This window comes from Populus alba, chromosome 17 (assembly GCF_005239225.2).
Source record: "Populus alba chromosome 17, ASM523922v2, whole genome shotgun sequence".
In the NCBI taxonomy this organism is placed as follows: Eukaryota; Viridiplantae; Streptophyta; class Magnoliopsida; order Malpighiales; family Salicaceae; genus Populus; species Populus alba.
Genome location: NC_133300.1, coordinates 17602627 through 17722557, shown reverse-complemented (window position 1 = coordinate 17722557; position 119931 = coordinate 17602627). Strand labels below are relative to the sequence as shown.

General features: G+C 32.8%; 17 protein-coding genes and 1 pseudogene across 20 annotated transcripts; 10 read left to right on the top strand and 8 right to left on the bottom strand.

Moving 5' to 3' along the window:
• The first annotated feature begins 2477 nt into the window (after positions 1 to 2477).
• On the top strand, positions 2478 to 7873 carry LOC118039621 (uncharacterized). The gene is made up of 10 exons (XM_035046373.2): positions 2478 to 3127; positions 3281 to 3418; positions 3787 to 3975; positions 5457 to 5594; positions 5674 to 5795; positions 5951 to 6083; positions 6164 to 6293; positions 6382 to 6461; positions 6572 to 6706; positions 7146 to 7873. Exons 1-10 carry the CDS (start codon positions 2606 to 2608, stop codon positions 7371 to 7373), a joined length of 1815 nt encoding a protein of 604 aa, XP_034902264.1. The 5' UTR covers positions 2478 to 2605; the 3' UTR covers positions 7374 to 7873.
• Positions 7874 to 8919: 1046 nt separating this feature from the next.
• Positions 8920 to 10033, top strand: LOC118039620 (protein RSI-1). Its single transcript, XM_035046372.2, has 3 exons — positions 8920 to 9080; positions 9195 to 9222; positions 9444 to 10033. The coding sequence occupies exons 1-3, from the start codon at positions 9003 to 9005 to the stop codon at positions 9623 to 9625; spliced, it is 288 nt and encodes a 95-aa protein (XP_034902263.1). The 5' UTR covers positions 8920 to 9002; the 3' UTR covers positions 9626 to 10033.
• A 2925-nt stretch (positions 10034 to 12958) lies between these two features.
• Positions 12959 to 14599, bottom strand: LOC118039590 (putative UPF0481 protein At3g02645). Its single transcript, XM_035046333.1, has one exon. The coding sequence runs from the start codon at positions 14597 to 14599 to the stop codon at positions 12959 to 12961; it is 1641 nt and encodes a 546-aa protein (XP_034902224.1).
• Positions 14600 to 15780: 1181 nt separating this feature from the next.
• Positions 15781 to 22240, top strand: LOC118039619 (uncharacterized). Its single transcript, XM_035046371.2, has 12 exons — positions 15781 to 16031; positions 16104 to 16244; positions 16371 to 16430; positions 17706 to 17835; positions 18394 to 18623; positions 18723 to 18815; positions 18893 to 18964; positions 19965 to 19997; positions 20652 to 20792; positions 21075 to 21131; positions 21725 to 21820; positions 21887 to 22240. Exons 1-12 carry the CDS (start codon positions 15936 to 15938, stop codon positions 21944 to 21946), a joined length of 1209 nt encoding a protein of 402 aa, XP_034902262.1. The 5' UTR covers positions 15781 to 15935; the 3' UTR covers positions 21947 to 22240.
• Positions 22241 to 25524: 3284 nt separating this feature from the next.
• LOC118039618 (histone H2B) lies at positions 25525 to 26222 on the top strand. Its single transcript, XM_035046369.2, has one exon. The coding sequence runs from the start codon at positions 25613 to 25615 to the stop codon at positions 26057 to 26059; it is 447 nt and encodes a 148-aa protein (XP_034902260.1). The 5' UTR covers positions 25525 to 25612; the 3' UTR covers positions 26060 to 26222.
• A 565-nt stretch (positions 26223 to 26787) lies between these two features.
• LOC118039589 (AAA-ATPase ASD, mitochondrial) lies at positions 26788 to 27462 on the bottom strand. Its single transcript, XM_035046332.1, has 2 exons — positions 27019 to 27462; positions 26788 to 26883 (listed from the first exon to the last, which is right to left on the bottom strand). The coding sequence occupies exons 1-2, from the start codon at positions 27460 to 27462 to the stop codon at positions 26788 to 26790; spliced, it is 540 nt and encodes a 179-aa protein (XP_034902223.1).
• A 13214-nt stretch (positions 27463 to 40676) lies between these two features.
• LOC118039617 (heavy metal-associated isoprenylated plant protein 21) lies at positions 40677 to 42214 on the bottom strand. Its single transcript, XM_035046368.2, has 3 exons — positions 42061 to 42214; positions 41769 to 41844; positions 40677 to 41120 (listed from the first exon to the last, which is right to left on the bottom strand). The coding sequence occupies exons 1-3, from the start codon at positions 42130 to 42132 to the stop codon at positions 40828 to 40830; spliced, it is 441 nt and encodes a 146-aa protein (XP_034902259.1). The 5' UTR covers positions 42133 to 42214; the 3' UTR covers positions 40677 to 40827.
• Positions 42215 to 44498: 2284 nt separating this feature from the next.
• Positions 44499 to 50831, bottom strand: LOC118039615 (uncharacterized). 2 transcript variants are annotated; one of them, XM_035046366.2, is made up of 11 exons: positions 50596 to 50831; positions 50454 to 50516; positions 50127 to 50261; positions 49548 to 49650; positions 47567 to 47637; positions 47198 to 47311; positions 46635 to 46668; positions 45752 to 45852; positions 45522 to 45581; positions 45253 to 45456; positions 44499 to 44985 (listed from the first exon to the last, which is right to left on the bottom strand). In XM_035046366.2, exons 1-11 carry the CDS (start codon positions 50713 to 50715, stop codon positions 44896 to 44898), a joined length of 1095 nt encoding a protein of 364 aa, XP_034902257.1. In that variant the 5' UTR covers positions 50716 to 50831; the 3' UTR covers positions 44499 to 44895. The 2 variants fall into 2 exon arrangements, with proteins under 2 accessions (XP_034902257.1, XP_034902258.1); XM_035046367.2 differs by having other exon boundaries at positions 47207 to 47311; positions 50596 to 50830.
• Positions 50832 to 53272: 2441 nt separating this feature from the next.
• Positions 53273 to 57181, top strand: LOC118039613 (loganic acid O-methyltransferase). The gene is made up of 3 exons (XM_035046365.2): positions 53273 to 53502; positions 53588 to 54256; positions 56676 to 57181. Exons 1-3 carry the CDS (start codon positions 53410 to 53412, stop codon positions 57018 to 57020), a joined length of 1107 nt encoding a protein of 368 aa, XP_034902256.1. The 5' UTR covers positions 53273 to 53409; the 3' UTR covers positions 57021 to 57181.
• A 3065-nt stretch (positions 57182 to 60246) lies between these two features.
• LOC118039612 (loganic acid O-methyltransferase) lies at positions 60247 to 63201 on the top strand. The gene is made up of 3 exons (XM_035046364.2): positions 60247 to 60365; positions 60470 to 61138; positions 62854 to 63201. Exons 1-3 carry the CDS (start codon positions 60273 to 60275, stop codon positions 63199 to 63201), a joined length of 1110 nt encoding a protein of 369 aa, XP_034902255.1. The 5' UTR covers positions 60247 to 60272.
• Positions 63202 to 69670: 6469 nt separating this feature from the next.
• Positions 69671 to 71456, top strand: LOC118039614 (loganic acid O-methyltransferase-like; annotated as a pseudogene).
• Positions 71457 to 72865: 1409 nt separating this feature from the next.
• Positions 72866 to 75734, bottom strand: LOC118039611 (E3 ubiquitin-protein ligase SINA-like 10). The gene is made up of 2 exons (XM_035046363.2): positions 75102 to 75734; positions 72866 to 73819 (listed from the first exon to the last, which is right to left on the bottom strand). The coding sequence occupies exons 1-2, from the start codon at positions 75597 to 75599 to the stop codon at positions 73100 to 73102; spliced, it is 1218 nt and encodes a 405-aa protein (XP_034902254.1). The 5' UTR covers positions 75600 to 75734; the 3' UTR covers positions 72866 to 73099.
• Positions 75735 to 77284: 1550 nt separating this feature from the next.
• LOC118039610 (uncharacterized) lies at positions 77285 to 81991 on the bottom strand. The gene is made up of 12 exons (XM_035046362.2): positions 81745 to 81991; positions 81428 to 81538; positions 81204 to 81290; positions 80553 to 80606; positions 80231 to 80376; positions 79930 to 80080; positions 79711 to 79848; positions 78883 to 78954; positions 78725 to 78798; positions 78488 to 78629; positions 77960 to 78038; positions 77285 to 77514 (listed from the first exon to the last, which is right to left on the bottom strand). The coding sequence occupies exons 1-12, from the start codon at positions 81892 to 81894 to the stop codon at positions 77417 to 77419; spliced, it is 1302 nt and encodes a 433-aa protein (XP_034902253.1). The 5' UTR covers positions 81895 to 81991; the 3' UTR covers positions 77285 to 77416.
• A 1582-nt stretch (positions 81992 to 83573) lies between these two features.
• On the top strand, positions 83574 to 85822 carry LOC118039609 (uncharacterized). Its single transcript, XM_035046361.2, has 2 exons — positions 83574 to 83960; positions 85523 to 85822. The coding sequence occupies exons 1-2, from the start codon at positions 83720 to 83722 to the stop codon at positions 85675 to 85677; spliced, it is 396 nt and encodes a 131-aa protein (XP_034902252.1). The 5' UTR covers positions 83574 to 83719; the 3' UTR covers positions 85678 to 85822.
• A 7785-nt stretch (positions 85823 to 93607) lies between these two features.
• On the top strand, positions 93608 to 96866 carry LOC118039608 (protein PIN-LIKES 2). 2 transcript variants are annotated; one of them, XM_035046358.2, is made up of 3 exons: positions 93608 to 93714; positions 94037 to 95419; positions 96353 to 96866. In XM_035046358.2, exon 2 carries the CDS (start codon positions 94063 to 94065, stop codon positions 95416 to 95418), a length of 1356 nt encoding a protein of 451 aa, XP_034902249.1. In that variant the 5' UTR covers positions 93608 to 93714; positions 94037 to 94062; the 3' UTR covers position 95419; positions 96353 to 96866. The 2 variants fall into 2 exon arrangements, with proteins under 2 accessions (XP_034902249.1, XP_073262018.1); XM_073405917.1 differs by having other exon boundaries at positions 93653 to 95419; positions 96493 to 96866.
• Positions 96867 to 103770: 6904 nt separating this feature from the next.
• LOC118039607 (uncharacterized) lies at positions 103771 to 107404 on the top strand. Of its 2 annotated transcripts, none has more exons than XM_035046356.2 (8): positions 103771 to 103930; positions 104544 to 104754; positions 105423 to 105494; positions 105613 to 105680; positions 105801 to 105954; positions 106365 to 106445; positions 106557 to 106649; positions 106984 to 107404. In XM_035046356.2, exons 2-8 carry the CDS (start codon positions 104545 to 104547, stop codon positions 107026 to 107028), a joined length of 723 nt encoding a protein of 240 aa, XP_034902247.1. In that variant the 5' UTR covers positions 103771 to 103930; position 104544; the 3' UTR covers positions 107029 to 107404. The 2 variants fall into 2 exon arrangements, with proteins under 2 accessions (XP_034902247.1, XP_034902248.1); XM_035046357.2 differs by lacking the exon at positions 103771 to 103930 and adding an exon at positions 103955 to 104290.
• Positions 107405 to 107549: 145 nt separating this feature from the next.
• On the bottom strand, positions 107550 to 110476 carry LOC118039605 (eukaryotic translation initiation factor 5). The gene is made up of 2 exons (XM_035046355.2): positions 110324 to 110476; positions 107550 to 109538 (listed from the first exon to the last, which is right to left on the bottom strand). The coding sequence occupies exon 2, from the start codon at positions 109175 to 109177 to the stop codon at positions 107810 to 107812; it is 1368 nt and encodes a 455-aa protein (XP_034902246.1). The 5' UTR covers positions 109178 to 109538; positions 110324 to 110476; the 3' UTR covers positions 107550 to 107809.
• A 6617-nt stretch (positions 110477 to 117093) lies between these two features.
• Positions 117094 to 119081, bottom strand: LOC118039603 (loganic acid O-methyltransferase). Its single transcript, XM_035046352.2, has 3 exons — positions 118812 to 119081; positions 117718 to 118383; positions 117094 to 117633 (listed from the first exon to the last, which is right to left on the bottom strand). Exons 1-3 carry the CDS (start codon positions 118902 to 118904, stop codon positions 117286 to 117288), a joined length of 1107 nt encoding a protein of 368 aa, XP_034902243.1. The 5' UTR covers positions 118905 to 119081; the 3' UTR covers positions 117094 to 117285.
• Between the last annotated feature and the right edge of the window lie 850 nt (positions 119082 to 119931).

The window sequence follows — 119931 nt, the reverse complement described above, 5'->3', positions numbered from 1 at the left end:
GCTGATTTGGAACTGAAATTGAGTTGAGTTAAAAAAAAATAGATTGACTTTTGCTTTTTTTTTTTTTTTTACTAAAACAATGTTTTTTTTTATTTTTTTTTTAAATAATTAACCCGGGCGACTCAACAACCCGGTCAAAACCTGTAACCCAAGTCTTGAATCGGGCCGGATTTGAAAACTATGAATAAAACATTGATTATTTTTGTTTTTGACGTCTTGAATATATTTTAAAAGTGCATTTAGCTTGAGAATACATTAAATTAATGTTATTTTTTTATATATAATTATGATATATTGATATTAAAAAAATTAATATATTTTTTTTAAAAAATATATTTTAAAAATATATCATGCATCACGTAACTAGCGTTTAATTTTGTAAAATTAATCAAATATTTTAAGGGAGACAACAATTCAGCATGTTGTGGCACGTTATATAGTTTTAAAGCCGAACTTCAAAGGATTGTCACAAGAAACAGCTAGCTAGTGGAGGAGAACAAGACCATACGCATTGATCTGACCAGAACCAATGTATGGGGAAGCATGGTGATATTTTATTATTATTAAAGTAGATGTTCGGATCAACTTATACAAATCTTAACTAATTCTACAAGTTTTAAAATTAATAACCATATAAATCTCTAATGATTATTATATTAGTAATTACAGGACTCAAACCTAAAGTTACAGGAAAATTAAACTCCCTAATCTCAAGCTATTATCACTAGTAACCTATTAGATTGTTTCTTCATTTTCATTTTACATGTGAATGAGCATGGAATATTAAATATTTTTTCCAAGAAATTTATTTTCATAGCATCCCTTTGAAATTTGATTGAATCTTGAATAATAATATGAAAAAAGAAAACCCCACACATACTTCTCATCCAAACCAACACTTTATAAATAAATAATGTTGTTCCAATACAAGTTAGTGTATGAAACTAAAATAATAGTATTAATAGCATATTAGCATCAAGCACTAATTCATTTAATTTGAATACCGTGAATTCTGAGAGTGAGTTTCAACTTGTATTTTATTAAATTTTGATTTTTTTTAATAAATAAATATATAAAAATATTATTAAATTCCCAAATACTTTCTACACGTTGTGGGCATCAAGGAATTTACCTACAAAAATGGAGCATACTTTGACTGATGCACATAGAAATTGTAAACCATGCGTAGGCCAACGAAAATCAGAATAAACCATGATTAAAATATTTGAAAGTTTCAAAGTCAAGCTTGCCTCCCTTGCATTGACATAAAAGTAATCAAAGACGACTTAAGAAAACCAAAACTTTATTGAGTTATTTTTTTTTATTAATACGGTGTTTGAATCAATTTGTGCGTATCTTAACTAATTTTATAGGTTTTGAAGTTAACAACTATGTAAATCTCCAATAACTTTAAGGTTTACAGGACTTGAATTAATGATCTTTAAAAAACAAACTCAAAACATGATTAATTAAGTTATATCCCTTAACATTAATTTTATGAAGTTATTTGAATGATCACAAAAAGGAAGGAAGTTTGAAGATTTCAGTGAGGGCTCCATTGTAATAAAAGAAGTATAAATCATGGTAAACGACTAATGATTACTTATGAATTTATATGGTTGCGTAATAGTAAACCAAGTTAATATTATTCTTTGTATTGTTTAAGTTGTTATCTAGCTGCAGTAAAATTAAAAAAAACAATTATATATAATAGAATTTATAACTCAAGCTACAAGTTTCAAGCTACAAGTTTAAAGGATTGATTAGAATTAAGATGAACTCTTTCTTTTCTTTTATTTTCTTTAGATTTTGCTAAATGACAAGCTCATGTTAAAATAATTATTACACAATTTAATTTAAAATTCAGGTTGATCAAAGAGTTAGATTGTATATTTTTAAGTTTAAATTGTTATACTAAATTTAATAATAATATCATAATTTTTTTTTATGGTTTAGATATTATGTTTTTTATGTTCAAAATAATTTTGATTCAAGCACAACGAGAACATGAGAAATAAGTAAAAAAAGGAAAGAAAAGAAAATGAAAGATTCCTCTTAGTAAAGAAAAATGAAAATTATTCAAAAGAAAATTTAAATCAATTGGGACTATCTTTTGTCCATCTTTAAAGTTATTTAAATGAAACTTTAAATTAATCCAACAAAATGAAAATTTTAACCACTAGTTTGCTTTTAACGATTCCTCTTAATAAAAAAAAAAAAAAAAGTTCAAATGCATAAGTTTACTAGCTTATTAAATTACAAAAGAAAAACATTTGATAAAAAAAGGATGAATTTGATAAATTTCTCAAATTATAGGGACTAATCGTGCTAAAAATCCAATAATTCTGCATGGGACACAAGTTAAATATCCACACGGATTTTAAAACAGTAAATCAAGAAATATTAATAATGGCATTTGCGTAAATTCGTTGCCAAAAAAGCTCAAATACCTAAGCGGAAATATCCACGTGTCCTTTGACACTAGTGACCCCCTCTCTGATCGTCTCCTTCAAAAACCCAACCCGCCTTCTCCTCTCTCTTCACTCGCCGTTGAAAACTCAACCTCCGTTTCTGTCGCTCCGTTGAAACCGCAGCCCTTTCAATCATGGACGAGAATTCAGCTCTTATAGCACAACTTCTCATGGAAGACGAAATTGAAATGAGAAACCGTAGCGGAAAAGGCAACGTTAACATTAACGTTAACGGTAAAGATCAGAGCGACGGCGGATGGAAAACAGTTACGTATTCAAAGCGGAACAAGAAACAACAACTCCCAAAAGTTTCGAATTTTCCGGAGAATTCTTCCTCCGATCACCGACGATCTAACGGTGTCGGCGGTGGGGAAGCTGATGTGTTTCGTTCAATTGAGCAACATTCTGAGGATCGGAGACGGAGGATTGCGGAGGAGAGCCGGAGGAGAGAGGAGGAGGAGAGTGGCGAGAAAGATGGATCGAAGCGGCATTCTGATGAGGATGATGGCGAGAGTGACGATGGAGACCGTGGTGGTGCTGGAGAACAGGTGAAGAAGGTAAAGAAGCCGAAGGCGAAGAAACCAAAAGTGACGGTGGCGGAGGCGGCTGCGAAGATCGATGCCGGTGATTTAGGCGCCTTTCTTGTTGACATCACTGTAAGCCTTTAATTAATAATTATAATTAATATCCTTGTTTTTTTTTAATTTAGTTTCTCTGATCTTACTTTTTTATTTTTAATTAATTTGAATCCGTACATTTTAAAAAAAATATATATTTTTTTTTTTGTGATGTCGTTTTGGCGGATTTAGGTCTCGTATGAGACACAGCAGGATATACTATTAATGAGATTTGCTGATTACTTTGGAAGAGCATTTTCATCAGTGAGTTCAGCTCAGTTTCCTTGGTTGAAGATCTTCAAGGAGTCCTCTGTTGGCAAATTGGTTGATGTAAGTGTTTTTTTTTTTTTTATTCTAGTTAGGAAATAGTAATTTTGATTACATAAAAAATAATATATTTTTTTTCTTAACATAGCATTGTTTTCTTTAAAGATTAGTAATAACGGATGTGAATGATTTGGGTTATAATGGTGTAGTTAAGTCTTTGCTTGTTCGTTCTGATTTTTGTATTTGTGTTAAGATGGTAAGGTACCGACATCGTGTAATTCGTTTATGTGATGATCTAAGATGGATCGAGCTGAATTGATCCACTTACATTGTTCTGTGAGAAGCTTAAGTTGCTTGATGTGATTTGAAAGAATTCTTTATGTTATTACCATTTCTAACATCTTATTTTTAATCAATGCTTTTCTGAGCAGATTCCTCTCGCACACATCTCTCAAGATGTTTACAAGACGGCAGTTGACTGGCTTGGCCAGCGATCTCTTGAAGCACTTGCGTCCTTTGTGTTATGGTCAATGGACAGCATTTTCGCTGACCTTGCAAGTCATCAAGGAGTTACCAAGGGATCCAAAAAAGTGGTCCAGCAATCGCCATCCAAGTCTCTGGTAGCTTTCAGGAATATCTCTTTATATATGATTTCTAATAAGTACTTCAATGCTAGTCAATACTTTCTTTAAAAGTGTTTTTTAATTTTTTACATATTATCATGTTTGGTTTGTGCTTGCATGCTAGTGCTTTAATTTCTGTATTATAGGTGAGAATTTAGAAGTTGTTACGAGTCATATGTTTGCAAAGAGCTTTGATTAATAGACGTTCATTTACTGGAACGCAGGTTTTAGCTGTTCAAATCCTCTAATTTGGCCATCCTGTCACTATATGTCTATATTGTGTCCTTGGGTTCCAATGTTCCTTAATGTGGAAATTGGAGCTCCTAGAAATACTAAGACTAGCAAAAATTGAATTTTTGGATATGCTTATTAACCATGTCAAAAGAACTTTTAGTGTTCAAAATTTGATAAAGAACTCCGTAAGACTTGAAAGAAACCAGGGATTGATATAGTATTTAGCTGATTCACAACATTCAAATCTTATGTTGCTTCTGTATCGCTCACATGCATGCTTGGTCACTTTTAAAAAAATCTTTGGTTCATTAGGTTGCTTGAATTAAATGCTCAAATCTGTTACTCCACTAAATAAAATAATAAATTCAGAAACAATAATGTAGCTGTCAATGTAAATTATCATAAACGGATAAGTTTAGTTTCAGTACACTACCAAACCTGTAAAACATAGCTAGAATTCATGAAAATCCCCCAAGGTTGGTGTGAAGAGATGGAGGACACATTTTTTTGGTGCAAATCGGTTAAACAACCAGCAAAAAGCATCAAGGCAGCAACAACCATTGCACCAATTGCCATCAACTTGGGCACATGATTCTGGAATCTAATTTTGACATAAACCATAGTTTCATCCACTTAGCCTTGCTTTAAAGAAAATATGTCTGGAAATCAACATTTTGAGTGTTTTAGAAGAACTTGAATATTTCAATTTCATTTTTCTTCCTATCCCCCCCCTCTCTTTTTTTATTTTTTTTTTTTTTATTTTTTTTAATGCTGCTTCCCCTGTGTACTTCAAGTTTTCTTGTGGTTAAGGAGAATCTCTGCTGTCAGTTTGTTATAGTCTTATTTTCCCTTTCCTACTCTTTTTCTCAGCAAAACCATAACAACTGCTGCATGTTAAAAAAGCAACAAACCATGAAATACTACCACTTTTCTTTGTAAAAATAGATCATTCTTCCCAATACATTATGGAATACTTGTTATCAGATACTGCTTCAGTTCACAGGCTTGGATTAGTATTGTGTATGAATACCTTGTAGATAAGTATTTTTCCCTAAAGTAAGTCAGATGCTATCCTGTTTGAAGAATGTTAGGAACTGTGCTTATTTTAAGGCATTGTTTATGGTTAGAACACCAGCATCAATACTAAAGGTTTCCCGGGACACTTTATGTTCATTTTTACAAATTTTTCTCATGGTTGTTGTAATAGTGCCTGACCATTCTATCAATATACTGTTGGGCTCCAGGTTGCCATATTTGTGGTTTTGGCAATGGCATTACAACGCAAGCCTGACGTGTTGATCAATTTATTGCCGGTAATTAGTGAAAATCCAAAATATCAAGGACAAGACAAGCTTCCTGTCACTGTATGGATGATTGCTCAGGTAACCTGACCTTCCCAAATATGTGAATTCTTCTCTTAGGAAAATAGATTTTGATATTTGGAACTGTATTTTGATTTAGGCATCTCAAGGAGATTTGGTTGTGGGATTGTACATGTGGATTCGTGTTCTCTTCCCTATGCTGAGTGGGAAATCAAGCAGTAATCCTCAATCCAGAGACTTAATCTTGCAGTTGATTGAGAGGTACCATTGGGATTCAAATTAATTTCACACCTTCCTATTCGATGCTTGTGTCATTTAGATCTTTGACATTATTGTGTAGCTTGTTATTTAATCTTAATTTTCATAGTTTGTTCATATTTAATTCTGACCCCCCCCCTTTTTTTTCTTTGGATTAGAATCTTATCATCCCCCAAAGCTCGTACAATTTTATTAAATGGTGCTGTTAAAAAGGGTGAGCGCTTGGTACCACCTTCTGCTCTTGAGCTTTTGATGAGAGTAACCTTCCCAGTTCCTTCAGCTAGAGTTAAGGTGGGTATTCTGGTGGAGCTTTCTAGATTTTGTTGGGTATTTTAGGCCTGAGGCAAGTTTTGATTTGTTTTTTTCCTTAGGCAACCGAGAGGTTTGAAGCTGTTTATCCAACCTTAAAGGAGGTTGCTCTCGCTGGTTCCTCTGGAAGCAAAGCAATGAAGCAAGTAACGCAGCAGATTTTGAACATTTCAGTCAAAGCTATTGGAGAAGGTAGTCTAAACTCAAATTGGCTGCTTGTCATCAATTGATTGCTGTCTATAAGTGTGCATCACAAACTGATTATCAATGCTTTCTGCAGGTAACTCTGAACTATCAAAGGAAGCAAGTGACATTTTCATTTGGTGCTTGACACAGAACCCTGAGTGTTACAAACAATGGGTAGGCGTTTTCTGATGTAATTATGATTTAGATTGTAAATTTGAGACCGGTTGCTGTTGTTATATACAATGTTGACTTTGGTTGCCTGTACATGAACTACTTGGAAACAGGACATGTTCTATCTGGATAATCTCAAAGCAAGTGTCATGGTTTTGAGACAGCTTTCAGATGAATGGAAGGACCACTCTGTCAAACATTCTTGTCTTGACCAAGTGAGTGAAACTCTAAAGAGTTTCAGGCAGAAGGTAACATGTTTTTCATATTTATCTGCATATTTACTTGCAGAAATGTATGGAGTATTAAAATAAAGGTTTTGGGTCAATTGAACCATCATTAATTCTTTAGGTTATTCTCGTAGACAGATCATGAACTGAGAAAATTTACTATTAGGCATCTTAGCTTGGTTGTTTGCGAATTCTGTAAACATCACTTGAATTTTCTGAATTACGATACCCTTAATATTCCTCTTCTTCCTAACAAGGGAGGAAGAGAAACAAGGGACCTTGTGTTTTTCTTCTCATTGCTCCAGGCATTCATAATTTTACATTCATGATTGGGACCCAGGTAATATGCCTTAGTTGCTAGTGCACCTAGTCTAACTTGCTGCTCCACCTTGTACTGACAATGTTATGCCTGTCAGTGTCTTGTAATATATGACTTGTTTTATGCTGTGCTTTTTTATAGAATGAGAAAGTATTGGCGAAGGCAGAAAATTCAGGCGACCATGCATCCTTGAAAGAAGCAGACAAGTACTGCAAGGCAATTCTGGGACGATTTTCGCGAGGCCTTGGATGCATAAGAAGCACGTTTATTGTGTCTGCTGCTCTGGCTGTGGGAGCTGTTATCATGTCCCAGAAAGAATTTTGGGACTTGCAAAAACTCTCTGCAATGCTCAACTTACCAACCTCATAAGTTTGTCAGGGAGTTTCCCCAGCAGCGAATGACTTTCATCATCGCGATTACTTATTATATCAGGCTTAGTTCAGTTGTTCCTTCGCAAGATGGACAGAGAAGACGGTTTGTGATTGCAAATTGGAGCAGCAATAGCAATAGTGGCCAAAAGGAGTTGGTTGACTTATCACAGAATTTTGATCTGTCTAGTTTTCGGCATCAATCCCGTTTCGTAACTTGGTTTGCCCTTCGTAATAATTAATTTATAATGGATTGTGTATGTAAGAAGGTAAAGCTATGTGATGCAATCTGTGTTCTTGAAAACAGTCTAGTCAAATTGTTTCTGTTATCTTGGGTGGACTGAATCAAGATTCATAGAATTTGTTAGGTCAGCTCTTGGCCACTGATGATTTAGGTGCTTGGTGGGATTTTTCTGATCAAAATAACGAGGATGGTGAATATTGTTCCAATAAGTGACAGTTGCATGTCCTGGATCTTAGGACTGGGAGCTTCTTTTTTAATTTTTTAATTTTTTTTTTTCGAAGCTTCATGGTGTTTGAAACTCAAAGCAAGTATAGCTTGTTTCTTGCCTTCTCATAGATTGGTAACATGTGATGTGGAGCTGATGCTTTCTTTTTCTTCAGACATCAACGAATTCAAAACTTAGGCATGTTCAACCACATGTTACATGTCCTGTCTACTGTTAGTCACTCCCTAGCAGATAGGGAGCTTTTTGTTTCCTCTTTATAGGGCTATTTTAGGGAAAAAGGAGAAGACTAGGCACAGGGTTTAACTAATTTTTCTAAATCCGGCGATTTTTTTAAATAAAATATTCCCTCATACTTGTTTCAGAGACTTAGGTAGTGTTTGAGGCTGTGTTTTTATTTGTATTTTGCAAAATTTTGATTTTTTTTTTACTAAAATTGAGTGCGATTTGTATTTTTTTGAATCGTTTTGATGTGTTGATGTCAAAAAATAATTTTTAAAAAATAAAAAAAACATCATTGACATGTATTTCGTATAAAAAGCTATTTGAAAAGCAACCACTACCACACTGTCAAACACGCTCTTACTCAGACTATGTGAGATGTGTGAGAACTGCTACGAGGTCTAATTTATGTTTTTAAAAGTTTTATTTATTTATTTAAAATTAAATTTGTTTAGTGTTTTAGAATTGTTTTGATATTTTTATATTAAAAATAATTTTTAAAAAATAAAAATATATTATTTTAATATATTTTTAAATAAAAAATACTTTTAAAAATAACCATAATCATATTCTTAAAAAATAAACTTAAAAGAATTAAAAAAAAACAAAACAAAACCGCTGTGTTTCAATAAAAATACCAATCAATCCAAATTCAATACGGCAACATTATTGCTACCTTTCGTTGACAATACAAAAGCAAAGAAAAAACGAGACCACAAACTACGGCGCTTTCGTTGCTCACTTTTGCATGCATGTGACAATGAGACCCATTTTTTTTTGGATTTAATGCCTGTTCCCAGCATTCACGCCTTGATGTCATCCCAAAGAAATCCCTATAAATAATAACCCAAAATCCCCCTGGAAAATAAAAATCTCTATCAAGGAAAAAGAAAACCCTTTTAGAATATATATTTAGAGAGAGAGAGAGATAAGAGAGCACCATGGCTAGCCTCAGTCGCAATTCTCCCTTGGTGGTCCTCTCTCTCTTTCTTCTAATTACATTTTCCAACGTGGCTGAGGTATGTAAATTTACATATATGTATGTGCTAGCTTTCTTGGCTTACAAAAGTTGTCGCCACTCTTGTAAAAGAGCTAGCTCTAATCTCTTTTTTTCTTTCTGAATCACTTAACAGATCCATGGTGCCAAGCTTCGTCCTTCAGGTATATATATTATGCTTGCTCTCTTGGGTTTTTTCTTTCCTTTTAAACAAGGCTATAATCTAAGAGAAATGTGGATTCTAACTAGTTTAGTTGGTATAAACATTTGAAGTCGGATTTAAAAACTATGTGTTTTTCTTGAGAAATTACATTACATTACATTACTTAAGTAGCAAATCAAGAGTGTGAAATCATTTATTAATTTACTTATTTTGAGATTACAGAATGCAAACCAAGATGTAATTACCGCTGCTCAGCAACATCACACAAGAAGCCATGCATGTTCTTCTGTCTGAAATGCTGTGCGACATGCCTCTGTGTTCCTCCTGGTACTTATGGCAACAAGGAAACATGCCCTTGCTACAATAACTGGAAGACCAAGGAAGGAAGACCAAAGTGCCCTTGACCTTGAGGCTTAGCTACCTTCAATCAAAACTAAAGACAATAAATTAAAATAGATGTCTAGAATCCCATTCTCATGCATTTTCTTCGTCGCTTTGGCATGGATTATGGATTTTTCCTCCCTCTCTTTAGGCAATCTATGCTTTAGATGCCATATTTATCAAGCCTGGGCTACCACATTGATGCAACCTTCTTCTCTAGAGAGAAATCGGGCATTATGATCTTGTGGTGGGTAATTTTGTTCCAAGGGAGAGGCAAAGTAATTTGGAAACTCCTTTTAATTAGTCCACAATGGTCAAGGTTAGGGAATCAATTTGATTTTATCAGTTCAACTTTCTTTAAATATGCTCATAATATAAATGTAAGCACAAGAAAATTATAAGAATTGAGTTATCTCGATGTGTGAATATAATGGATGTATCATTAAATATTATTTCGGCACAAGATACTGAGGTTACAAGTTGGATAAATGTTAATATCCGGGTTGAATATTCAAGTGAATCTGAATTTTTTTAAAAAAAAAATTCAAAACAATGTTTTTTGACCTTGTTACATTAAATTCAAAAAAATAAATCATTAATACTAATTCTAAATCAATACAAAATTAAAGGAACAAACAAAAAAAAATTGAAAGATCAAATGAAAAACTTAGAAAAGAAAGAAATCGCGGCTGGAATCTATATAGTGATTCCTCCCCGAGAACACATTGAATCACTCGCGCCGTCTTAGTTTATATATATATTATATATATATATATATATATATGTTTTTAACTACATGCCAAGTGGAAAACAAGAGAATTACTTTAGTTCACTTGAGAAATTTATAATTTATAATTTAATTGAATTTATAAACTTCAAGTTAATTTATTAAAGAAATTGATAAAGTAAAAATTAATTAATCTAGTTGAATTTTAGTGATTTAGTTGACAGGATCAAATACAATTAAATCAATTTTAAAAATAAAAATAAAAATAAAAATAAAATATTTTAATAAAAATAATTAATTCAATAACTCCTGAGTTTTTTCTAAAAGCCAAGCACAACATGACAACGTTCTTGCTAGCTATAGCATTACAAAACAACGAGTAATAAAAACCATGATAAGTAACGTAACGAAAGCAAACAAAAAACTACAACGTTTTCATTGCTCACCTTTTCATGTGACATTGAGACCCATTTTTTGGATTTAATGCATGATACCAACATTCATGCATCTAAAATAGATTTTAAAATTAATTATATATCCAAGATCACTTTTTTCACGATTGCATGAGATCCTTATCTCCACTAGTTGACATGTTAGTTTTGAAATTTATCTTTATATATTTTTCATCATCATAATTCATGAACATCTTTTTTTTTTTGCAATCTGTCTTTATATATCTTCTAGAATCAATTTCATAATCAATCTCTTTCTTAAAGAAAAAAGAAACACCCCCATTCAACAACAGCATAAATTCTTATTCTGCGACCATCTCTTGCTTCCACCCCTGTCTATAATAGTTCAACATCATGCAACAACTAATAATTAAAAATTATAAAGCTCTGATACCAACTGATTTATAAAAATAACATTAAAAAAGCAATAATAACAAACATCATAAAATTCTATTAAATAGAATAATCACACAAAAATCCTAATTTAAAATTTTATTTCTCAATAATTCACCACACCTAGTAGTTTTATTTTTTAAGAAATTTACAACTCTTTAAATAAACTCAAAAAACAATCTAAACAAACTAGAAAAAAATAAATTCACAAATTTCAATATTTGATATTTTATACTAAATAGGAAAAGCAAATAAAAGCATCATAAAAATTTTTTTTTCTAAATTAAATAATTTTTATTTTCTAATTGAGAAAAATGTGGGTTCTAACTAGTTTAGTTGTTGGTAAAGTCATTAGAAGCGGTAACATAATAATATTCGTTTATCCTTGGCTATTTGTTTACGAACATTGAAAGGAATTACAGGGGAAAAAGATATTTTGTTAAAAAATTTCTTGGAATTAACTAAATCGGCTTTAAAACAGGTTTATCCAAGTTAAGCATATTAGATAATAATATAAATTATATTTTAGGATTTTATCTAATAGTTTAAAGTATTGGATTGAAATGATTCTTTGACATCGTATCAAAACTTTGATGATCAAGCAGTCATGAGTTTGAATTTCACCATTCTCATTTATATGATAAAAATTAAGTATAAAGTAATATGAGTTTGTGCAAGTTTTTAGCTCAAAGGGCTTTTACTTGAGAGGTATATTAAAGAATAATATAAATCATATTTTGATACCTCACCTAACAACTTAAATTATTAAGTCAAAATGATTTTTTGACAAAATAGATCAAAGATTAACTCCATTAAGTTAATTAAGTTTTATTGGATGATGTAAGGGATGATTCCAATGATAAGTGAGCTAGTTTAATAGATGTATTAAGGTGTAGATCAACTCCATCAAGTTAATTAAGTTTTATAACAATCTACCTCCACACTTGAAGCAATGCTCTGCCTTCTGCTCTGTATTCCCGAAAGATTCTGTCATGGAGATGGACCTGCTAATAGCACTATGGATGGCAACGAGAGTTTTGGTGACGTAGTTGGGAGGTTATTTTTTCAAGACGTTGAGGATGATGGGCTGGTCATCATAACATGTAAAACGCACGATCTTCACGAATCATTATGATGCATGAAGTTTGTTTGATTGGGCAAAATATACTTGAAAATAAGAACTAGGAAAACAGATTTATTCCGTCACTAAATACAGACATAATTAGCGACGAAAGTTGCTATTTTCCGGAGTGTCATTTAGAATTCAATTGCTCCTATCAAGATAATTCATAGACGAACTAAAATTTGCTAACCAATCTGTTGCTTGATTTGCCTCGCGGTAAACACATTGGACTTTGATCTTCCACTCACGATCTTGCAGCTCCGTTGGTTTGGCGATAAGTGAGTAATTTGCTTCCACCGTAGTAGACACCTGCATGATGAGCTGAACCACCAGTTTGGATTCAGATTCTAGGATAACCTTTAGAAATCCCAACATCCATGCTGATTCGAGACCTGGCACCACCGGACATAGCTCTGCTCTAACTGAAGAATATAGTCCCGAATTAATTGCAAATTCTTTTATTCAAGACCCAAATTCATCCGGGATTGCTTGACCTGGATTCCCCTGGCTCCTCCATCCACGTTCAATTTAACCCATCCTTGAGTCAAGAACTTCCAGCCCACCTGGTGGACCTGCTTCTGAATGTGATCAAGTCAATCACAAATTTGCAGTAGATTTAGATTCTTGAATTTGTTTAGCCACTACATTACCATAACTATGACTAGTTCCTAGGTGGTCTCATATGAAGCATTCGAGTGTATCTATAGACAGTGCAGAAGACTTGCAATGTCATCAAGAGCAAAAGAAAAATGGCAGCCAGCAATGTGAGAAACTGCCAAGAACTAAACACATATTGCTTCATAAATCTACCTCCTTTTACTGTCCATCGTCCATTGTAATACCTGTTAACATCTTCAATCACTTTGTCTAAGAAAGGAACCTTGGTGAGTCTAATAGATTTGCTCATCCCATTCCACAAGCTGGCAACCTCTGCATCACTCTTTAACCTGTTCAAAATTATGCCTTTTTCTCTAAGCAGCTTCACATCCTCTTCGGTATCGATTATCCCATTCATCAATTCAGTATAACGCGTAAAAACCAATGGTCCTGACGCGTTTGAAGCCTCGTATGCTACCAAGTTTCTTAGGACCACCTCTGTGTTCACTTCTAAACTGATACTCGGAAGGTAAAATGTGTCGGTCTTGGCATCAAAACTAATGCTCAGGATGTTACCTGTTGACGGTGCAAAACGGATTCCGGATCTGAACAGTTCGGCGACACAAGGAATTGCGATCTCCTCTGCCAAGGGAGGCTTGTTATGTTCACTGTTCAGGTTCTCATTCTCTGGTTTGACTTCTCTGTCTTGTGAGAAGAAAAGGTATTCAACAGGTTGTTTCAAGATTGAACATCCAGGAAGGTTAGAGACGATTGTCCAAGGCAATTTAAGCATGGCCTTAACATGTCTAGAAAATAGCAATCTTTTGAGAAGACGCACCAGACCTTCGCTTAGCCTTGAGATTAGGTTTGAATTCTCGGATGACAGACATTTACCTTGCATTGCATCAAGCTGATCGTCGTCCTCATTTATCTCTTCTGGTGCTTCAAAATTGGGCACAATAACGTCATACAAATAGTCTAGCAAGTGGGCACATTGAGAGATATTGATCTTGGGAATGTCCTCCAACGTCTTAAATGGAGAAATCTCCTTGTAAAATCCAACCAGCATTGAGAGTAGCGTATCATCAGCCATCTCCAACGATGGCAATTGAACTTCAAGAATCTTTCTCAACACAAATAATGGGATTTGGTTCTCAAGCATTACCATATCTCTGAGAATTGCGTTGTGGGCTGATTTTCTCCCTGCATAATCAACCAAATGTGACATTCTTGAGGAGACTCTAGTGAAAACGATCCCTTCTTTGACGGCATAAATTTGTAGGAATTCAAGCAAGAATGACGCATCAATGGCCATCATCCAGGCTAGAGTTTCATTACTAAAATCTAAGAACTTATGATAACAAGCTCGAATCTTCAACTCAAGGTTGATCAAGTTATCAACAATGTGTGAAAACTTGAGGCTTTCGAGGCGTTTCTGAGCTCTTTTTGCGGCGGCGAGCTTGTACCTCTCCATCTCATAGAGCTCCGGACGCCAGTAATGGTATGGACCTATTGCAACTTGCTGTGGAACATAGCAATCTGGGCAACTTGTCATTAGAACTTTAAGGACATTGAAAATACAGACAGGAATTTCAGTGTCATCTTCAAGCTCCTCGTCGAGTGTTCGACGAATGTTAATTATCCATCGACGTTCATCAAAGTTTGGATTTGCATTGGAGGGCATGGTGGATCGGCAAGAAGACATGTTCGTGCTCTAGAAAAAAAAAGATTCTTGTTCTGGCAGTTCAAGTAATGTGCATTTAGTGATAAAGAAGTTAAGTAAGTGAGGTTTTATAGTCACAGGCCAGTAAATTAGACCTTCAATATTGGTTTTTTTCTTTTGTTTTAATTTTTGGTCTGAAGCATTCACTATCATTAAAGTGGGCATTAATTATATGGTTTATTATTTAATATTGAGAAGCAAAACGTTTCTCTTACTTAGTTTATACTAAACATTTAACACATATTTTTCACATTAAAATTAGGTGTAATAATTTCATGACGAGACGAAACATTTTTACATTTTTTTTTCCAATAATAAAGAGTATTTTTCGGATCATGTGCATGAATTAAGATCAAGTTTTTTGTTTAAAAAATATTAAAAACACGTCTCTATTATCAATTTGATACATTTAAAAGAAGTTATGAATGTTGACATTAAGTCCAAAAAATGAGGGGTCCAAAAAATATCTATTAAGCCAAACTCTTTTGTGTATGTTATTCATTTCATTATACACTAATTGATTAAAATGAGGGGTGTTAAAAATTAAATAATATAAAATATTACAAATTGTATTAGGTTAAAAAATATAATGAATAAATATTACAGGTTGAGATTTTTAAAACATGATTAACTTGATCCAGCACATATATTTTATAGTTATTTTAATTTTATATTTGATCATTTATGTATTGAATATTTATTTTATTTAGAAATTTTAATTTTGGAATTTTTTGTTAATGAGCTTTTTATTTTTATTAGATTTTTTTGGTATAATAAAAAAAATTATTTTTTTCATTGAAGAGAGATAAAAGATATCAAGAATTTAATATAGAAGTAAGATATGAAAATTAATCCTAATGATGCCTACAATATACTCACCTCTAAATATAATCCCATGAAAATTAGTCTTTTAAATCTATCCCGTAAATATTTATAGTAGAAAAAATTACCTAAATTTAATATATTTAACCTTCTCAAATCCAAAAAAAATTCAAATAATTCGAGTTTAGAAGTGGAGTTGGATTCAATTATAAATCTAAACCCGAAAACCATGAACACCCCTATCTAAAATCAACCAAAGATTGCTATTTGCCACCCGTAAGTCATTGAAATTACAATTACAAACCCAAAGATTCCTAAACTCACCAAACACAAACTATTTAAAACCCCGAAACGGCCCTCGATGTTTCTGGATTCTACTTCTACAACAGCAAAGCGACCGCCTGGTCCGTCTCTCACTCTTTCACACTCTCTTCTTCCTTCCTTTCTCGTAAACCGAAACCAGAAAACTAAAACAATCTCTTAAAAATAGGTAGCCATGGATCCAGAGACGGCGTTAGAGCTGGTAAAGCAAGGAGCCACACTCCTCCTCCTCGACGTCCCTCAGTACACTCTTGTCGGCATTGACACTCAGGTACTAGAGATTTTCTCCGTTTAGTTGAATTTCGAAATTTATGCTATCGTGACTGACTGTGACAAATTGCAGATGTTTACAGTGGGACCAGCATTTAAAGGCATCAAAATGATACCTCCTGGTCCTCATTTTGTTTACTACAGTTCTTCTAGTAAAGACGGCAAGCAATTCTCCCCTATCGTTGGCTTCTTCGTTGATGCGGCTCCGTCTGAGGTAGGGTTTCTTTTTATTTAATTGAATTTTTATTGTTATTAATTTCTGTTTTGAATGCTAAATTTTGAAATTTGCTCTTATTATGACTGCTTTTTTGCTTTTCATTTTTTTTTGGTTAATGAACAGGTTATTGTTCGTAAATGGAATCAACAAGAGGAAAGGCTGGTGAAGGTTCCAGAAGACGAGGTTTGTGTTTATTTATCTTTTTGAATATGCATTCTTACTGTATTTTTTGAGTTACTTGTTGTGAAAATAGAATTAGTGATGCTGGTAACTTTGTTGTGATTTTTTCTTTTCTTGTTTAGTTTGCGGTACATTTGTAACACAAGCCTTGTTAATTGGAAGAATGTATTGCTCTTTACATTTTTTTTTCTTCCATCTAATATCAAGAGGGGAAAAGGAAAAACTGTCCAAATTACGATTACCTGAGTCAAACTTTTTCGCTAATGAGTCGCGATCGCTTTAACAGTTGGATGGTTTAGTCGAGTTGTAGTGTAGTTGGCTGGCTTTCCTTTCTAGAACTCTTTGATGATCATTCTCTTGGAGCTGAGGATTATATTTTTCCTTCTAGTGGTTACAGTGGGCCATTTCTTATTTCCACCCAATTTACTTGGACAGTGTCCTTTGATCTGTTCCTTCAAATTTTTGGTACTTGTCTTCTGCATGAGAAAAAAGTGTCGTGGTTTTGGTCCTCAGCTTACATTAGTTGTCTTGGTTAGTTTCTTCTTTTATAAAGGTGTCCTGGGATATGAAAACTTTGGACAAGACAAGGCAAGTTATTCAAGAAGCTGGTCCAAGGAAATCTGTACGTTGATAAGTGGCTGGGAATTGTAGAATTCCAATTTGAAGGTTTTTGCTGCTTGCTGAGGGGAACATTTAAGGACTTTTTTATCTGCAAGTGTACTTGCTTTATGCATGTATAGTTAAACAATGTCAGATCAACGTTCATTTAAACCAAGATATAATATATTCAATTGGTTAGTTCTTTAACATGTAAATTATTGACTAATTGGGTTGACTATATGATTTCCCCATCACGAGATAATGTCCTAACTTGTGTTTGGTTTTGCAATAACGTTAATGCTTGTGCTTTCTTAATAACTTTAACGAAAACTTAATGATCTATTACTAGCAAGGAGAATCAATTCTACATGGTTATAGGAACTGAGAGCTTTTGCATGGTTTAGTTTCCTACAAGGATCTTACTTATTTACCCATACCTGCACAGTTTCAACCCTGCTTTTAATTTGATAGATACATGAATAGTTATAGCTATACTTTTCAGTTCACTCTAACCCATGGATAGACAACAAGAATTCCGGACCTGGGTTTTCTTTTTTGGAAGTTCCTGTTCAAAACTTTACTTTTTGGAGGACAGTATTCAATCTAAACATTTGCTTGGTGTGCATAGTGCTGGCTTCATTTTGGTTTATGTTTTTTCTCTCCTTTTTTGCTGCCCAGGAAGAAAGATTTTGCCAAGCAGTTAAAAGTTTAGAGTTTGACAGATATCTTGGTCCTTATAACCTAAGCCAGTATGGAGAATGGAAGCGATTGTCTAGTTACCTCACAAAGACCATCATCAAACGAATTGGTATTTTAGCTACTAGAAGTGCTATTTATTTTAAACAGCTCTGTTGTTAGCTCTTATTAGGATTTCTTCATGATTGCTTTCTCATGGTTGAGTGCTTGGTGCTTTTAACACTTCATTTTCATCTTCTATAATTGCTGCTGTTTTCTCATTTTACATTTGGTTCTTCGACTTTTTTAAATTTGCTTTTGAGAATCCACATAGATATATACTTTATATTAATTTAAATATTTTTTTCTTGTAGATATATTATGTTCATTGACTGGTCAGATCACATTTCCTTTAAAAAAAAAATAGATGGGAAAAGTTCAGCACTGGATATGGGTATTGGTTGATGTGAATGTTAGCTTTAGCTTCTTGGCTAGTAATTGATGTAGAGAGCTTGAAGCATGTAAATCATGTAAGAATATGCATTAGTCACTTATTTTTAATAGAACAAAGGTTTTCATCTGTCTATGAAATACTATGACTCTGCTAGCATATTTGAAATACATAGTGTGCCTCCCCTGATAGTGAGTTCCTCACAACTTGTTTATGTTGAATTGCTCGTTCAATTCACAGAACCCATTGGGGGAGAAATAACGGTTGCATGTGAATCTGAAATGGATAAAAACAGTCCTAAAACATCAATCGAGAGAGCTCTAGATGCACAATTGGGGACTGGTAAGTTCCAAGCATCTACATCAGTTGATCAGTCCAAGAAGAGAGGATGTTATTACACCACAATCCCACGTGTTATTAAACGCAGAGGAATGGAGGGGAAAGAACTTACTTCTTTGAATCTTGACAAGGTAAAGTATTGGTATGCATGGCTTCTGAATTATCTTTGACATTTTATAATTTAGATTAACTTGTTTCTTTCTTTCTCCTTCTTGTTTTCCTGTTATCAGACTGAATTACTAGAAAGTGTTTTGATTAAAGACTATGGAGGTTCTGAAGACTTACTTCTAGGGGAGCTGCAATTTGCTTATATTGCATTTTTGGTATGCACAGATAAATCCTGCATTTCACACATTGATCGATGGTATCATATCTTTATGGCATTCAAAAAACTCTGCAGATGGGTCAATCACTTGAAGCATTTTTTCAGTGGAAATCTTTGGTTAGCCTTCTACTGAGTTGCATTGAAGCTGTAAGTAATGATTTGTTTCCGTTTCCCTTGATAGTAAAATATTAGTTTGAGATATAATGTGCTCTCAATACTTTGAAACTTAGAAAACCAATGCTTTATTTAATTATGCATGTGGCACTTTCTCATCCACATATTAAGATCATGATGTTTTTCACCACCACTCTTCCCACTGTGCCTTTACATTATTCTTCTTTGTGCGCACGCTCATGCACGTGTTCTCCTTTGAACTTTCTTTGATACTGTTCTTTCTTCTGCTCCATATCATATCCCGTGAGCTGAATCCAATGATTGTATTCTTTCATGATTATTGTAAAGAGCTCCAATTATGAAGGTTTGAACTAAGTTTTACTTGCTATGGTTTTGCTTTCAATAATTGAAAATTATGGCTTTTGCCCAAATTCAAAGAGGTGTTGATTAGATTGAATGAGGCGTATATTCAAGAGCAATAGCAGAACAATATATACACACTCATAGTTTGTGCATTTAAACGTCTCCCTAGATGCTAATTGTCTACAGTAGGTGCTCATATATAGTGATTTAGTGCATCACAATACATTGAGTGGCTGTCACATGAAAATGAAACAAGTATCACACATGTTTTGGTGTTTAGTTCAGCACTGCAAGCAGCAATATCTTCTGAGCATTTCTCAATTAAAATCACTTTTTTAAAACCATTTTTCCTTTGTATTTTATAGTTTCTTGCTGATTTAGTATGATATACTACTCCCCATTCCTTAATACAATTAAGATCGTTAATTTATGGTGAACGTGCACAGGTCGCGCAGTACTGAAAATTTTTCTGTCTCCTTGTCTTCTCTAATGTTATAGTATGATATTCTTTTAAAAACACTTTTTTCACTTCTGTGCTCTATAAGTGTTTGGTTAACTTGTAGTTCATCCTGTGCATAGTTTACACATATCACCTTAATGATGTTCATTCCAGCTTTGGATTTTGTATTATTTGTCTTCTAATGACAGTGCTCTTTTGTTCTTTTTACAGCCTTTTCGTACAAGGAGTCATCTTTTTACTAAGGTAATATTCTGACAGTAATTGTTTTGAGTGTTTCTTTATATTATTACATGATCATGGTGGTTTTAAAATTTAGGTAACTGAATACCACCACAAAAAGAAAAGGTAACTGAATAGCGCCACAAAATGCAATGGTTAACTAAAGGTGATGTTATTAGCAGATGAACGCAACTGAGGCCTTAACATCTGGGTTTTAGATTCCTGAATCTTTTTCTGTGATCTTATCTGAAATTCATTTTTTAATTATCACATGGGTTTTTATGCTCCTTCCTACCCTAATTTTTATCCCCTTCCTTATAATGATAGTGGCTGGACTTTCTAATCATTTGCTTGCCTGACTCTGGAAACCTGATGCCTTGTCCTTTTTATCATTGCTTCCCCCAACTCCTTACTCTTATTACCATTTTGAAGTTCTCTAGTGAACTTAACCAATTATTTAACTATATCCACTCAGCAAGCTTGGTTTACTGGATAAGACTTGTTGGTATATCTGGGTTTTTTTTCTAGTGATCCTGGTGTTTATCCTTTTCTGGTGTTGATATTTTGGTGCCCGAGTTTCTATGCATTATTGTGTGGTTGAAAGCTAATACATTATACATGCACCTGCTAATAACATCATTGTTCTAACTGGTACCGGCTCATATGAATTTCACACAGTTCATCAAGGTCATCTTCTATCAACTGAAATATGGACTTCAGAAAGATAGGAAAGAAAGTAATGGTGCAGGAATAGCGGTATCATCATTGCTGGACAAGTCATGGTTTTCTGCTGATAGCTTTTTGCACCGACTTTGCAAGGTAGTTCGTTGAACCTAACTTATCAACTGATGAGGCTCAATTGCCACTTAGAAGAGACTTTTCATGTTTGAATTAGATTGTGGTGATTTAAATTTCCTTGTCTGCTTATTAAGTTCCTAGGCATTACATATAATTGGTTGCCTGCCATGCAACTTCATACAACTAGGCCGCAGAAAGAAAAGGAAAACCTTATAGCAATTTCAAATCATTGGTGTTGCAAAGATTACATATTGATTCTTGTGTTAGGATCAAGTGATTGATTTATGGCTAAATGGGTTGCAGGATTTCTTTTTGTTGATGCAAGATGCCACTGTGGTGGATGGAGATCTTTTGACATGGGTTTGTACATTAAACTCATCTTTTCATAGTCAATTTGCTCTTTTCTTGTACATGTAAATTGCATATTTTACATCTCAAAGTTCTATTTTTAAACATTTTTTTCAGAAAAACTAAATTGGTCTTGTTTATTTTAGAAACTTCTTATAGTTATGATTCTTGGTCATTGACTGCAAACCTCTCTTTTTATGCGAGTTGTGAAAGCCACAGACTCACATTCTCATGCTTGCAGTTCTATTCTGTTCTTCTCCCACTAATATAAGGATGGTGTCCATCACAAATTCTTTACTTTTTTCGGTGATGTTTAATTGTCATGCATATTTGGCATGATACCAAATTCTCTTCCTTTTGCATGAAAAAAGCACTATATCATGTCTTTTTTTACCATCTGCTAGAATGTTTCAGATCTTTACTTATGGATTGGAATCTTAGATTAATGTGTGCTCCTGGATATGCTTCATTTGATTAGAAATCAATTTATTGCAGTCTATAGTTTCATTAAGTATTCACCACTTCTAAATTTCATTGAAATGGATGATCTGGTGTTGGATGAATGAATGGAAGATGTTTGCACTTTAATGTTCCAACTCTTGCAGACTAGGAAACTGAAAGAACTACTTGAGAATATTCTGGGATGGGAGTTCCAGCAGAATAGCGCAGTTGATGGGATATACTTCGAAGAGGATGATGAGGTCAGTTTATATGTTTATGAACACTTGGTTAGTCTCTCTCTCTCTCTTACTTTTCTTCCTGTGCAGTTTGCTCCTGTAGTTGAGATGTTGGATGAGTCGAGCTTCAATGGAGTTCCAGCTGCTTAGACCAGAAACATATTCCTTTTTTAACTCTTATCAGCTAAGTCATGCCTAAGCATATCTGTCATCTTCGCTTTCAACATTAATTGTCTGCAAATCAGTAGCAGGGCTTATGAAGTTAGTCAATTTCATGTCAAAATATTAGCTAACATGTTTGCCAGACAGTTCAAAATTTCTCCATAAATTAGTTACGGAAATCTGTAGGACTAGGAAACAAGGACCTTGTACAGTTACGTTTCGAGGATGGTCCTCATCGATGAATTTCATAAAGTTATATATTTTCTTAAACTGATTTTAGAATGTGATGTAAATTATCTTGGAAGGCTGGAAATTGTTACGAATATGGTCGGGAAAACAGAAGATCAGATTGGATTTGTGACAATGAAATATCACTAGTTAGTACAACATGAGTTACCATTTGTTACTTTTCAAAACTCGTGTATTTAAGACTGATGCCAGGTTCAGTTGGGTTTTGTGTTAGAGGTCTGTCTGATCACTGATGGACTAGGAGAAGAGAGTTTTGGTTGGGCCAGGTAGAGGTTCGGTCGACAGCGTCCATTTATTCTCCTTTTCATTTTGGGCCTGTTTGGCAGGCATTTGTTTTGTTATTTCTTTTTTTTTTTCCTTTAAAATTATATATATTATTATTATTTTGATGTATTTATTTTAAAAAAAAAAAACATTTTAAAATATAACATCTATCATATTTAAAAAAGCAAGTAATTTCTCTTTTCTAACCTTCGGTTGGGCCACACCTTTTTCCCTCCTCTTTTATTCTCCCCACCTTCTGCTAGGTTGACAGCCACCTTCGGTTGGGTCATGGGTGTTTTCTTGTCCTTCATTTACGCCTTAGCATATTTAAAAAAAAAAATGATGAAAGATGTCATCTTCAAATAAGACTAATAGTCTTGTGTGTTCTTTCTTGTTTGAGGTGGTGTCTAACATTATATAGTAGTGGTTGTTTTATAATGTTTTTTTTATTTAGAAATATATTAAATTATATATTTTTATTTTTTTTATATAAGCTTATTATTTTTTTTTTCAAAAATATGGTACCACCACAAAAATAAACACAACTTGATTCTAGGCAGATTTTGACAAAAAATTGAAAATCTTGTTTATGTTAGCCAAAAAAATACATCTTGAACTTCTCAAACACAAATAAGATTAAAAAAAAAAAAAAATCTTTGTAAAGTACAAATCAATGTAAAATCCGAGTTTAATTTTTTATATATATATAAAAATTCAAATTGATATACCCAAGATGAAATCATTCGAGTATTGGTATATGTTTAGATTGGATTCCATTAACAAAAATTTTCGTTCTACCCTCTCTTTGTTTTAGCTTTCATTTTTTTGGCGAATTCTTAATGGATGATCTATTCTTAAGTATTTGGTTTAGCGTTAATTTCTTTTTGGAATTGGTTTAGTGTTAATTAAGACAAAATAAAATAATAAACACAACTACATAGTTGGACCTAACTTTAACATATGACCTTTTTATCACTGGCCATATCAGGTTGAGTTAAGAGTTTAAGAAGAGTTAACGTTACTTAATCATAGTTCAATATATAAATCACAAAAAGTACTTGAGAAATAAATATTTCTTGATCATTTTAGGATTTCGCGAAGATAATCTTAGAATTCATTTGGTGTTGACTTATAATTTTTTTTTTATTTAAACTTATAATTTCAAAATATTTTTTGATAAATAGTGTAGGATAAAAGTAAGTTAAAATTATGTTTAATAAAAACAGCTAAAATCATTTTTTTCAATAAGAGACGTAGTATAAATTAGAATTTATAAATTAAAAATTAAAAATTTTCATTTTTTAATTAAATAAAAATTCTAATAAATTTTTATCACAAAATCTTGATTAATATTTAGTTAAAATTATAGTTAAACATGAAATTATCAAATAGGATATCAATTGTTTCTATACTTGACATTGAACAATTAATATATATTTAATACTAACTACTTGAAAATAAAATCCTACACTAACACACGTGGTTGTACGCGAGGAACGGACTATAGGACTTAATAACAATAGATCTGGTGTTGGTTTTTGTTGAACTTTGTCATGGAGCAGAGGGTCGTTGGTGTAGATCTGGTTTTGATTTGTGTGTTTTTACCGTGGTTTGTGACCCCAAAAAAAGAAGAAGATGATGAAAACATTGGTTAACATTGGAAGAGGGTGGTGTTAATTTGAATCACGTGGACAATAAGAGTTATTATGTTTGGAATTGTGTTTCAAAAGTATTTTTTAAAAAAATTTGATTTTTTTTTGTTTGAATTAATATATTTTTTTATATTTTTTAATTATTTTGATATGCTGATCTCAAAAATAATTTTTTTAAAACATAAAAAAAATATTATTGGCATACTTTTCTGAGTGAAAAAGACACTTTAAAAAGTAACCGCAACCAGACTTCCAAACACGCACAATAAGTTTGAAAATATGGTTGTAGTTGTTTTTTAAAGTGTTTTTTATTTGAAAATACATCAAAATAATATTTTTTTTTTATTTTAAAAAAATTATTTTTGATATCAATGTATTAAAATGATTTAAAAATATTAAAAAATATATTAATTTGAAGTTAATATTTTTTTTTTAAAAAAATTTAAAATTTATTTAAAAAAATACTTTTTTAAATATATAAAAAAAACAGTGCTTAAACTAGATCTTAACAGTAAACTGAAAGAAAAGAGATAGGATAAAGATATATTTGGTAAAAATATTAAATGGTCTTCTAGGCTTATTACTTTTTGCAATGGAGTTCTAGGAACGAGCATGACATGCTTTTCACTAGCTTGTGGTTGAACTTCCATAAAAATTTATTTGTTTTCGAGGTAATTTTTGTGGTTATAATTCTAATAAAATAAATTTTTTAAAAATATAGTTATGTATAATTAGTTGGATTTAAATACATGTTTAGTAAAAATTATAATTGAAATATATGTGTAGTAAAAAACATGTATAAAATATTTGATTGTAATTACTTTTTAAAAGTATTTTTTATTTGGAAATATATTAAAATAATTTTTTTATTTTTAAAAAATTATTTTTGATATCAACGCATTAAAATAATTTAGAAATAAAATTAAAAAAAATAATTTGAAGTATAAAAAAATAAAAAAATTTCAAATTAAAAAAAATACTTTTAAAATACAAAAAAAATAAAATTTTATGAAACTCAGTTATCATATAAAAATTTATTTCAAACTTAATTTTTTTGATAGATTTTATATAAAATACAGTTGCTGTATTACCAAACATCTCTAAACTTGCGTTTTACTTAATCACTTTCTAAACACATAACAAACACCCTCGTTAGTTAAAAGTTAAAAGAATTAAAATTAAAATTCATTCGAAACTCAACTTTAAGTAATTAATTCCGTACACTTTTTGGTCCATGTCAGCAATCTGTGCTATACGACTACCATGAAACTACATCAAACAATCTATACCGCCGACTGATAAATTAATCCAACGATCGAAACCATCCACGTCATCAATCCATATAAAAAGCAACGACCAATCACACAAGGTCACTACCCGCCTCCTATTATATAACTGAAGAAACAAAACTATCACAGCACGAAAAGTCATCTCCAACAAAAAACTCTCTTAGCCTCTCCTCCTCTGGATTCGTCGCCTTCGAGAAAAAATGGCACCAAGAGCAGAGAAAAAGCCAGCGGAGAAGAAGCCGGCGGAGGAGAAGAAGACAGTGGCAGAGAAAGCCCCTGCAGAGAAGAAGCCAAAGGCAGGCAAGAAGCTCCCAAAAGAAGGCGGAGCAGCAGTAGTTGGAGACAAGAAGAAGAAGAGGGTGAAGAAGAGCACAGAGACCTACAAGATCTACATCTTCAAGGTCCTGAAACAAGTTCATCCAGATATTGGGATTTCAAGCAAGGCGATGGGTATCATGAATTCTTTCATTAATGATATTTTCGAGAAGCTTGCTCAGGAATCCTCAAGACTTGCTAGGTATAACAAGAAGCCCACGATTACCTCGAGGGAGATCCAGACTGCTGTCAGGTTGGTCTTGCCTGGAGAGTTGGCTAAGCATGCTGTTTCTGAGGGAACTAAGGCTGTCACTAAGTTCACCAGTTCTTGATTAGCTATGTACTTTCTTTTGTTCATGTAGTTAATTGGGCCTCTTTATTTTTTTTCTTCCTGTGTCTCTAGTATGCATGTATGTCTCTAGGGTTAGGGTTTACGCTTGATCTGTATGTTTCTATAGTAGAAATGAAATACAGCAGTAGTCGCAGTATTGTTAACTCTGTTCAAGTATGGTTCCAGCTCTTGAAAATTTCTTGTTTTGTTTGCTTTAGTGGATGTCTATCAGCTCTAGGAATATTTAAGAAAAAGGGACAGTTGATGGAGTTGTGGAATCCAAGTGTGAAAAAGGATGATCAACAGCAAAAAGAAAATGCCCCATTTACTAAACACTGTCTCCTTTAGCATCTTTTATCTCTATGATCTTATATAATCAAAGAAAGGTGAAAGCAAGTGGGTGATTTGGAATCTACAAGAAGCAGGTGGCACAGTCTTGAAAAATTGACTAACAATAGTGATAGATTACCAGGAAAATTAGCAATAGGCAATTATGCAGTAATTTATCCAATTACAATGGCTAATCTTGCTTATTTGACAGCAACTACATTGCAACTGTGCTGTGTTCCAAGTTCCTGCATAATCAAATGTCTAATAATGCTTTTCAAGGTGTTGTCACTGTCTCTCCACCCTAACCTTGAGCAATGACACCATTCTCCTTCACTTCCCTGGATAAGGTGACACCATCCTCTTTTACTGCTGCCTGCTTCTTCCTTGGAAGAAGATGCTTCACCATTCTCTGTCTGCTTTCTCAGCCTTTAACATTGCTTCTTCAGACTCTTTTCTTGCTTCCTCCTTTGAAGCCTCAAGAGCTTCAATCAAACACTTCAAACAAGTCTCAAGACTTTGGCATTAGATTCTCAGCAACATCAGCAGGTCTATCTTTGTCTTCCCCAACAACTCTTCAATTTTTCCAAACAATTCGTGGGACTCGAGTTCCAAATAATTCTTGGCTAGCACCTTGAATGCTTCAAAGCGACAATATGACATCTCTATGCTCTTGTCCATCCTCCCCCTCCTTATTAAAGCAGGATCCAGTCTGTCCACATAATTGGTAGTGAACACAATAATTCCTTCTCCCCCACATGCTGACCAGATTCCATCGATGAAATTCAAAAGCCCTGATAAAGTAACCTCACCAGTCCGTTTGCTCTCTTCTTCAGCCTCCTTTTTCTTCTTAGAAATTGGATCCTTCTCTTTTCCTGTTTCTGCATCATTCTCATCTTTCTCCTTTTTCTTCCGCTGTCCTGTAAGATCAAGTGAGCAATCAATATCCTCAATCACGACGATAGATTTTCCAGTGGTTTCGATCAATAGCTTCCTAAGATCGCCGTTGTCCTTCACTGTGGTCAACTCAAGATCATAAAGATCATAACCCAAGAAATTAGCCATAGCAGCAATCATAGTCGATTAGCCAGTTCCCGGAGGGCCGTAAAGGAGATAGCCACGCTTGAGACGCTCACTCGTGAATTCATCACTACACTACACTTTATTTTAATAATTTTTTAAGTTAAAAGCACTTTAAAAAATAATTCCAGCTACACTTCTAATCATATTAAAGGTGTTTTTATTCCTCAATCTGCAAAGTAGAATCATATTTACATGGTAAAGGATGCATGACTCAAGGTTTTATTTTATTTTATTTTAGGTAGACCTGGTGACTAAGTTATTAGCATATCAGAAAGTTCCTGCTTAGTTCCTCGGTTGCTTTCATTTCGAAAGTCATGAATAGTCTGATTTTTCAGCATTACCTTTCATTATCTAAAGTATCTTGTTTGCCTTGAATGCTGATCTATTATAAAATTTATTAATCATTGTTTTTTAAAATATTTTTTATTTTAAAATTTATTAAAATAATATATTTTTTTATTTTTTAAAACTTATTTTTAATAAAAAAATATATAAAAATATTAATTTTAAAATAAATAAAATAATTTTTTTTTAATTTTTTTTCCTAAAAAAATAGGCTATCAAATTACTTATTTTCCTAGTTTTGAAACTTCAACTGATTAGGTATTATAACCTGATGATTACCTAATTTGGACTAGTACTGTTTAGTTAAAAACGTTTGGGTATTTTTTTAAATAGTATTTTTTTAGATATTTTCTTAAAAAAATTAAATTAATTCAGGTCAATTTAGTTAGCTTTGAGTCCGATCAAATCAAAACTATTATTATTATTATTATTATTATTATTATTTTCATCTTCAAGCAAAAGAAGTGCTTCATTTCTACTGAAGATGCGGGTGGGTGGCATCTGCAGGCTCCACTTTTGACATCTGTTAGTATAACTACAACTTTGGTATTACCAAAACGAAGAAAAAGTAACGACAATCTTCGAAGGGCGTTTTCAGGTAGTTTTTGTTACTATAGTCGTTATGTTTTAAACTGTTTTTTTTAAATATTAAAGTAATATATATATATATATATATATATATATATATTTTTAAAAAAATGTATTTTTGATATTAACATATTAAAAAAATTAATGTAAAATAAAAAAAAATTAATTTTTTTTTTTAAAACACTATGCTAAGCAAACACCGTTTTAAAGCATGTAAGTGTTACGGTTGAACCGCTATTTTACTATTTTTTGATTTTTTTTTTTTGCTTTAAATTTTTTTTATTGTGTTTTCTAATTGTTTTTATGTGCTGATTATAAATAAATTTTTTAAAATAAAAAAATTATTTTAATACATTTCAAATGAAAAATATTTTGAAACATAATATCTACAACACTTTCCAACAATCACTTAGAGCATGTTTAAGAATGCAATTGGATGCATGTTTTTAAAAAAATAAACTTTTTTATTTAAAATTATTTTTTTATGTTTTTTGATCTTTTTTATGTGTTAATATTAAAAATAATTGTTTTAAAAAATAAAAAATATATTTTTAAATAAAAATACTTAAAAAATATTCATATTTTATCATAATTTAATTTTGTATTTGTTTCTGAACAGCATCATTAGTTTTCCTTGATTTTTCTGTAAGAAGGTTGAGTCATCACAGAGAGAGACAAATTCAATGCATGTATCTTTCAAGAAGTCCCAGTTCTTCCAGTACGAAGTTGCTAATTAATTTTCCTTAGAAGCACCGTTATTCTCTATGACATGTGAAGACAAAATTAAATTGTTTTACTCTGAATTTCCTAGCATTCACATGTAACATCCACACCACACTTCTCTCTCCGCATCCATATATATCCATATCCATATTCATTACTTCTATATTTTTGTTTTTCCAAGAAAGGGAAGCACACAAGAGGCTATGTTTGATGCACTTGTTTCTGCTCTTGTGGCTACAGCCTTGAGCAACTTGAATTCAACGATGCTTCAAGAACTGGGAGTTGTTGGGGGCCTAAAGACTGAGCACGACAATCTCAAGCGCACCTTCACAGTGATTCAAGCTGTGGTCCGGGATGCAGAGGAGAAGCAATGGAAGAATGAGGCTATAAAGCAGTGGCTGATCAACCGTCAGGATGCTGCTTATGATGCTGATGATGTGCTGGATGAGTTCACCATTGAAGCTCAAAGGCATTTGCAGCAAAGTGATCTCAAAAACCGAGTAAGATCTTCTTTTCTCTTGCTCATAATCCACTTTTGTTTCGAGTGAAAATGGCACGTAGATTGAAAACTGTAAGAGAAAAGTTAGATGCCAAGGGGAGGCATGACTTCCATCTAGGAGAGGGAGTTGGAGACGTAGAGGTGGACAGCTTTGATTGGAGAGTGACTAGCTCCTACGTGAACGAATCTAAAACTTATGGAAGAGACAAGGAGAAAGAAGATCTAATCCATTCATTGCTCACCACTTCAAATGATCTCTGTTTATGCTATTTGTGGGATGGGTGGAATTGGAAAGACAACTCTTGCTCAGTTAATCAACAACGACGATAGGGTGAAGAGGCGTTTTGACTTGAGACTTCTGGTATGTGATCGAGGCATAAAATTTCCATATTGGATGATGGACTTGCTTCTACCAAATCCAGTGCAAATATCAGTGGAAGAGTGTTGCAGGTGTGAGCGTCTTCCACCTTTCGGGATGGCAAATTGCATGTTGTAATGGTAAAGCGCTTGACGAGTTTGAGTCAGGGCATGTATATTTTATAAAAATTTAAAATAAATGAGGTTTTACACGCTCATTTGAAAAAAAAACGCTTTCCAAGGATTGGTTTCCTCAAATCAAAAAAAAAAAAAAAGGTCTTCCACCTTTCGGGAAACTACAATTCCTTAAGAACCTTCGTCTGAAGAGTAAGAAAGGTTTGAAGTATATTAGCAGGGATGTGTACGGAGATGAGGAAACACCATTCCCATCACTGGAGAGTCTGAATTTAGATTCCATGCAGAGCTTAGAGGCATGGACAAATACAGCTGGAACTGGAAGAGACAGTTTTCCTTGCCTTCGTGAGATAACAGTTTGTAATTGTGCTAAGTTGGTGGACTTGCCAACCATACCATCTGTTAGAACATTAAAAATCAAGAACAGCAGTGCTGCATCACTCTTATCGGTCAGGAATTTCACTTCTCTTACCTCCCTTCGTATTGAGGACTTCTGTGACTTGACACATCTTCCTGATGGAATGGTGAAAAACCACGCAGTCCTCGAGCGCTTGGAAATTGTTAGGCTGAGAAATCTCAAGTCACTGTCAAATCAGCTTGATAATCTATTTGCTCTTAAACGCTTGTTTCTTATAGAATGTGATGAACTTGAAAGCTTGCCAGAAGGTCTCCAGAACCTAAATTCTTTGGAGGCACTGCATATAAATAGTCGTGGAGGATTAAAATCTCTGCTAATTAATGGATTGTGTGGCTTCCATTCTCTTCGCCGGTTACATGTTTTAGGCTGTGATAAACTGGCTTGTTTATCCAAGGGAGTGCAATACCTGACCGCCCTTGAGCATTTGTATATTTATGGATGCCCACATCTGAATTCATTGCCAGAGAGAATCCAGCATCTCACTTCTCTACGATCTCTGACAATCTGTGATTGCAAGGGAATTTCTTCTCTGCAAAATCAGATTGGACATCTCATGTCACTTTCACAGTTGCATATCTCGGATTGCCCTGGTTTGATGTCTTTGCCGGACGGAGTAAAGAGACTTAACATGCTCAAGCAGTCGGAAATTGAAGAATGTCCGAATCTGGAGAGGCGGTGCAAGAAAGAAACAGGAGACGACTGGCTGAAGATAGCTCACATCCCTGAAATTGTTATCAACAGTGAAGGAATCCAGTCCTTGGGTTCTTGGCAGAGATGAAGAAATGATGATTGGCCCGCCTGGCATCTGACGAGAAAAACAGTATATCAGAATCAGTTCTAGGGTAGTGTTTTGCTGTTCACACATGCTCTGTTTTGATAAATTTAGACCGTTTTTTCCTGCCTAGTATCCATAATTCCTATAAAACCCAACCCAGACCATATTTCGAGTCGAGAATCAACCCATAAAACCAGGCCGGGTTAATTAACTATAATCTATAGTGCTTAGATTGGAATCTCGGTGCAAAGCGGGTGCATTTCATTGGATTTGAATAAATAATAAATCCGATGGTTGTAATGCCATCACGGCTGCACCAATACTTGAACATCTGCATAAAATCAATCCATGCTGTAGCTGCGTTTTAATTAAAACACAGTTGGTAACTGTTTGGTAAAAAAATATATAATTTACTGTATATAGACCCTACATGTTTTTACGGTTGAGATGCATGGAAAGAAAAGATAGCAAAATGCTGCTTATTACGCACTATGCATGCTAATTACACTGTTCACTGAACAGTGTAATTAGCATGCACAGTACACTAACACACTGTTTATGTAAACAGTGCAAGAGAATTACATTGTTCATGTTGCACTGTTAATAATAAACAGTGCAATTCTTTTGCATTGTTCACATGCTTCTTCTTCTTCTTCTTCTTTTTTTTAATTATTTAAGGGTGTTAATTTTTTTAACAGTTTTTTTTTTCTAAAAAAAACTAGTTTAGAGTAAATTAAATTTACTCGTACTGAATGTGAATAATATTTTTTTTCTCGAAAAACTAGTATAGAGTGAATTAAATTCAATCGCACTGTAATATCAATTTTATACCTGATAATATTTTATCTACGCTCAAAAAATTATGAAAACTATAGTTCTTATTGGATGAATTTTGTACGTAATGGAATTATAAATAGTTTAATAGAATAATAAAAAATATTTTATATAAAGTATTTTTTATTTCATGATGTAATAGGAGTAATTAATTCCATAATATTTAAATTTAAAACCATGAATATTAATATATATTATTTTAAATTATTTTATAACCTCAAATTCAAAAGCATTTTTAACCAAACACATTAAACTATTTTTTTTATCCTCAATTTCAATCACAGTTTTAACCAAACACTTATTTTTTCAAATCAGCCTCAACTAAAAGTATTTTTTTATAAAAATATTTTTTTTCAAACCATAACCATAATAACTACCGCAATACCAAACACACTCTTATACATTATACACATATATGATATATTGACTTTTTGAAATTTAATTTATGACAATTGTTTTTTAGTTTTCGAGTCCTTGCTGCTCAACAAATTGTAGAAGACATCCAGCCCACCAGACCCTTAAATGGGCCATCTAAACATATACTTTCTAGAAGTCCATCCTTCCATTAAATAAATAAATAAATAAAATAACTGGGAGTCCCACACTTAATATTTAATAAGGTCTTGATTAGACGTGATTTTTAAAAATATATTTGTTTTTAAAAATTATTAAATTAATATTTTTTTATAATTTTTAATAATTTTAATACACTGATATAAAAATAAATAAAAAATATTTTTAAATAAAAAATATTTTTTTAAAAATATATTACACTACAATACAAGCACGTGCTAAACAAAGACGTAAAATTGAAAATTTAGAACATGAGCTAAAAGCTTCTAGAGGTCTCCTATCCTATGAAGACACATCAAGGACACAAAAGGTGAAGGTTGATCATGGGGAGCATGGTTGGTTCTTGGGCCCTTCCATGGGCTTATTTGAAAGAAAGAGGCCTTTTTTTTTTTTTTTTTCATTGCTCAAAAGGGACACACACCCACAATTTAGCTGGTTGGAACTGTCTTCCTTTCTTCAATCATGATATTATGGTGTGGAAGGCAATTATGACTTCCTTTACTATCCATTATTTTATGTTTTACCTTTATGAATTAATTATATATATATATATTATTATTATTATTTTTTCCCTAGAGAGACAAGTTGTATCATTATTGGAAGCAGTTTCTGTGGGGTAAAAGGAAAATATATGAGAGAAGACATCATGGCCCAACCCCAACACATTCGAACTTTATGCGCATTTGGCTTTCGAGTTTTGTTATATCCACCGACGGACCTCCATTCATGAAAAAAAGCAAATCAGTTACAGGAACAGGATTAGTGATGGCAATGGTTAACAGCGGACTGCATTTTTTAATATTTATATTTTATCTATTATTTACTGGGATAAAAAATCTAGATATTTATAAATTATTTGTCATGTTTCGGGTGTTCAATAAAAATTAAAATAATGTATGTATGTATGTATGTATGTATGTATGTATGTATGTATAAAATGATACATATTTATATATACTTGTATTTTATGTCAATATTAAAGTATGTATTTATCACATTGTATTAAAAAAATATAAATATTTAACAAATATATTTTTATAATATAAAACATATATCTCAGGTTAGTTTTGTGCTGATTTCAAGTGAAGTTTGATAATATTTATACCCTATTTATTATCCATCGAGTCCAAAATATAGTATTCATTCATATTAGGTTGTGTTGTTATACATCAATTTTAGATTAAATTGTCATCTTTAAATAGGATGTAGCTTTATAGGAGGATTACAAACCCTATTAATTGAACATAAATACCTTATGTTTTTAGACCCCATCTAATTAAACAAGTTGGCCGGGTTAAATTTAAAACTCATAGCCTAATTTATGTTGAATAAAACAAGATATTTATCTAGCAAAACTTAATTTACCCAACAAGAGAATTTAATGACTACATTGACTAGTCAAATTAACTTGATTTAGTCTACAACAACATAAAAGAATGAAACTCTTTTTTTTTTTTTAATAAAAAAACTAATACAGATTGACAGATGATTCGCGGCTTGATCCCATGATCAATAACATAGATTTTTTTTCAGGTTAATCTCCAACTCAGGTTGGACAACATGATAAAGATAGCTAGATGCTTTGGATAGACAATCTACAGCTTGGTTTTCCCTTTGATTGAATTGAAAAAGAGCTAGCTAGATTCCAGTTACGTTCGAGCAATTCACATGAGATATTTCCAAGTTATGAAGTATTTTTTTTTTAGTTTATTTACACCATTATGAGACCGTTTGTCTCTGCGATTGCACCTGCGTTTGGTGCAAATTTGAATTTTTTTTTTTGTTAAAATTGAGTTCGGTTTGTACTTTTTGGATCGTTTTGATGTGCTGATATCAAAAATAATTTTTAAAAAATGAAAAAATATCATTGGCATGTATTTCGGCACGAAAAGCTATTTGAAAAGCAACCACTACCACACTGTCAAACACGCTCTATAACTAATTATTAATCCTTCATTTATCTATGGTTTAATTAAGAGCAACATGCTGCACCAGTTCTTAGCTCGGTTAAAATAATATTATGTTTGATGAAGAGATCTCATGCACGATGCCTTCTAAAAGTTCAAAATTCACAATCTATTCATAATTTGGAAACAGGTTCCTTCTCTTTGAAAAAAACAGAGCATAATTCCTTGATTCGAAGTCTACATGCTTAAGAAATTAAATATTATTTTAATTCTATTTTGAAATGTCAGTAAGGTTGTGGTTGAGGTTAAAGAAAGGTATTTTGAGAGGAAAAAAACAGATCTAAAAATTATTACAAATTAATTTTTTTCTTTTTCTTAAATTTATCATTTTTTTTTTAATTTTCATATAGTTTTGATGTGTTGATATTAAAAATAAATTTTAAAAATTAAAAATATATTATTTTGATATATTTATAAATAAAAAACACCTTAAACAAACAATTACTATCATAATACTAAATATATCTTTTAATCACATGTGTTTCAATTAGGATTAACTAACACATAAAAATAGGTTTGGTTTGGGTTAAAAGAGACAAGTTCGTTTGTGTTGTTTTTAAATAAGAAAAATTCGCGTTCAAATTATTTCAAAAAAAAATTTATTTTTATGTCTCTCAAACAAAACATGTTATTATTTTTTTCTATATCTACTTTTTTTATTTATTATAAAACACTAACCAAACACAATAAATTATGTAATCATCACACTAAATATGCGTGTAATATTATGATGCATTATATTTTTCAAAATTAATTTTTAATTAAAAATATATCAAGATAATATCTTACTAGATTTTTTTTTAATTTTAACATCAACACATTAAAATTATCTAAAAGTATTTTTTTAAAATAATTTAATACTTATTTAGATAAAAAATAATTTGAGGTTGCAATGCAAAAACAAACTCTCACCGAGTGATAATTAATTACTGGCTCTAGCTAAATTGTTAAAGCATGCCATTAACTTGGCGATAAAAATATTTTTTCCAACACATTTAGCTAGTATCATACCATACACAGAAACACAAAAAAACATGAAGATTGTGCATTTAAGCAAATTGATGGTGTCAGCCTGTCAGATCGTTTTACAAATTTTCAGATACAGGTTGAAGAAAATGGACAAAAGATACTTTACCCTAGTTTGCTTATGAAGGAGCCTGGAAGAATTTCCAGATTTGCAGCAATATATACACTGCATTGCTGATTGCATCACACAAAATCATACCCTTTTTGTGCAACAAAATCAACCCATCTCTTCTTTTACTCAGTGGATTCACCCCATTTCCTGCTCATTTCAACTCTGTATCTGTGCCTTTGTGTCTAAACTGTGCTTTGCCCTGGACATGCTTGAGAACGAGAGAGCACTTGGAGGGGTTTTAGCAATCTCATCACAATGGATTTTGAATTTTTCTGAGTAGTTCCTTTCATTTTTATAGCATGATCTCATCGAATAACTATCATGCTTAGATATAAGACTGATACGAAGTTCTGAATTTTAACCCATCTAGAATAATTTCACACTCTCACAAGAATTAAAAACTTGCAAGCTAATTATATATATATATATATATATATATATATATATATATATATGTATCTTTTCTTAAAGTCTTGTACTCGTTCATGGAGGTTTCTGCAAGAACAACCTCTGGAAAGCATTATACAGTCTTATCGTTATACTTGAAACTTCAACAGTCATTGCAAGCCCGTCGCTGGTTATCAGAAAATAAAATTTTGTGATGTTATTTGTAGCCATTGTGATAAGTACCCAGTTTTCTCTTTATTCTTTATCTAATAAATAATCATATGGTGCTTATATGGAATCAAACATATATATTTTTTAGATATTATATATCATTATGATGCTTATATAGCATGGAGTATCTTATCTTGATAAATAAATTAAAAAATTCCTTATTTTAGAAAATAAATTTTTATTTTGCTCGATACTATATATTTATGAAAAAACAGTAAAAAAATTATTTCTAAACAGTTATGAAACTTAAATTGTAATAGTGGAGAACTATCTCGGAATCTAAACTAATCAGGATTTAAAATAAAATAAAATAACTTGTGGTGGGTTTGATCTCTGTTGTGAGGGTATCCACCAATAATTATAGTCAAAGGCAACAATTTCTGAATCAATTAATTTGACTTCTTGGTCAACAGAATTTCCCACGGTACTGGACAAATCAGAACGTGACATTTAAACTAAAATCTCCCCTTAATTCTTGACCAGATATAGTCCTGTTCTTAATGACTTATCACAGGATATTTAATTTTTCTTTTCAATTAAAAAAATATAATCCAAGACCTCTTAGAAAAATGGAGCTACATGATCCTTAGCGTTACCCCTCTTGTTAGAATCCCTAGAAAAACATTACTTTAATTGATATGATAATTCAAAATAAAATTAAATATTGAATGTTGGGTAAGTGGATCCAATATTTAAGCTTATTAAACTGCTAAAGCAGTGTTGAAAATGACTTGAAAGGCCCCGTCCTTGCACACAGAAGCTTCTTTCGCCATTTAAAAAAAAATGCTGTGCCTAACAAGAGGTGGACGTGCTTCCCAAAATCATTCTCCTTCTTTAGGCACAATGTGGATTAATTAACTACTAATTACTGTCCTTTCATTGAGATTATTTTATGATATTTAGCGGCTCTGAGCGGCTAGACAAAGAGATTATGTTGTTAAATTGGATTAACTTCTTCGTATTATATTAGCGATGGTGTTGAATAGTATAAATTTAGAGAAAAAAAATATATATCTACGGCTGTAATTATTATAAAATCATTAGGTTGTTTTCTTGCCATCTGTCTTTTAACATAGTAACCACAAGCAGCGAAAGGGAACAAAATTAGAAGAAGATCATGTTCATGTCTGTGTTCTGTTCATGGGTTTATGAATATAATTACCATTATCTTCTCTGAGGATAATGCGATGACGTCATTTCCACTCAGATTAAAGCCATAACTTGGGGGATTGTGTTGAAAATTGAAGAATTTGAACTTACAGAATTCAGCCAAAGTTCCCTGAGAACTGTTCAGTATTTGGATTCTTGATAATTCCGGCATAGTTCAGATCAGGCCAGCCCGGCTCATGGAGAATTCAAGGTTGGTTTAAATTTGTTTGAAATAACACCGTTTTAAAAAATTAAAAAAAATAATCAAGGATCAATTAAGTTTTGACTAAATTACTTGGATTTGACTAATTTAATTTTATATATCTGATTTTAAAAAAAAGTTAGCTTGATTTAGAAATCGGATCAATAAATAAGATGATTTCTAGAAATGTAATCCTTGGACTTTTGTTTGGGAAGCAATTCTTTGTTGGATGGAAAATTGGCCTTTTAAAACCTTATATTCTTTGGCTTCAATTTATTTCAATTAAAAAAATTATATGAAATATACTTTCCTAGAGTACTATAAGGTTGATGGAAACTATTTAAAAACTATTTTCTTGACCAAAACATTTTTTTATTAATTTATCAAGTCTTTTCTTAAGGTGAATCAAACATTAAATTAAAGTCGAGAAAAATATATATTTTATGAAAAAAACTTTTTATGTGAAACAAATGGAGTATTAATTATAATTTGATTAAGCTTTCTAATTAACTATAAACGAGACATAAAATCTTATTACGTTTCAAGAAATTTCGAAATCTCCTAACAAAAAATCAAATACATGATCTCTTGCCTTGACACCAAAAGCCACCTAAAGAAGAACATATTGCTCGTGATTTTAGGGTAGAATTCTTCACTCGATTTTACTCAAGAAAAAGAGAACAAAGAACATGCAAGAGGAATTGACCAATAATTGCTAACCACATATATATTTCTCTAAAAGAAGAATTTATTAATTTATTTTGATCCCAAAGAAAATGCAACTGTCAGTCTCATATATAGCTCCAATGGATTCCAACTTAATTTGGATCAACGATGTCATTTACATAGCGTTATTCCATTATATATGTAGGTATTTTAATCAGCAACCTTTATTCTTCAAGTCTCCTATCCCATAGATCATGTCTCCCCCTTTGAATATTTCTCCACCAATTCAATTGTCAAATATTAATTACTTTTTTTTATTATTATTGTTGTTGTTTTTTTTTTTTCTATTTAGAGGTTTTTTTCATGTAGAAAAAGGATTTAAAATAATAAATTTTGTTCCTTTGGAATCGGAATTATAAAAACAAGTTGGGTTCTTAAGACCTAGCTAGTGACAAAATGTAGATTATCTAGAGAGATTAGATAAAAAGAAAGGTGATATCTTTTTTATCTTCAACTGTCAGAGAAGTTTAAGCTTATAATTTCTTTTCTAACTAATTTGTGTGTAGTAAATCAATTAAGTCTGTGTTTGATAAAAAATATTTTTTAATTAAAAATATATTAAAATAATTTTTTTGATATAAACACTTCAAAATAATAATAAAAACATTAAAAAAATATCATTTTAATATTTTTTCAAAGTCAAATATATTTTTAAAATATATTTATATGCAGCTTTCAACACAAAAACAAATAGTAATTTAATCAATCAGCATAATAAGTTTTATATTTTTATTCGGACCCTTTCATCCAAAAAAAAATGATGGGTTATTTTTATAAAATTTAGCCACTAGATCCAAATCAATGATTAGATTTTATCATAAAATCAAATAGATTTTTTAATTATATTTATGAATAAATATCCATGTATATGATGCAAATCCCTGCCATTGATTAAATTTAAAAATTCTGGTTTTACAAATATATAAGATGGATCATATCCTCAAGAGCATATAATGATTAACATAATAGAATCCGACAAATTGATTATTTTAGTCCCTGATGAATTGGATTCCCTTATTGCATGGCAGTTAAAAGAAGCCTCTTAGTATAACTTCAACACATTAGTGTGTTCCTGTCTGCAAACCTGTCAGAATATTAATGGTTTTGGTGAGTCCGTACACCTTTCTCATCATTTTCCTTTCTGCCTTCCTTGGTTACAAAATAAAAATTGCACTGCTTTACTAATTTATAACAAGTTTCGGAAATATTATTTTATAGGTTTTATTATTATTAATATATTAAAATGATAAAAAAATGTTTAAAAAATATTAATTTAATTTTTTTTATATAGAAATCTTATTTTTTTTAAATATAATCCAACCAATAAAACCCCAAAACGCTTTTTAATGGATTCTCTTTCTAATTCTCTCTTTTTTTTATGGGCTATCTTGCAAATCCTTATTTTAGTTCAAAGCTTCCCATTTCACTGAAATTTAGCATATTTAATATTGTTTTTTGCGATGACTTGAAAGATATTAATAAAAACAATATTTAATATTTTATTGTTATATTTTTATTTAAAGAACAGTAACCTCCACGATAACAACAACTCTACTTTAGAAATAGAGGGATTTTTTATTTTTTAAAAGCAAAATAGCGTTACCGCCATATGTTTTATTAAGGGAAAATGTTTACAGAGTATTTGTTTTCATATTATAATTTATTTTTTAAAAGATTTTTTGAATAATTTTAATGTATTAATATTAAAATAAAAAAATATATAAAATATTATTTTAATATATTTTCAATAAAAAAACACACCCTAAAACACAATACCAAATCACACTCAATAAAAAAACTATTTATAAACAAAAAGAACAAAAAAAGGTGGTTTAAAAGTATAATAATATAAAAAATACACTAGGGGTTTTTCTAATCCCACCATGCTTAAAAATAAAACACTCTTTAGTTGATTATGAGAGAATTAAGAGAAGATAGACATGCTTTTCTAATAATTAGCTTTCACCTGTATTTCTGAGATTTTGTTGATGTTCTTTCTAAGAAGAAGCAGTTCTTTGCTAAACATTTATATATACTTTTAAAAAATTATATTTCAAAATACTTAACTTGTAATTAAGTATAGCATGACCAAACGGAATCTACATAATCCAATCTTTCTGCAAAACCATCCTAACCATAATGAAAATCACAAACCAAGAGATTAATGCTCTTTCAGACCCATTTGTAGCTAGGTTTGCTTCATTTCTAGATAGAAAATAGTACATACATACATACATACTTATGAAGGAGGTCTTGCTTTTAAAAAAGATAGCAACCCATTTTGCTTCACACAAATCCATGGCAGCAATCTCTTACATGATGGAACAAGCATTCACATTATCATCACTAAAGAGAGATACAATGTTTTCTTCGGCTGCATTTGAGGCTGGATAAGCTTGCACAACATTGCGAACATAGCCCGCCGGAGCCCTCTTGTCATAGGCACCGGAAACATAAGGATAGTAAACTAGATGTTGAGGAATATATGGCCAGAATTCAGCTATCTTGCCTGTGCTCTTCACTCTTCTTAAGACTTTGTTTGGATCAACATATCCACTAACCACCACCCTGCTTTGTTTTCTGTTCACTTCCACCGTCTTTACTCCTGTATATGTATTGCAAAATTATATATACTTGCAAGTGTTTGCTTAAAAAAAAAAAAGGAGTGAAATAAATCGAGAATTACAATATTATTGCAGGTGGGTGAAGCAAGGAGAGATCGGATGGGATATTTACTAATTTTGCTATGCTCTTTAAGTTTTGCACTTGGGTTAGGTTGCCTTTTTTTCCCCTCCTTCTTTCAGTATATATCTCATATCAAGAACTTTAAATTTAACCTTTTTTCAGCTCAGGCTTTATCTGATTTTTAATTAATTTTCTAAGACAATAACCCTCTATCCATATGTACATGCATTCTTTGGTTTGATCCTGTCATAACATAAGCTGTGTTCTTAGATTGAACTGTCACTGTCAAAATTCAAAGAAAATATAATTTGAGCCAAAAAAAGAAGAAAGAAGGATAGATTTTCTCAAGGTCACACAGTATCATTTGTTTCCGATTTCGATGATTGTAGATATCTAAACAAAAGATGCCTTTGTTTTTACTTGGAAAGCTTATATGCCCTTTTCATTATGTGATTGCTTTCTCTGATTACAAGGTTGTTCAGACCCACGACTCACTCAGACCAAAAAGTGAATCAACTTCAATGGATGAAACAAGAGGAGAGAGGGGGAGAGAGCTAGAAAGCAAAACCTTTCATGGAGGTGACAGCATTTTTTACTCTTCTTTCACAGCCATCACAGTCCATCTTCACCTTGATCTCAACTGTCTGAGAAATATAACACAAGCCATCTTTTAAAGAAAGGAAAGGGTCACAGCATCAAACATTTAACACAGCAAAAGATATATATATATATATATATATATATATATATATATATATATATAGAGAGAGAGAGAGAGAGAGGCTGCCTTCTCTTTTACAGACTACACACTTACAAAGAGAAGTGAAAAGGGTTGACAGCTAGCTAGGTTTAGAGAGTACCTGCATTGGTTTTCGTTTGCTTCTTGTGCTGGTGACAGTGCAAAAGTTGGAGAGGTAATCAAGAGCTCCCATTGTTGTTTCTCTTTATCAGAAAGCAAACCAGCTAGAGAGAGGGATATATGATATAGACTGAGAGATAGCATTGGGGTGTTTATATAGGAAGTTGCTTGCTTGTGTATAAGCAGTTGTGTGAAAAAGCAGTGTCCAGAGATTTTTTTTTTTGAAAAAAAAGGAGAAAACAATACACTATATAATTAATAATACAGGGGGGAAAATCTTGCCCACAAACCATGCTAAAGTGCCTTGAAATCATTGAAGGGCAGCAGTGCTTTGGGTTTGATATTGATTTGTTTAACCTAGTTTGCAGGTTAATGGAATGAAAAATAATTGTAAAGTGCTTTTCTGTTAGCTTTCAATTTTTTTTTTAAATGAGCGTGGCTTTGCTTTCCCAATTATCTTTATTAAATAATCCCCCAATAATTGTAACATCGGTTGATTCTATTCAAACTCCAGAGCTTGAAATATCAGAAGGAATTCCCCCCCCCCCCCCTTTTGGGTTTAAAAGGATAGGCGGGTTAATCTAGGCAATTCAAAACGACTGTGTTTTAAGATTTTTTTTAAAAAAAATTAAAATAATATTTTTTTAAAATCAAATTAGTTTTTTACTGGAGTGACAGAATCAAAATTAGATTAATTTTTATTTAATTTAATTTAAAATTTAATCTAAATTAGATCTCGATTTAATAAGTTATTACAATTTGTCAAGTCATTAGTTGATTCTTCATGTCGATTAATGTGTCAAACCACGTACGTGTGCTCTTTCAACAAAAAATAAAAAATAAAAAATGGAAGAACAGATATATCTGTTAAATTATTCATCAAATTATAAAGCAAGAGGATATATATATATATATATGTGATATCTAATCGTTTCAAGTTCAAGTCCAAAAGCAGGAGAAAATTCATGTTTAGCAAGGAGCATTGAACTTTTTATATAATATTAGATTGGTAGTTTGCGTTGCTATGTTACATTGCAGGTCATGTTAAATTTTTCTAACATTAAAAATATAATTAAGTAACATTAATATTTTTAAATAAACAAGAAAAATTCAAAATTCAAGTTATTAATTCTCATTAAGCTTGTTTAAATTAATTTCTTTTTATATAATTAGACAGAAAAAAGTTAAATAACTATATTAATTTTAAAAAATAAATTGTTAGGTAAAATTCAAGAATGATTTTTATATTATAAGGAGGGATGATGGCCTCCATTGTATAGTCCAAAGCTCATTGAAGCTCCCAATAAACCAAAATAAAAGATTAAAAAATCTTACGATTTTATCAAAAACCTGGGCGAGTCGAATCTATTTCTAATGATTGTGAAAGCTCTAAGAGCAATTCCACGGGCAAAACAGCATCTAATTTCGCTATGGATTACCATCCAATATTGGAACTTCTTGTTTGAACATGGAAGGGCCCCAACACCCATGTCCTAGATACTATGCTCCTCATTATTGGACCTTTCTTCATGCTTCAGGACGCCACCTCAAAGCATCTCAAGCCATTGCAAGGACTTTGAAAAACATTAAAAAAATCATGCATGACATGAAAGGAGAACCATTTTCCAGTTTCTAATGCTTAGGCAAGTTCATCTTTATTTTTTTCTCTCTCTCTCGTTTTTTTAATCTATGATGAGAAATGCATCCTAGCCACACAATCAATTCTCCACTAAACTTGAATAACATATTTGCATCCTTCACATATCTGTTTAATCACAATGAAATGCATGCAGATCATCAGTTAGAAAAAATGTCCCCGATAACATGGATTGAATGACTGCTGGTTGATCTACTTGCCAATCTCATCCACGACATTGAAACATTCATAATGCAAGCACAGAGAAGGGCAATACACTCGTATTCAAACATCCATAATGCACTCATATTTGATTATATTAAAACTGGCCTGAGGTTCTTAGCAAGAGCTAACAGATGACACCAGATTGGAGTTTTTGTTGTCTGGCTCATTTCCCATAAGCAAAATCATAGGACTTTTTGAGATTAAATCCCAAAGAGATCTGTTTCTGCTTGCATCTATTGTCCAATCAATGTTAAGTTGGTACACTGAATTTCACAGATAAGTTAATGGACAAACTCATCATTACATGTGGGACACTGAAGAAGAGGGTTCGAAATAGTGAAACATTTATAAATTGTTAAATGATTCTATCCCAACAATAATATAACAAGGAAACTTTCCCAAGACTTCATTCAGAATAATTGCCTTGCACAGCAAGTACCAATATAAAATATGAAAGAATAAATTATATCATGGGACAGTCAAACGGCCCTTAAATTTCTCCCGTCTTTCTTTTGTTAGTGTCTCTATTTTGAACAACCTTTTATCGAATAAAAAAAACAGAAGAAAGGTGAGCCATCTGAGCTCCCAGTTGGGACAGTATCATATATTCAATTGAGCATATGCTAAAGAAAAGAATGAATGATGTGATCCAAAGAATTCACATCTTATAGATTACAATAACAGTTTCTAACCTTCGACTTGGAATACACTGAACAGCACAAAGGAAACATACTTCGAAGGCAAGGTTCTGCGAAAGTGAAAAATCACCTATGATGCAATACAGCTCTTGCTTGAACAAAGTCGAAGGTTTTGCATAAACATCAATAATCACTTTTGGTTTACATCAATGCAGAATGCATGGGATAAATAGAGTTCAGGAAAAAGCTATCCGTGAAAAAATTCAAGAAATCCCTACCTCTAGCCAAAATCTCAGCTTATGTAGTTTGTAGCCGTCCAGATTTAATGTTTTCTCCACTACAGTTTCTTCAGCTTTTGACCACGCAAACCATTCCAAAAGGCAGCTGCACGAAAAACCTTTTTCCCAGGAAGCTGGAGTTCCAATACCTGGTTGGTATACAAAAAGCATCAAAATCAGCAATTCAAAAAGGCTTGGGGCATGTGCGTTTATCTGGACAAATATAACATGCCTTCACACCTGAACAACGTTTCAACTGTTAAAAAGAGGTTATTTTTTTCCCATTTTACATTTTGAGGGGGGAAACCAGATTTTCTAAAACATTTTCTGGGATAGCACATAAAGTATAGTCTTAAAGAAAAATTGCAGATCAACAACAAAATAAATACATGATGACAAGTGATGGCTGAACAGACCTCAAGCGCTGTGGACCTTCCACATGGAAACACCAACGAATCCTTCACATAAGTGATGTCATCCGCTTCATCACCCTGAACAATGCTATGGTCGCAAACTCTTGTAGTAATAATCTTAAGTTCTACAATATTGCGGCGACCATTTTCATCATCAACAATTGCTACTTTAGCCCGTGTCCCTGGCCACCCTGCAAATGCACGAACCTAAAAAGGTTGCATGTAATCACCACACATTCATATTTGACAGGAAAAAGGAAATGAGGGCTAACCTTATTATGGAGGACTGAAGCTTCTTGATCAAAGGATAACCATGACTCCTCAACAGATATCTGCATAGAGTAGAGAGCTTAAAGGAAGCCTTATCGCAGTTCTTTAAATTCTTGCAAGAGAGTATAGATGGGAATTCCATACTTCTTTCTAATTGATCCATTGCTGTTTGTATTTAGTCATAGTAAAAGGAATTCAAAACTAAAGTAACAGGAAGGGTGGGGGGGATAACCTTTGGAGCCAAGGTAACTTTGGAATCATCTTGGGGTTGAGCTTTTAACCTGGCTGATCCGTCAAGTATAGAAGGGAGCTCATGAATCAAAAGTTTAGATCCTGCGATCATTCATCGACAGAACTACCTGACTCAAAAGTGCATTCAATTGGGTGTTGCAATCCACAGCCCATAATTCAGCTCAGACAACGTAATAAAGAAATCATGCTGGGAAAAATATGGAAGAGAGATTCAAGAAAACATTAATCATAGAAACTACTCACATAGAAGGAATAGCTATTGCATATCTAATCACGTGTAAAAACTAGAAATATTTACAAAGTGATTTCTTATCAATCAACTCAAGGAAGCCTTGTTTTACCTGCTAGGTTAAGCAATATAAATCCTATTTCACCATCTGCCACTACTTAAGACTATATTGTGCTTCTGTTAATAACACTTGTAACTTTTTTGTTTCCTTTATTGTGTCATTTTTGTTTTCCCTTTATCTTTCAGGTCTTCAACTCGAATCAATTAACTTTTTGCTCTTGATGCATTACTAAACTTGTCATGCATAAAAAAATTATCACTCACAAAGTGAATTTTGAGAACTTATAAACAAAGAAGAAGAAAACTTGACTATTGATATCATATGACTGTCATAAGTGCATCATACATGATGAATAAAGTATAGTAATTTATTTTACATCATAAACTTAGTTGACTAATGCAGAGTTGGGAATAATTATCAACTTGAATGAATGAAAAAATAAAAAGGAGAGAGAAGAAAAGAAAAGAAAAGAACTTCAAATGACTATTGAAGTACAAATGTAAGATTGATAGATTAGCCATGAATACGGAAGTAGTTACAATGATGATAAAAAAAAATAGAAATCAGAAATACCTTCCAAAAACAGCAATGCAAGTAAATCTGGAGCCTGCAAGCATGTACAAGATATTCTTAAAACGCTCTGGAAGAAGGAATTACAAGTCAAGTTAAAAATTAACATAAAATAATTATAATTTAACTGTTTCTTGAAAGGATGAGCTGACAGCAAAGACTAGAGTCAACATTGCCACCCCTACTTTGTGAGAGTACAAGTGCATGTAATAGAGAAAGATAAATGTCAGAGGAGACTGGTTTAAAACTCTGAGGGACCATTGTCTTGCACAATAGAGGCTTGAGCTACCGAGTACAAGTGCATGGGTTTGACTGCAGCTACTTCATGCAAAAATGCTGAAGTTAGGACTATACAAAACATCTATCTATAGATCCTGATTGAGCTGTGCCACCAGGAAGTGCACATGGACTCCATGTTAATGGAACATGCATTAACATGCGTATTTTTGGAACATGCATATTTTTTGCTAAAAGCTCTAGCCCATCCATCAAGTTATTTAATTGGGATATGAAAAAAAATGAAATAACAGATCCTAACTTCAGCCACTCTTAACGCAGACACGCACCATCCATACCTTAATTTGATCATCAACTTCCAGAGTTTTGTTGGCAATTACAGGTCCAGCATCGAGAGCATGAACAGTGAAAGCTAATGATACCCCAGTTTCCTTGGCACCATCCTAATGCAGAGACTCATAAATGCAATTGCATAGTCTGGGAGTAAATAAGCATTTTATACGAGTTATTCTATTTCTTCAGAAAATTTAACAAGAATAAGTTTGAAGAATACATATGAGCCATTAGATCAATGCGACATACCATTGGTCCCATATTAAAAACTATCCAATGGGTCACAATCTTCTAGAGACTTTATTCTTGTTAAATTATCATTTCTCTTAATAAAATTAACATGGATGGCCTATAAAATAAGGAACCTGCAATGCTCTTTGAACAGGAGCAGCACCGCGGTAAAGTGGCAGAAGACTTGGGTGTATATTGACCGTCCCTGAGAAAAAAAAGTTCAGGTGTGAGTAACTGCAAAGATAAACTTTGAGATTTCTATGTTAAAGCTATTGCTTGATCCTTAGTATCAACTAGTTTAGATTTTACAAATGATTGCTGTTGTATCAAAATAGATATATTAGCAAAGAGGATTCCTAACCTACCCAGTATTTAGGCAGGCTAACACTAAGCCTAATTTTTTAAGACAAAAATGTTCCTCATGTCCTTTGCATGAAGATATTTCAATTGAGGATAAATTTGTGAGTTCAAAGCATTTGCTATCCTGAGGTTGCAATTCCTCTCCGGTGAGAACTTTTTACCTATGGAATTTACCAGCCATAATTTTATTTTTGTTCATATTAAACATACATCTCTCCTCAAGCATAAATAATTGCTTTCCTATTAGATATTTTATTATTTTTGGTCTCCCATATGTTTCTTATTTCAAGAATATTTGTTCGCATGAGAGGGAGAGAAATTCTCTTCCACCATCAACTAAATCATGCTCTTAAATAAGGGTTGCTTCTTCATTCCCTAAAATGAGTCTTTTATATGCGCAAAATGAGTAAATTCAAAACATAACTATAATAATAATTGGATCTTCAAACAGTTACAAAGTTTAAAGATACCCTTTATTCACATCTCTACACAAACCAGACATGAGGGGTATTTTTGTCTTAAAAAACTGGGCACTGTATTAGGCAGGTTAGTGATTCACTTAAGCAACAGATCGAGACCAGCAGATATGTGCACTGCCAAATACTGAATTACATTATTCATCTGGCCACTAGCTTTGTGTCAAAAGGTGGACTCCAATAGCCTTCACTAGTGATTGCATAACTTTAGTCTCGTCACACTGAAAAGCTTGGCTACTGATTAGATTAAGGACCAAAATTCAAATCTATTTGACTATGATTGTTTGAGCTTACGAGGACTCAAGTCTAAGGATCCATCTTTTCCATATTATTGCTTAACTTGGGCAAAAACAGACCAATCATAAACATATTTTCTTAAGCAGAATGCACTAGACCACCAACCAAGTTCAGTTAAGAAAGTGGAAAACCTGATGATAAACATTAATTTCCCTGTTTCTGCAGTAGCATATGTTAAAGCTACCAACTGCCTTCCTTTCTCTAGAATTCGAACATTAAAGATACCAAAAGGAGGCACACCCAAGTGTGAGGGAAATAAACAAGACAGGCATCAATATAAACAGGACGAGAGAATGAAAATCTTAGCAATCTCAAGCTTAACATTTTTTTGCATCAAATGGATACTCTTAAGACTAGAGTTTAGGGATGAAAATTTCATTCCAACCTAATGGATACCAAAAACAGACTCGAATGAGTGGATTCTACCCGAAAGGTAATGGATAAAATATGAATATTGTCAAACCCGACCTAAACCTAACCCGAGATATATACATTTGTATCATAAAGATATACACATGCAAAACATTTATATTTTTTAACACACACAAATTACCATTTTATTTTATGTTGATTGATACGGCATGGATATCAAATATCTAAATTTCTTACCCCTTCAATAATGGATAGGGCATGGATATAGTAGAAACCCTACCCGTGGCTCCCCATTGCCATCCCTACTAGAACTTGAGCTCCCATAATCAAACCATTTAATGCCCACAACCCCAAACTTATACAATAAAAAACATATATATGCAAATTAATTTGGTCAAAGAAACAACTAACCTATATTCCTCTATGGATAAAATGACAATTAAATCTACAAAAAAAGCATACTGCATGCACTATCAACAAAATGAATTTCATCATGGAATTACCGCAGCTAAGTAAGACCTATTGTCCAAGTGACACACATGAGATGTTGATTCCAGTAGCAAAGAAACAAATTTCTCAATTTTGTTAGCAGAAAGTATATCTCACTAACCCATTGGTGGAATATTGAGAAACTTGGTTGGTAAGATATTCCCATATGCTGCTGTAATGCAAAGTTCGGGCTGCAATGCTCTTAGATTGGACAAAAATGTATCCTACACAGAAATAGAAGTACATGAATTCTCTGCGAATAACAGTTCACTTATTCCCATGTTCCAAAAAATCAGTTAAGTTCAATGCTAATGACAAGGACAAACTACAAAATAGAAAAGACAAACTTGTCAAGATCTTCCTAATTTGTTTAGTTATAATCGTAAACATCTGTCAATGCAATGCACACACTTCCATGCTGTTTTCAAATGATAAAAATCTATAATTTTTCAATGAGTACGACCCAACTTAATTGCAGAAAACAGTATCTGTAGCTCTTGGATGATGAAAACCTATCAGATTGCTAATTGGCAGACTCATCCACATAAGTTGCAGAATTGTAAAGGAGAACAGCAAGTAAAGTAAGAAAATGACCTAATACAGAATATTCTTGCTGGTAGCAAGAAAATTGCAAAAAAATTGAACTACTCAAAAACAAAAAAAAAAAATCAAATTCCCAAACAAAAACCACTAAAATTACCTCGCCAGCTCTTTCAGGTGTGAAAATAAGATCAGAAGGGAAGCCTGTATCAAGAGCGAACTCAGCAACCGGTGAAGGCATTAACTTTTTACCCCTGTCTCTTCTTGCAGGTGGCTGTGTAACAATAGCTGCCACCTAATAACAAAACAAAAACATGCTCTCACTAAATTGCACACCACATCCTTTTACAACTTCCAAAAGAAGCAAATCCCATTAACACAAATCCACACAAAAATATCATCTTTCTCATTTTTAACCAAAACCCAGATAGAAACAATTACAAAAACATTATAAGGTAACAAATAGATTGGATTTTGACACAAGTACCTCAAAGAGAGAATTGGGTGCTTTAGATGCATTAAAAAGAGCATCAAGAACAGTAGCAGCCACCTGAAAAGGAACCAAAATCACAGTTCAGTTCCCATTATGAAACAGACACAAGTAAGGGAATACATGTGTTTTTTAGTACCTGAGGAGAACCCAAGAAGACAAGGGGTTTCTTCTTTGAAGAAGTAGAAGATGCTGCTGCTACTGCAGTTGTTGTTGAGTTGAAACAGAAGAAACGGCGTAGCATTAATGAAGAATTCATGCCGTTTCCGCTGTCTCTCCTTCTGCTTCAACGGCTACTCTATTGAGGTTTTAGAAGTTTTTTGTTGCTCTGTTGCTGGTTATCTATCCACTGCCCAAGCCACCATGGATTGAAATTCTTTCAGTTGATTATTATTGCTTATGTAGCAGGCCTAGCCCAGTTAGATTTGGGCCTCTCTGTTTTATGTTTTCTGTTCCTTAATGGACAAACTATTCTCTGACCACCTTTCCGCACACCGGTCCCAGGCTCAAATCCTTAAATCCCTTCTCTAAAACACTGGACTGACTTTAAAAAGAGTTTAGTTCGTTAAACTATCGAGTCAATTTGTAAGTTTATGTGACAGTGTAATGATTTGTCAACTGGAAAGCATAATTAAGTTCATAATTACAAAAGCACAATGAAGCCATTCTTAATAATCATCATTTTCTTTACAAAATCAGCTGGACATTACAGTGATTTTCAATACAGGCTAACTGAATGTGATCTCCTGGAAAGTTCGGCGGCAAGATTAACAAACCTAAGGTGTTATACTAGGATAGGCAGTCAGCTTTGATATATGGAAGAGAGCATTTGTCTCCATAATCTTTTGAGCAAAAACTATGAAATGAGCTCTACAACTCTTTGAATACATGGTTCAAAGGCCATTACAGATACGGTGATGATCTAGAATGTGTTTCTAAACGCTATTAAGAACAATCTGCACCTAGTTCTGTTGAACTCCATATACAAACCTCCAAGTCAAGCTGACCAGAAGGACCGAGGAAAGGGAATGGAATCAAAAGAAAATCTACAGGAAGCCTGCCTTCCACCCTCCCAGGAAAAGGCTCAGTTAATGATTTTAACCTAAGAGAGCTGACCCCTCTACCTGCTACTAGATCATATAAGAACCTAAAACGAATGAGCTCCCAGGATCCTTCACCCGTAATGAGACAGGAAAAGGAATGTTGTACCTAAAACGCCTTCCACAGTCCCAAAAGATTTGTTGTATGCTAATTTATTCTGCTTTTAAGCAATCATTGTTACTGCATTTCATAACATCTTAACATGAATATGCTGCCCATCACTCTGAATTTTCTGAATGAATCCTTTAAGTTTATGCCAACTTGAAAGATTCTGCAATTTTCACACAACGGAAAGTATTTGTCATCATCGTCCAAGGATCAGTCAGCAATCATATGGCAGGTAAATGTTTCTCTTAATGTTTTTTAAATAAAAGAATTATATTGAGTGTTTGCATAGCACACGGACATTTAATGTCACATTACCTTCGAAGATGATCTAATTGCTTTCTCCTGCTACATGATTCATAATCATTTCTTCTTCTCCTCTCCTCTCCTCTCCTCTCTTTTCTTTTGATTTTTCTTTTTAAATACCATTGCCCTTACTGAAGTTTTAATTTAAATTTTAATGTTAATTTGTCTCCCTTTTGAACAAGCGATTAAATTATAACTAATCTGATTCAGGTTATGGATGGCAGTAAAGGGTCGTGGAAGCATACAGTCATAGGTCAACAGAAACCAGCATACAGTCAAGCGATTAAAAGTATAATACAATACAATTATGTCCATAAAATTTCATTAACTAAAAATTAACAAATCTAAAACAAACATCTGTTCAAGAATCAATATATGCATCAACAAGGATGTATAGTGTAGAGAAGCCCTGATGATAACCAACTACTTCTTATTATACATGCTTGATGGGCTCAACAAACAGGAGAACATTCAGCTCTCCCCAGAAATGTAGAAACTTCTTCTAAGATCTCTATGACAGAAGAAAAAGAGGGCCTTTGACGAGGATTTTTACTTGTGCAATGCTGGATTAACCTGCAAATGATAACCATACATTAACTAATTTAACACTTGCAAAATCCAAACAAGATCAGTGGATAAGTTTAATTTGAAATGATGCAATTACTGTCTTATGTATCTAAATGGTTAATTAGAAGATTTAATTAGACTCTTCCCTGTTAATCCCGCGCACCACTATAGCTTGCTACCTTGTACTTACTTTTCTATGTGATATACAAAAAGTTTGTAGCTAGAGAGCTTAAAAGTTTGGTGGCAATATTTTTCACCATGTTTTTCACAGACCGGGATTAGCATGGACTCCATTAATATATATATATATATATATATATATATATATATATATATATATAGTTGAACTAGATCATAATGTGAATGAGATTGCTTAACAAAATTAAAGTTAACATTAGTTAACTTGACTATTCGCTACTCGTCTTGTTTTGTCAAGCATGACCTTAATATTTTAATTTCATATTGAGAAAGTATTTATGGATGGACTTGCTCGATAGCATATGTTAATTTAGATATAACATATAGTAATTAGTTACAATCCATGAAATATTCATTTACCCTTTGAGATTTCTTTTGCAATTATTGTCCTGTGTGGTCGAAAAAGAATACATGTGTTACAAAATCATAGAAGATAAGCTTTTCAGCTGCAGCGTCACATCACATATAAGCCGTTGTCAACGCCTGTATTGTTAGGGAGTGGATTAGTCTCTAATGCTTTTTATCTTTCTAAGAAAGAACATCAACAAGTCAAGGCTATCAAACTCAATGTCGGCAACTCAACATCCTTGTTTTTGCCTCCCTTCCCTTCTCTTGAATGTGAAGTAGAGCTACCATATATAGGAAGCAAACCTGCATCAAGTTGAGAAATAGAGAGATGGAAAATGAAGAAACCAAAACAGTGCCAAAATCATGGGCTATGGTTGGCGGAGATGGACCTCGTAGCTATGCCAAGAATTCTTCCTATCAGGTATACATTCTTTCTCTTGAGACTAATTTGAATAGAACATTATGTCTGGTACAATTAACAAACGCATATTTACTCATTTCCGCAGAGGGGACTGCTGGATATCGCGAATGAATTGATGAATGAAAGCATCAGAGAGACGCTTGACTTTAAAATCCCTTGTTCTGATTCTTCAAATATCTGCACATTTCGAATCGCAGATTTTGGATGTTCTGTTGGACCGAATACATTCTTCGCAGTGGAAAAAATCGTAGAAGCTGTGGAGCAGAAATACCATGCACAGTTCCAAAACTCCCCACCCTTAGAGTTCCAAGTCTTCTTCAACGATGTCACAGCCAATGATTTCAACACTCTCTTCAAAACCCTTCCGTCGTATCGAAAATACTTCGCTGCTGGAGTGCCTGGTACTTTTTATGGTCGTTTATTCCCCAAGTCAACGCTCCGTCTTGCGTACTCTTCCTATTCCTTGCACTGGCTCTCTAAGGTTCCAGAGGAAGTTGCGGACACCAAATCTCCGGCATGGAATAAGGGTAGCATCCAGTGCAGTGGAACTGCAAAAGAAGTAGCGAAAGCGTATTCAGCCCAGTTCAAAAATGACATGGATAGCTTTCTGAATGCTAGAGCTCAAGAAATTATCGGTGGAGGATTGATGGTGATCATAGTTGCTGGTCTTCCTGATGGGATCCTGATGTCTCAGACTGGAGCTGGAATATGCAATGAGCTTCTCGGATCTTGCCTCGTCGACATGGCGAAATTGGTAAGCATATAAATTAATCTCTCTTGTATTTGAAGCAATTGAAAGGGGTTGGTGTTATGTTAGTAATAAACCATGCCTGCTCTTGAGGTCAGACAGAGGAGGCAATTCCTTACAAATCTCATAGTTATTATGGACTAAAACTAAAGTTTTAAAATCTAGAGTGGACTAAAATAACTTTTTTACCCAAATAAGAGAATTGCAACGCGGTTTTGCCATGTTTTAAAGTTTAGTACTCTCTCTTTTAATTGTTCTTTTTTTCCCCTTACAAATCCAAACTATAACTCATTAAATCGGTTATAAAAAAGTATGCAATTAAAACAAAAGAAGTTTGAGGATGAAAATAATTTAACTACTATTAACAATATCTAAATGGTGTGGGGGAATTACTGTTCCCCCCACACAAATCACTTGTGGATTACAACAGTAATCCACAGTGCTTTTTTTTTTTTTTTTTTTTTTTTTTTTTTTTTTGCATTTTGTCATTTTTTTTTCAACTTTCCCTCTTTTTTTTTTTTTCGTTTTTCTTTCTCTTTTTTTTTTTTCGAAATTGCTTTCCTTTTTTTTTTTTTCCAACTTTGCTTCTTTTTTTTTTTTTTCCAACTTTGCTTCTTTTTTTTTTCTTTTTTTCCATTTAATTTTTTTTTTAAAATTTTTTCTTTATTGATTTTACTTTTTAAATATTGAAGTGGTTAAAAAATTCTGCTTTGTAATTTTTTTCCTTTAAATATTATGGATTGTTACGGTGTTTTTTTCAATTAGTTTTTCTATTTTATTTTTCTATTTTTTCAAAATTATATTTGTTAAATTTTTTTATATTGAGTTGATTAATAATTTAGTTTTGTAATTTTTTTTCTTTAAAACATTGTTGATTGCTACAGTGTTTCTCTGCATGGTTTTCTTTGTTTTTGTTTTTTGTTTTCTCCAAAATTATCTTTTTTTATTTTATTTTTTTTAATATTGAGCTGGTTAAAAATTACAGTTACAATATGTGAGGAAAGCACTATAACTTTCCTTGCAAATTACTGTGGATTGCTACAGTGTTTTTTCTTATGTGGTTTTTTTCTGTTTTGTTATGTTTTTTTTTTTTCTAAAATTGTCTTTGTCAATTTTATTCTTTAAATATTAAGCTGTTTAATAATTGCAATTACAAATAAATGCAAGTTTTTCCTCACAAAACACTATGGATTGATACAATTTTTCCTTACATGGTTTTTTTTCCAGTTTCTTTTGTGTTTTTCTTTTTTGTAATATTTTTTTTAAATTATCTTTGTCGATTTTATTTTTTTTAATATCGAGTTGGTTAGAATTTAACTTTGTAATAAAGCTTAATCATGTGGGGAAAACACTGTAGATTTCCTCACAAAACATTGTTGAAAATTACTATTAAAAGTCATTATAAATAATGTTAAATCATGTGGGGAAGCACTGTAGCTTTCATTACAAAATATCATGAATTGCTACAATGTTTCCAACATGATTTTTTTTTCTTTTTTTGTGTTTTCTTTTAATATTTTTTTTTCTAAAATTATCTTTGTTGATTTAATATTTTTTTAATATTGGGCCGATTAAGAATTTAGCTTTATAATTTTTTTCTTTAAAACACTGTGAATTATTGCAGTGTTTTTCCATATCATTTTTTTATTATTTTTTCCAAAATTATCTTTGTTTATTTTTAAAAAAATATTAAGTTGGTTAAGAATTATAATTACAATAAAGTTAAATCATATAGGGAAAGCGTTATAGTTTTTCTTACAAAACAATAAGGATTGCTACAGTATTTATCTAAATGGTTTTTTATTTTATTTTATTGGGGAAAGCACTATAGTTTTCCTCATAAAACATTATCAATTGCTACAATGTTTTTTTCTTATAGGTTTTTTTCCTTCCAAAATTATCTTTGTTGGTTTTTTTTAATATTAAGTTGGTAGAAAATTTAGCTTTGTAATTTTATTTTCTTTTTATTAACAGAAAAGCTAAATCATGTGGCGAAAGCAATGTATCTTTCCTCCCAAAACATTATGGATTGCTACAAATTATTTTGTTCAGTCTCTAAGTTTTGATCACCAACACAACTTTTTTTCCTGTCATGAAATATTAGCTCCATCATATCTTTAGTTTCTATTACTTATCTAGCGTTGGTTCATAATTATAACACTATTAAATATATTTATTTTATAAGCCCGCGGCAGCGCGTGGGCATGCATCTCATGGAATTCTATAGTAAAAACTTCTTCACTTTTAATTATATCATATTAATTATAATGCCTCGCTTTTAGTTATATTATAATATAAATGGACAGTGTTTAAATTTTCAAGACAGATACTTGTGACATTTGTGTAAACAAAAAGGTATGGTATACATTCTTTCTTTTTTTTTCAAATGTTAATTTCATTGAACTATATAATATTTTTGCTGTAGGGAGTGATTAGTGAAGAAAAGGTGGATTCCTTTAATTTGCCTCTGTACTACTCTTCTGTTAAGGAGTTGGAAGAGATTATAAAGAACAATGGACATTTCTGTATTGAGAGAATGAACACGCTTAATCACCCCATGATGAAAACGAAGATTGATGTCCGATTTGCTGTTTCGCAATTCAGAGCTGTTTTTCAGGGACTGTTGGAAGAACACTTCGGAAGGGATGATGTTGACAAAATATTCGAATATTTTGCCAAGAAGTTTGCAGAGAATTATGACTCTGTCTTCAGAGGGGAGACGCATCAACACGTCGACCATTTTATCCTGCTAAAGCGCAACATTGACTGATGAAATATATGCGTTTTTGGATTTCAATGTTGACGAATTATCAAGCTTTTGTGTTTCCATTACCTTAAGAAATAATGTCCGTATCTCTTAGTGACCTCCGATTATTACCAGGTCTCTTGCTAGTTTCTCAATTATATGAATGATCTGCCGGTGCCGGTGCCGGTGCCCTAACTAGCCTTGTTCGGGTAGTTTATTTGTTAAGCATTAAATGAGTTTAAAACAGAGCCTCCTTGCACACAAGAACTCATTTTTAAAGATGCTTGGATTGTCATAACATGGAACAATAAATTGCTTTAAATAAGAGTTTTATTCATAATGAAAGAGAAAATTGGAAAAGTTATCTGAATGTATGGACGTAAAAATGGGAGTGGCTTTTCAATAATTACGAAATAGAAAAATGTTTAGGGGTGACGATAAAATAATGTTCCATCAAGGGAGATACATTATTAAGAATTTTTAATTTTAACTAACCACAAATATAATGTTTATAGAAATAGGATTTTTTAGCTTCATCAAAGATAACATCATGACAAATAATAAATTTATCGAGGATTATATAGTTTATAAAGCAAGAAAAATGCATTTTTTTTCAATTGTCGTCAAGCTTTAATTTTCACTTTTGATATGGAATATGAGCATAGACAATGCACCCAAAAACTGTGAGATCAATTCCATAAAATTGATTTAAATTAGATACTCAATTCCATAAAATTTTGATTTTATTTCTAGTAATTAATTTGGTAAATTTCAACACTAAATTAGAAATGCCATAACCATGTTTTCTCCTTTAATCGCATCAAAAAAACTTGAATGAGTAATTTTTTGAAGTTGTAGAGGAATCAATCGATTACCGTCATGTTAATTTTAGCAATTAAGCTTAATTTTTCATCTTCAATTCTACATACTATGTTTTTTATAGAAACTCCATACCCCTTCTTTTTTTTTTTGAAGTTGACCAATACTAAGTAAATTTAATTTTAATTATGGAATAAAGAAAACGTAAGAGATGGTATGAACAATGTTTTTTGTTTGGATTGCTACTATTCTTTTTCCAGTAATATGAACTTTAGACTTTTCACCAAACTTCACAAAATCTTGATATAATTCATTTAAATTGGAGAGAAGACTGATTTATCTTGACACATATAATTGTTATGCCTAATGTCTAAATACCATGAGTTTTAGTGATTTTTCTTATTCATATAACAAGCCATCAATAAAGAAATTTCATCTTTCTTCTTTACAAAGTTAGATTTTCTACAACCACTATCCTATTCAAAAACTTGAACTGTAAAATAACAATTAATATAATTATAATATATATAAAGAATAAGTATTCCTTAAAAAAAAATATTTATTCATGAAAATAAAATGAAATTATTTTTTATTTCACCGAATTGATAGACAAGAATATCGGTGCAATAACTAACCCAAAGGCACTACCGCTAGACTATAAAACGGGAAGGAAAAAAAAACACATCAGAAGTCCAACTACGTTATATTGATTCCCCTAGTATTATACCACCGCAATTCTCCGGCCCAGATTCGATCGGAAATTACAAGCTTTTCGTCCCTCAAGTTGCCTTTCATTGCCAGAGTTTAGCATGATAGTTTACAATTATATATATTTTAATAGTTAATTGACTAATTTGTAATGGAAGTTTTCATGTGAATGTCTAAAATTAATTTTAATAATTAATTGCCAAACCATGATTATCAAATCTATTTCAATAATTAGTTAGAGATTGCTTGTTTCTCTATTTATATCGGACTGAAGTGCAGCTTCAATCAGATAGAAGGGGGGAAGAGAGAGATGGCCGGTGAGGAGAGTTTGCCAGAATCTTAGCCTATGAGTGCTGGTGGAGATGGCCCCAACAGCTATTTTCAAAACTCCGTCCATCGGAGATTGGCATTTGGTTCTTCATACAAAAACTTTATTTGGTTTTAGTAATTTTCTTTTCCGTAATTTCTTTAAGCCCGTTTGCAGTCCAAGAAAAATATTTAAAACGTAAGGATTTTCTTATTGGCAACACCTTTTAATTAGCCCGTTTGCAGTCTAAGAAAAATATTTAAAACGTAAGGATTTTCTTATTGGCAACACCTTTTAATTAGCTTCACCAGCATCCCCTCGTTTTCATGGAAGGATCATTCAAAACAACACTCTTTAGGATTAGGGAAGGGATGGAGATGATATATTAAAGAGCTAGTCACCTTATTTCATGTGAGCTTCAGCAAAAAAAAAAAAAAAAAAAAAAAAACTTTATTGGTCTTAGAACGGGTCTAAAAAACTATAGCTTGTAAAAAAAAAAGCTAATGCTAGTTAAATATTTTCTTATAAGACAATAATTTTTTTAAAAAAAATGTATTTTATCATCTGTTTCAAATGTGAAATGAACGAAATTGATCCATTAGTGGTAATTGAACCATTAATCTCCTTGTTTTGATTTTTTGTACCGGACCGCGACCAACACACGAAATGCTCAGACATCACATGCTGGATATAAGCTTTCCAGATAGTTTTCAAGACATGCGGAGGTCTGAAATTCCTTTACAGGACCACATCTTCCTAGCCTAGAAAACCTTTTTTTCTTTGCATATTTCTTTAATCTTTTTTAGAGCTCGTACCAGAAAATCATGAAACCTAGCAAATAGAAATAAATTATCGATTAAGATAATAAAAAATAAAATTGAATATTGTTTTTAAAATAAAAACATTTACATTTTGAATTCAATCTTATATGATAGTGTTGTGATTCTCCCACACCCTCTTGGAAAAAAATATCGCTTGCCTCCTACTAGTAAAAATTTTCCTTGCACGCCCAATTTTTAAAAAATATTTAGTTCATTAAATTAAAAAATTGACCGAATTAAAATAATGATAAAATATTTATGTATATACTAACATTGAACTTCTCAAACCAAGCATCAATTATAAGCTTTCATTCAATATTTTAGAAACCTAACCCCAGTAAAATAAAGGCACTTCCATCATCAATTAATATTGATATTCCTTTCAAAAAGTTCTTGAATTCAAACATATATTATATAAAAAGAAAATACTAAGTAATCAAATGTTACTCGCATTTGTTTATGCCCCACGCATAATATAATTGTATTGTACTTATGCGTTTTTGGGAGGTAAGAGGCGAATTACTAATATATATATATATAACTCTACCCTTCTGATCTTGAATGTGAAGGAGAGCTACCATATTTAGGAAGGAAACCTGCATCAAGTTGAGAAATAGAGAGATGGAAAATGGCGAGACCAAAACAGTGCCAAAATCATGGGCTATGGTTGGCGGAGATGGACCTCGTAGCTATGCCCAAAATTCTTCCTATCAGGTATACATTCTTTCTCTCAGTATCTTCTTCTACAGACTAATTTGAATAGAACACCATGTCTGATGTTTAATTACAAAAGTGTATTTACTTATTGCCAAGTGCAGAGGGGAGTGTTGGACGTCGCGAATGAATTGATGAATGAAGGCATCAAAGAGACGCTCGCCTTTAAAAGCCCCTGTTCTGATTCTTCAAATATCTGTACTTTTCGAATCGCAGATTTTGGATGTTCTGCTGGGCCGAATACATTCTTGGCAATGGAGAAAATCATAGAAGCTGTGGAGCAGAAATACCATGCCCAGTTCCAAAACTCCCCGCCCTTAGAGCTCCAAGTTTTCTTCAACGATGTCACAACCAATGATTTCAACACTCTCTTCAAAACCCTTCCATTGTATCAAAAATACTTCGCTGCTGGAGTGCCTGGTACTTTTTATGGTCGTTTATTCCCCAAGTCAACGCTCCATCTTGCGTGCTCTTCCTATTCCTTGCACTGGCTCTCTAAGGTTCCAGAGGAAGTTGTGGACAAGAAATCTCCGGCATGGAATAAGGGTAGCATACAGTGCAGTGGAACTGCAGAAGAAGTAGCAAAAGCGTATTCAGCTCAGTTCAAAACGGATATGGATAACTTTCTGAATGCTAGAGCTCAAGAAATTATTGGTGGAGGATTGATGGTGATCATAATTCCTGGTCTTCCTGACGGCATCCTTATGTCTCAGACTGGAGCTGGAATATTCAATGACTTCTTCGGATCTTGCCTCATCGACATGGCGAAATTGGTAAGCATATAAATGGTTTGTCTTTAACTTTTCAAGAGATACAGGTTTATCAACGGATTACAAAAGGCAAATCTCGGGATTATAGTAAGAGGGAATGGTGGTAGGAACAGTGTCAATTATTTTTGTAGCACCAGACTCATTTCGTGAATTACAACAGTGAAGTTGTGATTTTGCCCCCCGGTCAAATAACATTTGGCTTGGTTTATAGGTGCAAGAGGGTCTTTTTATTTTTTTAATCAACAATAAAAATACTAAAATGCTCTTGTAGACAAAGAATAAATGTTTTGTTTTTTTAATTCCGAGTGCAAAATAAAATTACTTAAATACTTGAAGTATAAGAAAGCCTTCGGTCAAGGGTTTTTTTTTTGTCTAGTCATGTTACGTTCTGTGTTATTTACTATTTTGTTGATGGCAATTATGGTCTTTTAACTTATAAATGCACAAATAAACTTACTTAATTGTCCTTTAAAGTAAAAAATAAAAGCCTTTCGGTCATAAGTTTTTTTTTATATATTTTCATATCAGTTTTTTTGCTAATTGTTGTTTAGTTAAGGGCATTATTCTTTTTTTATAAAAATTAAATAATATTAAAATTTAAGAAGTTACTAGATGCGCACGCATCATCGTGTGGAGTAGTTCATACACTTTAAGAGTGGCATGTGCGGCTCCTCTTAGTTGTCAAAATTATTTGTTTGTTATGTCGTTGGAATTGTCATTGCATCCGTTTTTTCTTGGTACAGTGTGTGTCAATGAAAGTTAAGTAGTTTGTTATTAATGGACCTTTTTTTTCTCTCTCTCCTCCCCCTCAAATTACATGTTTGGTTTTCTTTGTTTTTTTGTTTTTTTTTTTGCTACGATCCTTTTTTTTTATTTCTTTTTTTTTCCTTAGCTCTTTTGTTAAAATTTTGTTCTATTCAATTTAGTCCTTTGATCCCAATTTGTCATGTATTAATGTTTTCAATTTTATCCTTAATTTTTTTGATTCCTTATATAAAAGCTTTATTGTTTTTAATTTCACTGTCCAATCCAAGTTTATGATGTATTATTTTTTTTCAATTTGGTTCTCATTCTTTGTATTTTTTATTATCATTTTGTTAATGTTATTATTCTTTTCAATATAACCCCCAATTTAAAAATTTCTTGTTTCCCTCAAATTTATTTTTTATTTTAATTTTCACTATCATTCTTTTAATTGATATATTTTTATTTTGAATTTTTTTTGTATAATTTACTTTTTTTGTCTTTGAGCGTTTTATTTCTTGGAGATTGAACTTCGTGCTTTTTACATGTATAGTATTTCCAGTGAGATGACTATGGTCACGGGTTTAAAAAAAAATTAAACCACCTTATTAATGCAAAACATGTAAATTGATTGACCTTTATAGTTCAACAAATATAGTTCAACAAACTACTCAGTTCCTTCTATAATAATAAATAAATCTAGCACATCCTTTCCTTAGTACTAGTACGGACGGCTTAAACACCATCTTCATAGTTCATTCTATAATAATATATAAATCTAGCAAATATTAGATGTCATCATATGGTTATTTCTTTATTTACCTGTTTTTTGATAATTCCAATTTACAAGAATGGGATCCAATTCACCCTCCCAGCAATAGTAAGAGACGGAGAAACAAATCGGTACAGCATAAATTTATGTTTTTTTTTTTTTCAAATATTAATCTCATCGAACTATAAAATCTTTCTTGCAGGGGGTGATTAGTGAAGAAAAGGTGGATTCCTTTAATTTGCCTCTGTACTACTCTTCTGCTAAGGAGTTGGAGGAGATTATAAAGAACAATGGACATTTCTGTATTGAGAGATTGAACATGCTGAATTATCCCATGATGAAAAGGAAGCTCGATGTCCAATTTCATATTTCGCAATTTAGAGCTATTTTTCAGGGACTAGTGGAAGCACACTTTGGAAGGGATGATGTTGACAAAATATTCGAATATCTTGCCAAGAAGCTCGCAGAGAATTATGACTCCGTCTTCAATGTGGCAAAGCATCAACACGTCGTCGAGCATTTTATCCTGCTGAAGCGTAACATTAATTGATGAAAGATATGCGCTATTGGATTTCAATGTTTTGTGTTCTTAATACCATACCGAATAATGTTTGTTCTTTGATGCTCTGGTAGCTATACTGCTACGATTTTCTTTTTTCTTCTATCTGTCTGTTCTTGTTCTTGTTCTTGTTCTTGTTCTTGTTCTTGTTCTTGTTCTTGTTCTTGTTCTTGTTCTTGTTCTTGTTCTTGTTCTTGTTCTTGCGAGTACTGGTAGGGTGCCCATGGTGCCATACTTGAATCTTTTAAAGCAGAGAAAATAATCGTGCATTGAGATTCGGCCATTGGATCCGATCCTTACAACGATCTACCTAGTTTCCAAAAGAATACCCTTCACAGGCTCCCAGTAAGGGTGGAAATGCTTTATTATTGTTATTTTCTTTCCCCTGATGTATCAAGAATATTCGTTAACAGGGATAAAATTCCCAGAAGGGAATAAAACAACTCTTTATTACGAATACTATGATACTTCTGTACAGTTAAACGCAAAGTTCTGCAGCATCGTTGACAGTTTCTCAAGACAACAACAACAGCCAAAAAAAAAAAAAACAGCGAGGATTCTGTACCATTACTGCCACATCGGGATATTATTGTTGTGCATACTAGATCAAAAGAAAACACAAATAAAAAACACAAATAAGTAGATTTATGTGGTTTACCAAAATCAGGTACGTCCATGGAGACAGCAGATTATATATTATTGAAGGAATGATACAAACACTCAACTCAATCTAGTACAATCCCAGAAAACCCAATGTTTTACTCTTACACTTGATGTTTCTCTCAAATCTGCTCTTTCTCACTCTTAAAATTACACTTGCACTCACTGCACACACTTTTTTTACTCTCTTTGTCTCCATTTTTAGGAGAAATGGAAGCATTTGCATCAACCAATAAATTTTAACCAACTACTAACTACTACAATAAATATTGTGGTTGAAAGAAGGAAAGGCTAGTAAATGGTGGAGAGGGTGGTTGATGGTGGTTAAGAAAAATGTTGACAATTTGCTACAAATCTCCACCTTGGCAAGATTTTTCCATTCAATCCTCGTGATCAATCAATGCTGCCTCTAATGCATCATATGACGCTGCATCCTATAGGTGTTCAACATCGAGAGATGTTGATCAAGTCCAAACAATGTTGGAACTTGATTCTTGAGACAAATTTTGTGAGCATGTCAGCTGGATTATCTGCGGTACCAATCTTCTGTAGCAGAATATCCCCTTCATCCACAATTTCTCAAACAAAATGAAATCGAACATCAATGAGCTTGGTGTGGGAATGATGAACCTGATTCTTTGCAAGACAAATAGCACTTTGACTATCACAATGGACATCCACATGCTCTTGGGCAATTCCTAAATCTTCAATCAACTCATTTAACCAAATAGCTTCCTTGAAAGCTTTTGTTACTGCCATGTACTCTGCCTCAGCTGTTGACAAAGCTACTGTTGATTGTAAAGTTGACCTCCAACTTATAGGCCCTTTAGCAAGTGTAAACACATAGCCTGTTATGGAACGACGCTTGTCTAAGTCACCAGCATAGTCCGAATCCACATAACCAACTAAATTTTGTCTGAGTCTATCATCCCTCTCAAACTTCAAACCAATATCAGGTGTGCCATGAATGTATCATAGAATCCACTTAACCGCCTGCCAGTGACTCTTTCCCGGATCATGCATATGCTCACCATACTAACAGCATGTGAAATATCTGGTCTCGTACAAACCATTGCATACATTAATGCATCAACTGCATTTGCATAAGGAATTTGAGCCATATGTTTGCACTCTTCCTCTATGCGTGGAGACATTGAAGCACTTAGCTTAAAATGAGGAGCTAAAGGTTTTTTACAGGCTTGGCCTTACTATTTACCCCAAATCTCTGTAGAATTTTCTTCAAGTATTGGGTCTGTGTCAAACAAACTGTGTCTTTTCTTCTATCTTCCTGAATCTCTATGCTAAGAATCTTCTTAGCTTCTCCAAGGTCCTTCATTTCAAACTCAATTCTTAATTGAGCTTTCAATCTATCAATCTCCACCTTGCTCTTTGATGCAATCAACATATCATTAACATATAAGAGCAAATAGATGAAAGAACCATCAAGAAGTTTGTGAAAATATACACTGTTGTCAAACTGACTCCATGTGTATCCATGTTCTGTCATGAACTTATCAAATCGCTTATACCACTAGCAAGGAGATTGTTTCAAGCCATACAATGACTTCTTTAGTTTACAAGCCCAATTCTCTTTCCTAGTGACTTTGAAACCATCTGGCTGAGACATGTAAATTTCCTCTTCCAAATCTCCATGTAGGAAGGCAGTTTTCACATCAAGTTGGGCTAACTCCAAATCAAATTATACAAACAAGGCTAGCAGAATACAGATTGATGAATGCTTAACAACTGGAGAGAATACCTCATTATAATCTATCCCCTCCTTCTGAGCATAACCTTTTGCTACCAATCTTGCTTTGAATCTGATGTTGTCTTTTCCAGGATTACCTTCCTTCTTGGCATATACCCACTTGCAACCAATTGTCTTCTTTCCCTTAGGGAGTTATACCAAATCCCAAGTCTGATTCTTGTGGAGAGATTTTATTTCTTCATCCATTATCTCTTTCCATTATGCACTTTCTACACTTTATACTGCTTCTTTGTAGGTGTACGGGATTCTATCATCAATCACTGGAAGTGCATAAGCCATCAAGTTACAATACCGAGCAAGTTTCTTGATAACTCTTTTCGGTTTACTCGTTGCAATTGATTCTTATTGTGTGGTTGCTGGAGTTGTTGCATCTTCTTTATCTGAACTTTCATCAAAATCTCCTTCAGTAGGGATTGTCTGAACAATTTTTATAGGGATAACTGAAGTCTCCAACTCCACCTGTTATGCATCACCATACTATTTTTCCTTCTCCTATGATTTCACTTGTTGTAAAATGCCAAACTCATTAAAAGTGACATCTCTACTTAAAATCACTTTCTTTGATTCAGAACACCAAAGTCTGTAACCTTTTACTCCTCCACTAAAGCCCAAAAATATAGCTTTCTTTTCTCTAGGATATAGCTTGGACTTGGTAACATGATAATATGCTGAGCAACCGAATATATGTATAAAGTTATAATCATTTGCGGAAGAGCCTGACCATACCTCTAAGGGAGTTCTTCCATTTAATGCTGTTGAAGGTAACCAATTAACAATATGATGAGCATAGCTTAATGCCTCGCCCCAAAACACTTTGTTTAGTCTCGAATGTGATAGCATACATCGGACTTTCTCTACCAACATGCGGTTCATGCATTCTGCTACTCCATTTTGTTGTGGTGTTTTGTGCACAGTAAAATGTCGTTTGATCCCTTCATCCTGACAAACTTCAAAGAAAGGATATGAAGTATACTCACCATCATTATATGATCGAAGAGTCTTAACTCTCCTTCCAATTTGAGTCTCCACCATTTTCTTCCATTTCAGAAAGATATCAAGGACCTCATCCTTGTGTTTCATCACGTACATCCACACTCGTCTTGAGAAATCATCAATAAAAGTAACAAACCAACGATTACCTCCAAGAGATTCATTCTTTGAAGGTCCCCATATGTCTGTGTGAACATAATCTAGAATCCCTTTTGTGTTGTGTACCGTAGTGCCAAACTTGACCCTTGTCTATTTTCTAAGAACACAATGCTCACAGAACCCATGGTTCTCAGTCTTGGCGCCTTATAATAGACCTTCCTTGACCAATCCTTGCAAAGCTTTTTCACCAACATGCCCTAAGCGCATGTGCCAAAGTCTGGAATTATTTGTTTCATCATTTCCTATGCTTTTGGAAACAGTTGTTGTACCAGTAACTGTAGATCCATCCAAGAAATATAAGTTTCCTATCCTCGTTCCTCTTAAGACAACTAATGTACCACGGATTGCTCTCAGGACTCCACCATGCATAATAATCTTATAACCACTGGATTCTATGACTCCAAGTAAGAAGAGATTTTTTTTCAAGTCAGGTATATACCGTGCCTCTGTTAGTGTCTTGACTACCCCTTTATGCATCTTCAGATGGATAGTCACAATTCCTTTAATCTCACAAACATCATCATTATTCATCAACACAACTCCTCCATCGAACTCCTCAAGTCTCGAGAATAAGTGCTTGTTAGGGCACATGTGATAGGAACATGTAGAATCAAGAATCCATTCACCACAATGGTTTTTTAGGTGATGAGACCATGAATGTAGAGTCTTGTTCATCTTCATCTCGTGCAACGTTCACAGTTGGTTCATCTTTTTCCTTATTGTCTTTGATTGGACAATCTTTCTTCCAGTGCCCTTTTTCGTGATAAAAGGAACACTCATCTTTTGCAAGATATCGTCTGTTTGATGATTCTCCTCTGGATTTTGAGCGAGATCTCCCTCGCCCTCGAAATCTTCTAGGGTTTGTTCCGCCTCTAACAATCAATGCTTCTGACATTGACTCCTTGTGAACAATTTGGTTCTTTTTTCGGTACTCATTGTTCACCAAAGCATTGGACACATCAATGAATTTAATTTTTTATTTAAAAGGAAGCTCGATGTCCAATTTCATATTTCGCAATTTAGAGCTGTTTTTCAGGGACTTTTGGAAGCACACTTTGGAAGGGATGATGTTGACAAAATATTCGAATATCTTGCCAAGAAGCTCGCAGAGAATTATGACTCGGTCTTCAATGCGGCAAAGCATCAACACGTCGTCGAGCATTTTATCCTGCTGAAGCGTAACATTAATTGATGAAAGATATGCGTTATTGGATTTCAATGTTTTGTGTTCTTATTACCATACCGAATAATGTTTGTATCTTTGATGCTCTGGCAGCTATACTGCTACGATTTTCTTTTTTCTTTTTTCTTCTATCTTTCTGTTCTTGTTCTTGTTCTTGTTCTTGTTCTTGTTCTTGCGAGTGGTAGGGGATACTGGATAGTGCCATACTTGAATCTTTTAAAGCAGAGAAATTAATCGTGCAATGAGATTCGGCCATTGGATCCGATCCTTGCAACGATCTGCCAAGTTTCCAAAGAATACCCTTCACAGGCTTCCAGAAAGGGTGGAAATGCTTTATTATTATTATTATTTTCTTTCCCCTGATATATCAAGAATATTCGTTAACAGGGATAAAATTCCCAGAAGGGAATAAAACAACTCTTTATTACGAATACTATGATGCTTCTGTACAGTTAAACGCAAAGCTCTACAGCATCGTTGACAATTTCTCAACACAAAAAAATAAAAAATAAAAATAAAAAACAAAACAGCGAGGATTCTGCACCAATACTGCCACACCGGGATGCAACATGGCAAAGATGGGAGCTGAAACCAAATTCAAATTCCGAGACACCGAGCACCATTCCCCAATCATCGTCCACGGCACCCACCAAAGTCAAGATATTGTCTTGTTTGGTTGAAAAAGTCAACATTATGAGATGATTATTTATGATCCATCTATTACAAAAGCACTGGTGAACACAGAGAGGAAAAGCTTTTCTGCAGCATCAGATCAAATATATGATTTTATTTTATTTTTAATTAACGAAGGTGGCATATTATATGTATGTGTGTATATAATGAAACTCTTGAGTTTCACGTTTGTTTGACACCATACCCTCAGGCCCTAACGCTTTCCATCTTTCTAATCATGTATATATGTATATTCTTCAACTTTTAAAAATATTCATCAATAAGTGATGCTGTGTATACCTTATATTATAGAGAAAAAAACTAGGGTTTTCAAGCGTAAAGTTACAATTCTTATCTATATAGAAAATTATAGAAAAAAAACTCATATATTGTGATTATATATTCTCTTCTGAAAAATAGCCTACAAAGCTATTTAAATACAAGAAAAAGAAATTCTAATTAATAAAATGCTAATTAAATTAAAAATAATAATCTAAATAGAAAAAGAAAATTTAAAATCGACAAGGAAAATAAAAAAAAATCTCAAGCAGTAATTTTTTAGCTAAATATGAGAATGTTCTCGAACTTTGATGAAGTTGTCTTCTATTATATACTAGGAACATGGACTTTAAAATGTTATGGCAACCTTTCAGCGTAATATGATGATTGAATTAAAAATTATGGCTAGTTTTTGTTATATCATTTGACTTATCCAAACTTCTTCAGCTAGGATTTTTGATACGCAACCTATGTCAGGATCCCTTCTACTTGCAAAAAAAAAACTCCATATAATCACAACTAATTAATCTATAAAAACCACACCAAGATTTAAAAATTAATTAATCAGTCAATAAATTACAGCTCAACGTAACATTAATATTGATATTCCTTTCAAAAGTTCTTGAATTCAAACATATATTACATAAAAAGAAAATACTAAGTAATCAAATGTTACTTGCATTTGTTAATTTATGCCCCTCACATAATATAATTTTATTGTAGTTATGCGATGGATGGAAGAAGTAAGAGGCGAATTACTGATATAGAGAGATCTACCCTTCTCTTGAATGTGAAGGAGAGCTACCATATATAGGAAGCAAACCTGCATCAAGTTGAGAAATAGAGAGATGGAAAATGAAGAGACCAAAACAGTGCCAAAATCATGGGCTATGGTTGGTGGAGATGGACCTCGTAGCTATGCCCAAAATTCTTCCTATCAGGTATACATTCTTTCTCTCTGTATCTTCTTCTACAGACTAATTTCAATAGAACACTATGTCTGATGTTTAATTACAAAAGTGTGTTTACTTATTGCCAAGTGCAGAGGGGAGTGTTGGACGTCGTGAATGAATTGATGAATGAAGGCATCAAAGAGACGCTTGACTTTAAAAGCCCTTGTTTTGATTCTTCAAATGTTTGCACATTTCGAATCGCAGATTTTGGATGTTCTGCTGGTCCGAATACATTCTTGGCAATGGAGAAAATCATAGAAGCTGTGGAGCAGAAATACCATGCCCAGTTCAAAAACTCCCCGCCCTTAGAGCTCCAAGTTTTCTTCAACGATGTCACAACCAATGATTTCAACACTCTCTTCAGAACCCTTCCATTTTATCAAAAAATACTTCGCTGCTGGAGTGCCTGGTACTTTTTATGGTCGTTTATTCCCCAAGTCAACGCTCCATCTTGCGTACTCTTCCTATTCTTGCACTGGCTCTCTAAGGTTCCAGAGGAAGTTGTGGACAAGAAATCTCCGGCATGGAATAAGGGTAGCATACAGTGCTGTGGAACTGCAAAAGAAGTAGCAAAAGCGTATTCAGCTCAGTTCAAAACGGATATGGATAACTTTCTGAATGCTAGAGCTCAAGAAATTATTGGTGGAGGATTGATGGTGATCATAATTCTCGGTCTTCCTGACGAAATCTTTTTGTCTCAAACTGCAGCTGGAATATGCAATGAGCTTTTCGGGTCTTGCCTCATCGACATGGCAAAATCGGTAAGCATATAAAACTCGCCTGTATTGATTAGAGGAATTTCAACAAAAAAGCGTTGAGTATTTGGAGCAATTGCAAGGAGTTGGTGTTGTGCTAGTAAAGTACGACAACTCTTGAGGTCAGACAGAGGAGGCAATTCCTTACAAATCTCTTAGTTATTATGTGAAGGATCTGTCTTCAACTTTTCAAGAAAGATAATCTATTTGTTAATTTTTCTATTTACCTGTTTTCTTCGATAAAAGAATAGTAAGAAACGGAGAAGCAAAACGGTATGGTATACGCTCTTATTTTTATTTTTTTTCAATTATTAATTTCATTGAACTATACTAATATTTCTTGCAGGGAGTGATTAGTGAAGAAAAGGTGGATTCCTTTAATTTGCCTCTGTACTACTCTTCTGCTAAGGAGTTGGAAGAGATTATAAAGAACAATGGACATTTCTGTATTGAGAGATTGAACATGATGAATCATCCCATGACGAAAAGGAAGCTCGATGTCCAGTTTGCTATTTCGCAATTTAGAGCTATTTTTCAGGGACTATTGGAAGAACACTTTGGAAGGAATGATGTTGACAAAATATTCGAATATTTTGCCAAGAAGTTTGCAGAGAATTATGACTCTGTCTTCAATGGGGCGACGCATCAACACGTCGACCATTTTATCCTGCTAAAGCGCAAAATTAACTGATGAAAGTTATGCGTTTTTGGATTTCAATGTTGACGAATTATCAAGCTTTTGTGTTTCCATTGCCATAACAAATAAAGCCTGTATCTTTTATGGGCTGGCAGCTATATTACTAGGAAACTTGTTCTTTTTTCTTGTATCTGTCTGTTTTTTTTAATTATTAATATAGGTATATGGGTTAATTTATATATATTTTGATTAATTTTATTAATTTTGAAGTGAATAATTATGTAAACTTTTTAATAATTTTAAAATTTATAAAACTTAAACCGGTAATATATCTAAGTATACCCCTTATAATTCTATATTCTGTTTTTATTATTGCAAGTGGTTGGGTAGAGTGCCTCAGATGCACTTGATAATTACAAGTGCATCATACTTGAGTTTTTCAAAGCATGGAGACGGTGTCTTCAGATTCGGCCATTTGATCCGATCCTTACAGCGATGTTCACATTTCCCAAAGAATAACATATATATTTCTTTGAATTAGTAAGGAATGTTTAAAGCAGTCCACACATCAATACGGAATCAGTTTTATATATATATAAACTGATTCAAAGTTCTTCCTACGACTTTTTGTTTCTTGGAATTTTTTGAAGTGACATTGACTTAATAATTTAAAGTGATAGGGAGAAAAAGAAGGTTGTTTAAATATGCATTGTAAACGGAATTTATAATTGTGATTTTATTATGAAACTGTAATTTTAAATTGTTATTGTTATTGTTAAAAAATCACTATTAGAAATAACATTCATTAAAATCATGATTTCAAATTATAATTTTTTATTTAAATTATTATTATAAATAACAATTTTTCAACAACTACAATTCTTGATAGTTATTTACAGCTATATTATTTTTCAATAATTTTTTAAAATTGTGTTATTTTCCACTAACATTATAAAATTGTGTTATTTTCAAAAAGTAATTTTTTTATTAATATGAATGTTTAGATCAGCTTTCGTGCACTTTAACTAATTCCACGAGTACTGAAATTAACGATAATATAAATTTCCAGTAGCCCTAAAGATTGTGAAACTAGAAATAGTAGCCTCTAAAAAACAAATCTAAAACATGACCAGTTGAGTTACACTCCATCAGAGTTAAATAATTAATATATATATAATATATCAAAACAATTCAGAATAAAAAATAATAATAATTTAAAGTAAAAAAAATAAATCAAAAATATTTTTAAATACAAAAACAATCTCTTACCAGGGTTTGTAATCTGTAAATGACGTTCACGACTAATTTGGCGATGAATTATGAGTCATTTCATTTACAAGACCTAATTTAAAAATTAATTGACATTACCATTTGCGTGAGTACTAAACCATGTGAATTTCGAGTGTTAGCCGTACATCAATCATGTTTAAAATCCAATTTGCATGTGTAAATCCATAGAGGTTAATCACAGTTTATAAGTGAATTAAGGCCTGGAACGCAAGGAAGCATACAACATCAGTTTCTTCACTTTGAGTCGAGCGTAATTAGATGACTCTATGCAGCCCACCTAATTTCTCCAGCCATAGAAATTCGGACGAAGCTTATAGCCGAAAGCAATTTGCAAATATCAACTACGAAAGAAGACAGGAAAGAAAGAAAGAAAAGCTTTCAAGAGGCATCGCAATACAACTTTCATCTGTCTCTCAACAAAGACTAAAGTTCTCTAAGCATTATAGTCTCATTAATTAACAATAAAATCTACTCAAAATGTAAAAAAGTGAGAGACTGAGCCAGTGCTTGGAGCAGATGATAATGTCAATAAACGTAACACCATTAATTGGCATTTGTACTGCTTTGGATGTTTAAAGGGCAGTCACCCTTACGCCATATGATGAGATCAAGGTATATCATCTTAGATGTACCAAAAAACTGACCTGGAGGTAGAACGAGCCCCGCCGAGAGAGGGTGATCAACCCTGCTCTGAATACTCTGCATATAAGACTGGAATTTGAAACTCTTTCCCTGAGATTTATTTGAAAGATCGTAGAAGTATTCATTTGTTGAAAGTTCGTAGAAGTATTCTCCTGCAGATGTGGGCGGCCCCAAGCAGCTAATTGTGACAATATTCCCAAAGGTTTCTTCATGATGATGAAGAATAAATATAGCACCGTCGTCAGTTTCTTGGAGAACCTCAGAATTTTGACCAACAGATAAGGGAAGAGGGAATGCCCCACCATAGTAAAAGCGTATCACATCACCTACATGCCTGCAACGCAAATGCGGGTCTAACTTCTTAGAAGAGCTGATGAAGTTGCAACCTTGTATTGGGCAAGAGCATGGTGCATAGATGCAACTCTTATCATGGTTGTACTTCTCGCTGTAAATAAATGTCTCTCCACACCCATACCGCATATTTTCGCATGGTATCCTTACTGATTCAAGAACCTTCTCGATAGCCCGACATCGATTATTGCTGATAGGTAACGAGCAGGTAGGACATTTGTGTGCAAGTTTACTGCAGCAGGAAAAGCAAGCTGTGTGCCCATTCTCACACTGAATTCCCCCCATAAGCACCCAAAAAAAAGAGAAAAAGAAAGAAACTATGAGATTAGCTAGATATGATAATGAATCGTGCAAATGAAAAGATTGAAAAACGAAATCTAAAGTAACAGAAAGAACCTAATTTGCCATTTACTTAGGAAACACGTGGTAAGGAAAAGACAATAAACAAAAAGGACAAGCAAACCAGGTACAATAATATTTACCAAGAAAATGAGAATCAACTGATGCTACTTATTGACAAGGTTTACTAGATGATAAAAAATAACACAACATGCAGATGCATAACAATGCCTCCTTGTAAGTTGGAATATACACCAACATCACCTCTCAATAAGGTGATGTCAAAACCACTTGCTATAGCCAATAACGCAAATCATACATTGATTTCATCTACTCAAATAACAGATTTAATTGTAAGCTAAGTCAAGAATTAAAAGCTTTTGGGGCAGCAGAGTATCGCGCAAGTTGGGATTTTGGACTCCAAATAACAAATACAAAGACACGACTCTAAGCAAACCTTACCAAACAAAACTCAATTTGCACCATAATTATATATATCGAATCTATTCTTCCACCACATTCTACTTGTATTTTTACATTTCTTAGCCATATCTCAACTAAACTACGAACATGTCACATTTTTAAGGCATATCAATTGTTCCTTAGGCAACACTATGTTAAACGTTTCCTTCCAAGAGAACCTATCTCCAGCTTTATTTGAAGAATATTGTACCACAATCCTAGTTCAACCTTCTTAGTCCTACAATAGCACTAAACCAACGAGTCTTCTACCAGTGTTTTGAGTCTTGCTCGACATGGAACTACAAGAAGAAAAAAATCATGGCCGATATCGTTTATAGATATACACGATGGAGCTTGCATGCTTGAGTTTCTACTGAATCCACCGCATATCTCCCACATAACCAGCAACCAGAAAACATGACATTATTCTCTGAACTACAATATCAACCAAGAATTCATACTTTGGAGCTACATCCTTCCACCATCCCCAACACTACACATAGAAAACTGTCACGGCACCATGAAGAAATGGAAGCTATAGTAAGATAACAGAATAGCCTCTAAGCATGTGTTTGTAAATAACCTTGTTGAAAATATCAAGCACTTCACATTAACTGAGCTTATCCAATCAAGCCCATAAAAAATAAAACAATAATGAAAACAATAAACACCAGCACCGAAAAAAACACAGAAAACATAAAGAAACCAAACAACAACAGCATCAAGAAAGTAAAAAAGAAAAAAATCTAACCTGAAAAACAGGGATAGTCAAGGGATATGAGCAGATTGCGCAATCAAGAATATCCAGGTCCATGAGGGTCATTGACATGGCACCATCGCCAAGAAAACTGCTTAATTTGTCGAGTACGTCATCCTCTCGCTCAGCTTCTGCCCCACCATCACTAAGATACTCGTCCTCTTCGTCAGAAGATTCTTGATTTTCATTTTCTTGATGCTGTTGGGTTTCTTCATTTTCACTTGCTTCAGGTTGTTCGGTCAATTCATATTCTTCATTTGATTCATGCTGTTGGGTCTCTTGATTTTCATTTCCTTCGTGCTGATGGGTTGTCTCTCGATTTTCATTCTCTTGGTGCTGTTGGGTTGCTTCTTGATTTTCATTCTCTAGATGCTGTTGGGTCTCTTGGTTTGGAGTAGCAGCAGAAAAACCACCGGAAGTTGAAGAAACCCTTTGTCTCTTACGAGATGGATTGCTGGGTCCATCTTCATTTTCTTCAGGGAACTTAACCATCTCTCGCTCTCCCGATCTCTATCGCTTGCTCTCTTCTACAGACACTAGTGAAATATTTTGATTCTTTTAGACTTCTTCAGCTCGGTGGCTTTCGGTTTAATTATTTATTCTGGGTTGTCAGTAGAAATGGCGGGGAGCCAATTGTGCCTTCCCGCCTCCCAAAAAAAATTATTTATTTTTCTTCCTTAATTAGATTTTTCTATCATGCTAATTACTTTTAATGTTCATTAACGAATTCATGTTTGATAAAACCTTCTATATAATAATAATAAAAATTAAGCGAGTCAGAATAATGCACTTATAGATATTTTTATTGAAGGTAGCTAATTTATGCATAATTATTAATTTGGATTTGGATTAAATGTCATATCAAAACAATGTTACTTTAAAAAAAACATATTTAATTGGGTTCTAACTATGTCATTAGTGAATTATTAGGTTTACCGGGTGATTTACAAGTTAACTTTCTTACACCGGTCTAGATTAGGTTGTGAATGGGTGGGTATTAAAATGACTCGTGAGCTAAGCTCTTTTCATTAAAAAATATAGTTTGATATAAAAAAAAATATAATAATATTTATTTTTTAATATTAAAATCATAATATATTAGATCAACTCAGACTTCATAATTTAACTCACCAAATCCGCAACCCGAATCATATACTCCATACATTTTTTAACAAGTTTGGTTTTTTTTTTTTTAAATTACAAAAAAAAAAAATATTGGAATATTTATTTGAAACTACAATGATTTATAGAAAAAAAACTGAAATAAATTATAAATAGTGATTCAAAATCAATCAGATATTAAATAACAAAATCATTTAAAAAAACCAAAAATAATTCAATGTAAGGAAAAAAAAAATAAAAATAATTAAAAAAAAATAGTTGGCATTGTAATCAAACATAACCCAACAAGTCAACTTCAAAACCTTCCAACTTGACTCATTGTCTGATTTAAGTTTAAAATCAACTAGTGAAAAAATTGATAAAATGTAGAAATGGAAGAAAATGCACATTATAACACCTTGTGCATGTAGAGATGGAAGAAATTTGATAAAATGTCAAGAGAATAATAAGAGAAGATTTTATTTTTGGACGGGCCATAGACATGGCTTTGGTAAACTTGACCCTTTTCTTTTCTGTTGCATGGTTTGGTTGGCTTGGTTAATGGAACAAATTATAGTCAGCAGGCCTAATCGCTGCTTGACTACAGACAAATCACACGACTCGAGCCTCCACTCGAAAATCGAACCGAAGCCAGAGGAATCCAGGTCTACCTCACTCGTTACAGTGCACCAGCTACAGTGATGTAGCCAAGCTCGTCATCATGTAGCAAAGCTCGATTTCTTTCAAGTTTCCACTTTCCAGGTCGTGGTACGATCAGTAGAGAAAGGGGGAAAGAACTATATCATCTTATAGTTCAAACGAAAAAGAACCGTAGGGCTTCAAAATTCCTTCCCTGGAACCACCAAATCTTCCATAAACAGTCAACAACATGACAAACTGTGAAAAATTGGCACACAACAAGGGAAATTACATAAAATGCCTTCCTTCCCCTTCCTTATTTCTCCAAACCTTTCCTCTTTCTCCTCTTTGTGCTTTCTGTTGATATGTGGAGGTTTATCCAAACAAAATCTCAATCCATTCCTTGTAAATCAGAAGCCACACAGGTAACCAAGTCATAAAGAAAAGTTGGGTGCACTAACTAGAATATAAAGGAAGAATGGATTCATTATCTACAAAGGGAAGATGAAAATTCTAACTGCAAACTAAAGGAAAAGAAGTGCGTAGCATGAGGAGTACAAACGGACCATTCATTCCAAGGTCTTAAGGAGTCTAAATAAAGCAGCTGCTTCTCTAATCCGTGAAAACTCAATGCAAAACGCTTGGACTTCAATGAAGAGATCCTTAACTGCAACGCCACAAAAGATTTCAACAGAATTGTTTCCAAATGAAAACACCAAAAAAAGAATACGCACCATGCAATACAATTAGTTATGCAGTTAATTGTTCTGCAAGCTTAAGACATTTACGACAAGTGTATTCCTTTTTTCGTGCCATCTTCAATTGTAAGTCCCAACACCCATTACTTTTCTCTTTGATCACAATAAATGATTAGAATAATTTGTTCCTCTTGATTCAGTTTTCGCCAAACAAACTTCTAAAATATTTTTTTTCTAATTTATGTCAGGAAAATAATGCAATCTGAGTTCTTATATTCTTTTATTTTTCTTCTCATTGCATTAAACCTCATGTATGAGTTTAGGCTATAAAAGAACGAAGGATATCATCTGCATATGCACTCATGTCAAATGGCCACTATAACAGTTCAATCATGAGTAGAAATGTATACTGACCATCAATAATTCTGTTTCGGATCAGACTCTGTAGGAAAACACAAACAAGTCTGACAAGTCGGTTCTGCATGTATTTATCCTAGAAAATGAGAAAAGTTAAAATCTTGTGTTAATATCTGGTTGGATTATGACCTCAACCAAAAAAAAAAAACTGATCTTGTACATGTATTTATCCCAGAAAATGAGGCAATTTCATGGTCTTTTAGAAAAAATTGCATGAGAAATTGTCATATGACTAGTTTAAGAAATACCAACACCACAACTACTACATTTTGAATGCTTGTATCTGTGTGCACACACAAATAACCAAGGTAGCACAATCTTTTCTAACATGGATACATGCAAATGAATGCTTGGCTTTCATTTTCCCCATGATCACCTCAGTGGAATTTCATCAAATGTTTTCATTATGGCTCCCACTATTATTAAATGGTCCGTGACCAACTGGTTCCTCAAGCAGAACTTTATTTTGTTCAACCAGTACTGTGACAAAATCAATGCAATAAATATTCATGGCATTGAATGTACCTTGATATTTTCACAAGACGAAATACAATTAGTTATGTACATCCGAACAAACTCCTTTGGAAGTTCAACTGCTGTTGTAAGCCGGTTCACAACTTCCATTGAATGTAGACTCATGTCCATATTGACAAGAACTGTGAAGTAACTGAACCCACAAATATAAACAAACATCAAACCAGTATCACACACTTGGGAAAATAAAAACAAAAGGAATAAAAATCACAAGCTCCAAACACATACTCTGCAATTTCAGGAGAATTTATCAACTTTGTAAGAACTTCAACTGCAATAAGGGGATTGTTCTCCACCAATTCCTGATGGCATGATGAAAAGGGCCTCTTAATTTCAAGCAATACAACTCATATTAAGAATGAAGAATGAAGTGTCATATGACATACAGGTAACTTCCTTGGTGCCAGTCCACAGTGATATACAAGCTTTGGGTCATTAGTCAATTCCACCAAGACTTGCTGGACAAGAGAGAGTTTGGAGTCATTACTTCCTTTCAATACCATTTATGCAACAACTATACAAAAAGAAGTTGAGCATGCAAATTGTCTCTTTACAATTTAATATGAACTTGAAAAGTCCATCAAGACAATCTATCTACAAGTCATTATTGAGTTAATCAAAACCTTATGAGGAATAATTAAATCTGAAGCACTTAGCTTTAATCAGAACCCCTTAAATTCATTTCAATCACAGAAAATAGCAGTCATGAATAATTTGGGATCTCATTGCAACTCAACACAGACAAATTTATATAACTTGCCAAACTAAGCTCAAGCATTCGGCTAATATTTTAAACATTTTCAGTACAAACACATGCAAAAACACAAGCAGTTTGATATAATAATATTAAGGAAAAAATAATTCAAAAAAATCTTAGTAGGGTAAAAAAATAACTTGGCAAAAGGCAGCTAGGATGTGTGAAAGCAGGGAACAGGTTAAGATATGGAAGCTACGTAGTTAAAAAGTAGGCTGAAAATAAGCTAGCCATTTGAAAATGGTAGGTAGATATAGTATAGTCAAATAGACATGGTCAACAAACATCTGCGCGATTGCTTTGTAAAAGTATCCTTTCTGAACTAGAATTTCACATTTCTTAAGATTCCAAAAGCCCTTTATGAAATCCTAACAATATTTGTGGTCAAAACTACTTGAAAAATCTCTTTAAATAAATGTATCTGTGTATAATATATTGAAACATAGAGCAGTAGAAGAACCTCCTGTTGAGCAGGGGCAAGAGGTCCCTTCAAGGCTTTTGCAATCAAGTCCCTAACGGCTGCTCCCTTGCTAGTATCAGCACACATCCCATGATCCCATACAAGCTCATGGTTGCTATCGGGATTGAGCCACACTAGCTGGAAATAAGTTTGAAAAGTGTAAGGAAAAATAGCAAATTCCATTAAGCAATCAAACATTTGACCCAAAAATGTCCTTACTTCGCCATCTTGTATCGGCAATCTCGGTGGTCGAGGCCTGATCCATTGATGACCAATTCCCTCTGTTGACAAGTTTGCCAACAATCCAAGCAGAGCCTCATCTCTATCTCCAGATCCAAGTTTAGGTTTTGCTCCAGGTTGCAAATCAAACCTACAAAACAAACATTATCGCCTATATGTGGAACAAAATGGAGTGAAAATGAAAATTGAACCTGGCATGAACTGAAAGCAGAAAATAGTGCATAAACAAAATCCCAAAGTCACAATTTTAGAATTGTTCCTCCAATTTCAGGGGACATACTCTGGTGAATTTGCATCACAACCACGGGGTACATCTGGATCTGGCACTATATTTTTCAGCGAATCGTTTTTAAATATGGAATTGTGTGCTTCAGCATGGACTTTATCAGAATATTGATGCTGCAATTGTTCACGTGATGGGAAAGCCTGACAATAAGCAGATAAGTTTATCAATGTGATGGGAAAGGTAAAAGTTCCAAGGAACAAAATTAAAGGCTTATTTAGCAGAACTGTATCTCCAATATGGTGATATAAATAATATGCATGAGTTTAGCATGCATTCACTCATGAAAAGCACGATTTGAGATATTCAAAGAACTTACATGGACTGAAGGATCAAAAAGTTTGATGTAATTCGCAGCTGACTGTTTAAGAAACTGGAAAATAGAGGAAAGCTGTTCTCAGAAACCATTATCATGAAGAGAAACATTTGTAATAGGAGAAATGGAGGAGAGACTAAAATGACAACACATGAAGAGAAGTGAGTAATCTGACTAAACTTACAAAACCATCTCCTTGATACTTTGATCTTCTACACCTAACAATGGTAAGAACTGAATCCAAGATTTACTATTCTATTCACCAATTAGGATGTTAAAAGATAAATTTTACTATTATATCCCCAACAACACACGGTTTTCAGACTGATATGTAAAATAGTTGAGAGAATTCCCATGACCACTTCAAATATTCTGCCAATTCTCCAATTGTCAATGAACTTTTGATAAATATTCAACGTATAAATATTCAACATACAAATAACCCAGCTCCATGAAACATGGTTTGAAGTGTCCCAGAGCGTTCCTAGCAAATAGATTTGACAAAAAAATAACACCGGAAAAAATCACTTGTCAAAAACCTTATAATAAGCAAGTTTACATGCTAGGTTGCTACATTTCTTCACATGCTAACTGAACTACTTCAAAAGATCATCGCTTAATATCAACAACAAAACAAAAAAGAAAATTTAGAACCTCTTTGCTACCGCCGGAGCCACCAGAGGCTAACAACTGAAGAACAAACGCCCTCTCATATTTTTCCGCGTCCTCATCACAAGCAGCCTGTAAAATCCCAACAATAAAACTCATAAACCTATATTTTCTTTCCAAATCATAGCATTCATCTGCACTACAAATAATCACATTTTTATGATAATAATCTTTCCATAACACCAGAACACACCAACTGCACTGCTTACATTGATAAACAAAGCCACATACGGATTTACGGAAGTCGGCTGCGATGAATAAGTCTGATAAAGAATAGCAAACGCGATTAACCGTTCCGTAGACTTCAGCATCTTCTTATTCTGCACTTCACATAAACCCCCAGTCCATCATCAACCAATACAAGGTTCATGATTTTAATACCAAAGATAATCAAAAAAGAAAAAAGAAAACCCAATCGGTAACAATAATTATATTCAAAGCGAAATCAGCTAAACCCTAGCAAAATCAACAAATTCAGTAAATGCGAGAGAGAGAGAGAGATATTGAAAGGGAGTGCGTTGCTTGCCTGTAAGAGGAGAAAGAGAGAGGCGGAAAGAGGGGAAGAGCGAGAGCGATTGATTTTGTTGAGAAACTCAGTGACGATTTCATCGAATGGTATTTGCTCTGATCTCAGTTGTGAATATAACAAGTTTGTTTCTTCGAAGCTTAAAGCCATTATCTTCTCTTCTCTTGCTTTGATTTTCGAATATTTCCCACTGGTGGATGGAGGAAGAAGGAAGTGAAGAAGTGGTGGAAGGGGAAAGCCGAGATTGTTTGTTTCTTGGGAAAGTGCAAGTGGAGTGGGAGTCTGACATTTTCATGGGCCGGTCCAGACCATTCTTGGTCCGGGCTTTCATGTAGACCTAAGATCGGTCTCGCTTGGATATGTTCTAGCCCGGTTTTTAGGATTTCTTTTTTAAGGAATAAGGAAATGTTTATTTCAAAGTATTGACAAAGCAACTACAAGAAACGGCGCTTGAGTAATTTTCTTTAGTCTTGGTCTTTTTCTCTTTTGATACCTCAGCTCATGATCTTTTCTTCTTCTGCGAAACCTTTAGTTTATCCTGAATTATGATAAATTTTAAGTATTAGTCTTATGATTTGTCATGGTTACAAAATATTATATTACTGGCTCTATCATGGTTTTTAGAGGCCTAGTCCAAGATCTGAGTTTCGGGTTTTGATCGGGTTATCATGTTAATTTTTTAAAATCAAAACAATATTGTTTTAGTAAAAAAAAAAAAATCAAAGGGTTACAATCAGGTTTTTTGATTGAATTTTGCTAGGCAATTTGCTGAGTCAACCGGGTCATACCAAGTTTTTCTTTTCTTATTTTTTCTTAGACCCGACCCGATCCGGTTTCAACATCAGGTCAGTTGGGTACTGGGTCAATCCGCCGAATGAGTTTCAAAACTATGGGCTCTATTGAGTGAATATTGAAGAAAATGGAGCATGATACGGAAAATGTGAAGAAAATGAAGGTGATACCAAAATATGAATTGCTAAAACAACATGAATCAAATGATAGGAAAACTAACATTTTAGGAATCAAATTGAAGTTTTATTGGCCAAAATCTAAATGATGCATCTATTTTTATTTCTTTCCAATTATGGTCCTCTCTCTTTTCATTTCTATCTTCAACCTTGGTTAAATTCTTATCTTTGAAAATCAAAATCCAATTCACCTTTGAATACCCATCGAAACCACGCACATGCGAGATAATCCAAACATGAAGGAATTAAACCCAAAAAACCCCATGAAATTTTAGTTTAGGAGGATTAAATTGCAAAGATAAAAAATTTGAAATTCTAATGAAAAATAAAAGAAGCTGCGTAGTGCAATCCATAGTAAAATATAAGTGTTGTCATGGTAAAATTTACTTGTAAAATAAATAAATAATTTTTTTAATATATTATATAATTTCATTGCAAAACTCAATTCAATAAGGTCCACTTCAACCAGTAAACTTTCTATTTCCAAGGATAGAGTATAACCATCTTATAATCAATATTATTCTAGGTCAAGAAAAAAATCAATATTCTCTAGAGTATATGATATATATTTTAAAACTACAAAAAAAAATCTTACTTCAAAAGTCTCAGCGTTCTGATAAAGTTACCTTCAATATCATACTTGCTAATAAATATTCCATTTTTTTTTTTACATGATTAAAAGATTCTTAATAAACTGTATACTTGCTATAAAGATTCCATTTTTTTTACAGAAATATTGTATGCTTGCTATAAAGATTCCGTATTTTTACAGAAAAGATTTTTAATAAATTGTATTCTATCAGAATTCTCCACGATACAATTCCTAATATCTTTGTATTTCACACACCATGGAGAAATCTGTGCAAAAAATGAGAGATTTTTAAGAGAATTTCCGAGCCCATTAACCGACCTGTCAAACAAACAACTGTAGCAAATTTCCTTTCACTGGAAAAGGGGGTTGTCTTGCTTTCTCGATAGTCGCTGAGAGATCAGAAGGAAGAAAAGATATGGCTTTCACTCTTCACCACTATACACTCACTTTCTCACCTTTTATCCATCAAAACACAACCTTCTCTCTTCGATCTTACCAGAAGCCCACCATAGAATCTCAAAGATTGCCCATAACTCATTGCTCCATAAACCAGAATAACAACAAAACTCTCAGAACATGCAAGAACTGTAAAACCCAGTTCGACCCTTCCCTTAACCACCCTCGAGCTTGTCGCTTCCACACTGCTCATTTTGGAGGTACCCTTTTGTTCAATTTCTCTTATTATTTGATGAGGTTTTTTCAATGTGAGGTGTTTTGATTTTGATTAGATTATTGCTTCTCGACAGAATCTTGATTGTCTGAACCTTTTGTTTTGAATAAGCATGATGTTTGGTTTGCTAATTAGTGCTTTATTTATATCTGCTCAATATTAGTTCAAAATCTCGATTCATTGGAAAGGTAATTTTTTAAAAGAATTGAGCTTTGAGGTGGTAAACCTTTTGAATTATGATCTATATTGATGTTGTTGATAAAGTATAAGCTTTTTGACAGATTGTGGAGAGTCACTTTCTTGATATTCAAAAGATACCATTGTAGGTGTGGTGGGTAGCTTGAATATAATCTGAGAGTGCTAGTGCCTATACTTGTTGGTCATTGGGTTTTAGTGAATCATTTTTGTTCTTTCAAGTCAATCCTATTTGGCTTTGGTTCCTTTCCATCTGTTAACGTGATTACTTGTGAGCCTGCTGTTTTGGTTGTTTTACCAGTATTCTCTTTCTCCTTGATGCTTCCATGGTACAATCTACATGAAAAGGAGGTATTGTAATGTAGGCTAAATGAATGGGTAGCTGGGAACTTGAATTTTTTTCACATTAAGAGCTAATAATACTCATTTTAGCATGAAGAAATCTCCAAGTTGATTGAAGTTAACTGAGTTCAACTTAATGCTCAGTATATTGGGTTGAAGCACTTCTCCTGATGATTGTGGTGTTGATTATCAGAATTGAAATGTGGAAGTAGAGCTCCTTGTTTTCTGTGATTATGTTCATCTGAACTATCTGGTATTTAATACTGCTTTAGAAGTTTCTGAATGTAAAAAAATTAAACCCAGCTGGCTGTTGAAATGATTTCCTTTATTCTTTCACAAGTGTGGGATCATGAAAGTTGTTAGACTGTAAAAAAGCCATAAACTTTAAACAAACTGAGCTTTTCTTTTCATTATTGCGTAAATTTATTGTACCAATTTCAGAACTCTTAATTCTGTCCCCCCCTGTAAATTCTGAGATTTGCTTTTGGGCTACTTTTTGTTTCAAAGATGAGATTGTTAAGTAGGGTTGGGGATTAAGGAGGTGGTGAAAGCACAAGATTTAAAGGGTTTTGTATGTCTTGGATGGTGAAAAAAAGGAAAACGGTTTAAACAAGAGATCATGATTAGGGGATGTTTTTCTTAGTGTTTTCCTAACAATTGTAATCAGGAAAATAACCTTAACCCATCTGAAGGAGAGTATGAGGGCCTGAGTAGAAATAACTAGAAAGGTAAGCACTGTGAATCTCTCCAGCCAAACCTTACTCCTTGGCCATAACGTGGGGAGATTCCATGCATGGACACCTTATGCTGTTACAATCAATTACAAGTTCCATTGCATCTGTTATCATTGCCAAAAAATGCTTCAACTTTTTCCATCAGATTGTTGGCATGGAGAGAATGGAGTTGGAAGTTTTTCAGCATATAATGTCCTCAGAGCTTTGTTTGCCTCTTGAAAACATGTTTTCTATTATTGTCAACTTGTTCCAAACTGTTTTTTTTTTTTTTTTCCAGGGGAAACAAAGAGGAAGTTTGAGAGTGTATACTCTGGAGGCACTATGAATACTCCTGATTCTGGCCAAGTTTTTCAATATTGGCATTGCTGTGGGTCTGAAGATCCCTTTGATGCAGGATGTACTGCTGCTCCTCATTCCTCCTATGATGACTGATGTAGAAGACACTCTTACAAGCGATGCAGCTGATATATATAGAATATTCTCGATTATTACGAATTTAACTGCATATGCATGTCTCATTCATCCTTTGTAGAAAATATATTCTGAGGTAATCCACACTCATTATTTTTTCATTCAACAGCTTGGATAGGACTTTTAACACAGCTCCAGCGCCAATATGCACACAACACTGGTAGTGTACACAGTGCGCAGATTCTAAGGACCTCTGACTTGTATTGCCTTGAGTTAAATACAATAGGCTTGAATTGAATAAATGGAAAAGCGCTCCGAGTGTCGAACCAGAGCATGTTGTGTGTATAAAGAACTGTCCAAGCTTATCTTGCATCAAGCTGTATCCAGGAATATTAGAGCCCTCAGAGCTCCCCAACAGAAGATAAAGAGAATTTAAGTGCATTCCCATTGGTGAAAACGCCTTAGAAAGAGCATGAAAATCGAGTGCGTTCCCATTGATGAATGCCAAAGAAAAATTGCTAGTTTCCGTCGATGATTTTCCTCTAAATCTTATCAATTTCCGGTCAAGTGAATGCTCAGGTGAGTCGATTAATCAGTTTGGTGATAATAAAACTCGCTCAAACCTTCGCTCACCAGCCCATCCATAGTTTCCTAAATAGAAAAACTGTGGGATTGAACTTGCGCCGAGCCTTGCCTCTAATCAATTTTCAGGTGAGTCTTTACTCCTGATTTTAATTAGCATATTGCATGCATAATAGGGTTTTATTTTATTATTATTATTATTAAAACTTAGGGATTCAGGCTTATTAATTGGGATCTTTAGCAACTTTCAATGAATAAAATCTATATCAATAGAACCTTTAGATCATTAGGAAGCCAGTGAAAGTGGTCTTGCATGGTTTGAATAAATATTCTGAAAGTTAAGACAAAATTAAGCTTTTGAAAAATGAATGATCAGACATCCTTAGAGGCAAATTTTTAATAAATCGTTAGGTTTTTTTTTTAAAAAAAAAAAATTAAAACTCAGGGTTCCAAGCTTATTAATTGGAATGTTTAGAATGTTTTTGTTTGAAAATATATTAAAATGATTTATTTTTAGATTTTTATTTTTATTTTTAATATTGATATATCAAAATTATTTTAAAAAATATTAATTTGATGTTTATTTCAAGTTAAATGTATTTTTAAAATATATCCAATAAAGTTTTAAACACAAAAATAAACTATGAATAAGCCACTTTTAATGAATAAAACTTATATCAATAAAACATTTAGATCATAGGAAGCAAGTGAAACCGGTCTCGTATGATTTGAATAAATATTTTGAAAGTTAAGACAAAATTAAGCTTTTGAAAAACGAATGATTAGACAACTTTAGATAGCAGAATCTGGCTTCTAGTTTGAAATATGTACTTTTTTATAATAGCCTTTCATTTATCCAAAATGGTTTTGTAGTTTATTAGCTAAAATAATCGAAAGTAGTTGTATGAGCGGCGGAAATTTTATTTTTTAAAGTTATTTTTTATTTAAAAATATATTAAAATATTATTTTTTTTATTTTTAAAATGTATTTTTGATATTATCATATTAAAAAAATATAAAATATCCAAAAATAACTTTTAAAAATTTTTAACAACACAATTGGACCATAATTTGGCTTTAAAATATATTAAAATAATTTATTTATAAAATTTATTTTTAACAATAACATATTAAAACAATTCAAAAATATTAAAAAATAATTTTTAAAAACTCAATTGGACCTTAATATCAAACAAGTCATAATTGTTAAAACTTTTTTATTATAATTTATAAGGTTTTTGATTTGATATGCCATTTATTCGAATCAAATTTGTAGATTATGAGCTAAGATTAGCTGAAAAGAGCTATATGTGATTGTTGAATCTAGAATTTGAAATCCTGAAATATTATACCCTACTCTTAGTAGTTGGAGAATGTAGATCGCTTCATAATTTATATAGCTTTAAAATTATAGTTTTAAAATCTGGCCCGACGGGTCGATTCGGGATCCGGCTAACCTAGGGCTGGAACCAAGCTGAGTTAAAAAAAAAACAGGAAAACAAAAAACTAGGTGTGATTTGGTAAAACCTGGTTGTAACTCATTAATTTTTGTTTTTTATTTTATTAAAATGATGTTGTTTTAATATTTTTTTTTAAATAATTGACCCGGACGGCTCGGTGACCTGATCAAAACCTGGAATCCGAGCCTTGGATCGGGCCGAGTCTAAAAACTATATTAAAAATAACATATTTTAATTTATTATGAAGGTAAAGTAATTCATGAATTTACAAAATTTATACGAGAAAAGATTGCTTGGGACAGCGAACATTATATAGAACTTGATTTTCACAGTTTCAAGGCATGAAGATTTATTGAGTTTGGCGTAGAAGCCGATTACGTGGAAATGAGAAAAAGAGATAAATATATACAATGATATTGATTTAAGTGCATCCGTGCTGACCCACGTGAACGTATATCTTCAACGGAATACTTGTGACCTTACTTGTTAAAAGGTACCAAAAAAAAAAAAAAGAATGGTGTTCATCTTTATATCAACAACATATCTAATGTACCTTTCCAAACTACTTTAACGTGCATTTTGATCTGAATTATCTCGATTTTTGTAACTTTGATAGGATTTCTATCCGTTACATAGTTATATTGCGTAGTTTTGAAACTTGGCCGGCTTTACGAGTCAACTCAAGGTCAGGTTAAAAAAAATAGAAAAAATTCAAAACTCGAGCTGACCCAACAACCTAGTTTATCAAGTCAAAAACCCGGTTGCAACCCATTGAATTTTCTTTTTTTATTAAAATAATATCATTTTAATTTTTTTAAAAAAATCAGAATTGACCCGGATGATCTGGTCAAAAACCAATAACCTTGTCAAAACTTGGAACCCGGACCTTGAACGAGATCGGGTTAAAAAACTCTGATTTCAAGTCCAATGAGCTATTAAGAATAACGTGTTTGGAATGACATTTCTTGAAAATTTATATTTTTAAATTATTTTAATATTAAAAATAATTTTTAAAATATAATATTTTAATATATTTATAAATAAAAAAATATTTTAAAAAAAAACAACTATTTCCATATCCCCATCAATCTCTAAATCACTTATAGTTAAGTACTATCGTCAATTAAACTTGTCTGTACAAATAGTTTTTGTGCTTGACATAAAACAAACATGAAAGGGTGACAAATAATGATTTTGTATATATAGAAAGGTTTGACTATAATTTTTTTAAAATAAATATCTACAAAAATAAATAAATAATCCTCTGATTTTTCAAAGTCGTGAAGGTTTAAATCCTTTGCCGACAAGTCAATATTTGGTAGTTTGCCAAAAACACCGACTTTGGGTGCTTTTTGTAGTGTTCAACATCGATTTGGAGAGTGCCTTGAGAGCAACTATTTTTTTTTTTTTAATGTGAGTGTTTAGCCAGCTTACGTGCATCACGACTAATCATACGGTTCATTGAACATCCTGCAAACCCAGTAAGCATGTAAGGCACCGCGGAGGTGACAGGCGTGCATGGTAAGATTTGAACCCAGGATGCAGAGGAAGAGAACAAATCCATTCAACCGCTGGCTCAAGACCTCAAGTGCTCATGAAAACAACTTTGACATGTCCTGAGAGTGTTTTTTGTATGAAGATTTTTATTCTGCACTATCTCGAGAGAGTTTGTTTTTGTGATGTATTATATTTTTGAAAAAAATATTTTATTTATTTAATTTAAATTAATTCTTTTAGATATTTTTAAATTGTTTTGATTTGTTAATATTAAAAATAAGTTTAAAAAAATAAAAAAATATATTATTTTAATATATTTTTCAAATAAAAATTTTTTTTAAAAAACAGTTACCAACACATACCAAATACTATTTTAATCCAGTACAATCTTGCTACTTGAGCTAACTTAAAAGCATAAATGAAGAGAATTCGCAAGGGCGAGAGCTTTTTTTCTGCAAAGTTTTTGTGCGTTAAAAATATTTCTTTTTTTACAAGGGTGAAAGCCTGAGGATTAGAAGGTCATTCTAGTAATTAGCCAGTGTTCCATGAAATCATTTTATTAGAAGGTCATTCTAGTAATTAGGAGGATTAGAAGGTCATTTTATCAGAAGAAACCTTGTATTAAAGATTGGTTAAAAAGTAGGATGCCTGACTGGTTGGTGGGTAGCTGTCCTATGTGCTTGACCGACTGGTTCATTGAGGATTGGTTTTGGTAAAGACAAAAGATTGCCGCACTTTATTTGCTGTGCAGGTTTTTTTTAAAAAAAGTATTTTTAAATATTATTTTATTTTATTTTATTATTTTATTGGAGTGGTATTAAAAATAATTTTTAAAAATAAAATAAATTGATTTTAATATTTATAAATAAATAAAATCTTAAAAAATAACTGTTATTACAATTAAATCCTACTATAAAATATGTGTTTGGATGAAAAGTGATATTTTTTTTTAATAAAAAAAATATATGTTTTATTTTAAAATGTGTAATTTATACTTTAAAAAACATTATATATTTTTTAAAAAAACCACAATACCTCCACCCAAACACATAACAAGTAACAGTTTTTTGTTTTTTTTTATCATAATTATTAAAGTAAATCTTCACCGACTTGTTGAAAGTATTTCACTCCACATTCAGCCCCACAGTATTACAGAACGCGGAATTGCTTGGCTTGTAATTTTAATGGGAATTTCAAATTTAATTTGTTTTTTTTTTTAAATAAAAATAATATTATTTTAATTTTTTAATCTTAAAAAATATAATTTTAATAGTTATAAATCAATTTAAATTAACCTTTTTAATTCGTGATTCAAATTTAAGTGATGTTTGTTAATTTAATATATGATATTTTTAAAAAGTATTTTTTATTTAAAAATATATTAAAATAATTTTTAATTTTTAATATTAACTAATAAAAATTATAAAAAAAACTGAAATATTATACCCTACTCTTAGGTAGTTGGAGAATGTAGATCACTTCACAATTTATATAGCTTTAAAATTATAGTTTTAAAATCAGGTCTGATAGGTTGATTAGGGCCCAACCGATCTGAGACCGGAACTGATCTAAGTTGAAGAAAAAAAAGAAAAGGGAAAATTCAGTGTGACCCGGCAAAACCCGGTCAAAGACCCGGTTGCAACTCATTGATTTTTGTTTTTTTATTTTATTAAAATGATATCGTTTTGATTTAAAAAAAAAAATGATCTGAGTGGCTCAATGACCTGGTCAAAACCTGGAACTTGAGCCTTAGACCAGATTGGGTCTAAAAACTATGCTAAAAATAACATATTTTAATTTATTATGAGGTAAAGTAATTCTTGAATTTACAAAATTTATACGAGAAAAGATTGCTTGGGACAGCGAACAATATATAGAACTTGATTTTCACAGTTTTAAGGCATGAAGATTTATTGAGTTTGGCGTAGAAGCCGATTATGTGGAAATGAGAAAAAGAGATAAATATATACATTGATATTGATTTAAGTGCATCCGTGCTGACCCACATGAACGTGTATCTTCAACGGAATACTTGTGACCTTACTTGTTAAAAAGTAACATAAAGAAGAAGAAGAAGAATGGTGTTCATCCTTATATCAACAACATATCTAACGTAACTTTCCATACTACTTTAACGTGCATTTTGATCTGAATTATCTCAATTTTAGTAACTTTGATAGGATTTCTATCCGTTACATGGTTGTATTTATGTATAGTTTTAAAACCTAACCCGATCTAACGGGTTAAACTGAAACTAAGTTTAAAAAAAAATAGGGAAAGTCAAAACCCGGACTGACCTGGCAACCCAGTTGTCTCTGTAAAAAATCCAGTTATAACTCGTTGACCTTTTGTTTTTACTAAAACAATATTATTTTAATTTTTTTAAAAAATAAAAATTCGAGTACCTTCAAAACTCGATAATCTGAACAAAACTAGAAACCAAACTTTAAATAAAGCCGAGTTAAAAAAACTCTTATTTAAGTCCAAACGATTGTAATGATGTTTCTTGAAAGTTTTATATATTTGTTTTATAATTTTATATCATTTTAATATTAAAAATAATTTTTAAAATATATTATTTTAATATATTTATAAATAAAAAAATATTTTAAAAAATAACAACGATGAATCTCTAAATCACTTATAGTTAAGTACTATCATCACTTAAACTTGTCTGTGCAAACAGATTTTGTGCTTGACATAAAACAAACATGAAACAGTGATAAATAATGATTTTGTATATATGGAAAGGTTTGACTATAATTTTTTTTAAATAAATATAAAAAAAAATAAATAAATAATTCTCTGATTTTTCAAAGTTGTGAAGGTTTAAATCCTTTGCCGACAAGTCAATATTTGGTGGTTGCCAAAAACACCGACTTTGGGTGCTTTTTGTAGTGTTCAACATAGATTTGGAGAGTGCCTTGAGAACAACTTTGACATGTCCTTAGAGTGCTTTTTGTATGAAGATTTTTATTCTGCACTATCTCGAGAGAGTTTGTTTTTGTGACGCATTATATATTTTTTTAAATAATTTTATTAATTTAATTTAAATCTATGTTTTTAAATTGTTTTAATTTATTAATGTTAAAAATAAATTTTTTTAAAAATATTTTTTTAATATATTTTCAAATAAAAAATACTTTAAAAACTAATTACCATCTCGTAAGAAACGCTATTTCAATCCAGTACAATCTTGTTAATTTAACTAACTTAAAAGCATAAATGAAGAGAATTCGCAAGGGCGAGAGCTTTTTTTCTGCAAAGTTTTTGTGCGTGAAAAATATTTCTTTTTACAAGGGTGAAAGCCTGAGGATTAGAAGGTCATTCTAGTAATTAGCCAGTGTTACATGAAATCATTTTATTAGAAGGTCATTCTAGTAATTAGCGAGGATTAGAAGGTCATTTTATCAGAAGAAACCTTATATTAAAGACTGGTTAAAAAGTAGGATGCCTGACTGGTTGGTGGGTAGCTGTCCTATTAGATTGACCGACTGGTTAGCATTGAGGATTGGTTTTGGTAAAGACAAAAGATTGCCGCACTTTATTTGCTGTGCAGGTTTTTTTTTTTAAAAGTATTTTTAAATATTATTTTTATTTTATTATTTTATTGGAGTGGTATTAAAAATAATTTTTAAAAATAAAATAAATTGATTTTAATATATTTATAAATAAAAAATATCTTAAAAAATAACTGTTATTACAATTAAATCCTACTATAAAATATATGTTTGGATGAAAAGTGATATTTTTTTCAATAAAAAATATATTTTTTATTTTAAAATGTGTAATTTATACTTTAAAAAACATTATATATTTTTTTAAAAAAACCACAATACCTCCACCAAAACACATAACAAATAATATTTTTTTTTTTTTTTTCATAATTATTAAAGTAAATCTTCACCGACTTGTTGAAAGTATTTCACTCCACATTCAGCCCCACAGTATTACAGAACGCGGAATTGCTTGGCTTGTAATTTTAATGGGAATTTCAAATTTAATTTATTTTTTAAAAAAATAAAAAATAAAAAAAATATTATTTTAATTTTTTAATCTTAAAAAATATAATTTTAATAGTTTATAAATCAATTTAAATTAACCCTTTTAATTCGTGATTCAAATTTAAGTGATGTTTGTTAATTTAATATATGATATTTTTAAAAAGTATTTTTTAAAAAAATATATTAAAATAATTTTTAATTTTTAATATTAACTAATAAAAATTATAAAAAACATTTTTAAAAAAATATAAATATAATATTATTTTAAATAAATATACTTTTGAAAAGCATACCACTCAAACACCTTCCGTAATCAAGAAGTAGTTGAGATATCGACACCCAGCCAAATCAAAGATGAGCACAGACTCCGTCATGCAATCGTAGTTTATGGCTTTGACGAGTCACGACCATAGAATTAATCACGATCATCAATCCTTCTAGTACACTCTCTCTCTTTTTAGACTGCTCTTTATTTACCAGCCTGTTTGAACGTGACCGCTCAATCTCGAACTTACGTATCTTTCTTCAACTTTCCTATCAAGATTTTCAGTCTCCGTTTCGTTAGGATGTTAAATTATAGCTTTGGGATCAGACCCACATTCGTTCCTTGTACATGATAATAGTGGGGTTTAAGGGTTTTTTTTTTAAACTTTTGTGAAGTTTGTAGGGATTTTCCTTCTATGATTGCATTGTTTGATAAAACGAAGTTTTGCATGATTTGACCAGCTGATTGACAGAAACCCTTTGGCATGAACGTCTTATGTTTGCTTTTCCTTGTCCTGTAAAGCTGTTTTGGAACTTGTGTGGTTCCATCCCTTATTACTTTTGGATTTGCAGGAGAGTGTGTGAAAGTGACGATAAAGATGGAAGTTTATCTTGCTTCTGTTCAGAAAAATATGAAATCTGAAGGAGAGATTGTGGAAGCTGCAATTGTACCTCTGTTGAAACTTATAGCCCTTACCCTGTTTGGTTTAATCCTTGCTCGCCCAAAAATCCAACTTGTCCCTAAAGCTACTTTCAAGCTCCTTAGCAAGCTTGTTTTTGCTTTGTTCTTGCCTTGCTTAATATTCACTCAGCTTGGTCCATCCATTACTCTCAAGAACATTGTTCAGTGGTGGTTCATTCCTGTAAATGTGATCATTAGCACTGCCATTGGTTGCATATTGGGATGTTTGGTGGCGATTATATGCAGGCCACCAAGGGAGTTTGTTCGGTTCACAATCATCATGACTGCATTTGGCAACACTGGCAATATTCCACTTGCAATAGTTTCATCGGTGTGTCACAGTTCTGATGCTCCTTTTGGTCCCGATTGTTACGGAAATGGTATTGCTTATGTATCCTTTTCTCAATGGGTTTCTGTTATTCTTGTTTACACTCTTGTTTACCACATGATGGAGCCCCCATTGGAGCAGTATGAGATTGTTGATGAAGAGATTCAGGAAATGCCTGTTGATCTCAGTAATCCACTCCTTGTAGAAGCTGAGTGGCCAGGAATAGAAGAAAAAGAAACAGAAAATAGCAAGACACCTCTCATTGCTAGGCTCTTCAACAGCATCTCTAACATTTCACAAACAAATATTCCTGATATTGAAACAATAGAAGAGGGAGGAGAGGAGGGAGGTGAACGTAATCCCGAGTCCATTAGGTGCTTGGCAGAGCCTAGGGTGGTTAGAAAGATTAGAGTTGTTGCTGAACAAACACCAATTAATCAAATTCTCCAGCCTCCAACCATTGCTTCTTTCTTAGCTATTGTCATTGGTGTGATTCCTGCTCTCAAACATTTTGTTTACGGTGCTGATGCTCCTCTTCAGGTTATCACAGACAGTTTAGATATGATGGCTCAGGCCGCAGTCCCCTCAGTCATGCTTGTTCTTGGGGGAATGCTTGGTGAGGGTCCAAATGAATCGAAACTTGGGATTCGGACCACGATTGGCATTATTGTTGCAAGGCTTTTGGTGCTTCCAGTTATTGGAATTGGGGTCATCCATTTGGCTGGTAAATGGAATCTTTTAATCCCCGGGAACCATTTGTACCAGTTTGTTCTCTTGCTGCAATACACAACACCTAGTGCCATTTTGTTGGGAGCTATTGCAAGCTTGAGAGGTTATGCAGTTAAAGAGGCTTCAGCACTTCTCTTCTGGCAGCATGTGTGCGCCGTCGTCTCTCTTTCAATATATATGATTGTCTACTTCAAGCTGCTGCTTTCATACATCTAAGGTTCTTCTTAAACCTCCATGTTTGATGTTTCCCAAATACATTTATGCACTAGGCAAGTTTCTGATTAAGATGAATGCAGAGCCTTATTTGAGTATGAATGATATGTGTAATTGTTAAAGGGGTTGGCCAATACTAATCAAAGGAATTTAAACTGCATATGATAGAAATTGCAGATTTCAGAAGATTGGAAAAGCCATAATTGCAGAGTGTGTTGGTAGTAGCTTAAGTGGTAAATGGGAATCTGAAGTCTAGAACTATCAAATGATAAATACAAAATCGATAGGATTAGGAACGTAAACTATTGAGTAATTGCATCTGAACATATTGCCCGTTTGAAACACACAAGAATTATATAGGTATTCCGAGCAAGTTTTAAGCCCTGCCTGATGGTGTCATTGATTAGCAGGTCCTGCATCTGCTTTGTTTATTAGAGGATATAACATACAGAAGTCGGGAATGTGTTCTGTTGCTGGACTGCACTTTCACTGCACTATTTCCTTGCTGATATATCTTGATACACCTAGTTAACTCACCTTGTTTGAGGTCATTCCAAACCTGTAGACAGAGGAAAAGACAAGAACATTTGAAACCAAACTACGTAAGAGTCCTAGAGAGAGTCTGAATGCTCAGTTTTGGATCCCAAACTTTTGTTGGTTATCCTCTTTATGCAAGATATAATCCCAATAATTACAAAATACCGCTCCATGATTATCTTAAAATTCATTTAAGAAATCTCGCATTCCAATGGAATCTTCATCATGTATGAATCATCTTCTGAAAATCAAAATAGAAGTTAATATCTGGTCATATGTAAATGAGTTTGGAAAACCCTTTTAAGGGTTTGGTACACCTAATGCTGCCTGTGCAAAATCATGCATTGATCTTTACACATTTGAGTTTCTTGAAATCTGAATAGAAGTTTCAAATCTGCAGATTTTTTTTCCAGCCGAGGAAGGCTTTTGAGGATGGCCTAGTCATTAATTTAATCACATGGACGTTCGAGGGCTGATTTCAGTCATAATATGTGATCATACTGGATTTATCAATGGGATGATTTCAATTGCTTTCTGCAGTTTCTACTGTAACCTCCGGAGCATAAATTCTTGCTTGATGATGTGATTTTGGCTAATCTTATCTTACCGGAGTTATCAAGGGCCTTTTGCTATGTTTACCAGCACACATGGCCTTGCGCAAGGCAAAATGCATCAGGCAGTTGAACATCAAACTAGCTTATATAACATGGTGGCCTTCAAGGTAATCAAATCCCATGTAAGAGCGATCTAAGTTTTAACAATAGATAAAGAGTAAATGCCACTCCTTGAGTCAATTTAATGTAAATTAATTAGGAATTAAGACTTGTAAGTTGGCTTTCCACTGATAATAAACAATAAATATTTGATGCTTCACTTGAGGGTAATCAAATCCCACATGAGAGATTGAAGTTTAATATCGCTGCTTTATGATGATGCTTTCAATTTTTAACTATAAATTTGTGCTGTTCATCTTCCATAACGAGTCACTTTTAAAGAAAGTAAATCTCATACCAGCAACACATGCTATAGCTTTATTTGTGAAGTCCTCCTCCTGACATCAGATTAGATCAAACTTTTAATACTCCAATCTATATTTTTCTAGATTTGTTAAACAAAATTATTTTCATTGAATTCTTCTTATCAAGATAAACTTACTGATATCAGATTAAGTTTTTTTTGTCACCATAATATGAATGCTAAGAGCTTCATCTCTCTCTCCTTTTCTTTTCCTGATGAGTTAATTTTTTATTTTTTAATTATTATGAACTAAAATGTAAACTTGAAAAATTTTAGGATGTAAAAAAAAAATGAAAAAAATTTAATAATAAAGTAAAAAAAATTAAGGAAAAAGAAAGTTAGCACCAATAACTGTCAACCAGCGAATATGATATAATTATGATATTTTTTAAAATATTTTTTATTTAAAAATATTAATTTGAAAAAAAATAAAAAAATAAAAACATAAAAATAAACCGGCCAAGCCACACTTGCCCAAAACAATTTAATGGTTATTTTAGTTTATTTCTTAATTGTAATATAATTATAATGTAAGGTAATTGTAATTTTGCACCAACGGTGGGTCGGGCTGGTAAGAGATGGCCCTTGCCCAAAACAATTTAATTGATTTCCCGTCTAAGAAAAGTTCGTGAATGTTTTTAAGCCCATGTGTTCATCATTACGAATTATTTTTTAAAATATTATTTTTATTTTAAAATATATTAAAATATTATTTTTTTTATTTTTTTAAATTTATTTTAAATAATATATATTAAATAATTTAAAAAAATAAGAAAATAATTTTTATAAATTTTTGTTTGCAACACGTTTCGAAACAACTGTAATATTTGAGCCCATTACTGCAAGAATCTATCATCAAAAGGAGTGAAAAATTAAGAAAGAAAAACCAGAAACAAACGAGCCTACTCAATCGAAGCATGTATTTTTTGAAATTACATCAGTATCATTACTCCAAAAAACCAAACAAAACTTAATTCAAACCACTCTTCTAATGTCACCCACGAAGCATCGATCTATCAGTTGCAACCTTAACCATGTTGTTCTTGATGGTAGAAGCATATCTTTGTCCATAAATTCGTGAGCTCTCATATGGAAACATTTACACGAGAAGGTGAAAAACAGCCCTAGCTAGTTTGTTACCAGAAGAACTTACAAGTTACAACCCCATTTATCCAAGCAAAGAACCCTAGCTACTTTGAATTAGAAAGCAACGGGATCATGTGTAGCTAATAAAATTCTTTGTATTCAGAGAATAAGTGTGTAGCTACCAATCAAAAGGTTGGAGATTCAGTCTTCAAAGCTCTCTTCTTTTAATTTTGTAAATAATATACGGGTATTATGCATTAGACCATCTGATCTGAGAAAAGGGATAGTTACTCCTTAGAGTTTGAAGACATGTTTTGCTATGAAAGGGCTCCTTAACCCCGTAAGATATACAGTTAGTCAATTATGGCTAAATACAGTAGCGGTTTTTGGAGGTGTTGCCGCCATAGTATCAAGGCCAGGCAACCCGGCTTGAATTTTCGAAGTTGATCCTTGGCCAGATGCAAAAAAGCTGTAAACTTTCAAAACAGAGTCCACATATGGAGTTGTTGAGATGCAAGTTCTCACATGTTTGGACTTGAGTTGAGACATGGCCTGTTTCAATACAGCAATATCGCACTCCAGGCCGGTGACTGAGTTATACTGGTATATATTCAGTAATTCTGTATCTGCGTGCAGCTCCAGGGTAGAGATTGAAGGTTTCTTATGACAATATGTCTATAAAGATACAAGTGGATTATAGATGAGTTGACCGAGTTCAATGCTTACAGCCACAAAGGGGAATGACCCACAGGCCACAGCAGCTAGCCTCATTTTCCCACTCGGTTGTTGGCATGGCATAAGGAAATATAATCTGTGCTAAAAACAGCAGCAGCTAGCCTAATGAATGAGATTCTCTATGAGCAGGATCACATAATGGAGTCCACAAGAGGCGTAACATAATAGTAAAAGGTTTGAGATCTCCATAGCAGGTTTCAAGTTCAAATCAGGACGTGTATTTTTTATAAAAACCTGAAATAAAGCGCTGTATGAGAAATGAGATTTCCTTAAATTCGAAAAAAAATAAAATCACATAAGGGTCCCAATAACGATCTGGGCACAATTAATGTTGATAAATTATTAGGATCCAAACAACTATTTAGGGTCAATACCAGGACCTGAGAATGCATGTATGCATGACAAGTGTTTGGCAACAGAACCAGCTCCCAATACGAACACCGTTTAAGACATAATCATGTTCGCAAATAGGTCTATTCGTAGAGCCAAGATGTTGATGCTTTTACCTCTTTAGGCCTCCTTTCACTCAAGATAACTAGAATTTCTTAGTAAGATCTCTCAACTTGTTGTAAATCAATACAATAATTTTCAGAAATATATATCAAGTAGCCAAATATATATTAATCCTCTACATTATAAATGGTTACTCAGGATTTATTAGTGGAAAGATCATTTGTAATTAAATCTAGTAGTTGCTAGGAGACCACCATGAATTAAATTGCTCCATCCAACACTTTCCTTTGCCCTATATTCCAGGCACAAATGTTGACGACATTAAAGTGAGATATGGGGAATGAATCTTATTATTGACAAGACATGAAAGAGAGATTTGATCTACTCTCTTAATCTAATCAAGTGACAAAGCAAAGCGGATACATGCTTGTGACATAGCAATGAAATAAAATAAAAAATTCAATCTATCTCAACTTAAAAATTTAAATTTATAGATAATATTTTAAGATATAATTTATATTATTTTTAATATATATTTTTTAAATAAAAATTATTTAAACTTGAAACTTGATATGTTCACACTATTTTATACTTAATTTTTATCATATAAATAAAAATAATAAGATTCGAATTTAAGACTGCTTGGTTATTAATTTTTTTTTGATTCGAGGAAACTCCATCCCTCGGAAAACGCACTTTATGAGTCCAAGTGAGTGAGTAAAACCCCGGCTGTTCCAGGCTCTTACAAGAGATGCACGTTTTGACTCGAACTCGAGACCTGCTGTTCAGATCTCAAATTTTTTGCCACAAGCTATATCCTTTAGGGACAATTATTAAGATATTAGTACTATATTAAAAAATTTAAATTTTTAGATTGAGATGGATTTTTTAAATCTTGTATGTTTTCCCTGTATACAATTCTCTTGTGGAGTTCAGATTTCTGACCAGATTCATTCAATCCCTTTAACAACCTCCTCCTTGTTGATGCATGTGCCTCATTATGTATCTGCCCTATTTCATATTTCATGTGACTCCATCGGCTGCCGACACTAATTTGGTGGAAAACCCTATCAAGCTCTGGCCTACGGGTAAGATTGTGAGCGATCGGTGAGAAAACTGAGTGACGTTGTGCATGAAAACAACAATACCCTACGATCATAAATTTAGATAGAGCAGTATTTCAAGAAGTTCATATGGGATTCCCACGTTGTCTAGGAGCCTACCAGATTTGAGAAGTTTTATATCGTTGAGAGTCGAGACGAGTTGCTTACAAAATTATTCTAATTAAATCACTAGCACGTACATTTTTTGGACAAGCAATATTGAAGTTAATATATTCAAATATCAATTGTTTTTATACACCAAAAAAATTAGAGGAGAGTTTGATCGATAGAGAACATCATGGTGTCATGAGATTTTCAATTAAAGTCTGGTAATATTTTTTTAAAAGAAATAATATGGAATTTATAGATAAAAATTTATAGAGTTTGAGTTCATCAATGATGGAATCGCATCTTTCCCCGTCTGGTCTAAATTCCAGGAGTCAACTTCAACATTGAAGGAATAGTTTAGTTGTTTTTATATTTTTATTACAATTTACTTCGTAAATTTTGCTGCATAGGTAATAATCTATATCGTAAATTATTTATAATTTATTTTATTTTACACTCATTAAAAATATAAATTATAGTTTTTAAAAAATACAAAGGATAAGTGAAAAAAATAATTAAATTATAAAAATTTTTAGAGAAATTTTTCGTATAACAAATTTGTCAATATATATATATTTGCATTTGATAACTCGCTCCAACCAACTAAATTGGAGATTCACAATATGTATTTTTTTAAAAGAAAAAAAAAAAAAAAGAACGAGAGAGAATGAGGCTTAATTTGGGAATGCAGCCAACCGGCAAGAGGTTTACAGAGTATAAGCTGCAAAAGTATATTTAATGTTAAAATTCCTTTTATTTTATAAACATTCGGTACAGACATTTGTTAAATATTTTAATTTTTATTTGATTAGGTTGGCCCGTCACTGTTGTATAGTTTTCCCCCCCCTTAAATGCAGGATCATGCGAGCCCCACGATACCGAGCATTTGGTGGTTGCATAATTGTGTTTCAAGCTGTTTTTTTTTTTTTTTTTAATATATTAAAATAATATTTTTTTAAAAAAATTTAATTTTAATATTAGTGTATGAAAACGATTTAAAAATATTAAAAAAATTAATTAAAAAAAATAGAATTTTATCTATACATAATTAGTCAAGTTTATTAAAATTATTAACTTTTAAGAAATAAAATTATTTATTCAATCGAATCTTGTTGAAGAAGATTAAATGTACAATAGATATCCAAATGATTTTTCGATATGGGATACTTTGGATATGGTTAACCAAAATCATTATCCGATAATAATGTTTAGGCTAAGGTTATTGATTTTTATTTAAATATGATTATGATTATATTATTATATGAAATTATGGGTGCTATTTTTATCCTTAACCAGTCGAATAAGCTTATTTAATACCATGGACAAAAACTCTCTTTAAGACATAAGGACTGAAATAGATTATTGGAAAATCACAGGGACTGAATTGAACTTTTTCCAGAAAATATATATTTATTAATCTTATATAAGAACATATATGCCTACTGTGTAATCTTATATATATTTATTAATCTTTCAATAACCAGAAAAAAATGGCATCTATCAAATACAATTATTTTTTCCAAGAAGTGTTTGGTGGGACTAGAGGTGGCCATAGCCATCTTAAATCTTTTGAAATTTTGTTTATATACCCTCGTTTATAGCCCCCAAGTTTTTTTCTTAACAAAAAAAATTTGATGTACACGTCTCATGAGCATGAAATATAGATAATAATTTCACTCGAATTTTATAAAAAACAACTTAAATAGGTAATAGATTTTTAAACCCGGTCGTACCTGGATAAAACTTAAAAATAAAAAGTCAGGTTTGGTATGGATATTGGTCAGCTAGACCTAAATCCAACCAAAAACCCGGCCCAAGCCCAACCTGTAATGAATAATCTTAATTTTTTTAAAAAAAATCATGTATATCAAGCTTTTAAGCTAAGGTTGCAATAATAGTAATCTCCAGCAAATCTAGCAGCTGTGATTCTTGGTATCTCCATTACTATTGGAGCTAGTGGAGGGAACTAAATCCTTGACTCTCATGATATCAATGAAAAGCAGGGTTTTAAGAAAAAATATTTACTTGTAATATTTGTATTATTTAATCCGATTGTAACTATTAAAAATCAAATAATATAAATACTATAAATAACAAGTGATCAAAAAAATCTAATAAATAAATATTAAAAGTCGAGTGCGTATTAGAACTTTTAAAATCTACTTAATTTGTATAACCTTTGTATAACCCAATGCAAATAACTTAGATCTTTGATATACATGATATTTTTCATTCTTTCTTTAATTTGTTTTTATCTCACCTACATATTCACATTCACCTCTCATTCACTTAATCTTTTTTCCATTCTCTCTATTCCCTACTTTTATTGAAATTATAGTTGTTTATTTTCAAATTTAATCCAATAAAGTGATAATACATTTTATAACTCCAATATTTTTTTTGTTTGATAACTAAGAGACCATAATAAAACAAATAAAAATTTTTCAAGAATCTTTATTGAAATTTTATTTTTTCTAATCAAATCACAAACTCAAAAGGCATTTTATAATATTTTCTTGTTGGTGTATCTTTGTATTCATATTATGTATCTAATTATATGATAAAATGCTTGAATGTGATTTTTTTGTTTTGTTTTTATAAGGTGTTTTTAATAGATGCATTTTAAGAGTCTTATCTAGTTTTTAATAGTTACAATCCGATATTTGTTTTAGAATTTTTAAATAATAAGATTAATATATCCAATCCGTTGATATATATAACATCCATAAATAATTTAGCTCAATCTAATATATCCATCCTGTTAAAGTTTAAAAATTTAAATAAATTAAATTTATATTTTTTAAAATATCAAAATTAAATTAAATATAATCATGCATGAAAACCCGCCGTACTATATGAACAGTCATGATGAGAAGTCATTGAACATCAACCATGGATCATCTAGCAACCCCATCTTGCAATCAAGTGGCCCAAAACAGATCATGGACCTACCATACAATCTTAAGAAAATTTAAAGTGCTTAGATACTCTGGATTTGTTTCAATGATCTCCCACCATTGATGAGTCTCAAATCATGGCCCACAATCCCCACTCAACCATCATCATACTCTCAGCAATCTCACATCAACATCGGCCCCACATCATCGTCGCAATAATGACACCTCAACGATAAATATTAATATATCGCAATGTTATCACGATAAATTAAAAAGCACCCCATTTCTCATACGACCGTGGCCTTGAGGCTCGAGGTCATGCCTTCATGGGAATTTGCCATGACATTCTCTATCCTACTTTTCCCTCTCCACTCCTCTACTTTTCCTTACAAAAATATAAAGAGAGAACTATATAATGTAGATTTTGATAATGGGCAAGTGATAATACTATTAAGACTAACGCACTCCATCTCTTGCTTCATTTCAAGAAACACAAACAAAAGAGGGAAAGGGAAAGGAAAGAAAGGGAGAAAAAGATTGTTGCTTTCTTCTCTTGAAGAAAATCCCATTTCCATTCTTGTAAGCCTCTCTCTCTTTCTTTAATGTCACGTTTAATAGCTTCACATGTTGTCAATCATTTTCTGTGCCTTTCAAAAGTTGTATTCATCGTCAAAGGTGATAGCTTTTTTAACCTCAGAAACTGTTTTCTTCTTTCTTCCTTAATTATTTGAGTCCTGTCTGCCTGCCTGCCTGCTATTTTTAATCAATTTTGGTTTCTGGGTTCTCTATTTTTTAATCCGAGTTTCTGTTGTATTCGGTTTTAATTTGCACTATTGTATTTGTGTATCCTTTTGTTTTTATTGATCCTTTTGTGGTTTGGTTTTCTGGATTTCTGCTTTGAAGGAAAATCTATCATGTCTTTGAAATTCGTGAATAAAGGTGCCTCCATTTACAATCTGTTAACCTCCTTAAAATGTATCATTGTTTTGGGTCGTCTTCTTTGTTTTCTTGCTCATAAAACAAGGGAAATGCAAAGTAAATAGTATTTTGTATTTGTAAATGTTGCAGAGATAGTAAGGATGTTTTAATTCTTACCTTTGGTCATTTGTTCAGTTAAATGTACTGTAAAGCATGTTGCGACTGGAACTTTTCTAAGTCCTTTGCTTCTTCTTTTTTTCTGTGCAATCTGAAGGATGGGGGATCATTTTGTGTTCCTGGTGGATCGGTTGCTAACTGAATCCACCCTTGAAGCTGCCATTGAGAGCCAAAACCGATTGTGGCAAGCTGTGCCTTCTGCAAATATGAGTTCATCAACAGGAATATTAGAAGAGTGTAGAATTTGCCATGACGAGGATGATGACAAGAACATGGAGATACCATGTTCTTGCCGTGGCAGTTTGAAGGTCAGTTTTAGCTGAATTTGTAGAACCATTTATTTCAAAATCTCAGTGTATGCTGTTAGCAAACAAAACAATTGCCAGTCTTTCTCATGGACCTTTGTGTTGCAGTTCAGGTAAATTAAGGAAGTTCCAAATGCCTGAAATTCTTACTGTCTTGAAATTTGAATGTTTACTAGGGGCTTACTCTGAACACTCTAAAACAGGAACACCTCATGATTTTTTTTACAAATTTTGGTACTACATTTACCTCAGGTATTTTGATCGCTGCATGATGCCAAAAATTCAAACCTTAGACTTATCACAATGCTTCTGTTGCTTTCAGTTTAAGTCTTGTATTCAATTGATTGTTGTATAACAAAAGCTAAAGAGCATCGTAATTGTACGAACGAAGACAATGGAGTCTTGTACACGAGTAAGCTATATCTTATGAAGGTGACATGCCATAATTATCAAAGGGTGCAGGTCACTGAGAATGGAGTCTAGTTGCATGAAGCGAAATTTGATGATAATTTTACTTGTATCATCTTATCACATCAAGTTCAAGTTTGTGCCAGAAGGACAATATTAACTGAATTCCTTGTTTTTGCCTTCTTTTGTGGCATTAAGTTCCCCGCTGGGTTTAGATGCTTCAGACGAGGTTACAAGTTTCTCCTTATTTTCTTGTTTTGCAGTATGCTCATCGGAAATGTGTCCAGAGGTGGTGCAACGAGAAGGGTGACACTAACTGTGAGATCTGCTATCAGGTGCACAATTAAATGATTTTCTCGATCTCTGTATTTTGGGGTGTTTTCTAATAAATTTGAAGGGGGGAAAAAGGACATAAGGTTTGTAATCATCTTTTTAATATTTACAATATTGCAGCAATTCGAGCCTGGTTATACAGCTCCGCGCCCTTTGTTTCCTTACGGTGGTATTCCAATGAATTTAAGGTAAGTCTGTATTTTTGCTCTCTGTGTCCTGCAATCTTGGTTTCAATTTTTTGGTTGGGGTTTTGGTTTCCTTTTCTATGATAGTGATAGTCCTAATCTGCTTGGGATTTTCATCTCCAGAGGAAATTGGGAGATACCCACGAGGGAATTGCATGCTCCTCCATTTATACAGCTGTTTACTACCGACCGTGAATATTTGGACTCTGATTTCGAAGAAGAGTATCCTTTACCCTCTCCTAGGAGCGTGATGTGCTTCCGCATAGTTGCTATCATAGTACGACTCTCTCTCTCTTTCTCCCCCTTGTTGCTTCATGTGTAGAACTTAATCACACAGATTCATAGTTTACTTCCACATCCTCTGGTTCAGTTAGTTTCAATAGAAAAAATGTCCCCTTAAATCTAACAGGACTAGGCAATTTTTTTCCCCGTCTTTGCTAATGAATTCTTTTCCAGTTAAGAGTAAAAAAAATTGTTAATTAATCAATTAGGGACTCGCGTTCTTTAAAATATCTGGTTAATCATTAGCAAAAACAATGATATCTTATTTTTTCCCTAGCAACAAGTTTGGTCAATGGCCACAGGTATTGAGACCAAAGCATGTGTTTGTGACCCCCATGTTTGTTTGGTCTATGAGATCCTATCGTTCTCACCAGAATGATATCTACTTTTCATGTTAATTTGCAGTTTATGGTTCTTTTGGTTTTACGCCATACGCTTCCTATCATAATTAGTGGAGCCGGAGATTACTCAATGACATTGTTCATGGTAAGGCTAGGTTCTCTTGCCTGCTCTTCTTGTTAAAAAAATACAATTTGCTTTTACCCAGTGGCGCGGGTTAAAAAAAAAAAAAAACTAAAATCCATGTTATTATTGCAGTTACTGATATTGAGAACAGTTGGGATTCTTCTGCCTCTTTATGTCATGGTCAGAGCATTTACCGCTATCCAACATCGGCGCCGCCAGCAGCAGGTTAGTGAAGATTAACGCATTTTGTTGACTTTGCCTAAGCTGTGAGTTCAGTTGGCAGAAGCATCGAATTTTAGAATTTACTTAAATCTGTTTATGATCCTGCGTTGATGCTACTTTGCTTCTAGTCACTAATTCCATCCAAAGGACGCTATCAAGAAAATTGCCTCTTATGCACTAGGCTACGTGTAGCTTACCTAGTTCCCTGAGCTATGTGGATCTAGAATTTGATTACAGAACTTCGTAAAATATATCATTCCATTTACCTGTGTAGTTTACCTTTGAATGGAATTGTTAAAGATACGATACTAACCGTCTCGCTCTCTCTATTCACTAGGATCCTCCTTTCCCCCTTGCTGAAACAGACGAAGAAAATGTTTAACGTCCGGTGATCAGTGCAGCCACCTCAAAATAACAGGATGACAAGTGTACAGCAAGTCAAAGTTTAGAATCTAAATTTCTGTCAGTGCTGAAGAGGGTTTAACATCAAAATCAAGACAAGCAATTGTTGTGCATTCACGCTCCAATCAAATGGATCGAATTTAGAGTTAGGAAACCTGTGTACAGTTACGTTGATATTAAACAGCTGCTGCTCGAGCGCAACCTGCCGGAAATGGAAGCCAGAAATGAGAAGGGAGAAGGATGTCCAACATAGATAGTGTATATGGGAGCATCACGCTATCAAGAAATGTATTTTTCTTCTTTTGAAGCGAGAAAAGGAGCGTTAGATTTATTCTTGATTCCTTGCTCATGTTCAAGTGAAATTCCCGTGTAGTGCGTAAAACTGGATGATCAACAGTGTTGATCAGAGTCTAAATTTATCCAATGAATGAATCGATCAAGGCATTAGATGCCCCATATAGAACCCTGAAGCAACAGAGCAAAACACAACAGAAACGATGATAGAGACGAACAATGACTGTTTAACAAGTTCATAGAAAGTTCTATAGTGAAATAAACACACAGGCAGGACAAAGACTTGTAAACACTGAAATTACCGAAATGGCACTCTCTTTGAAAGTAATAAAACATAAAATAGCAACACTCCATCAAACTACCAGGTTCAAGTAAACTTCACTGGACGAAGGAAATCATTCATTCAGGGAGAAAACATCAGGATTGATTCGGACTCGGCCATTTCAAGTATGCAAGAGAAGAGCACATTATTCTTCCTCCGATTCGGATTCAGCACTCTGGAGCCATTTAATGAAGGGCTCCACATTCTTCCAAATCTGAGAATCCTTGTCGCCTCTCGCTAGCCCCTCTTGATACCAGTTAACAATGCACTCTTCCTCCAGGACATCAGCATCATAGAGTGCTTTCAGGACAAGACCCACTTCCCTCAGTGCACTTGAGCTTGACTTAATACAGAATGCTTCAATTGCTCGAAGTAGAAGCAACTGTGATCTCTCATCCTGAGCAACAGCAGCAGCCAGATAGTTCTTCTTCTTGTCAACCTCCTTCACAAATCCTTTAGCAACACCCTCAAACAATGCTTCAAACAGAGCATCAATCTTTTCCTGAGCAGATCCATTGAGTGAACTGAGTGTGGACTTCAACTGGCTTGCAGAAACTCCTTTCTTCAGGTTTTCCTTTATCTCAATGACAAGAGTTTCGTGAGTACTTGAGCTCCCATCATCAGGTTTTGGGTTTTCCTCTCGTGCTGGTGAAGCACCTTCTGGACTGCCATTTTCTTTGCTGGACGCCTTTGCCTTTGCCTTCTTTTCTGTCTCATCTGTTGAAAGCACAACCATATCTGCCGTCGCAGCACTCAACTGTTCTTGGATGCGTTGGCGAGCTGCCTCAAGAGATGTATCAGTTTGCCACTGGACATCGTCATCATCGTTGTCATCAACATCTTCCTTCTCATCAACCTGACTATGAGTTGGCGAGATTCGTTCCTCATCAGAGCCATGTGTTTTCTTCTTTGTAGAGCTAGCTTTTGGAGGGACATCCTTTGAAGAAGATCCCTTCTTCTTGCCTTCTTTCTTCAGCTTCTTCAGTTCCTCGTCAGCAGCTTCACCTTCCTTAAGTCGCTCTTTCTCTGCCCTCCTCAATGCCTTCTTCTCCTTTGATCCCTTCTTTGATTCAGGAGGGTTCTTCAGAATGAAAGACGTGAGCTTGTCCCTCATATCTACATCAGACACAAAACCACATGCAGCGCATTTTAGCTGGAGCATCTGGCTTTTGGTGATGATTATCTCAGTCTCAGGATTTCCACAGCCATAACACTGAACATATTTCTTGATGAAGTTCTCAAGAAGCCCAGCAAGTTTTGCAGTTTCATGAGAACCATTGACAAGAGAAGTCCCAGTTTTCTCATCAAACTTGGATTGCGCACCAAGCTCACAACCAAAATACTTTGTAGTGTAAGAAGCTGGCCTTGCCAAAGCCTTTGCAATGTCAACCATGTTGACAATATTTGTCTTGATGCCATTTCCTCGGCCCTCAACTTTGGTAACCATCTTGGGCATTTTATACCTATAGAAGGCATCATCGCTGTTTGAAGCACCAATGTTTTGCAATGCCATCTTGATCCCTGTAAAACAGACTCTCAAAGCAAACTCAGCAGGTGTCACCGAAAGCAAATGCTAGGGTAGGCAGCAGTTACGATGTCGTCTAGAGATTTTTGAACAAGAGCAGGCTGTTCTTCTGTGGTCAGGAAAGGTTGCACCCAACTGCAACCACTAAATTCCGGGTATCCTTTACAAGGCCCGAGATGCATACAGCTAACTTTGTCTGACAAGGGCCTTCCCTTTTTCCTTAAGGGAGGAGTGTACTCTCCGAGCAATCCAATCTTTCCCAAAAACGAAATGGCCTGTATGGACATAAAAGCCTCGACTTACACACACTTCACCCTGAAAATCTGTAAACACCAGTACCTGCAGGTTCCTGAAAAGGATGATATGAAGAGAGCTTCAGCCAAAAAATAAAAACTTAATTAACAATGTCGAACAATCAAGCAAAAACTAAAATTACAACAACCAAACCTCAATCCCAGACTGGTCAGGGTCGGCTACAAGGATCATTTTCAGCTAAAATAACATAAGAGAATAAAAGCAGAAAAATACACAAACTTTATAAATCTAGCATCTAGCATCACTACATTAAAACTCTTTGACCTAGGGTGCAAACACTGATCCCAAATCAATCATATGCTACTCCATCTTAAAAATGATCAAGAAACTAATACACATGAGAACATGAACACCATCAATACGCATATCAAGCTTAAAACACAAAGTTCCCTCTACTGCAAATAATTGCAAATCACCCAACTCAACAACATATAACTAGCAACTTCACAACATATAACTAGCAAAATTTTCAAATTATTGACTATAATTACCAATTATTTATTAATAATTAGCAAAAACATAAACAATGAGCAGTCATAAACATGATTTTCCCCAACATTAATAACAAACAACAAAAAATAATCATCAAACCAACTCAACAAAAATTAATAAGCAACAAAAATTAATAAGCAAAGAGACAATAATTATCGATTTTTTTATTAATCATTCAGCGATTCTATTAGATCTAACATCGGAAAAAAAAGTAATCGCAGATTAAAACAGAAACAATCAGCCGATTAAATCCAAAAACAAAAATATATGAGAAAACAACAGAGTTTAAAACTATTCAAGAATAAGTAAACCCTAGCTGCTGCTTACCTTGAAACGATGGAGCTAGCGAAATCGAAGTTTGCTTCTAGAGAGAGAGTTGTTTGGCTTCTTGAGAGAGAGAGAGGGAGGATGAGGCGTGCTATTAGGTTTTTGGGTTGATATTTTGCTTATATAGAGAGTTGTACGAGTGAGGCTGTCTCTCTAGAATGTTTAATTTATTTACTGAGCCGCGAAAATTTCTCTTTTAATTTTTTCTTTACCCTAAACTTTACAAAGTTAACGTTAAAAAAGATAAACAAATAAATTATTTGTTCTTAGATTAAAAATTTTCTTAAATAATTTGCCAAAGTAGTCACATAAAAGATATAATTACTTCATAACATGGTTTAATTTACTATAGCATATTTATCTTATATATATTGGTCTTGAATTTATTATTTTAGGATCATAGGAAAAAAAAACCTTAATTCAATTTTTTTAATTAAATTTCAAATTCCTTTAACTTCATTTTTTTTATTTAAATGTTAAATTCTTTAACATTTTTTTTGTGTAATTTAAAATTATATCAAACATTGTACATAAAATGACCGATATGTTTTTTTTCATATATAACTTATTAGCATTGCTTATAATATTTTGAGGGTTGAATTGAAAGTAATTTATGTTTCTTTTCGTTGAACAATTTAAATAAAATAAAATTAAAATACAATGTTTGTCCTTTTTGGTTTTTTTAAAAAACAAAATAATAAACAAGTTTTATTCAAATTTTAGCCAATATAGCGGTGGGAGGTTTTTAAATTGAAAACAATTTATTTTTATCTAAAAATACTTTTAAAATATTATAAAAACTTTCATAAACCATCTATTAATATTAAACACCCCAAAAAAACATAAAAAAATTAATTAGAAAAAAAATCAAAATGAAATATAATCTTCTATTTTAGAAATGTTTAGAGAAAAATAATTATTATCATCAAATTTTAATAATGAAATAAAACTTATCAATACCAATAAATTTTAAATTTTATCATAAAAAACAACCATACCGAAAATCTTTTCTCTTCATTATTTTGGAACAATTTTCTCGCAAAGTGACCAAACCAAGTTTTGTCGGCTTGTGTCACCTAGGGGCGAATCAGTGTTCGAATTCAACCAGAGCCACCACCTAGGGAAGGGCTTTTCTTTGCACGACCAGGCCCAGAATTGTGGTAACAATTATAAATCCAACCCATTCTCTAATTAACATTCTAATTATGTAATTTATCCTGTTCTTTTTAAGGAGGATTATACTTACTGCTTAAAAGCAGTTGGACATTATATAAAATACTTGAAATTAGTATTTTAAGTTAATGTTAAAAATATATCATTTTATTTTAAATTATATGAGAAGGATATTTCATCTTGATTAAAGTAATTTAATTTGAGAATGCACCTTAGTGTTAAAAACAACAAAAAATAAAATAAAAACTAAATTATATATCAAGATACTAATAAAATGGTTAGAATTAACATTATTTTTGTCGCGTGATTATGCTAATAATAATTTTACCTTTTTATTAATTATTCAGATTCTAAACTATATATGTATACCCAAATAATATAATTTTACCTTTTGATTTATGCTCATAATAAATTAATCAAAAAAATTATTTATAAGAAAATAATAATCAACAAATCTTATATGGCATAATTATGTTAAAGATAATATATCTACAAATTACTATTAAATTTGATATTGTAATAATCACTTAATTGTTGTTTAAATTTACATAATTTCTAGTTGCTAGTTTGTTATTTCTGTTTTTGAAAAGTAATTTTTTTAAAAAATTATTTGTTTTCTTTGATTCAAATTATTTTTTTAATATTTTCATATCATTTTAATATGTTAATATTGAAAGTAAATTCTAAAAAATAAAAAAATATTATTTTAATATGTTTTTAAATAAAAAATATTTTAAAAAACAATCAATATTAAAATAATATTAATTGAACTTGCGGTTTGCCTAGTAAGAGACCCGCAATAATTAATTGAAAAAAAAAAATAAACTGATTACTTTGTTCCATGACCAAGTCAATGTACAGGCTAGCTAGAAAATATAAAATTGTTTGTCAACATGAAGAGGTGGAATGCTCATCCGATAATTTATTTGCATTTATTTGAAAACTATATTTTGAAACATTCAAGCAGGAGGCTGTGGCCAGATTTGTCTATGGTCATTAAAAAAAATTGTTTATGGCCGACGTGATTTAACCTTTTTTGGACTGATTATACATCATTGAGCACATTTTTTTTTTCTTGAATGAAGGTTCTATTGTCTTAGCTAGTAGAAACCATATTTTATATCGCACAGCACAGCAGGCTTACTTAAGGTCCTCTATCAGCAATGCTCTTTGAAGTTGAAAGATTATTAATTAAACCCTCGAATTAATAAGATCAGCTCTCTATTTTTTTTTTATTTTTCTAGAAGACAAAGCACAAAAACGGAGCCCTAGTTTCATTGCTGTGTTACAGAGAAAAATCGTTCGTTGGAGCAACATCGAGGAATTGAAGATATAAGGCATGGCTTCTTCTCTAATATCTAAACTACCTTCTCACCTGTCTCTGAATATCAGACCATCCTACAAGCGTATTACTGTGGCGGCCATGCAAGTTAGAGCTCAAAGATTTAGAGATGAAGGTCAGTAATTTAATCATGAACCAGTAATTTGACTGTGAACGTTAATTATTTTATGTCTGTTATCGTTACAAATCACAGAGAAGGTCTTTACTTTTCTTTCCTTTCATAAGCGCGAGCTGATTTATAACGATTTTATCAGCAGGGAAGTCAAGCAACAATGATGATGCAAATCTGAGTGTTCTAAGAGAAAGGATAGAGGAAGTCAAGATCAGGGAGAGACTCGAGAGGGGCTGCAGGTGTGAATATGGCTGGAATCATGAACCTGGATATAACTATAAGCTAAAAAAAGAAGTGGGATTGCAAGATCATCACTTCGTTGATCTTGTAGGTTTGGTTTGTGGAACTATAGGGTTCACTTTTATTGCTGGCGCTCTTTTCCTTTCTCTTGTTTCCCTCTTTGTGCATCTGAGTCAATAATTTGAGGTCCTCATGTACAAGCAGCTATTATACACACTGTTTTTATTTATCAGTATAAAGCTGTTCTCAGCACGAAAATCTATCGTGGATATACTGCAGCGATTATTTTTTAAATAATTTTTCATATTAAAATACATGTAAATAATATTTTCCAAACAGTGCCTTACAGAACAACCATGCACATCTGCTCTTTTTTCCTCTCTCTTCCTCGCTCCAATTAAGCACACGTATACCAGGATCTCTGGATCTGCAAAATTCTTCTGATTAACTCTAATGAATGGGATATGCAAGGAGTGAGTGCCTTCTTTCGGAGGAGGAAAGTAGAAGTCATCTTCTTCTTTATTTTTATTTTTTTATTAATACGAATGTTTGAGTTAATTTTTATATATATATATAATCTTGACTAATTTTATGATTTTTAAAATTAATAATAATATAAATTTTTAATAGCTATAAAAAACTCAAACGTGTAATGATTGAAAAGAAAACTTAAGACCTGACCTACCCTTCAGATAATAGAAGTCATCCCCATATCATTAGAAGGAGGTGATTCTAGACCACTTTCCTGAGTTCTATTGCCATCTTCGTAGGTTGTTTGAAGCAGATTTCTTCCTCAATAATGCTTTCACATCCATTTGGCATATCTTCCATCTGTGATTGGCTACCAAAACTATAAGAAGTCAAATATCTCCATACGAGCCGCATACGCAAAGACTTCATCATCGATCATGGTCAATACCAGGTTGTGGGCCATATCCTTTCACAATTCTAGATTGCTTGCCACAGTACATGCAACCTCCATAAATAGGATCTTGAAGATCAATGAGAGGTAGCCCATTTACCGTCTTCTCCTTTTCTAGCTAGTAGATCCAGCCCATCGAAGTTAAGTGACCAAATCTCAAATGCAAAAGCCTTGAGACATTGAGCACCATCAGTCTGAATTTGCAGCAAAAACATTATATTCTTCGCTATAGCATCTCTAACAATCAACATCACTCCTTCATCCTTTGCGCTTGATTCATAGCCTTTCTCTGTCTTAAGAATCATCTTCTTACATGTACACCAATTATCATAGTTTTCCTTTGATGATTTCAAAAATAAAAAATAAAGTATACCATTCTATACTCACCATTTCTGCCTAAGTTCTGATACTAGGAAAGAATAATCTTGAAGCTAAACACTTTGATTAACTACTTTCTCACACTAACTCAAACAATTGTGTGTGTGTGTGTATGGGATTCTTGGTACATGCATACCCATTACAATAATTATAATTATATATTATTATACTCTATATTAAAAGAAATCAGACATTCATTGTGGATTCGCACCGATGAATGCTTGATTTTATCCTAGATGAGCAAACTTGAGTTTAGGGTAGGATGATCTCTTTTTAATGGGACCTATTAATAATTACATTAAAGAAGGGGGCAACTGGTAGTTTCATATTTTTATCTATAATAACTAAATGACCCTTAGAAATAAAAATTCTTAGTTTCGAGGGCTTTTTGGGTGGTTTTTTTTTTTTTTTTTTGAAAAAAAACTTAATTACTTAAATGCCCCTAGAAGATAATATTCCTTGACTATGGATGCAAGGGCACTTTAGGTATTTTGCTATATTCTTTTGTTATTCTCATGTGGATTCAAGGGTAATTGCATCTTTTAATATATATATATATATATATATATATATATATATATATATTATTTTAATTTAAAAGTGGTTGGCGCGTGCTAGGCACACGCTAATAAGTGGACACACCCTTTAACTGGCGCATACGATGTTTGATATGCTTCACCGCCTTTAAAAAATATTTTTCTTTAACTTAGGTGTAAGGGTACTTTTGTCTTTTAATTCAAGTTTTTTTTCCCTGTAATTATCAAATTGATAGAGGGGTGGTTTTGCAAACTTAAAATATAAATATTATTTTAAAAAAAAGATGTTGATGCGAGCAGTGCATGCATCAGCATGTGGGCCGCTTTATGCCCTTCAAACAACATGTGTAAGGCCTTCTAATGACCAAACATTACATTTTATGGAGGTGTTTGATTTGTCTCGACATCTTCTCTGTGATGAGGCGACGCATGTAGTTAATGGATAGTTGGGTTGATGTAGGCAATATTTTTTTTTACTTTCTCTCTCCTCAATTTCTGTTTCTACCTCTTGAAAATTTCAAAGAAACTCTTGAATTTGTTATTCTTTAAATTTGGTCCTTGTTTTTTAATTACTATTTGTTTTATTTGGAATAATTTATAAATTTGAAATTCCTTTTCAATTTCATTCCCCTTCAGTTTTATCTGTCAGATTTGTTTCTTATTTTTTTTTTATTATTTTTTTATTTGCAATAATTTAAATTGATTTGTTTTTACAACTTCAACCTCTTTAATTTTTTTTCCTATCAAATTTAATTCTCGTTCTTTTAATTTTTTTTGTTCCACTTTGATAATTTTTTAAAATTGATTTTTTTTTCTTGATTTCATCCTTCAACATTAATTGGTTGGGAATTAAGTTTTTTAATTAAGCTTGGGTTTAAGATTTCACGAGTTACAAGTTTTAGAAATTAACTCAAGTTTATGAGATTCACTCGAGTTTATTTTTTTTAAGCTAATATTTTTTAATTTCAAACTATTTATTTAATTGGAGATTGGGCTCCATTAATATTTTTAATTGCTTCTTATAGGATTTTTCACTAATTTTAAAAAATAACTTGTCTTGTTTTGGGTTTTTTTATTTATCATTTTTGTTAAATTTAGCTTTTTTTAAAAGATATATTTTTTAATTAATTTAAATTAATTGATTTAATATAAGCATGAGATACTTCATGAAATTTTTTTAGCTTATGTTGTTTTCAATTGCATCTTTCAAAATTTATTTATTGGAGATTAAGCTCGGCTAATTTCTTTAATTGCTTCCTTTAAGATTTTTCAGTGATTTTTGAAAATAACACGAATTATTCAGATTTTTTTATTTGTCGCTTTTTATTAAATTTTTTTATAGATATTATTATTTTTTAATTAAATTAAATATAAATATAAAATATAAAATATTTTATTTGGTTTGATTGAATAGAAATAGGAAGACGTGTAAGGAGATTTCGATGCTAAACCATTGACCACTAAATTATTTTTTTATGACTTGAACTTTTTTGTCTTTTGCAAACAACAATTATAGGTGCAACAACATGGACCCTACAACTAGTAACTATATAATACAACCACTAGAACAAATAACATAAACTATAATAATAAAAACACTAGATCAAACAATGTAATAACGTGACTAATGCATGAACTTAATTAAACATATAAATGAACCATTATTAGATTCTAGAGACAAGAATATATCTTCTTACATTATTTTACTTTTAGCTAATCATATTAATAAAAATATCTAATATCATAAAAAAACGAATTAATTAAAAATATCTAAATACCATATTAATAAAAACATTAGATTTTTTTATATACATGCTGCATCTTATAGTTTCCTTGTTCGAGACTCCCTGAAAGCATTCTAAAACATTTTGCCTTTATAATTTGAAGTTCTTAATGAGTTTTAGTCTTCTTTCCTAATGAGTGATTTCGCTTTCAAATTCATTAATTTGTGATCTCGTTTAAATATTTATCACTCCATCCAGACAAACATATTTTGTAGCCGTCTTCGAAGTTCTATAGTTTCAAATTTGATATAATGAACATGAACCTTGAGAGAGAGTTTAGTGCATAAGCTTTTCCAAAAAGTGAAACTATTAGTTCTAATCTTCTGAAAGAAGGAATTGAAGCATAGAAATGGAATCCAAATTATTTGATCTGAAGTTCATCATCTCCAGCATGAGATGCACCCTTCATTATTTGATAACAATGGAATCCAAATTCCAAACAAAGGGAATAGCGAGCACGTAACTGCGAGTGATATCAATTAAAGTGACGCTTGAGCAGGATGAAATGGTCGATGTGTTCATGGGCTGCGCCATCGAAGATAGAGAAATTGTCAGCGAGCTTCTTAGCAAAATGCTCAAATATTTTTTCTACAGCTTCACTTGCAAAGTGCTCTTCCAGAAGACCCTGAAAAACAGCTCTGCCCCCTGAAACAGAAACTTCGATATTGGATTTCTTCGACGTTTGCCAAATCTGATGACTCAATGAGTCCATTATCTCAATACTGAAATTCCCGTTTACTTTTATGATTTCTTCAATCTCCGTAGAAGAAGAATAGTACAGAGGCAAGTTGAACGAGTCCACCTTTTCTTCACTAATCTCTCCCTACAAAGAAGAACGATCTGCATATGTCAAAGAGAATACTACTAGAATTTTGATTCTAATCAGTTAGAGAGAGAATTATTTTACCAATTTGGCCATGGCGACGATGCATGATCCTAGAAGTTCATAGTACATTCCAACTCCTGCCTGAGACATGATGATCCCATCAGGAAGACCGGCCATTATAATCACCATCAATCCTCCACCAACGATTTCTTGTGCTCTAGCATTCAAAAAGGTGTTCATGTCACTCTGGAACTGAGCTGAATATGCCTTGGTGACTTCTTTTTTGAGACCATCGCATTGGATGCTGCCCTTGTTCCAAGCAGGAGACTTGCTGTCTACAACTTCTTTTGGGACCTTAGAGAGCCACTGTAAGCAATATGAAGAGCACGCGAAATGCAGTGTGGACTTGGGGAGGAGGCGGCCGTAGAAAGTACCGGGCAGTCCAGCGGCCAAGTATTTTCTATTGGGATGGAGGGTTTTGAAGAGAGTGTTGAAATCATTGGTTGGAACATCGTTGAAGAAGACTTGGAATGCTAAGGGTGGAGAGTTATTGAACTGGGCATGGTGTTTATGCTCCACAGCTTTTATGATGTTTTCCACAGCAAAAAATGTATTGGGTCCAACAGCACAACCAAAATCTGCTATTCGAAATGTGTCATTCGATGAGTCAAAAGCAAGGCTTTTAAAATCAAGCTTGTCTTTGATGCCTTCATTCACCATTTCCTTCGAAGCATCCACCACTCCTTTCTGTTGCAATAAGCAGATGCATTATAGGCATGTGAAGAATTAGTATAGATTAGACTCCATAAGTTGTTTAAGCTTTGCCGCGAGCTACACCTAAAAAGAATTGAGCAGAATAAAAAAATTTAAAGTTGCGAGGAATTTTTGAAAGGAGTCAGTCAAACTTAAAATTTTTTGACTCGACTTTTTTTTTCTGATGTGAAAATTTCTTAACATTAACATAGTTGATTTAGTGGGATTAAAGACATTATAAACAATCAACATAGACACGGCTTGGCTTTAAATGAAAATTTCAAGATGAATTCATTTTAAAAAAGTTTAAGAAAAATAAAAAGGCTACAAAACAAAAAAAGAGAGGCTGTTTTGCCTCACAAGCTAAAGTGTTTTAGTACTGCTGTTATTATTATTATTATTATAAGGGGAAGAATACGCACCTGATAGGAGGAATTCTGAGAATAGCTTTGAGGTCCATCTCCACCAATCATGGCCCACGATTTTGGCAATTCTTTGATCTCTTCAGTTGCCATCAATGTCTTTCAAACTGACGCAGGCTTTGCTTCCTCCGGTAGGTCTGCCTCTAATTCAACAGAACGGTAGACTTATAGCGATTTGTTTCCAATGCTATCTCCGGTGTTCCGAGAAAGGCGAGAGGATTGAAACAACAGAGAGCAAGATTCAGAGAAGGCTACAAAGAAGCAGCAAAAACGATGCCTAAAGACTTGCAAAGGCTCCGAATCATGCCTGCAGGATATATATGTAAAAGAAGAATAACCAAACAACACTGACCAACCCAAGCAAGCAAGCAAGCAGAGCAGGTGAGCTTTCAACGCCTTTAAGAAAAAGAAAAAGAAAAGAAAAGAAAAGAAAAATATATATATATAGTACATATAAATATTGGTAGGCTGTTTATATCATACTTTATATTATAATAAATATTTCCTAATCTTCATAAAAAAATGGAGATACTGGTCATCTTCATATAACTATTGGTTAGGACAAAAATTGCCTGGCTCCGTTCGTGCCAACCCCAGATTACTATTTCTAGTTCAAGCTGACAAGGAAGGTGATTCTTCCCTTTCAACTTCTACAGTAGGCATATTCTAGCTAATTTTCCTATGAGATTTTTTTTTTTAAATCTCATAATTTCTTTAACAAGCATGTAAATGATTATAAAATCATTAAAAAAAATCAATTTTAATAACCATAATAATCATCATCACCATAATCAAATATATACCAGCAGGTATGGTCAGATACTATACTTCCCCAAGTAGAAGGGCAGATTTACAATGGGAAGAAGACTACAAGCCACAATATTCACCCATGATAGCCCTGCTGCTCTGCCGACAAGCAGCCATAATCTAGCTAGCTAGTTTTCCGATGAGATATAAACACAGTGGTTATTACCATTACAGAGAAGCCAAAGATCATCGACAATACAAGTTTTATGAATTCAAACTAATCATCTCAACTCCATCAAAGTAAGTTCCATCAACTGCATTACTCTGATAAACTCCTTTACTGTACTGTTCTCGAGGAATCTTCAAGCTTAGG

What these genes read in the sequence shown, in the direction of transcription:
- LOC118039618 (XM_035046369.2), top strand. Translation starts at nt 25,613, where the DNA reads ATGGCACCAAGAGCAGAGAAAAAGCCAGCGGAGAAGAAGCCGGCGGAG.
- LOC118039610 (XM_035046362.2), bottom strand. Translation starts at nt 81,894, where the DNA reads ATGGCTTTAAGCTTCGAAGAAACAAACTTGTTATATTCACAACTGAGA. An exon ending in TTGCCCCTGCTCAACAGGAG is followed by an intron (nt 78,955 to 79,710) that starts GTTCTTCTACTG and finishes TCTCTTGTCCAG; the next exon opens with CAAGTCTTGGTGGAATTGAC. An exon ending in TGGCACCAAGGAAGTTACCT is followed by an intron (nt 78,799 to 78,882) that starts GTATGTCATATG and finishes TCATGCCATCAG; the next exon opens with GAATTGGTGGAGAACAATCC.
- LOC118039617 (XM_035046368.2), bottom strand. Translation starts at nt 42,132, where the DNA reads ATGGGAGCTCTTGATTACCTCTCCAACTTTTGCACTGTCACCAGCACA. An exon ending in GCAAACGAAAACCAATGCAG is followed by an intron (nt 41,845 to 42,060) that starts GTACTCTCTAAA and finishes TATATTTCTCAG; the next exon opens with ACAGTTGAGATCAAGGTGAA. An exon ending in TGCTGTCACCTCCATGAAAG is followed by an intron (nt 41,121 to 41,768) that starts GTTTTGCTTTCT and finishes ATACATATACAG; the next exon opens with GAGTAAAGACGGTGGAAGTG.
- LOC118039613 (XM_035046365.2), top strand. Translation starts at nt 53,410, where the DNA reads ATGGAAAATGAAGAAACCAAAACAGTGCCAAAATCATGGGCTATGGTT. An exon ending in CCAAGAATTCTTCCTATCAG is followed by an intron (nt 53,503 to 53,587) that starts GTATACATTCTT and finishes TCATTTCCGCAG; the next exon opens with AGGGGACTGCTGGATATCGC. An exon ending in TCGTCGACATGGCGAAATTG is followed by an intron (nt 54,257 to 56,675) that starts GTAAGCATATAA and finishes TTTTTGCTGTAG; the next exon opens with GGAGTGATTAGTGAAGAAAA.
- LOC118039611 (XM_035046363.2), bottom strand. Translation starts at nt 75,599, where the DNA reads ATGGTTAAGTTCCCTGAAGAAAATGAAGATGGACCCAGCAATCCATCT. An exon ending in TGACTATCCCTGTTTTTCAG is followed by an intron (nt 73,820 to 75,101) that starts GTTAGATTTTTT and finishes GGGGGAATTCAG; the next exon opens with TGTGAGAATGGGCACACAGC.
- LOC118039589 (XM_035046332.1), bottom strand. Translation starts at nt 27,462, where the DNA reads ATGATTGCTGCTATGGCTAATTTCTTGGGTTATGATCTTTATGATCTT. An exon ending in GTCGCTTTGAAGCATTCAAG is followed by an intron (nt 26,884 to 27,018) that starts GTGCTAGCCAAG and finishes ACTTGTTTGAAG; the next exon opens with TGTTTGATTGAAGCTCTTGA.
- LOC118039605 (XM_035046355.2), bottom strand. Translation starts at nt 109,177, where the DNA reads ATGGCATTGCAAAACATTGGTGCTTCAAACAGCGATGATGCCTTCTAT.
- LOC118039620 (XM_035046372.2), top strand. Translation starts at nt 9,003, where the DNA reads ATGGCTAGCCTCAGTCGCAATTCTCCCTTGGTGGTCCTCTCTCTCTTT. An exon ending in CATTTTCCAACGTGGCTGAG is followed by an intron (nt 9,081 to 9,194) that starts GTATGTAAATTT and finishes ATCACTTAACAG; the next exon opens with ATCCATGGTGCCAAGCTTCG. An exon ending in TGCCAAGCTTCGTCCTTCAG is followed by an intron (nt 9,223 to 9,443) that starts GTATATATATTA and finishes TTGAGATTACAG; the next exon opens with AATGCAAACCAAGATGTAAT.
- LOC118039590 (XM_035046333.1), bottom strand. Translation starts at nt 14,599, where the DNA reads ATGTCTTCTTGCCGATCCACCATGCCCTCCAATGCAAATCCAAACTTT.
- LOC118039612 (XM_035046364.2), top strand. Translation starts at nt 60,273, where the DNA reads ATGGAAAATGGCGAGACCAAAACAGTGCCAAAATCATGGGCTATGGTT. An exon ending in CCCAAAATTCTTCCTATCAG is followed by an intron (nt 60,366 to 60,469) that starts GTATACATTCTT and finishes TGCCAAGTGCAG; the next exon opens with AGGGGAGTGTTGGACGTCGC. An exon ending in TCATCGACATGGCGAAATTG is followed by an intron (nt 61,139 to 62,853) that starts GTAAGCATATAA and finishes TCTTTCTTGCAG; the next exon opens with GGGGTGATTAGTGAAGAAAA.
- LOC118039615 (XM_035046366.2), bottom strand. Translation starts at nt 50,715, where the DNA reads ATGAATTCTTCATTAATGCTACGCCGTTTCTTCTGTTTCAACTCAACA. An exon ending in ATCAAATTAAGGTATGGATG is followed by an intron (nt 46,669 to 47,197) that starts GTGCGTGTCTGC and finishes ACATGCTTGCAG; the next exon opens with GCTCCAGATTTACTTGCATT. An exon ending in GAAGGTCCACAGCGCTTGAG is followed by an intron (nt 44,986 to 45,252) that starts GTCTGTTCAGCC and finishes TATACCAACCAG; the next exon opens with GTATTGGAACTCCAGCTTCC.
- LOC118039621 (XM_035046373.2), top strand. Translation starts at nt 2,606, where the DNA reads ATGGACGAGAATTCAGCTCTTATAGCACAACTTCTCATGGAAGACGAA. An exon ending in AATCGCCATCCAAGTCTCTG is followed by an intron (nt 3,976 to 5,456) that starts GTAGCTTTCAGG and finishes GTTGGGCTCCAG; the next exon opens with GTTGCCATATTTGTGGTTTT. An exon ending in TAAAGAGTTTCAGGCAGAAG is followed by an intron (nt 6,707 to 7,145) that starts GTAACATGTTTT and finishes GCTTTTTTATAG; the next exon opens with AATGAGAAAGTATTGGCGAA.
- LOC118039619 (XM_035046371.2), top strand. Translation starts at nt 15,936, where the DNA reads ATGGATCCAGAGACGGCGTTAGAGCTGGTAAAGCAAGGAGCCACACTC. An exon ending in GACCATCATCAAACGAATTG is followed by an intron (nt 17,836 to 18,393) that starts GTATTTTAGCTA and finishes TTCAATTCACAG; the next exon opens with AACCCATTGGGGGAGAAATA. An exon ending in TTTTGCACCGACTTTGCAAG is followed by an intron (nt 20,793 to 21,074) that starts GTAGTTCGTTGA and finishes AATGGGTTGCAG; the next exon opens with GATTTCTTTTTGTTGATGCA.
- LOC118039607 (XM_035046356.2), top strand. Translation starts at nt 104,545, where the DNA reads ATGGGGGATCATTTTGTGTTCCTGGTGGATCGGTTGCTAACTGAATCC. An exon ending in GGTATTCCAATGAATTTAAG is followed by an intron (nt 105,681 to 105,800) that starts GTAAGTCTGTAT and finishes TTTCATCTCCAG; the next exon opens with AGGAAATTGGGAGATACCCA. An exon ending in ACTCAATGACATTGTTCATG is followed by an intron (nt 106,446 to 106,556) that starts GTAAGGCTAGGT and finishes TTATTATTGCAG; the next exon opens with TTACTGATATTGAGAACAGT.
- LOC118039603 (XM_035046352.2), bottom strand. Translation starts at nt 118,904, where the DNA reads ATGGCAACTGAAGAGATCAAAGAATTGCCAAAATCGTGGGCCATGATT. An exon ending in CTCAGAATTCCTCCTATCAG is followed by an intron (nt 118,384 to 118,811) that starts GTGCGTATTCTT and finishes TTATTGCAACAG; the next exon opens with AAAGGAGTGGTGGATGCTTC. An exon ending in TCGTCGCCATGGCCAAATTG is followed by an intron (nt 117,634 to 117,717) that starts GTAAAATAATTC and finishes TCTTCTTTGTAG; the next exon opens with GGAGAGATTAGTGAAGAAAA.
- LOC118039609 (XM_035046361.2), top strand. Translation starts at nt 83,720, where the DNA reads ATGGCTTTCACTCTTCACCACTATACACTCACTTTCTCACCTTTTATC. An exon ending in CCACACTGCTCATTTTGGAG is followed by an intron (nt 83,961 to 85,522) that starts GTACCCTTTTGT and finishes TTTTTTTTCCAG; the next exon opens with GGGAAACAAAGAGGAAGTTT.
- LOC118039608 (XM_035046358.2), top strand. Translation starts at nt 94,063, where the DNA reads ATGGAAGTTTATCTTGCTTCTGTTCAGAAAAATATGAAATCTGAAGGA.